Below are 142,890 nucleotides of genomic sequence, written 5' to 3'. Positions count from 1 at the left end.
GAGAAAAAAAAGAGCTTTCAATCCAGCATCATTGTTCCACCAGGTTCTCGCACCTCAGCTAATCTCCCCACCCCCCAATTTCAGATCCAGCCAGCTTTAAAAAGCCATTAGGAATACGTGAGCAGATTTCACAAGCATGGTTTGACTCTTCAGATCCAGAAACTTGCCACCTGCTTAACATTCTGGCAGCGACGGCGTTCTGCCGAGAGGCTTGTCACAGCGAGTGTTTAGCGTGAGGGGGCAGTCGTCTCTTTGAGGTGCTGCCAGGTGACATTTGGAAGGGTTCGGAAACTTAACCTGAGGGCTAAGTGGGTGGCTTGAGGTTGAACGGTGAATATAGATTAGAAAAAAAGGGACAGCTGGTGGTAAAAAATACACAATAATGAATGATTCAGATGCACAGTGATGAATGATTTAGCATGAGGGATTTAAAGATGTTGCTGCTGTTATTAATAAAGCTCCGTATTGCCTTTCGGAATGAAGTGATACAGCAGCGAGAAGATGCTGAGCATCGAAATAAACCTAATTGGTGTCGAGAATATTGCCTATTTACTGATGCATGAATGATCCTGAATCTATTTTTTACTTAAACAAATACAACTTATGTTTAATTTACCAACTTATCTTATAGACTAGCTCAGAAAATAGCACTTGATCCAGTTGGTATTAAATTCTACAACTAAGAAGCCATAATGAGGGAAGTTTTTTGGGAATTTCCAAAGAAAATGGTAATATGGTAAAGCCCAGAGGAGGCCTAATGTGCATAAATGTTGACATCTTGGCATTGATTTTGACTAAACCTGTCATGTGTATGCTCTCGGGTTGATTGTGGTTCTACTGCAATAAACTCTATTTAGCTTTTTCTCATCCAACTTTATTGAAGTATTACTTTTTTTTAGAATCTTATTTTCAGGCAATATTAGCAAATAATTCAACACCCAGCTACTATTGCGGGAAATGTTGGTGCGATAGAAGCTACATTTCTATTTTTATTTCTCTAATTAATAAAATAATAAAGCTATTGTAGCTATTTCTTATAATTTACAGTGGCAATTTTCAACTAGGAAGTTAAGCAACTTTGTAAGCAAATATTTGTTTATGTTTTGGATTTTTGCAACCCCAGGGTAAAGAGAAGTTTCTTGAGATCCTACATCGCTATATGGAAGTCCATGGGACGGTGTACTATGAGACACAGCGCCCCCCGGAGGTCCCTGCTTTTGTTAAAAATCATGGTTTGCTGCCTCAACAGGACCTGCAGCAGCTTTTACGCAAGGCCAAGGTGACCTTTTATTCCACTCAACAAGTCTTCAAGTCTCACACTGTTCATCTGCTTTTGTTTTTATCGTTCATAATTCCAAAGATTATATTTTAAACTTTTTCCCCTTCCAGCTCTTTATCGGCTTTGGGTTCCCTTATGAAGGCCCCGCCCCTTTAGAAGCGATAGCCAACGGATGCATTTATCTGCAGCCAAAGTTTCGTCCTCCACACAGCTCTCTCAATCACGAGTTCTTCAGAGGGAAGCCGACATCCAGAGAGGTAAGGGCTTCATATAGAAAGAGTGAGTTACCCAGGAAGTGATGAGGTTCTTCGAAAGTTTAGAAGAATTATAAGAACAAGTTGTTCTTTCAGAAAAATATTGAATTTAATCTTCTTTTGTACAAGATCAGCATCTAAACCTAAACTCTATTAAGAAATTTCCCCACTGTGGGACGAATAAAGGTATATCTTATCTTAATTGTGTGGATCCTCAGCTCTATCAAAGATTAAAAAAAAAAAAAAAGGTGCTCTAATATAATTTATTCATCCTTTGATGGGAAATGTACATAACTCGTTCTTCCTCTTCATCCAGGTCTCGTCTCAGCACCCATACGCCGAGCAGTATATAGGCCGACCTCATGTCATGACCGTTGACTACAACAACTCTGAGGAGTTTGAAACGGCTGTGCGTGAGATCATGAGGATAAAGGTGAGGATAAAGGACAAAAAATAAACTAGTAAAGCAGCCAGTGGCTGAACTTCCTGAATGGATACATTTACAGACCATTACATAAACACTGGCGGGCAGCTTCAGGGTAACCATGGAAACTGTTTCCGACTTTATTGATGGTTGATAATAATTCGTCAGAAAATCTGAGACAAAAACCGTAGGTGGTGAAGCCAAGAGTGTGAGGACGAAAGCTGTAGCACAGACATAGTTCTTTAAGGGTTCTTTTAGGGTTCTTTGGATGATTAATTGTTCTTGTTTTCTTAAAAGGTTCTCCTGTTAAGGCTTTTTGGTAGGAAAACAGTGTGTGGCTGTATATTATATAACAATCATTATATAAAAATTGTGTGCCTCCAAGTTTGTGGTACCAGATTGGTGAAGAACCACATATGGCTGTTAAAGTCAGGTGTTCCTTAGGGGCCACAGCCTCTATAACTTTGAGATGGGCTACCAGGTCCGCAAACCATGATATTGGTAAACTTTGCCCCTGATAGTAAACCTTAGGAACTTTCTGTTCAGAGGAAAAATGGGTATATGAAAGCACACGTCCCTCAGATCTATCGCGACAAACCAGTCTTCAGACCTGATTTGAGACACAACTTGTTTTAGCAAGAGCATCTTAAAGCTAAGCTTCATGAGTGAGCAGTTCAACTGATGCATATCTAAAGTGGGACACTGCCCCCCATCCTTCTTGGAAACTATGACGCACCGGCTGTGGAACCTGTACTCTTTGTCAGGGAAAGGGACCACCTCAATGGCCTCCTTTCTTAGTAAAATGTTTACTTCTTGTTGCATGACCAGAGCCTCCTCGGTACCCACTAGAGTGGAAAACCTCATTAAACCATGGTGGCACCGCGGTGAGACCTGAACTGAATCTTGTAGCCTCTTTCTGTATTGCACAGGACGCATCGGGACATGTCTGACAGGAGTTTTCAGACTGCCAGATAGTCCACTAAGTCTCAGTCTCTCGAGACTGACCTCTGACATGCCTAGGGCAACATGAGTGGTGCCCTGAAGCTGTTTTAGAGGCCCCGTAGGAGGCAAGGTTGGCGGGGTTAACGAAACAATCTCCTGAGGCTCCACCTGTGACGGTGCGGGCTGTGAAAGCAAAGTTCTCAGGTTTGTCCTGCATGGCGCACCCCTCATTCCCAAAGAGGTGGAGCGTTGATCTCTCTCCGCGGGGGGAAGAAACCACCCAATTGCACTCTTCCGAACACTGAGAAATGCAATGGATCTGGAAGGAGAAAGGGACGTGCCTGTCTTTATTCCCTCTGCCAGATTTATTTGCGAACCCCACAAATCTAACTGCCGCTTTGCTTTGGCAGAAGTGGGACCAGAACTGAGAGGAACGCAAAGAGCGGAGTGTATGCATAAGCATGCATGCACAATGCGGGCAGTCAGCTTCCTTGGCATCATGCTCCACCCCCAGCCATAAAATAACACACTTAGCCTAAAGGATTGCTTACCTTTTTTATTACCTTCTTACCTTTGGCTTGCCATAGCGAAACCTAAAAGAAAAAAGAACAGTCACAGTTCTGTCTCCATCGCACATACTTTCATAGCTTTCTGGTTGCTACGTCACTCAGCTGGTGACGTCACGTGGTTCTATTGGACAGATTACACACTTGGTTCAAAGCGTGGTCACACAGAGGTGTTCACAAAGTCTTGTTGACGCAGCTCGAGTTTCCCAAGGAGAGACACAGATTTTGACTTTTAAACATCGATCGGATAAAAGTGTTCAAGGAAATAGGTATTTATGGGAAGAGCCACTGGAGTCATCAATCACCATGACAACGCTCAGTCTTTTGTTAAGACGCCGCTTGTTTCAGAAACACACACGCGCACACACACACGCACACACACACACACACACACACACACACACACACACACACACACACATTCACAATTATGATGCAGTGCTCAGGTTATTGTGTGAAAACAGACTTTACAGTTTAGCGCTGTTGATTAGATCGTGTGCAGCTGTTCCAGTCGAGGAAGCATGCACACACACACACACACACACACACTCAGACACACAAATGCACACCAAACACAGAGACACACACACTCCCGCATTTACACATTGATTAGTGGTTCATTTGTTCCTTTTGAATTAATTATTGAATCATGAACAATCAATCAATTAGAGAGTCATTATTATAGAAAGCGATTACATCGGGTTTAGATCGGATTTAATCTGATTACTGAGGGACGACTGCAGCGGTGCTGTGAATCTGCCTAAATGATCTAAAGAGTGTAATTATGAGGATTATAAGGATTACTGGCTTTTTCATACAATACTAATAATAATTTCAGCAGTCATTTTTGGCTCTTCCTGTTTGAAGAGTGTGTGGGCGGAGTTAGAGGAAGTGCCTATCACTGATTTGCTAAAACATTTCTAGTTTATAGACTCTTTTTCCCTTCACACAATTTCTTTGATCTGTTTGCACATAGTAACAATTCTACATCACTCCTGGAGGTTGTCTACGTCTCTTATTTTCAGACACAGAAAATAAGCGACTCTTCAAGTCTTTTTCACATCGAGTCATTCCTGTATGTAGTCAGATTTAAGTTTCGGCTTCTTTGCTTTTGTTACAATTGTTGTGTTTAATGATGTAAAATAAAATGATGTTATTCTGTATTTAATACCTCACATTCCAGAGAAACCCTCAGATGCTGATGGCTTCTGCTAATAAACATTCAGAGGAACATGTTTAATAAAATCCACTAGTGTGGTCCTTCACAATCAGTCTTACTGATGTCTGAGTAACACAACACATTCACCCACAGACCGTGTGTGTGTGTGTGTGTGTGTGTGTGTGTGGTTTGGACATGTCAAACTGCTCCAGCAAACATTTCTCTGGAATCTCATGTGGTTTAAAAACCCCGAGATCAGTCGGTGGAAAGCATTAATTAGGAGCTGTGGATTCGGGCAGCTTCGCTCTCGGCAGGAGCAACGAGAACATCGATCCGTAAAGCCCTGAGCTCCTGCTTGCCGCAGGAAATGGACATTGATTTGAGCTCTGTGGGGAGTCGGAGCAGATCGGAGAGGAGAGGAGAGGAGAGGAGACGAGACGAGAGAAACAGCCCTGGACCTGCTGCAGGATGGTGATGTTAGAGAAGATTAGAGGGAAGCAGTGGAGATGTGGAGCTAATGTACTAATGACGACACACTGAAATGTAGCCGAGCGTCACTGTGCGTCTACAGTAAATGAGTTCAGTTTCAGGTTTAACGCTCCGGATTTCTATAAATCTCACGGATAAGAACTGAATAATCATCTTCACTTGTCTTACTGATAAAATTATTTATTTATTTTTAGATCCTGAGTCAGAGGAAAATCCTTTCAATTAAATATCATAATCAACTTCTGTGTGTTTACAGATCAACAGTCTCTAATCACCAACCAGGAATTATCTATCTATCTATCTATCTATCTATCTATCTATCTATCTATCTATCTGTCTGTCTGTCTGTCTGTCTGTCTGTCTGTCTGTCTGTCTGTCTGTCTGTGTCTGTCTGTCTGTCTGACGATTTGAACTGTGCAGTGTTTCATGCTCACGTGTGGAATCAAGGAAAATAAAATTTCAAAGTGAAGGCAATTCAACACTTTTTATGCTGTGATTAACATTTATAAGTAAGTGTGTGTGTGTGTGTGTGTGTGTGTGTGTGTGTGTGTGTGTGTGTGTGTGTGTGTGTGTGTGTGTGTGTGTGTGTTTTCAGGTGGATCCATTTTGCCATATGAGTACACGTGTGAGGGAATGCTTGAGAGAGTGCATGCTTACATACAGAATCAGGTAAGTGTGTGTGTGTGTGTGTGTGTGTTTGGGTGGGTGGGTGTTAGACAAAGTACGTTAGAGAGAATCAGAAATGAAAAAAAAGAAAAAAACAGAATGATAGATTTACAGAATATTATTAACAATTAACAAGAAAGAAAGGAATAAAAAAGAGGGGGAAAGAAAGTGTGGATTAGTTAGGGAGCAAACAAGTGAAAAAGAAAAATAATAAAAGAACGAATGCTAAAGAACAGAATTCTATAAATCTGTCAATATTTGGACAGAAACTCTGTATTTCTGTATTTATTGACGCAGGAATTTTGTGCTTCGGAGACCCCGTTCCCCCCCGTAAATGTGTCTGTGGTTTGGCCCAGGGGCATGTTCATGCAAGTGGGAGAGTCGGGGCAGGTCTCATGGGCAGAGAACTCCACAGCGCCCCCCTGCTGGCCTCCTCTCAGTGCTCTGAGATTTCGCATGTCAGCCGAGGGCCAGTCATGTGTGGATGCCTGCAGGAGCTCGGACCTGGTGTGTGAACCAGCTTTCTTCCGCTACATCAATAACAAGGAGGCACTGAGCAAGTGAGTGATCTTGACCTTGATGACCTCCACACTGACCATCATGATTAGTACAATATCTTGCTAATCTAACTTGCTAGCTAAAGGCTTTTACTGTTACTGTTGTACATTGTATAGGAGCTAGTTCATCACTCTTAAAAGCTAATAACCTTCACATTACCCTTTAAGGTTACTATGGTACCTAGCTAGTTTACCTTGTTAGCTAGTGACCTTCAAAATGACCAAATTACTCGTGTTCTCTGTATAATAGCTTGTATAGTAGCAAGATAATCTATACAGATAGCTAACAACCTCCATGATGACTGTTGTATCCTGAAAGTAGAAAGCGAATCTATTTTAATATCTACAGCTACTGCATGATCGACAAACAGTGGCACTCCATGAGCTTGTTGAACAATTTCAGCGGGAATTTTGGAATTGTAGAATTTCCTTTATCGGTATTTTTTTATCCTGGAATAGACGCTGTTGAAAAACCCGTCTCGTATTTCTGCATTCGGAAGCGACCTCAAGTTCTGAACACATCATCGAGTGAGAAACCCGATTCAGAATATGAGAAACTTTCACTGTCGAGCGAGCTACTGTAACTCTCTTCCATTAGTTCGCTTTTATTTCAATGAATCGCAACGTTTTTTCTGTCCATCCTCCAGGATTTCTCTCCTTCTCGCTATTTTTTTCCAACATTCATCTCTTTCATTTAAACTGCTCTCTCTCTCTCTCTCTCTCTCTCTCTCTCTCTCTCTCTCTCTCGCTCTATTTCCACTCCGCCCATCCTCTGTATCCTCTGCACCACCTGGTTAATCTCTCTGGTCTGGTTTGCAGGTTGCAGGTGCAGTGCGACGTGGTGGAGTTCGAGATGAATCACGTTTTCCCGGCGTTCTCAGCCACGGCACGTGAATGCGGTTTGCAGAAGGAGCCCCTGCTGTTCAGCTGCGCCGGATTTGCCAACAAGTACCGCCGTGTGTGTCCGTGCAGGGATTTCCGGAAAGGACAAGTAGCTCTATGTCACGACTGCTTATGATGGATTTCTCCTCAATTCCTCGATTTCCTCCTCGTGCTCAGCGGGAAAAGAAATCTGCAGATTTGGAACAGCGATTCCTGGCCAGACTTCAGCCTCGATTGTCCCCCAGGGTAACAAAGTTCCACAGGACAAAATAAAAGTTATTCTGATTCCTTTCCAAACTTGTGAAGGAAATACGGTTGGGCAATTGGGTCTTGTATCATGTGTTTAGTTCCTGAGGGGGATCTGGCAACCCTGACGACTTCATACAGGGCGAACGAACACGAACACAAACTTCCACCTGCATACAACAGACTTGTGCAAAAGATTGTTTTGTAATGGGACTGAAATATTTAAATGTAGACTGTGAATTTTTATCACCAGTTTGTGATGTAACTTATACAACTAATAAAACAAAGACACCGATTTGTTCCGTTTTTTTTTTCTTCTTCTCAAAACTGGACTTTTACATTTGCATCACGTAGGACCTCATCAGAGAGACGAGAAACCAGCAAGATCTACACCGATGGAAGGAAAAATCATCAAGAGTCAACAATCAGACACGTGAATTCTGCATCCTGATTGGTCGAAAACGTTATAAATTCTCTGGAGCATCAGGATTATGCATAACATCAAAAAGGTTTGCGGACACCTGGTCATAAGTATGGTATGTGCTTTTTGAGCATCGGATCCCACATTTGCTTTAATAATTCCCTCCATTTTTTTGGGAAGATGTTTCACTAGATTTTGTGGAGACTTGTGTTCCTCAGACACAAGGGTGTTAGTGAAGTCAGGTACTGATGTAGGTGAGAAGATGAGGAGACCTGTGGTGCAGTCAGCGTTCACATTCATTCCAAAAGTGTTCAGTAGGGATAAGATCAGAGCTCTATAGAAGGCCACTCAAGATCTTTGACTCTAAACCATTTTAACCAGATATTTAAGGAGCTCCTTTTGTGCAAAGGGCATTGCCATGCTGGAAGAGGTTTTGGTTTCCAAGTTTAAGTGAACAAACTTTTTTATTATTCCATATCTAAAGGCGTCGGATACAATTGTGTGCCTCCAGCTTTTGGAGGATAGTTTGGAGATGAACCAAATATGGCAGGAAAGGTCAAGTGTCCCAATACTTTTGGGAATACAGTGTAGTATAGAGTAGCAATATAGTAACAACTTTTCTGTAGGATGTTTATTGGTCATGTATGAAAGGAGTCTCTACTGTCAGCACTTTAGTGTGCAGACAGGAAGCTAAAATCTGGGTGCTGAAGGTGTGAACAGTAGCACTCAGTTCTTCACTCCATCTATTTAAGCGTTGTTTAAAGCACAAGTGTCTGAAAACACAATCATGTTTCTGCCTGAAGAAATCGCAGGATAGAAAATACGAAAGAAAGCAGATCTCCTAAATATCTTTCATTTTCTGTTAACAGAAATACGATGCAACAGAAACCAAGAAACTCTTATTTCAAAATGAAAGAAGGAATGAATTAAAGTAATTAATTGCATCTTAGATTAATCAATTAACTGATAGTCATTCATTGGTTAATTGATTACTAATATTTATAAGGAGCATTATGTTGAATATAATCAAGAAGATGACAAGCGAAGAAATTATGTTATTTTATGTAATGAAACTGCTGTAAGAGTCAAGGACACCGTGAAGGAGGTTCAGGTGTGTGTGTGTGTGTGTGTCCATGAGTATTTCCAGCACTGAATTTCTCATGTGCTGCCACCACCACACGTCTCTTTCTGCCTTCAGGGAGATTAAAGAGCGTGTAGGGTCGGACAGACAGGTAATAAGTTTGGCAAGCAGGACGGTCTCGCGGCTTCAGGTCACTCCGACCCTCAGCGCTAATTCAGGTGAAACGCAGAGAAACTTCCCGTAACACACACCACAGAGTAACCAAATTACCAGAAACGTCCTTGAGCCGAGGAATCGCTCCGACTCGGGTAAGAAGACAAACGACTCGGGTTTGTGGATTACTTTCACTGTAATGCCCTTGCCTGATCTGTCAATCATTCAGGATTGAGTGGAATCAATTTCCTGTTAATGTCCAGCGCTGACAGTGTTCCGGAAGCACATCGCACAGTGTTTCATTTACATCCTGCAAATTTCAGAATCAACCAAATCAAACGTTTTAGTAGACAATGGATGAAAAATGATCCAGTAGACACTTATCTGGTAGCCACTTATTTAGTAGACACTGATCCAGTAGACACTTATCTGGTAGCCACTTATTTAGTAGACACTGATCCAGTAGACACTTATCTGGTAGCCACTTATTAAGTAGACACTGATCCAGTAGACACTTATCTGGTAGCCACTTATTTAGTAAACACTGATCCAGTAGACACATATTTGGTAGCCACTTATTCAGCAGCCACTTATTTGGTAGACACTAGTTTAGTATCTACTAATTCAGCAGGCACTGATCCGGTAGACATTTATCTGGTAGACACCTATTTGTTAGTCACCGAATTGGTAGGCACTGATCCAGTAGACACTTATCCGGTGGACACTTATGCAGTAGACACTGATTTGGTAGCCACTTATTCAACAGCCACTTATCTGGTAGACACAAATTTAGTAGCCACTTATTTGGTACCCTATGCACAGATCCATTAGACACTTATCTGGTAGACTCTTTTTAGGTAAACACTAATTTAGTATCTATTGATTCAGTAGCATATTTGTATCAGTAGTCACTGATTCGGTAGCTGTTGATCCGGTAGGTAGGTGCTGATCTGGTGCTCCTGATCCGAATCCAGCCAGGATTTTGCTCACAACTTTTATATCTCACCTGCTTCCTGTTTTCTCCCAAACACTTCTATTTAAAAAAAAACAACAACTCTTCCTTTACCCTTGTTTGCTTTTTCTGTTTGTTAGAAATGAGGATTTAGTTCAGGAAAAAAAACTCATCACATGTGAACGCAACAAATCTTGGACTAGTTATACATTCAGCTGCTCATAAAGAAAAAAAAAACACAATTTGGCTGAAGAACACCAGGAGAGACAGAAAGCTAACTTTTGTTTTCTTCCTCCCACTCGTCCTCCGCCTCTCACTCGCTCGCTCTCGCCTTTCTCAGGCCTTTCATTTTTCTCTTGGAGTGTTGTTCGTTGCCGTGCGCTCCATTGTTAGCTCGCTCTTGCTATTTTTGGACTTAATTGCTACCTTTTTGCCAACTTTTACCGAATTTATTGATGTAATTATATTTCTTGGTCGTCACGCGGAACAGCCTGTAATGCGCTTTTTGTTCCTCATTAAGGTTTCCACATGGAGCAGCATCGTAAATCCATTTCCAGAGAGTTTTATTTATGTATTTATATACTGTGTGTGTGTATGTGTAATATATTATATATCTTCAGTGAGTTCATTTCTCTGGATGAAGATCTGCTGTTATTAGCACAGATGCAGGAATAATAACATCATCAACCAGGACGAGCTCTTTAACGTGACATCTGTTGCCTCAGACCTGCTCACATTGTGCTATTCTTGTTCTGTCATAAATCTGTGTGTGTGTGTGTGTGTGTGTGTGTGTGTGTGTGTGTGTGTGTAGTAACACCACTCATTCACACCCTGAAATGGCATTTGCATTCTTATTAAAGTTCTACATGGCTGAACTGACGGTGAGCTCAGCAGCACAAATATGAAGATTAGGAAACACACATACACATGTGGTATCACTGTTTCCACTTGTGTGTGTGTGTGTGTGTGTGTGTGTGTGTGTGTGTGTGTGTGTGTGTGTGTGTGTGCCAAGAGCGGATACAGCCGCATTTACACAAAGGCCGTGTTGAATAAAACAGGAGTGAGCGGCGGCTTAGCAGCGAGTCCGCGGCGCTCAGGAAGCACACGTGTCTGTGTAAACACCAGCAAGGAATCACTCGGCCTCCAGATGTTCCAACAAGAAAAGAAATCGTTTGCAGAAACGTTTCCAGATTTCTAATGCGATTCGAGCTCTTCCTGAGACGTGTACGAGGAACTCGTAATGGAATTACGTAATCCATCCTGCACAGATCTCTGCACAGTCCATAAATCCACAAAAGCCTTCAAATAAATCACACTCATCAACACACACAACCCCAAACCTGAAGGGAGTCCGATCCGAGATTAAAGCTGATCTTTATCACTGAGCTTCTTCAGACCTTCACAACTAAGTGTTAGATCTTTCTCAGACCTTCATCACCGAGCTTTATCAGATCTTCCGCACTGAGCTCCATCAGACCTTTATCAAAAACCTTATCACTGAACTTCATCAGAGCTTCATTACTGAGCTTAATCAGATCTTCATAACTAAACATAATCAGACTGTCCTCAAACCTTCATCCCTGAGCTGTGAGTTTTATGCAGTGACCTTGTGGATGATGATGATGATGATGATGATGATGATGATGATGGAGCGCATGTTCCTGTCCAGGGTGTGAGGAGGAAACAAGTAATAAAATGCAGGGGAGTAAAGATCATGAATTTTAATAACAACAAGAAAAGAAATCTTTTATTAGTTCCTTGAAGCGAAAATAAACAAAAAATGAAGGTTTTTAAAAAATAGATAAATATATAAATAAGAAATAAATAATTTCCACTCACAGGACATGTATATATTTGTATATAATTATTAATTGATGAATTAGATAATTAATTTTTTTATTCATTAATTAAACTTCCTAATTGGTTAATTAATTTCCACATGGGCTCCAAAACTGTCTTAAATACTGTATCTTGTAAATAATAATAATAATAATAATAATAATAATAATAATAATAATAATAATAATAATAATAATAATAATAATAATAGTAATAATGAACGTATGTTCTGATAAATGTATCGAGTGAAGCGATGAGGTTTATTGTGACACGTCTCACATTACTGTGGATAAACACTGTGTCAAACTAATGCTGTAACTATACGACATAAATCCCATTACAGATGGCAGCGCACACACACACACACACACACACACACACACACAGACTCCCAGGAGAGATGAAGAGCTCCTGCGATACTGATAAATGTATGTCACTTTCACTTTATTCATCCTTCTCGGTCGCTGACATCTGTATCAACCTTGAACCCGCTCCCATCGATCATCCGGGACAAAAGAAGGAGTGCGAGAAGGGAGAGAGAGAACGAGAGAGAGAGAGAGAGAGAGAGAGAGAGCGAGAGAAAGAAGGGGGGAGTGGAGAGGGAAGTGAGGGATGAGGCTATAATTTAAGGCTAATGGATGTTCTCGATGACTTTGGCCCCTGCTCCTGACTGTAGATGAGAAAATGACCTGAGTGGGAGGAGGAAAATAAAGAACGACAGACTGAAACGGATGAAAAGGATGGAGGCCAAAAGAGTTTCTTTCTTTCTTTCTTTCTTTCTTTCTTTCTTTCTTTTAGATCTGATTTTTTGTTGCTGTCTAACTGAAGCTCTATTTGGATTGGATTCAGTTTAATTGAATGTGATTTCTATAGTGCTTTTAAAGTGGAAAATGAGGACATGAGGAAGAAACCTTCAGAGGGTCCAGACTCCTCCTCATATACGTTCATTTGTTATAGTTCCATCTTTATGTTGATCTGTTCACTGATGGAGACTCGAGCGCACAACTGTTCCTGGTAACTGACGAGCGTAGTCACTGTAGCAGACTGTTGATATCAATTGCAGTCCGAATTTATCTTCATGGTTCATGAGTGGAACCATCCAGAGTAATCTTTAACTTGTCCATGTAAAGCCATTTTCAGCAGCAGGAGCGAGCGGTTGCCATGTGATAAGAAATCCATCAGGGTGTCAGGGTTTGATCAGGCATGTCCACCAAGGAATAGGATCTTTGGGATCTCAGCAGCATGTGAAGAAGAAAGAAGAGAAAGAAAAAATGTAAAGTGAGAAAAAAAGTGTTATTAGGGATACGTATTGAGATGTAACATCTGAGGACAATGTTCAGTGTGATCACAGGTCAAGCAGGAACTTGCCATCATCAAGTTGGGGAGAGTGTTTCTAACCATCTAATCCAGCCTGCACTAATAATAAAGACAAAAATGACCCGTGGTGTGTTTGAAGTCTACACACGTACAGATTCAAGTCGCAAAGAATCATCTCTGTTTTTAAAAACGGTAATTATTACGTGAATAGCATTTGGAGACGTGTGAAAACGTTCGCCGCTGCCGTTTAACTCCAGCATGAACTTGAATCGTCGCTCGGTATTTCCTGCTCTCATAAAGACAGGACCAGTTGGTGAATTTTTCATGGGAAATGATTACAGCGTTTTTGCATCATGCTTCCCGGCTCTGCCTCGGCGCTCCCTCGATATTAAACGCCGTGCATCAATTATGCCGCAATAAAGAGAAAATAATTTCTCAGAGGAACAGAGGATTTTCCAATCTTGAATAAAAAATTGCTGATGTGGCAAAAATTCTAATAAAATGGTTAAAAGGAACGATCTCATGCTGAATATGCAAATCTATTTCCTGGTCAATGTGAAAACTGGATTGTGATTGGCTGGAAGTTCAGGTGTGAATAGTGGATTGTGATTGGCTGGAAGTTCAGGTGTGAATAGTGGATTGTGATTGGCTGGAGGTTCAGGTGTGAATAGTGGATTTTGATTGGCTGGAAGTTCAGGTGTGAATAGTGGATTGTGATTGGCTGGAAGTTCAGGTGTGAGTTCAGAGCGGTAATTTGCATTTGTCAGTTAATTCAGTGTTCTGAAAGCACTGCTTATAAACACCGGTAACCATAGTAACACCCAGTTCTAGTTTAATCGACAGCTATTGTACTCATTTCCTAATGACCTCACTGAGATCCATGTCCGTGTGGTTGAACTTATACCATGAATACACTGATTTTGATAAATGACTAAAATGATGAATTCAACAACACAGAGACGAAAACGTTCAAATGAGGAATATAACAAAAAAACAGCAGCTTCGTTATTAGTAATAACTCTCTCAAATCTATTATATAATTATTAGAAGGAATGTAAATAAATGGAATCTTATTTTATTACAGTGTGTGATTCATAAAACATCCTTTTCTGATAAAAACGTCTATAACGTTTCCCATGATAATGTGTATTTATGAAAGCCAGAGTGTGAAGAAGAGTGTGAACACTAAAACACTGAGCTTCATGAGCGTTTGTTTGTGGAAGTCTGGCTTCTGCCCATGTGACCTCCGCTGAGGCATTCAACCCCTGAGGAGCTTAAATGAGCCGCTCGAAGCCGGTGTTATCAACAAGCAGAGTGGGACGAACAATTAACGCTGCCGGCTGATAAAACAGGACGTTGGAGCGAGCTAATGTAACGTTTAATTCGGCCTTATAACAATTTCATGGCTCTAATTAAAGCCGTGGGCACTAATCTTTCACCTCGCAGTAAAATCCATCTTCCACCATGCCAGATGGGTTTCCTCAGTCCTGATGGACATCTGCAGGATTTGGAATGAAGTCTGAGGTACAGAGATGATAGTCCAGTGTGAATATTTCTCCACATGCGCAGTTTATATGTCTGTTTGTTTATATTTATCATCTTGATTAGTCCGAGTTGATATTTCGTGCACACACACTCTTGCAGTGTGTCGAGCCTGGAGCTGTGTATAAAGCTTTATTATGTTTCTGCCTTTTTCTAAAAACAAAGACGAGCTAATCCTCTATGAATCATCTGTACGCCTGAGTGTGTGTGTGTATGAGATAAGTCAGATTTGTGTTGAACATCAGTAGTGTGTGTGTGTGTGTGTGTGTGTGTGTGTGTGTGTGTGTGTGTGTGTCAGTGCCACAGGCGGAGAGCGCAGATGGTAAACAAACACGGCACACGATGGGAAATCGTGTTTCTGTCATGTTACACAGCCGCACTCTCAGGCGAGCTATTGTTCTTTCACTTCCTCTCTCTCTCTTTTTCCTCTCACTTTTTTCTCTCTCTTATTTCTCTTTCTTCTTTTATATCTATCAATGTCCATCTAAACCTGAAGCATTTTTTCAGGAGTGAGAGATGGAGAGAAAGACACAGAGAAGTGGAGAGGAAGAAGGAAAGACGACAGAAGCATCCTTCTCAATCTCTACTTTACTCTTAGCTGAGATATTGTTCTTCCTCTCTCTCTTTCTCTCTCCCTCTTTCTCTTTCCATGTCCATCTTGAACCAAAAAAGATTCAGGCTAAAAGAAAGAGAAAGGAAGAGAGTGCTAAAGGAAGAGAAAGATAGAGAGAGATATAGAGAGAGACAGAAAAAAAGAAATGGTGAGAGATGGAAAGACACAGAGAAGTGGAGAGGAAGAAGGAAAGACGACAGAAGCATCCTTCTCAATCTCTACTTTACTCTTAGCTGAGATATTGTTCTTCCTCTCTCTCTTTTCCTCTCACTTTTTCTCTCTTATTTCTCTTTCTTCTTTTATATCTATCAATGTCCATCTAAACCTGAAGCATTTTTTCAGGAGTGAGAGATGGAGAAAGACACAGAGAAGTGGAGAGGAAGAAGGAAAGACGACAGAAGCATCCTTCTCAATCTCTACTTTACTCTTAGCTGAGATATTGTTCTTCTCTCTCTCTTTTCCTCTCACTTTTTCTCTCTCTTATTTCTCTTTCTTCTTTTATATCTATCAATGTCCATCTAAACCTGAAGCATTTTTTCAGGAGTGAGAGATGGAAAGAGGGAGAGAGAAAGACTAAAAAATCAGTTGCTCTCGTCTCACCTTTTCTCCTCCATGTTCACCTCCTCCCATCACCCCAATCTATCTATCTATGTATTATATTTGGGTTGTGTAATCAGTCACATGCAGTATTGTAATTAACTTTATTTTATTTATTTTTGATCCGGATCAACTCATCTATAATGCATTTCAGCGTGCAGAGTCGAAAAAAACCTCCTCTCTCCATTCTTATGAGGCTGCACTTCTGCAACCCATAAATAAATAAATAAACAAACAAACAAACAAATAAATAAATAAATAAATAAAGCTCCAGTTATTAGAACATCCAACAAACTCAGCTGTGTGAGACGCTCGAGACGATCTCCTGGAAGGATTCGGAAAAATATATCACTTCTTTCAGGGGCCAAATTTTGTCACTGCATGTGTGTGTGTGTGTGTGTGTGTGTGTGTGTGTGTGTGTGTGTGTGTGTATGTGAAGATTTCCCGCAGAGGACCATGCTGTGATTTCACCTCACGTGTGTGAGGTCCTTCTCGTCCTGCGACCCTCTGCGGTGTCTCTGGTGTTAATAAGGGAAGAGTTCACGCTGTTGGAGGTTTCGCAGTATTGAAGTGAGCAGTGTGTGTGTGTGTGTGTGTGTGTGTGTGTGTGTGTGTGTGTGTGTGTGTGTGTGTGGATGTAAAACACACCCAAATCTGATCCACACTTTCCCTGCTGAGGTGAGAGGCTTTAATAAGGGTAGCAGTGAAGATGAACCCAGCATGTGTCCATGCCTGAGTGTGTGTGTGTGTGTGTGTGTGTGTGTGTGTGTGTGTGTTACTCCTCTAGAACACCGGAGCCTTTATATGAGCCTACAATAGTAAAACAGGTGCCTTTGGATAACAGAAAAATCTTTGTTGCTTCGGTGGTAAAAATGTCTGCGAATGTCAGTGAAGTGAAAGAGATCAAGTCGTGATGCAGCAGTTACTCGTCTCCTGAACCTCAATCTGTTTCACTCATCACTTCCTCGAGAGCAGATAAAACAGCGTAGAACAGCTGGATTTAATAGCCACTGTTTACAATGCGCTGTAATAAGTAGGATAGAGAAGACAGAACGTGTGCAGGACGATCACATGGGGGTGTGGAATATGAAGAACAACCACCTGAGATAAAGACACTGGAATAACCAGCCTGTGATGAGACTGAAGACACTGAAAAAGATCTACAGCACCAGAAACAACACTCAGAGAGGCGCTACATAATACCTGATACATGATAGAGTGAGAGACAGAGAGAGGGAGCGATGGACAAAGAAAGAGAAAGAGAGAGAAAACGGCTTTCAGTTTCTCCTTCGTGTCAGGAATCTGTGAATGTTCATGTGTAAAGCAGAAGTGTGTGAGATGAGGAGAGACTTTCACTCTGAGGGTAAAGATGGAGGACAGAAGGACGAGTAATTCATCACTTCATCTTGTTTTACTTCATCACTTCATTACTTTCTTAATGTATCAGTTCTTCACTTTAATTCATCAGTTCTTCATTTCTTTTTTATCAGTTTATCGCTGTAGCCCTTCATTATTTTAACACTTCATCACTTCATCAATTCATCACTTCATCATTTTATTACTTTATCATTTCATCACTTCATCAACTCATCATTTCTTAATTTTATTAGTTCATCAGTTTATCATTTCAACACTTCATCAGTTCCATCACTATCACTTTATCACCTTTTCACTAATCTGTCCATCACTATCACTTCCTCACTTCCTCAAATTTTTACTTTATCACTTCATCATTTCATCACTTCATCTGTTCTTCACTATCACTTAATCGATACATCAATCTGTTCATCAATTTTATCACTTTATCAGTTTATCACTATCACTTCATCCCTTGATTTTATCAGTTCATCAGCTTGTATTTATGCAGGTGCTGAGAGTTATAACTGAGCGTGATCTCCCACTGCTCTGCTCTGGTGCTGGAGCTCAGTGAGGGATGTGTGATGGGCAGCAGTGATGATGGTGTGTATGGGTTTAGAACACGGCTGATTAGATGAGTAATGGAGGTTCTCCGTAGCGAGCAGAATTCACACCTTACACACTTTACAGACTCGAAACCGGCGTGTGTTTATAATGTGGTGATGGAAAAGGTGAAGAAACCTTCAAACCCCTGCATCTGATTAACTGTGCTTCTCTTTAGTGCTTCTTCATTCAACCATAACCTTCTGTACATGTCCACCTTCATCCAGAGGACATGACTATCCCTTACTACAAACTACAGAGAGGGAGGAGAAGAAGAAAGAAAAGGAGATAAAGAAGTATAAGAAGGAGGAGCAGAAGAAGTTCTGTATGAATGTAAGACTACATGTACCACAGTGAATCAATCCACCTCTTAATCCCATCATCATGACACCACGTCTACAGAAGCCATCAGTGTTACAGAGAAGTGCAGTAGATCAGAGCTGCATCACACACAGGATCTCATACAGTCAGAATGAACGTCATAAAGCATGAAACCCAATGAACACAATTCAACACGTCTCCTTTCACTGTAGCCACAACTGCACCTCCACACACATTATCTCCAGCAGGAGCATCGATATTCACCTCGTCACATCACCCTGGGGTTTCAGTGCATCTTCTCTGCATCACGGTTATTTATTCAAACGATCGATTCTCATCTAAACCACGACTGTATTTTCATTTACAGCTTTAAAATCTTCTTATATCTCAATCACATTTCACATCAATTAATGTAAGTCTGGCCACACCCACAGGCCACACCCACAGGTCACGCCCACTCCCCCCAGACTGTACACTAATTCGCACGACTGCTAAGTTCGTCTCTCTGACGGATTTTTCCAATCATGTGAGACAGACTCGTTTGTTCTTTTGAACACATTAAACTTTATCCGAAAGTAAACACTGGTGTGTGTGTGTGTGTGTGTGTGTGTGTGTGTGTGTGTGTGTGTGTGTGTGTGTGTGTGTGTGTGTCTGTGTGTGTGTGTGTGTGTCTACATTCTTGTGCGTTTCTATATTTTAAAGCTCACTCCTGCTTGCCGTTGTCGTTCCTCATGTAAAATTTACACAGCGCATTAAAGCCTTGTTAAAATTCACTTTCTCCCACGCTCTCTCTCTCTCTCTCTCTCTCTCTCTCTCTCTCTTTATTTCTTTCTCTCTCTCTCTCTCTCTCAATCTCTTTCTGACTCTCTCTCTCCATCTCTCACTTCATCTCTCTCTCATTTTCACTTGAAATATTGCACACATTTGTAGAATGGTATCTGTATCTGTAATAAACACCACACACTCCTCTCCCACGTCTCCTCCTCCTCCTCCTCCTCCTCCTCTGCTCTTCTTTTATATAGATTATAAAACAAGGAGGGAAAATAAAGAAAACTCTCCTCCTTCACTCTCAGGAACAATGGAGTAATCTGGACTGGACTTGGCACACAAAGAACGCTTAATAAGGGAGAGAGAGAGAGAGAGAGAGAGGAGAGAGAGAGAGAGAGAGAGAGAGGAGAGAGAGAGAGAGAGAGAGATGGGGAAGGAGTGAATGTGAGATAGATGAGAGAAAGAGAGGAAAACAGCAGAAAGATGGAATGGCAATGTGAAAGAGAGGGGGGGGGGCAGCAGTGGCAGCTTAGTGATGGTGGAATTTGAACTCATAACCTTCTGAACAGAAAAGAGTAAAGCTGCTTTATACGTCTCACATGTGCTTTACAGCACAGCTCCTGGGGCATCACTTCGTTTGTTCAATGAAGGAAAGAATACAAAATATTGACTTGTTTTAAACCCTTAACTTGAAAGATGGTTTAGAGACAGTGGCATTGAGTAAAAGACAGGAGGTGGAGCTGGAGGTAGCAGAGTTGGAGATGTTGAGATGTTTGTTGGGAGTGACGACGATGGACAGGATTAGAAATGAGTTTATTAGAGGGACAGAGCATGTAGGACGTTTTGGGGACAAGGTGAGGGAGGTGAGATTGAGATGGTTTGGACATGTGCAGAGGAGGGACATGGGGTATATCAGTAGGAGAATGCTGAGGATGGAGACACCAGGAAGGAGAAAAGAGGAAGAACAAGGAGGAGGTTTATGGATGTGGTGAGGAAAGACATGCAGGTAGTTGGTTTGTAAGAGGCAGATGTAGAGGACAGGGGGTATGGAGACGGATGTGGCGCCCGCTAATGGGAGAAACATTTTTAATTAAGAAAGAAGAAGAAAGAAAGAAAGTATCATCCAAGTTCATCAGGTCAAACATAACACACTGTGTTTGAGGATATCTGGCAACCTTGTCCATATCACTCACTGTAAAACTTACACCTGTATAAAATCTCCTGTAATACGTTCAGAGTCACTTCCAGGTAACTTCCTGATTTCTTGATGCAACTTCTTACAGTTTCTAGAACTTTTCACACTCGACGCTGCCACAGAGCAGCTGTACAGCAATTCTAATCTAAAACAGAAGATTTATCTTTAATGAGCAAGCCGGAGGCGGCAGCGGCAGCGAAAACCCTCCCTGCAGAGTTAAAAAACACATTGGGTTCAGTTACTCGTTACGAAGTCTTTCCAACTGTCTACGATTTGAGGGTTAAACAGGTATTTCTGATTGGCTGCTGTTTGCTGGTGTCTGGGCCTCGTTCTGCTTCACCTGTTCCAATTCTGCTGACTCAGCCTTCCTGTGGAGAGATCCAAATATTCAATTATGGAAAAAATAAAAATTTCCTATTTGTGTTTCCGAGGGAACATTTTTTTTTTTAATTTCATCATCTATTCTTCTGATTGTTGTTTTTCTGGAACCCTGAACTCTTCTTATCGTAACACACCAGCTGTTTCTCCTGATCTTTATATCATTCACTTCTCTCTCCTTTCTCACTCTCTCTCTCTTTCTATATCTCTTTCACTCCTTTTCTTATCTCCACTTTCGCTACCATTTCTCTCTTTTGTTTCTCTCTATTTCCTCTTTATATTTCCTCATTCTGTCCCATTTCTCTCTCTCTCTCTCTATCTCTCTCTCATTTTTTCTCACGTTCTTCTTTATATCTCCTCCTTCACTCTTCACTTTCTCTTTTACTCTCCTTTTCTTTCCTCACTCTTCTTTCTCTGCCTCTCTTAATTCTGTCTTTATTTCTTTTCCTTCCATTGTTCTCTCTCTCTCTCTCTCTCTCTCTCTCTCTCTCTCTCTCTCTCTCTCTCTCTCTCTCTCTCTCTCTCTCTCTCTCTCTTTCTCTACTCCCCTTTCTCTCCACCAGGTTCTTTCTCTTTCATTCTCTCCCTCTTGCATCCCTCTCCTCTCTCTTTCCTCCCTTTTCTGCCCTCCTCCGTGATCGCCGTTTTGCAGCCTCTGTCTCGCTGTGAATATTTTTCTTTTCTCATTCAGACTTCGGTTTAAGGCATTAGGTCTTCTCTCATCTCATCTCCTCTCCTCCTCCTCAGCTCTGTAACTCGAAGCTATCAAAGCTAACCAGAGCCCCCTACTGACAGAAACCGGAAATGAAACATCTGTATTCATGATTAATAAGTGGTAAATTGACAAGAGAGATAGATTGGGGAAAGAAAGAGTGAAAGAAAAAGATAGAGATAAGGAAAGATGGAGAGAAAGATAAAGGGGAGAGAGAGAAAGAGAGAGATGGAAAGACAATTTAGAATTTTAAGGCTTAATTTTAACTATTTTGCATTAAATAACAGAAATAATAGAAAAAAAACATTAAGATTTGTAAAATTGCTACATCTGAAACGTAAAGTTCATCACAACAGTCTGTACTTTACAGTTTACACAGAGTGGTGCGGAAAAACAAAAAACACAGAGTGAATGACAGCTTGTTTGAAGGAAAATGTCTGGATAGGTTTGTGCAGGTTCCTCTGCTCTTCCTGATCGTCTTCCAGTGATGTTCTTCTCCTTAAAACACCTCAAATGACTAGTTGCAGCATTTGCCCAGTTTCATGCAGAACTTTTGCGTTTGCTCTTCTGCTCTTTGTTCCAACTTGCTGTCCATGAAGAAATCACCGATGTGGTAAGAAAAGCACCGGTTGCACAGCATAAATAGTTATAAATAACACGTACTGTATATTACACACGTACATCAACCGGAGCAGCATCATGTCATTATTACTGCTCATAGCTAGCAGGTGCACGTGAGCACGTTTAGGAAAAGGAGCAGGAATAAAACTGCATTTCATCAGAACATCCTACAAGTCAAATGTACTTGTAATTGTACATAATATTTTTTGTCTAAAGGAAATGTATTGCAGAAAAAAAACAATTACACTAAAGTGTACACTTTACACCAGATGCTGGAAATGAAGACAAATCGCTTCCTCGAGACTCTCCAACGTCCCCCAGTGCCGGTAAAACAGCTCTGTCCTCTCCCTGTGTGCAGATTATTGACCGCTCTGCCCTTCGTATTCCTGCTTAAATAATTTAGACGCCTGAAATGAAGAGCTCTTTAATCTGACACCGATCTGTTTTCTCAGGAGAATGGCTCCAGATTAGCCCGAGGAGCTCGAGAGTCACTCGGCTTGTCATATGACCTGTTGTCTGGAGCGTATTAAAGGTCAGAAATGTCCTCACGAGGGAATACGATGAAAAGAAACAGCCGTCTCTGAGCTCTGCTGATGTTCTTATGATGCCCTTGTGGACACCGTTCAGATTGCTATGTATCTTTGTCTGAACCTCCTGAATCACCTTCAGGATCAATGTAGGGCTTTTTTTAGAGCTCAGTATGAAGGACGTGATAATGACCTGGGGAAACAACTTGGTGGTGATCGATCAGGAACGTTTTATTTCGCTCTGTTTGAACAGCGGTCATGAAAAGCTCATAAAAGCCAGATGATTTTTTTATGAAATAAAATGCATTCTCTATGCAGCTGTAGCAGTTAACATTGATGGAGCACTTTTGGATGGAGTTCTCCTCAATTGGAGATCATGTGGTGCAGCTGAGGATGGTCCCATATGAACAATATAAAGATACAGGAGGTCACTGTGGAGGGTTAAAGTCAAGAGAAAATGGATTTTCAATTGTAATTCATATAAAAGTCTTCTGCAGTGGATCACACTCGAGTCTCCATCAGAGAGCAGATGATAACCTCAACAATGATGGAACTATAATGAACAGACATTTGGTGTCACCCAGATGAGGATGTTTCCTTTTGAGTTTGAGGTTTTCTCAAGTTTTTCCATACCACTGTCTCCACTGGCTCGACCATTAGGAGGAAACTTATAGAGACGCATTCAAGATGCTAAAAAATATTCAGAGGAAGAATAAAATAAAGATAATTTATTCTTTTTTCCTTAATTAGATTGACCCAAAATAAAAATAAAAATCTTACAGCTTGTAATGTTGCCATTAATCCATAACTTGGTTACGGCTTCTGACACTGGAGACTCTTCACTTAAATATTAGATGTTTTACACCCTGATTGTTTGAAACCCCTGAACACTGCACATCATTATAACTCTCTGATGTGTTATAGATCCTTATTAACACCTCATTTTGATACATACTGTATGTTATGGAAAGGTAAAGAAGAGAATCCAGATGTGCTCTGGTATGTGGTAAGTATTTATTTATTTTTAACGTAATGGTTTGCCAAAGAATGATCAGAGAAGATAACAGAGTAGAACATCTGCAAGATGATGATTTCCTCATGATGCAACAAATTCATACAGAGGTCAAGACATTTGGTAGAGAAACATGAAGCTGTACATTACAGGAAGCAGGGGTACGCCATGATTTTAGGAAATAGCTGAACTACGGTTTAAAATTCTGCTGCAGGTGATTTCTGTGGAACCTCTGGATTGTAGAACTCAGAGTTGTACATTGGTGGTGGACTCAGAGATGATGGATTCATTAGCTGTTGATTAAGTGGTTGTGGATTCATTGCATGTGAATACATCAGCTGTTGAGTCATTGCCTGTGAATACATTGGCTGTTGATTCACCAGCTGTAGATTTACTGGCTGTAGATTCAGGGGCTGTAAATACACCGGCTGGGAGAAAAAGATCCCATGAAAGAAGATCAGGACACAAATAGACTTCACAGTTAGATCAGATACACTTTAAGTAATAAAGTTGATTCCATAATAATCCTATTAATATTTAAACAATAAAGTTTCTCATATTTAGAATCAGGTTCTGCACATGCAATAACCACGTGATTAATGTCAAGGTCGAGTCCAAGGTCAGAATTAATTGAGATGATGATGATTTAAATAATTGGTTTTAAAGCACCTGATGATTTGAATCATTTCTGCCTCTACACGAGTAACATACTTTTTAATAGCACATAAATTTATAGTTAAATCCGTTTGCACGTGAGCTGTTAATACGTTCCAATGAGATTCAAGTAAAATTTATAAACAAGATTTAAAGAAAGATGAAAAGAAAAAACTCACTGTAGGTGAAAAGCAGCAGGAGGCTTTACAGGCGAACACAGAAGTGCAAATGGAAATGATGAACAGAAGCAACGTGAAAACAAACAGAACTCCATAGATTCCATGCCACTAAAGCCAAAAAACAAACAAGGAAAAATTATGTAAGTAAAAATGTAATTTAGTAAATAAACGTCACTTAAGTTAAAAACAAAAACACACGAGCGGAGCGAGTGAAGAAATGAAGGGTCAGTGAAGGGTCAGTGTGGACCTTCACCTGATGAGACTAACAGTGCAGTGTCTGTTTCAGTGTCCGGTGACACCTAATAAAAAGGACAAAGACAACAGGCTCTGGGGAAGAAAGACACCAAGAGGGGAGAGCTGAAGGGTCTCCGGACCGCCACTGGGCTTTGGTGGATGCTGAGGAAAGCGTGCCGGACCCTGAGGGTGCTGAAGTGTGTGGGTGAAGGTCCGAGGGAAAAATCAAAAATAAATATAAAAGAACTCTGTTTTGTGATGAGATACACACCATGATGAGCATAGAAGAATAACATCTGTAGTAATTGTAATTGTAACACCATCGCATTAACACGTCATCAAACACCAGCATGTCCACTGCGAAGAGAATGAGGGTGAGTCCTGCAGCCACGGCGCTGATCACATTCATTACCAATGATGCCTTCATCTAACAAGAGAAAACAGAACGAACACTTTTATTAAACTCCCACTAAACTCTGGATCCTGATTGGTCAGGAGGTGTTGATTAGTTCTCTAAAACAGCAGCTCTGATTTATATGCATGCATTTCTATAGTCTGTAACTAATGTAACTTTAAATGGATAAAAATGTGTGCATTTTTCTGATCTTTCATAATTAAACACTTTGTAATTGTTAGTAAATCACTCCAGTGTTAGGGAAATAAAGCGCCTCTTTTTCATGATGTAAAAGTATTGGCACCTGGTCATTAGTACGCTATGTGATTTTTGAGCATTGCATTCAACATTTAGTCCCAATTTACTCTTCTAATTCCCTCCACTCTTCTGGGAAGATGTTCCACTAGATTTTGGAGTGTGTTCATGGATATTTGTGTTCATCAGCCACAAGAGTGTTATAAAAGGCAGGTACTGATGAAGGTGAGGAGACCTGGGGTGCAGTCAACGTTCACATTCATCCCAAAGGTGTTCAGTAGGGATGAGATCAGAGCTCTATAGCAGGAGATCTTCCTCTCCAAAGCATGTAAACCAGATCTTCAAGAAACTCACTATGTTCACAAGGGCATCGCCGTGCTGGAACAGTTTTGGGTTTCCAAGTTCAAGTGAATGCAAAATTGTATTATAGCGCCATCTAAAGACGTCCTGTATAATTGAGTGCCTTCAACTTTGTGATAACAGTTTACAAAATAACCACATACAGCAGGAAAGGGCAGGTGACCCAATACTTTTGGAAATATAGAGTATATTTTAATTTTATACTAATGACAATTGTTGTCATGTTGCTATGAAACAGTTTGCAGAAGTGTTCTCAGGAAGTGGTTTTCTGGTTTCTCGACACTTCAACCTGAGCAGCAGATGCCACTGTGTGGTTTTACAGAGAACTGTTTACAGTCTATAAAAAGCAGAGATGGTAAAAGCCCACACATCCTTCACTTCAGTAGAAACACGGAAACTCGTTTTAAAATATTTTCATAAAAGTTCTGACCTTTTTTTTTTATACTCAAGTTCAAGTAAAGAAGTTTGGGTTCTGACATGAACTTAAGTAAAAAATAGCCATTATTACTACCTGTTTTAGTGTCGCGCTGGTGACTGGACCACATCATATTAATATTAGAGCTGTCTTTATACTCTAATAAACATGCACATGGACAAATATTAATGCTTCATGCAAATGTATGTTGATTATTATTGAAACCAAACTCAACATGGAGCATAAAAACAAAATATACTTGCAAATGTACCTTTTGCTATGTTTCCACACGGACGGTTAAAAAAGGTGATACCGGAGAAACTGTACCTCTTCTAACTATCATACAGTTTACATAATCAGAGAATATTTGTTTTTTCAGTTTTCAATATTTATATATTTATTATATATGTGATGCAAATATTCAGTGAGATTCAGGTTGTTTTCTTTTTTTTTGTCTGTGAAGAGAGATGACAGATACATGTGTTCCTTATTTTACAAAAGCACAGCAATTTGTTGTTATTATGAGTGTATAGAAATAAAAGTAAACCCTTTACAGATTTGAATGATGTATTGCTTTTATCTGTACGATTAAAAAAGACTTTGGTGCTGATTTCAGACTTTGCGCATCACTAAAACAAATGTTAAATTTTTCGGTGGAGTTTTTATTATTTTTAAATATCCAAATGACTTAAGGACTTTGTGGAAAATTTTTTTTTTTTTTGCGCAGAATGTTTTATTTTTGCCTTTTTTATATATTTATTTACATTTTTAATAAAAATGGTCAAACAGAAATGGGCGCTGCATTAATCCTGCGTTATTCGTGTTAACATGTCATTAACATGTTGATTTTGACAGCCCTAATTAATAATTAATACAAAAGAAATTTCTAATTTTGTTACCTAATGAATGTATCCAGGCTGAACATCCACCATATAGAACACAAGCAGAGAAAATATGATGATGATCATGATGATGATCAGGTGATCAGGAATGTGTCTGTTTTCAGTTACCAACATACTTCTTTTTGCCTTCTGCCTGCTCATTGTTATCTTCATGAACTAGCCTACGTCTGTGGTGTGTGAGAGCCAGGAAATTATACACCAGTGGATTGAAAAAGCAGCACAATGACAGAAAATCAGTTGATGTGCTGAAAATGGTGCAATGAGAAGATAAAATTTTGATCACGTCACCAAATAGATTGAAACTAAAGTAACGAGTCTGATTTGAAAATGTAAGGAGTAAAAAGTTCAGATATTACTGTGTAAAATGTAATGAGTAAAAGTAAAAAGTTGATGTAAATAAAATAAATATTGATGTAAAGTACTGATACCAGACAAATCTACTGAAGTACAGTAAAGTATTTGTCCTTCATTACTGCTCATCTCTTATTAAAGGGCAATTAGTTCTGATATAATTTAGGATTTTTTTGTAATTCAAATCGCATTGTGTCTGGATGCCACTTTTTCATGCTGGAGCTTCTACTGAAAAACTGGGACTGAATGGACTAAATTATATGTAAATCATTAGCCAGTTGTGTTTACGTACCGCACAGGGATTCTTGTGGTTTGCTGCAGCAACTGACAGAGAACCAGAACTTATATACTGGTATAAAAAAGAAACAAAAAAACAAACAAAGCAACATTAAATGCAGAGATGCACAGTACAGGCTCTAGCAAAAGTATTTATCCCCTCCCCTGCCCTTTCACTACAACAACCAGGTAGTGAAAAGAGATTTACATTTCTTTACATAAGCTTGTTATACTGTATATATATATATATATCTACAAATGTTATAGTTTTTTTTGTTTGTTTTTTATATCTCAAAAAGTTTAAAGTAATTATGGTAAAGTGATAAAGAAGAGAAACAAGCAAGATTCCTCTCAATGTGATTGATGTTACCACCACCATGCTTCAGTGCTATGTGCTATTCCTGTACAGTATTAATACTGTATATAATACAATACAAGTTAAAATAAAATAAAGCTCCAAACTGAACGTACGATTATTGGTCCCCACAGAGCAATACCACTGACAATTGTTGGTGAAATAGTAACTCCAATTAAAACAAATCCAAACAAGAGAATCATGATTCCGATCACGATCTGCACAATCTGTGGAGAAAACAAGACAAAGCAACTGAAAATTAAAGCATTAAAAGGTAACTTAAGCTGTAATGTGTAGATATTTTTGGATAAAAAGTACTTTACCCCCAGAGCTTTTGGCTCGCCTTTCAGATAAACCTCGAATTGGGAGAGTCGGGAATCAGTTGGTGCAGTAACAGAGGTCATGATGAGAATGAAATGCTTCTTCTGGATGTTTTTTCTGAACTTTAATGGAAACCAGATCATTTACATGTTTGAAGCTTTATAATTTTATATTAAATTTTATTTTTTAGAAAAATTGTTTGCCAGTAGAACAACTTTGAAGTGTGTTAAGATTTTTAATAGGCTTAATGATAATGTTTATTATTTGGTTTAATTTAATGGTTAGGACATTTCTCTCATCCATGGAATGCGGCTAGTGGGAGTTTTCCTAGCGCTAGCAGCTACAAAAAGCTTACATTACTAAAGAATTAAGCACTTACGAGTTTGTTTACACTGTCATGTGTGTGTGTGTGTGTGGTTTTTTGTAATGTCTCATTATTGGTTTGTGGTGTTTGCTAATTGCTCGACCTTAGCCTGTTCCACAATTTCACATTTTTTCCTCTTGGTTTGGATTTCTTTGCCTTTCTAACCACCTCTGATATCAATATTACTTGCACTAAGTTCTTCCTGGATATAGTATAAATAAACATATTTTACGTAAAAAGATGATATTTTGCAGTATGCAGTGGAACATTTTTTTTTTATTATTTGATTCAATATTTTATGTTTTGTATTATACCAGTTCATGTCTGGAATTTTTTTTTTTCAAAAATAAGACAAATTACAAAATGCAATGCAAAAAATAAAACGAAAAAATAAGAACATGAAATAAAAAACATTCCTAAAAAAACACTGATAAAATTGGGTAATGTTCTAGTTTTGTTACATCATATAACACAAACATTTTTTCAGGATTTGATTTATAATAATTATAATATATATAAATAAAATAAAGTAAAAATATCAACACCATCATTTACCTTAAGAAATAGCTTGCTGGTTTCATGCGATGGAGATGATCACACGTATGTGGCCTTCTGACCTAAATGTGGTTGGACCTGAACAATCCTACAGCTTTTATAGGCCATGAATTTAATAGGTGGAGCTCTGAGATAGGACTTGAGTTTGAGCATTTTAGGACTAATAATAAAATAATATTTTTTATTAAATTTTTATTCTATTATATATATATATATATATACTGCAATTTTTTAAATCAATAATCAGATAGGGGTTTTATGATTTCCTGATGCTACAGTGAGAGCAGGCTGCATGTGGTACAATGTGGTTTTCAAAGCTGAATATTTTCACTCAAAAACCATGAAGACACTCTTCTTCTTCTTTTTCTTCTTCTTCTTTTGCTTTCGGCTTCTCCCATTAGGGGGCACCACAGCGGATCATCCGTCTCCACAACCCCCTGTCCTCTACATCTGCCTCTGTCACACCAACTACCTGCATGTCTTCCTTCACCACATCCATAAACCTCCTCCTTGGTCTTCCTCTTTTCCTCCTTCCTGGTAGCTCCATCCTCAGCATTCTCCTACTGATATACCCCATGTCCCTCCTCTGCACATGTCCAAACCATCTCAATCTCACCTCCCTCACCTTGTCTCCAAAACGTCCTACATCCGCTGTCCCTCTAATAAACTCATTTTTATTCCTGTCCATCGTCGTCACTCACAAAGAAAACCTCAACATCTTCAGCTCTGCTACCTCCAGCTCCACCTCCCGTCTTTTACTCAATGCCACTGTCCCTAAACCGTACAACATCTCAGGTCTCACCACAGTCCTATAAACTTTCCCTTTCACTCTCACAGATTCTCTTCTATCACAAATCACTCCTGCTATCACTCTTCTTCACCCACTCCACCCTGCCTGCACTCTTTTCATCACTTCTCTAACACACTATCCATTACTTTGTACTGTTGACCCCAGGTACCTGAACTCCTCCACCTTTTCCACCTCTTCTCCCTGCAACCGCACCCCTCCACTGCCCTCCCTCTCATTCACACACATGTACTCTGTCTCACTCCTACTGACTTTCATTCTCCTTCTCTCCAACGTGTACCTCCACCTCTCCAGGCTCTTCTCAACCTGCTCCCTACTCTCACCTCTAATCACTATATCATCCGCAAACATCATTGTCCATGGAAACTCCTGTCTGACTTCTGTCCATCACCACTGCAAACAGGAAAGGGCTCAGGGCCGATCCTTGATGCGGTCCAACCTTCACCTTGAACCAGCCTGTTGTTCTTACTGCACACTTCACTGCTGTCACACTGTCCTCATACATGTCCTGCACCACCCTCACATACGTCTCTGACACACCAGACTTCCTCATACAATACCACAACTCCTCTCTCCACCCTGTCGTATGCTTTCTCTAAATCCACAAACACACAATGCAACTCCTTCTGACCTTCTCTATACTTCTCCATCAACATTCTCAAGGCAAATAATGCATCTGTGGTGAACTTCCTCGGCATGAAACCATACTGTTGCTCACAGATGGTCACCTCTTCTCTCAGCCTGGCTTCCACTACTCTTTCCCATAACTACATGGTGTGACTGATCAACTTAATTCCCCTGTAGTTACTGCAGGTCTGCACATCTCCCTTATTCTTAAAAAACACTGCTTCACCATCTACACACCATCCAACCTTGTCTCTCTCTCATTTTCCTCGTTCATCAGCTGCTCAAAATACTCCCTCCATCTTCTAAACACACTCTCCTCACTAATCAACACATTTCCATCTCCATCCTTTACTGCTCTAACTTGCAGCACATCCTTCCCAGCTCGGTCCCTCTGCCTGGCCAATCGCTACAAATCCTTTTCTTCACTTTTAGTGTTCAACCTCTCCTACAGCTCCTCATATGCCTTTTCCTTGGCTTTCGCCACATCCCTCTGCACCTGCTGCCGCATCTCCTTGTACTCCTGCCTTCTTTTCTCATCTCTCTGTCGATCCCAATTCTGTTTTGTTAACCCTTTTCTCCTTCTGCTCTCCTGCACTTCCTCAGTCCACCACCACGTCTTCTTTCAGTCCTCACTCTCCTCCTCTTCTTCTTCACTTCCAAACCATTCTACAGAACACCATCCGATGCTGTCTATCTACACTGTCCCCCACCAACATCTTCTTCAGGTTGCATCTCCTACATAGAACATAGTCCACCTGTGTGCACCTTCCTCCACTAATATACGTCACGCTATGATTCTCGTTCTTTTTAAAATACGTGTTTACCAATGCCATTTCCATCCTTTTAGCAAAATCTCCCACCATCTGCCCTTCCACATTCCTCTCCTTAAGACCATACCTACCATCACCTCCTCATCACCTCTGTTCCCTTCACCTACATGACCATTAAAGTCTGCCCCAATCACCAATCTTTCATTCCTAGGTTCACCTTCTACCACTTCATCCAATTCACTCCATAATTGTTCCCTTCTCCTCCATCTCATAGCTGACTTGTGGAGCATAAGCACTGATGACATTTATCATCATCCCTTTAACCTCCAGCTTCATGTTCATCAGAAACTCTCTTTACCTCCACTACAGTTTTATCGTACTCTTCCTTCAGAATCCCCCCTACACCATTTCTCTTTTCATCCACACCATGATAGAACAGTTTAAACACCTCCAATGTTCCTGGCCTTACTCCCATTCCACTTGGTCTCCTGAACACACAACATATCTACCTTTCTCCTCTCCATCATATCAGCTACCTCTCTCCCTTTACCCGTCATAGTACCAACATTTAAAGTACCAAACTGAACCTCCACTCTCCTCCACATCTCATTTCCCTGCTGTATCTGTAGACGTCTTCCTCCTCTCCTTCTCTTCCTTCAGCCAACAGTAGCCCAATTTCCACCAGTACCCTGTTGGCTAACGATACCTATGGCGGTCGTTGGTAACCCGGGCCTCGACCAATCCGGTATGAAATTCTTATTCGTAATCCGCATATTCGATCGCGAACCACATAAGAACCATGGAGACACAATGAGTTGATATAATCAGGCTGCTACAATGGTTTAAGGCTGCTGTTGCTACAAACAGCCTCCACCAGCATGAACAGCAGTGATGGACCTGTAATGAATTGATATCCGGTGTTGAGGATGAGGACAGGCTTCTTTTTTCAGTCTGGTTCCCCTAAAGGTTTCTTGCATGGATTTGTATTCCATTTATTTCTGTGAATCTGCTTTGTGACAGTGTTTCTGGGTAAAAGCACCATCTAAATTATACTGACTAAAATTTAGTGTGTTTAAGATGAAGCTGAAACACTTAGTTACCATATTTTGGAGCCAAATTGGCTAATTGCCGTTGTTGTCTTGCTAGCTAACTAAGTTTAAGAGTGCACATTGGTATACAACAACATTAACCAGCTAATGCTTCCACTGCATTCACAGAAGGGTTAGTAATTTTCTGAGGAACAGGATTTATGAAATAATGCATTAATATACTGTATACCTACAACATTGCTCTCAATGTTACATTAATGTTGTACTGAACACCTTTAAAAGCAAAACATTAATGATTGTATAACCATCAATAGAAAGTGTGTCATTCATGGACTCAAGTTATTCTCAGAGTAATTGTACAATATAGTTTGCAACAGAAGTGACATTGAGAGCTTTTGTGCTGTTTGCAGGACAGTGATCAGGAAGTGGTTTGTGGTTTTCATGAGGCTATAGCAAAACCAGGACTCGTCTCTGTGCGGTTTTCCAGCGAAACATTTCAGTTTGTACAAAAGGCATCGTTTCATCAATGTGAGTAATAACTTCTGACTTTCTTTCTGTTTTAGTTCTTCAACGTGTTTTCCGGTTTTCTTTCAATTCGTCGCTTAAAAAAAAAAAAAATGTGTCGTTTATCATTTATGAATAAAATCAGTAACGTCCAGGAGAACGGAAATGCCTTGAAGCACAACCCTGCCTGGATTTTCTGCGTTGTAGATGATGATCTAGTTCTCAGATAGTACTCCTGGTATTATCTGATTTTGAGCTCCATCTGCAGGTGTAATTGACTGTACTGAATGAGTTGTGGGCACACAGATCTCTCGTTTGATAAAGGTGTAATGTAGTCAAAGTTTGCGTAAGAAGGTATTCTGTGATGCCTCACGCCAACAGCTGATTCAAAGCCATGCTGATTTTTGGTACCAATGCATAATTGCTTCGGCTTCTGTAGGAACTCGACACACTATGTAATAATGGCATGATGGTGGTAGTGCTATTATGACTGTTATGACTGTACACACATTATAATATGATAGTAAAGTACAGTGAATGAAGTATTATGATGGCTGTCATGTCACTACACATAGTATACTATGGTACTGACTGGTGGTGGTGGAAGAATTATAATGACTTATTATAATGACTTCGTCGTATTATTATGATGACTCTCATGACTCCACACAAACACTATAATATTAGTGGTTAAGCCATTGGATTTTAGATCCAAAACATCATAAGTTCAAATCCCAGGCACACTAAGCTGCCACTCCTGGACCCCTAAACAAGGCCCTTAAGCCTATTGCTTTAATTGTATGAAAGAGATAAATGTAGGTGGCGCTGGATAAGGGCATCTGCTAAATGCCATAAATGTAAAGATTGAAGCATGGTGGTGGTAGTATTGTTTAGAGTTAGTTTCTTTTATTCCTATCCTTTTTACTTTACTTGTAGTTTTTTTTTTTTTGCTTATGAATATGATCTAATATTCATAGGCAAAAAAAAAAAAAAACACCCTAACCCTAACCCTAGGTCTGCCGATTACTCAAATAAAAATGAAACAGAAAGTCGTTTGTTTAAACGATGCTGTTATTCATACACATACAAGACATATAGCTGGAGGCCCACTTTGTGAGACCCTCTGCTCAGGGTAGAGATTCTGGAGGCCCCTTAAAGCCACTTCCTGAGAACTGTTCTACATACTGCAGAAAACATTTAACATGACAGGAAAGAAATTTTTTCCATCTCACCATTACAGCAAAACAACTCATTTGTTATTATTATTATTACAGAAAAAACTGTAACAAGCAAAATCCTCTGTCCTGAAGACGTTGTCAAAATTCTGACTGTTGCAAAAGCACCAGCACTGAAGACTTCTTACATAAATGTTTAAATATATTTAATATAGCTCCGTTGTGTTTTTCAAATGTATATCAAGACTTGTGAACAAGCTGCTGCTATTGAAACAACAGCCTTATATTGCTTTATTATATAAACCTTTTAACTTTTTCTGTATATATTTTATTCCAAGATAACATTCTCAAATCCAATCCGCACTGATGACATTATAATAAAATAAAAAAAACAATTAAAATAAATAAATAAAAGCGATATCGACTCAAAAGCACAGCACGCTTTAAAAGCTTTATTTCTTTTCATTGTCAAAAGTTCTGAGCATGCACCTTAACATGCAAAGAAAAACGAAAAGCTTAGAAGCTGAAGAGTTGAAGGTTTCCTCACATGGATCATTGATCAGAAGATCCTTCACCTAGGACTGTAGCAGAAAAAAGAATACAAGGTCATTGTTGTTGTTTACTGTTGTTTACGCTTATTACAACAAATCCCCCCTTCATAATATACCAAAGGAAACACCTACAATAGTTTCAATGGAGTCACGGGATTTCCAGATCAGAATAAATGTCCAGATGGCCATGCAGATCTCAAGAACAGAAAAGACTATGAACACTCGAAGGAGTCCACGCATGAGGTACTGGGGGAAACAAAGAATAAGTACAATGGAGATCAATGGGGGAAATTTTTTAATGCTTTCTGATAAAAGTATTTATGTTGTGCTGAAGTGATTTATCTTAAAACAATAGAGAATAAGTGATTTGAGAACATTGTTAAATGAGTGAGAACACTGAGATACAAACCACTATAACGACCAAGAAACATTTGTCAATATCCTGACAGGCTGGTTGATTGCCACTGAGAGGCACCAGATCAATACAGAACACAATGAAGGCTCCGAAAGCAGCCACAGCGCTGATCACGTTCATCACCAGCGAGGCTTTCACCTAACGAGAGCAGGAAACGTCACACAATCACCAGGTGACTTCTGCAATGATTCTCTGATCATGAACGTTTATATTGAAGTGAATGATAACGCAGAGTTTGGTGAGTGTATCGCATCGCTGTCTCACCCTGTATGGAAGTGTATGTCGCTATGACTGTTTACAGCTGATTACAAGCAGCTAATTCTGTTTACATTTGGAGAACATGCTAACTCATTATATACATCAAGGATAAATGGTGAAATGAATCTTGAACCAACATGGCTACTATTCCATACACTAAAACCATGAAATCTTTAACTAGTAAAGAACAACTTTGGCAAGTTTTTACACAAGTCACAGCAAAGTATTTCATCTGAATGTTTGGAGAAACAAAGTGTCCAGACTCTGAGAGTGTGTGAAGCTGTTCTTCATGCTAAGGGAAGATTTTTCTGTGGAAATAAAATGGTACATCTGGAGATTGATAGCTTTGTTTGGTCAAAGTAAATCTTCATACCGTTACATTAGATTGATTTACAAATATGCAGCGTATATTTATGTTTAAACTAATAATAAAAAGTAAGAGTCGTGTGTTCTCACCAAATTGGGAAGACGATGTTCCATGACACTGACCGATAAAGACCCACAGATGATAAACTGATCAGAAATTAATTGAAACAGAGATTATTATCTGTTTTTTTTTGTTTTTTTTCAACACAACCATGAAATAAAAAAATGAGTAGTTATTAAAGCGAGAGAACGTACGCAAAGGGATCCCCAGTACATGATGCCACTGTTGACAGTTTTCAAATTATAATCTTTAATTGCAACTCCAAACATTAAGATCACAAACCCGACCATTGTCTGGACAATCTGCAGGAACAATAAATAAACAGAGTAAATTACAGGAGATATTATTATTATTATTATTATTATTATTATTATTATTATTATTATTATTATTATATCGCTAATCACCTCGTCATCTCACATCCTGAGGCTCAGAAATGAAACTTTTACAATATTTATTTAATGTTGGATAAAAAATAAGAACATTAGCACGAGACATTACCCCCAGGGATTTTATGTCCACTTTGGGAGCCGTTAGAGGCATCTTTACTCCGAGTCTCTGCGGTTCCTGTAAAACTGAGAAACATCAGACTTGTGTTTAGTACAAGAATCAGCAGCTCCGAATTTATTCTTGGCATAGTAAAGTAATGATAGAAATTTGCATTAAAAGCTTAGATTATATTTCACTCTAATTTAGCTCAATAAGATGATTCTAGTTGGCGGTTATCATGTAACAGCGCCATCCTTTAACTCCATTTCCCAGCAGGTACCGCAGCCTCCAATCATGTCCACAAGGGGCGTCGTTTCTTCTCACTCTTCAGTACAGCATTTCTCATTCACAGCATACTGACAGTAGTGTAAAGTATTTAAGCAAATACACTTTCGTTATTGTACTTACGTAATCTTTTGGCTACTTTCTAGTTTTACTTAGGTATCAAAATTAGAAACAACTTCTACTCTCTACTCAACTAGATTTATGTTTCAATAGATGCAGTTTTTACTCCACTGGATTTTAATAGACAGTGAACTTTATCGACTTTTACGCTCATTTAAATGAAATAGGCAAAAAACTTTATATTACTTTACTCATAAAGCAACAATATTTCTTTTAGCTGCATAATATAATAATGGATTGTATGTAGTTTATTATTATTTGTGTAGCAAAGCAAAAAAAAAAATAATTACAGTCTACTGCATCTAGTCCAGTAGTTAAACAGCACTTATTGATCTGGTGATCTGTAATTGAGGTGATGTTATAAAGGTTTTCTGTGATTTTACTGAAAACATCCTGAACTGAGGTCAGTAAGGAAAATCTCCAGTGCAGCTTAAAAGACTCATTAAAAAAAAACATAAATTATATGAATATCATTTACATATAAAATAATATGATATAATTTATACATCCAAATGTGTGAACTGCTCTGGGAATATTTCGTACTCATCCAGTGATGGAAGCTGATGGTAGACAGTAGCTACTCTCTCTCTATATATAAATATAAAACTATATGAGATCTTTTTCTGCAAAACCTATGAGCTGCTTTTGGCCTGTTTTACATCTCATTTTGTTTTTTTCTGTTTCCAATCCTCTGACCTTCTTCTGTAGCATGTCTCAAAGCCCAGCTGGGGATGAAGTGAAAGTTTTCTACAGGAAACACCTGACACCTGAGTTCAAACCCAGACGATTTTTTACCAAACAGACGATGGTTAAATGATAGTGGCGCTGGATCTCTGAAACACTCTGATCTTTGATTCACTTACAAATAAGTGTCTAAAGATGGACAGGATGCCTGAATAAAATAGATTTTTATTTCACTTTTAATGTTAAATAAATGTCAATTGGGTTGCCATGTTGCAGTAAAATAAACTTATATATATATATATATATATGTAAGTGTGGTTTAATTGTCCAAATATTATTTTGAGCCACTGTATATTATTATTATTATTATTATTATTATTATTATTATTATTATTATTATTATTATTATTATTTTGATATTATGTTTTATTGCTATTAATATTATTGTTGTTATTTACATTCAGAAATAAACAGAGTGCTATAAATGATTTCAGAGAAGTTCTAGGTGCTGCAATGCCTCTGCTCGTGAGTCTGTATGTGTTGTGGGTGTGAGATAGTGCGAGATGATGAGGTATGGTGAGATAGTGTGGGATGATGGTGAGATAGTGTGGGATGATGGTGAGATAGTGTAAGATGATGGTGAGATAGTGCGAGATGATAAGGTGTGGTGAGATAATGTGAGATGTTGGTGAGATAACCCATTAGTTTATGTGTATGTGACAAATAAAATTTGATTTGATTTGAGATAGTGTGAGATGATGAGGTATAGTGAGATAAAGTGAGATGATGGTGAGATAGTGTGGGATGATGAGGTATAGTGAGATAAAGTGAAATGATGATGAGATAGTGTGAGATGTGAGGTATAGTGAGATAAGGTGAGATGATGGTGAGATAGTGTGAGATGATGAGGTATAGTGAGATAAAGTGAAATGATGGTGAGATAGTGTGAGATGTGAGGTATAGTAAGATAAGGTGAGATGATGGTGAGATAGTGTGAGATGATGAGGTATAGTGAGATAAAGTGAAATGATGGTGAGATAGTGTGAGATGTGAGGTATAGTGAGATAAGGTGAGATGATGGTGAGATAGTGTGAGATGATGAGGTATAGTGAGATAGTGTTGATAAGCCGGTGTGTTACAGGGTGTAAAACAAGACACATCAGTTGTATGTGTTTTCACAGCAGGCGCAGATGATTTCTCTTTACACTTCTCGATTTCTCTCACACTGCATGTGTTCTACATGTAGATAAAGAATGTGTGGTTTATAATGAAAGATCAAGATTTAAACTGCAGTCGAACAGGGAAAAAAAAAACTTAACAGATGTTGCACAACGGGCTTGCAAGACACGGGCAGGAAATATCATGTAACTCTGGAACAGAGTCTTGAGAGAAATGTCATTTTATTCTGTTTATCGTTTTATTATTCAATTGTTTATTTGTCTCAATTTTCAGATTTTGCTTAAAATATGTTTTTGATATTTTTATAAAAAAAAATGTATATGAGTCTAGTGAAGCATGTGAAATAAAACGCACCAAGGGTTTTCGGTTTTTACTACATGATGAAAGCGAGTTGCTCAAAAAAAAAAAAAGAAAAAAAACAAAAAAAAAACAACAACCTGGAAATGATGTTGTGTGATTTTGAAGTGTGAGTCTGAAATCTGAGAAAGTACTGAGGAGTTTCACATTTTACCCCACTTCCCCCTCCAACTGCCTTCCAAACCCACCCAGTACTTCCACTGTCCACCCACCCATTAGTTTCCTCTCACAGCATCACGCACAATTTCTGTGCTTCAGATGCACAATTATTCGACCTGCACATTCATTTATCATCAGATATAAAATTTGAAGTTTTTTGATGCATCCTCTGAATGTAGTTTTTTCCTATTAATTATTAATAATTATATTACCTGCATTACAATCTGTGAAAGTGAAAAGTAAAATTCTAACAAAATTGAAACAAATTTGCATTAAATATTAATAAGAAAAGATTTTATCTGTTGTAGGAATGAGAATTGTAAATTTGATTAGAATTTTATTTCTTGCATAAATGTTGCAAAAGCATCCATTTTTTTGCATATTTTTCCCTTAATAAATACCTTAATATGTATATTTATTTAAAAATGTTTTCTTTTATTTTTACTTACATTTTTACTTTGATATTTTACAGTAAGCAGCTGCAACCAAACAATTTCCCTCAGGGCTCAATAAAGTTTTCTGATTTTAAATGGTATTACATATTTACTATATTTTCATTTGTTTAATTCTCTAATTCTATGCTTTAAATAAAGTATGTATATTTAAAATACATTTTTGGTCTCACAGATCTGTGTATAATTTATAAAAAATTTTGGAAAAAAAAAATGTAAAAAAATTACCTGGATGTGAAATGAATTTCTTGCACTTGCGCTCAGCTGCAGCTTCACGGCTCGTCTCTCATAGGAAGTCTCTTGTGTTGGCGCACTTTTCTGTGGCAGTCTTAAATACACATCTCAGACCCTTTTTTTTAATGCCAAGTTGCAAAATTCAGAAGTACACGCCTTGTAGTGGGTAGTAGGTTAACCACGTCACACAGTCTCACAACGTAACGTTCAAACCCAATGATAATCTCACGCTCAGAATTCTACAGTGAACTGATCATCATTACTGTATGATGACATGTTTGAGTTGATTGCATTGACTTTTGTTTTTAACTGGTTGCTATGGAGATTTAAAAATGTGCCCTGGAATCTAAGTTTTTTGTTATGACAAGTGAGACAGTGAGACAGACAGTGGCAGCTCAGGGAGCTTTACAGGTTTGACCTGCCATCACAATGTTCAAGGTAAAAGTGTGAGGCTCAGGATCTTCTTCAGTAACTGGAACGTCTGCTAAATACAGCAGGTCCCTGCACTTCAGCTGTTAGTATGGAAACGCTATACGCATCACAACGAGCCCTTTATCAGACGGCTCGTCGTCACGGTTACACACTTTTACACGCTTATCATGATAACTTCCATATATATCAAACAGATATGTCTCAAGGGTTTTCTTTCATCTTAAACGATCGCAGCGAGTGTGTTCGACCGCATTACTTTAATCGCCATTTATTATGTAAACTGTTAAACCAGAAGATAAACTAAAGATAGAGCACAAAAACTATATACACCAAGAGTAAAACTGTTCTAGCACACGATTATTACGTCCTAACTGGTAATGATGCTGCAAGTCCAAGAATTCATTTCTCATATTTAACAAAAAGGAGAAGTTTTTGCTTGTTTTTTTTTTTTTATTAAAGATGAAAGTGCTGGACATGGTCTAGTCTGGTCGAGTGTGTGATTGTAATGATAATTGATTTGTATTTGAAGTGTATAATCATTAGCAATGAAAAGTCATCTAACGTGCTTCTACTCTGAAATCTAGTTTAATGTGATCATATACTAAGAATTGAACATGAACATTATTTTCACAGTGAATGACTCAAAGGGTTACACATTCTGAACAAACAATTCTACTGCACTGTTACAACCGTTTCATTTCATTCTATAACAAAAACAATACAATCTTACATGCATGTACTGTACACACACACACACACACACACACACACACACACACACACACACACACACACACACACACACACAATTTAAGGCATTGAGCCAAACAAGGCATTGAGCCAAACAAACAATCAATAAACCAAATCATGGAAAAACACACTGTAACATCAGAAGAAAATCCAGGATTGATGTGATATTGCAGACACACACACACACACACACACACTTCAAAAATCTCTGAAGAGGAGTAAAGGAACGAGGTGGAGCTTCCCGTCAGGTGGAATGTGGAACTGCTGCAGACTGTACAAGACAAAAAGACATGTTCACAGTTCACACTTTACCATGTGTTCATTTATAGTCCACTTCCATAATAAACAAAGATACAGAAATAAAAGTTCTTGAATGCAGCAGTGAAATAAATGAGGAAGCACCGACCGTGGTTTCAGTGGAGCTTCTGACTTTCCACGTCAGTACAAAAGTTGCGATGGAGACAATGATCTCAAGAACAGAGAATCCCAGAAGCACTTTACTGTTTCCAATCGTATGTTTCTGAGGAGAAATATGTTTCTGTTGACATCGGAATAGATAGTTTATAGTTTATATAAGAAAACTGCTGCAAATACATTTAGCAGATGCACTTATCCAGAGCAACAGTTGAGGGCCTTGCTTAAGGGCCCAGCAATGAAAGCTTGGTGGTGCTAGAATTTGAATTCACAAACTTCTGATCAGATGTCCAACATTTTAACCACTGATCCATACCCTCCCAGCTACCACCTCCCACTCTTCTAAACGGTACTTGTGACTGGACCCCAAGAATGTCACTAAACAGCTGGTATTGTGAAGACGTTGGAAGTTGTCTCTTGTACACAGTGATTTATTGTGGCCTTCTGACTATTAAAGATTCTATCAACCTTGGTCACAAAACAAGAACTGCTGGGTGGTCACATAGCCAGATTAATGGCTTGAATCCAGCCCAAGAAGGTACATAAGTCACAATCCTACTCAAAACGTAAAGAAAAAATTCAAGACAGGACAATTAACAAGCAAACAGCACTTGCTGGTGAAAACTTTCCAGCTGAAAACTGTCCAAGAGAGAAGTTGGCATTACTATCTTCCACTGGCAGACCTCCATCTTTCTTTTTGCCAACTTCCAGTTTCCCGTGCTTTAGCCACAATGGACCCCAGACTTGTCTTTGTTCTATAGCATGTCCAAACTGAGCACCTCAGATGAGGTGAATCAGGGTTCTGCAGTCCTTTCAAATTTAAAGCTTACATCAATATTCAAGAGGGTCTACATCAGACCTTGAGTTTTGGGGGTGATTCTAGCAGTTCCTCCAAATGCCCATTTTCTTCTTATAAAATTCCCCTTTGAAATAACTGTACTATAACTGTATGGTCTTGGCCGGCCATCAGACCAGTCTAAAGGATCTTGTTTCACAGTTGTTCTGTTGAAATGAGCTCAATGTGGAGTCTGGCTGGTGATAAGTTTCAACTACATTTCTAAATTTGAAATTGTGAAAAAGACCTCACTAATACCAACCTAAATTATATCTCCAAAAGCATTTATTCCATGCAAATTACGCAAACTGTATTGGGTATTAGAGCTTTGAAGAGTTACTACATTGTAAAAAAATAAAAAAACAGCTAACTCCACATTTTTGAGATGCCAGAACGGCAGGGTGGAGATTCAGGACCACTTGGGTCATGCACAGGTGCTTTCGCAAATAAATAAGGGCCCACAATCAAACAAAGGTAAGAAGCTCGTTGTGGCTATCAGGATATCACTAAAATGTAGTTTAATCCTAATTATTTCTACCACACTATCCTGCTAGAAAAGCTTAGAGCTTTTCTTTCCTCGGTGCTAAACCATCAGATTGATGCTCTGAAGTGCCGATTGTGTTGAAAAAGTGAGCACTTGGTGATTTTTGGTGAAAGATAAGAACCATCATGTGTATGACAACAGTAAGATACAAACCCAAAAGAATCTACAGAAAATCAGTGCCAGTTCCCTCTGATAAAATATATGTGAACAGTGGTATTCTGGAGACTTCTGCAGATCGTCGGAGAACACTCTGACCCCTGCACTTGCAATCGCAAGACTGACCACATTCATAGCCAGTGCTGCTTTCACCTAACGAGAGGGGAAACGTTAATTGTGATGTTTTACAAGGACATAGAGATTAAAACAATGGGCCTCATTTTTTAACAGGTTTTGAGAATTTTTTCAGAAGAAATGATTGTAATGTTGTTAACGTCTGGGTCTTCTGGATGACAGTGGTGGTGAAGTGATGGGTGTCTTGCAGTGCATGTGATGGATTTGTTCCATCATTGTAAGATCAGAACACTCACACACCCTACACCTTCCGGTTTGTGATTAGCTGGACCCTGTCGACTGTACCATTTTAGTTTCAGTTATTGTACCCTGGCTCTGGTTGAGTTGGGAAGTATGGGAAGAACTAAAGCTAACAGCGACAGAGTAAAGAGGGAACGCACAGACACTTGTTGTCATTCTTGCCACTTGTTACCTCATGTGTCCAAAAGAATATTTCAACAATGCCTTGGATTTATGGAATCAAGAAGTCAAAGACCAGATAATCACCAGGATCCAGGAGAGGGCGCTAATGTCAGTCACTGTGTGACATTACAAAGAAACTTTACACAAACGGAATAGTAAAAGCTGAACTCTGGCTTGAGATTGAAGATGAACTTGTTATATCAGATTAAAAATGAATATCTTTGGAAAAAGCTACACGACTCCGTTAGTAAAGATCGCAGCAGGTGTAAATGCTGTTTGCTTTATATATTCCCAGATCTAGCTCTTCCAGTTTTCCTGTTTGGATGCCAAATACAGACTACTGCCACCTGCTGGTAATGGAGAGTTTTGTTCTGTTCTGGAGACTGTTGGCTGGAGTCTCACCGTTGTGTTTTAGCGCAACAGTTTTATTTCCCTAATGTGAGGCAACACCACAGTCGGCTTTCTTCAGAGCTATTTCTTGGGCATCGATTTGGTTTCCTTCAGAGATTCATTGAAGCAAATATATTGCTGCTGATCACATACAAATTACGCATTTTCTTTATGCAGTTCAAAATGATTTTTTTGAATGAACTTGTGTGTAAATGTGAAAAAGGTTAGGAGTAAATTAATTTCTCTCCACCTAAAGACAATTATCTCCAGTCTTTTAAAAAAACTATTTATGAATAAGTTCAGTGTGCATGCTCATGTGTACCCACCAAAGAAGGATGACTGGTGTCCAGGGAAGCAACAGACAGAGCACCAGAGATGATGAACTAATCAAAGGAAAATCAGATTGTTTATTACATAATCACTGGAAGCAGTCACGTGAAATGTGGTGATATTAACAGTATTAATAAACATACACTAAAAGATCCCCAGTATATGATATTGCTGTTGACACTGTTGATGATGATTTCAGAGTCAGAAACAGATTTTAGAACAAACCCAAAGAGGAACACCACTGCTCCAATTATGATCTGGACAGTCTGAGAAGAAAAGAAATAAACAACCAGAAAACCGAGAATATTATTGTGTTGTTAGATTATTAAGAATATGAGCAGATATCAGTTTAACCTTCAGATCATCATTACACTACAATTTCATGGTTTACATTTAAGACCTCGTGGCTTTATAAACATGATGCACAATAGAAACAAATGACCTGCAAAATAATCATTTGTGCTGCATCATGTGCTATTTTGAATATCAACTGTGATTAAATTAATGATTATTTTAAGGAATTATAAATATAATTATTCGTTCATGCATCAAAACATTCACAGTGTACTCGACTCCAGGTAAATGTACCCCCAGTGCTTTTGGGCTTTCGTTCATAATGGTCCAATTCGCCATTCTTCTGAGAAGTCAACTCAATCCTGCAAACATAAAAATTATAATAAATTCAGGTATCAAAAATCAGTATTTTGTTTCAAATCTGGCCACTTAATAGTTATATTTTATATAGAATATATTGTTTTATGACTATTAACTAAACATGATCTCAGATTTATCTAAGATGCTTTTTAGAATAACAGTCAGGTGACACAAAATACTACTCAAATTTGATCACATATCAGTGAACTAAAATAAAATATTACCATCAGAACTAAAAGTACACCCTAAAGTTTGTATTATATTATCATTATAATATTTGTGATGATTCAGTCGTCCACTTCAACGTATAGTGTTTGTCATTTTTTTTTATATAAATTCAAATTTATAACAGAGCTGATTTATTTATTGGGCAGAAGGTAAACATTTTGTCCTCAAAGTTGATGTTAAAAGCAGGAAAAATAGGCGTAAGGTTTTGAGCGATTATGAGAAATTGTGACGTCTAGACGGCTGGATCAGAGCATCTCCAAAACTGCAGCTCTTGTGGGATGTTCCTGGTCTGCAGTGGTCAGAATCTAAAGTGCTCCAAGGAAGGAACAGTGGTGAACCGGCGACAGGGTCACGTGCGACAGAGGCACATTGATACACGTGTGGAGCGAAGGCTGGTCCGTTTGGTCCGATCCAACAGACGAGCTCCTGTAGCTCAAACTGCTAAAGAACTTCATGGTGTTGATGATTGATGGGTCACGGGTGTTTTAGCAGCATAAGGGGACCAACACAATATTAGGCAGGTGCTCATAATGTTATTCCTGATCAGTGTGTAAATATTTATAAAAATTGAAAAATGCCATTTGGAAAAATCTTGAGGTGCAGCTTCATGTCTCTCATTAGATAAAGATTGAATATTGAAATCTATTGTACAATAAATTGGATTATTTCTGCAAAACTCAAAATTTTGCGAAGTTAGAACTTTGAAAATGAAACTGCATTCATTGCCCAGATCACAGTATTTTTTAAATCACATGAGAGGAACCAAGAGAGGAACCATGGTAAGTTTAATTTGAATATGATACGGATGGTACAGTATAATGCAACATTTTTTTGTGGCCCTTCATAAAAAAAGGTTTGTTCACCTCTGATCGATACAGTGGTGATTATATATTTATTTAAATGCACTCGTGCTGATTTGAAAAACCAGAATCAGAAGAAACTGCACTGTTAGCAAATGTCTTGTGGTTTTTCAGCGTGGGAAATGTTTTTGTAAGAGCGCGTCTGAAATCCCAGACGATACTCGACTCTTTTCACACCTCGCCACCACAAAACTTTCCGAAAATCGTCCTCATCACAGCAGTGTGGAGGTACGAATAAAAGACTGTTAACAGCAAGTACCAGCCGAACTTCCATCAATACAACTAAATCATCAGCTTTATTTCAAAATACAAAAGAACGGATTTTTACACGTCAGTGTCTGTTGATTAGCTAAGACCCGCCCACAAACCCATTTTTTTAGATGCTATTCGACCTGCGCATTGATTTCACCATTTAACCTTTTTTAACATTTCACGTGCTTTGTTTATTTTTTAATCAATAATCATATTGTAAGCAAAACATCTTGTTTACATGAAATATAAATATCAGATTGTGTTTATATAAATATGCATTAAACAATAGCAACCTTAACTTTTGACATTTAATAGTTAAATTATTAAACATAATCTTACATTAACACGTTAAATAGTTTTGTTTTTTTTAAACACACCCATTCTGACACTTAGGTGTTGGATGCAGTGGTTAAAAATCAACATAATAATATTTTAGAAAGTGGAGGGAAAAAAATTTAAAGTTTTTACCTGCTAATCAAAGCTTTGTGAGGCTCTGCTGCAGCTTCACTGCTCTTCACTAACAGGAAGTGGGTGATGGGTTTGTTGGCACTGCTCTTTGTGACAGACTTAAACGTGGTGATCAGATCCCACAGCTGAGTAAAACATCTAAACCCTGCAAATTGGTTATTTCAAATTAGGAACTGAGACTTGCTTTAGCTCCTGTAACGTCCAGCTTGTGTCTTCTCCAGCTATCAAAGTAAAAGTGTCATTATTCATGTATATTTTTTATTTGTAGCTACACAAGTCTGAGCTGCTGCTCTAAAAACAATCATCTACACCTGACCTTCTGATTAAACAGCTTTTTTCATTTGCTTTTATTTGCTTTTATTTTATATTTTTGATCCTAATGAGCCATGAGAAATAATTTTACCCGGGAAAAGTAGCAACAAAATCAACAACAGGAAGCCACGTATCGATTCATGTCATCAGGATCATCCAGTAATAAATAAATAAAAATAATTCATTACGTGACTGAAGATTATTACAATATAAACTGCCCCTGGGTTTTTCCTGCATATTTTCTGTGCATTGCAGTTTTCCTTGGAATTTGGAAAGAAGGCAAATTGTGTGTCTTTGTGCAGATTACACAAAAAAGAAAACACAAAAGTATAAACGGTTCATAAAAAAAATAAAACCTGATTTGATTGTCAGTGATTCTGATCGAGTTTAGGAAAGCAGAGATCCTCCTGCCCTGATGACCTGCTACTGCATTATGTAAGAAGCATTGCAGAATTTTGTTGGCAATTTTGCTTCATCTTCCACTTTTCAGCCTTTCGATAGATCCCTTATTTCATGCTTTCAGCTGCCTGTAAACTTGACCTTTTTTGTAGTTTTGTGGGTGTGTCAGTATGCAAATGAGCTGTGCTGTGTGTATGTGTGTTTGTGTATGTTTGGTCATTTACAGGCGATTCATTAACATGCAAATGCAAATGATTTGAGGGTTTTTTTTAAGAGTTTAATTAAATATATCTTGTAAATAAAATAGGAAAAAAGAGAACAAACACATGATGCAAATGAAACGTAAAGTTTATAACTTCATACAAGTCTGTGTGAATGAGTATCAGGATCATACCAAGGGACTGCATTACCCAAAAGCCCCTTCACTTCCTTGTTTGTCACATGACACTTATTACTCACACCTGTTCTTTGTCACCTTGATAAGCACCTGTGTATTTAAGCTTCACCTTCACAGCACTCAGTATCTCATGGTTTGTCTTTCCATGTCGTTCCTCATGTTGGGTTTGGTTTTGATGCGTTGTTCATGGTTTAAATTATTTTGTGTTTTGTTAAAATATTTTTTTTTTTACTTAAAAAGAAATACAGTAGAATCTAAAATATTACTGATTCTATATTGCGCACACACACACACACACACACAGACACACAGATATTTTGAAGCATCAGCTTGGAAATGAACATGGAAAATATCAGTAAACTTTTTTCTTCATATAAAAGCTTCAGCCTAAGAAATTCTCTGCAGATGAAATAAGGAGAATTTGGTTTTCCTCAGATGGATTCTTGATCAGATGATTGTTGCCTGAAGTTTACTTTAGTAGGAGAAAAAAAACAATCAAACATATAGACATCAGTCCAGAATCATGAATTACTGTGTACAAACTTCACAATCCAAAATGAACAATAGTTTACAAAAAAAAAGTAAACGGAATGAGGGATGAAAAGAAGGGAAGAAAATGATGAAACACTGACCAGGATTTCAATAGAACTTCTGGCTTTCCAGGTCAGTACAAACATCGCAATCGAGACAAGTATCTCGAGAAGAGAGAAAACAAGAAGGACACCGATTGTTCCCAGTACTTGTTTCTAAAAAAAAAAAGAAATATTTTAAATACAATTCACATTGTTTTGCAGATATAAACAAGAAATACTGGATTTAATTGGATTATTGAGCTTTTAGAATCTAATAATGATTGGAAAGATGTTACAGAATGTTTTATATATAAAATAAAAAACTCCACTCTGAAATGCAGAGCACAATGAATGAGTCAGGTGTGAAGAGACTGGGGTATGAGATTATCGGATGGTGAATTATTCGTAATATTCCCTCGTGAAGTAAGTGGTCTCTGAGACCATGTCAACACTGATATATTTTTGTTTAAAAACGCTTATTTTTTTCTCCTTTTTGACCTTCAATCGACACTGAGACATTTTCAGTCAACAAAAAAGCTGGTTTTTAAAAGCATCTTACGTTTTGCTCATGTGCGGTACAGGGACGTACGCGTTTCCAGACTTTTCAGTGAGAATGAACAACTTTTGTGTTGCGATAGAAAACGAACGTGTGTTTCCGAGGGGGTTCTTAACGGAAACACCGTTTTGAATTGATCATGATTAGTGTAGACGTAGCCTGTGTTCATCATAACTCTCTGGCTTCAGTATTTGCTCCTCAGAACAAACATTTTATTCTCATTTACTTTAAATATTCAGCATTTGTCTCATTGATATTAATGAGAAATGCTCGGATCTGCTGGTCCGTCATGTATGAGGGTATTAATTCATTATTTATTATTCAGGATGAATTTTTTATTAAAGGTAGATGAACTTGAAAGACAAATCAATAAATAATCACTTTCATTGTAATTTGTTGTAATTTCCTGCTTCCTCCACTTTCCACTAACATCACACAATATATCTATTTAATGTAAGTCTAGTAATATAATATTCTGCTGTGAGGATTGTTCTGATTCAGTATGAGATACACACCAGTTGTAACTGACAGTAATACATTGACAGCTGATAAAAGCACGGTTTGCACAGTATGGCTCGGAAAGACGACGGTCCCAGATCGATAGAGAACAAGATGACAGCCAAAACTGCAGACACCACACTGAACACGTTCATTACCAGCGTGGCTTTCATCTACACGAGAGAACAAACACAAAACTGATGTGTCAATTCAGCAACTAAATTAACCTCATTCATCAGTATTTGAATGGTTTCGTGAGTAAAGTAGGATGTAAAGTCTTGTATCAAGTCATTACACTGCAGTCTCGTGAACATTATTCCTGCTATCTTCCTGCCCCTCCTACTCCACCCTGCAGGCCCACCCGCTGCTGAAGTTCTGACAACCAAGAATGTCCATAAAAGATTAAGCTTTATTTGCAGAGGTTTAAAAATGGTGAACATGAGCAGTGAAGCAGCTCAGCCACTGCAGTGTATCAGCCAACGTGACCAATTAGGTAGAAGGTGTTAATACTTTTTGTCTTTAATAAACCCCTGCTCTGTTCATTTATGGATTTCTTTTGTTCATGGAATCGAAAAGACAAGCGAGTTTCTAGCGGGAAAAAAAAAGTTTCAAAAAGACAATTATACAACTGGAAACATATCAGATGGAGGTCATTCAAAAGTAAGTTTCACATCGTAAATTGGCGCAAATAGATCTTCCTTATTTCTTCTTTTTGGTCAAACATCAAATCTGTATAAGAAGCATAACAGTGTACATGCTGATGTTTACGCACCACACATTGTTTCCTCCAGTCCACAGAGCTGACCGACAGAGCACCAGTGCAGATAAACTGATCAGAGGGAAATATCAAAACTTTACAGTAAAAACATTGTTTTTAGTTAATAAATAAAAGCATCTGAATGAAATACAGTAAAATCAACACAACTGAACATACGCAGATCGACCCCCAGTAGGTGATGTAGCTGTGAACAGTCACACCATTAACAATGTTTTTTAAAACGTCACCAAAGAAGAATATAACGACGCCGATCATCATCTGGACAGTCTGTGGAGACAAAAAGATAAGCAGATAAACATGAAAAAATGGGCAAAAATAGAAGATTTTCAGTTTTTTAGGTGTGTGCACCAACATGAAGACCAGAGAGATGTTTATAGGAAAAAAGTAAAATAAAAAATAAATAAATAGAAGCTCTTCAGTTTTTTAGGTGTGTGCACATTTAGGGATGATCATATGTATGCTATGAAATAAACCCTTTTTTGGATTCTTCTGCTGCAGAAAAAAGATGTAGATGATTTGCAGAATCTGAACATCACGTGGAGGAAATCACCTTCATCAGCTGCATAACCCCATTCTTAATACAATCATTGTTCACTTGTGAAATATTTGGGCTCATTTGCCATTCTGAAGATGATCTTTTATCTTTATCTTGCCATGTTCTCGCTCTCAGCCTGCCACTTTCACAACACCATGTGTACATGACATGCAGAAATGTTTGGTGGAAAATGGCATGCTCAAATCTTACAAAATGCAAAAAACATAACACTAACCCTACATAATAAATAAATAAATAAATACATACCCCCAGTGCTTTTGGGCTTTCTTTAACTACAGCTGTGTCCATACTCGGGGTAAATCTCCTTTATCCTGTAAAGGTAAAAAAAAAAAAAAAAAAAGCAGATTCAGATTAATCAGATTTACATTCCAAATTTAATCTTTGGATAGTTTTAATTTTGAATGATGTGCGAAAAGGTTTTGAATTATATTTAATGACATCACAAGAAACTATCCAATGATCAGTTTTGCTTTCACTTCCTGGTATTTTTGTATTTTAAATATGTGAAAATGTGTGAAAATATAATTGAGAATATCTTGTTTTCTTCCTATAGACGTCTCTCTGGTCTTCAGGTTGGTTTATCCTTAATTTAAATAAAAAATGCAGACTTTAATCTCAATTAAAAACTCAACATTAACACTTTAATTCCAGCAGTTTACTGGTGAAATAAAATCTAAACCACTAAATCTGCTTTATTTATTTTGTTTCTCATCATAGCAACCAGGAGCCGAATTCAGCAAGCAGCGGTTTAGGGACTAAACACTTTCTGGCTCCAATACCAGAGGAAATAGCAGTGCTTGTTATTTAATAACTGTACAAGATTAAATGGAACAAATCACCACTGGTGAGATGTTTCCTCACTTCCTGCGTTCAGCACAGGTTGGTTTTTAGCACATCCTGCTTTGAAGTCAAACCATAACCATAGTGTGACTTAAAGCACACCTGATCATTTAACATTGTGTAATTACAATATAAAATCACACACTGCTGTTAGAGGATCAACAAATACATATACGACCAAAAAGCTTTGTATTTATTTGTAGCATGATGAACTCTTCTCTATTCACGATCTGGTTTTCACCACTCAGCCATCAGACAGCAGCTGACTGTAAAGTCTGTCGCTTCAAACAGCCAAAAAAAAACTGAAAGAAAAAGTTGCCTTTGATTCTTTGAGAAAATAAAATAAAAAAAAACAAGTAAAAAAAGTAAAAGTTCATGTCGTTAAAAACAATCAGAAGATCTCCACTTTCAGCGATTCAGCTCGAGAAATGCTCTGCTTTTATGGTTTAATTTTTCCATTTATTTTATTTCTATATACAGTTTGGTCCTCATTTTTCTTCAGTGTTCAGTGTCTCTCAGTTTGAGTGTGTCATTCATCAACTGAATGTAGAAATCATAACATAATAAATACTAAATATTTAATGAGTTAATTAAAAGCTTATTTTTTTAACATCACTGAGGAAACTGCTGGCAGTGAATTAACTGGTGGGAACAGGCAAAAAAAAAAGAAATGAAAGTGTGTCTGAATTTGAGAACAGAATCACATCATGTCGTACCAACAAAAACAAGCAGCTAATCGTTCTCTTTTACAGCAATAAAACACTTCAGGATGCGCTGTAATAAAAAAATAACATTCCTTACACTTTATATGATCCTGAAATATCTGCAGTTGATTCACATTTTCTGCTGCATTTTTCACTTCAATCCACAATACAATATGATTTTTTGTTGTTATTATTGGACCCTGATATAAATGTATAAAAATAAAAATAGATTTATAATTGGTTAAATATATTTACAAGAAAATAATCTTTTGTACAAAGGAGTTGATCAAAATCACCAAATTTCTACACAGTTTCAGATAAAAATAAAAACCAGACCCATCCTGACACTCAGCTGCTGGATGTAGTGGGTAAAAATCGTTATAGAAATATTTTAGAAAGTGGAGAGAAAGAAAAGAAAAGGTTTTTACCTGCTGATTAAAGCTTTGTGTGTTTCTGCTGCAGCTTCACTGCTCGTCACTCACAGGAAGTCAGTGGAGGGTTTGTTTGCTCTGCTCCCTGTGGCAGATTTAAACGTGATCCCACAGATGAAAGTGATCAGATCCCACAGATGAAAGTGATCAGATCCCACAGCAGATAAAAAAATTAATTAGAACTTTACAAAATCTTTCAAAAAGCAAACATGGAACCTAAATATCTGAGTTAATTGACTGCTCTGTTTTCGAGTGAATCAGACTCGTTTGAGTTTCCTGTAAGACAAAAGTGATGGTGGTGAAGGAAAAAAACTCTGAGACGACACGAGGAAAAAATGAAACCTCATCCTCAACATCCTCAACAGCTTTCTATTGATTATACTGTTGGTCCATCATTGTTGCACTGATTAGAGTGAGAAAAAGGAGAAGACAGAGAGAGAGAGAGAGAGAGAGAGAGAGAGAGAGAGAGAGAGAGAGAGAGAGAGAACATTTTATTACAATTCCTCAAAGCTTGTAACAGGGACCGATAAAACATTTAATTTAAGTAAATACATCACTTAAATAAATAAAAAAATAAATAAATAAACTAATAAATAAATAAATTAATTAATTAATTAATGATTACATACAAAAGTTATTTGTGTAAATACGGTAAAAACTGAATTTGCATGATGATCTTAAGACTGCAGTTCATCAGTAAAAACAGAGCAAACTGCACTTTTATTGCATCACATTTTCTCAAACATCATCAAGTTCAACGTTTTCATGTAAAAGTGAAAGTTGACTAGAATCCTGGGCTCAATCACTGCTGTCGTCACCAGACCTTTTCATTAATGGTGGCTTGTAGAATGTTCTCCACTGTGTTCATTCTTCCTCCCCCAGCCAGAGGACAGAGCGCCACCATGTGTCCACTCTACGCTTAACTTTTCTTATTAAAAACCTTAACACAGGTTTTATAAAACGTTTTTCCAGAGACCATGTAAAAATCCACATTTGTGACATTCTTTCATTCTAAAAAGTGACCAGTACTCCCCTCTAAGTCTGGAGACAGAGAAAGTTCAGGAACAGGGTCCTGCAGTTCTGCTCTGTAGGTGCATTACGCCCTGCCCACCTTCTTCTTTGAGTAGGTATAAGACTCTTTGGGGCACACAGTGTAACTTGTCCCAGAAAAAGTCTAAAAACATCGACTGAATTCTAGATAAAAGTGTTTCTGGTGGGTTTATACATGCTACTTTAAGCCAAAGGGAGGATGCTGCCAGGTTGTTTATAATTAGCGTCTCACTTTTATTCCAGTTTATTTTGCCTGAGGATATTATGCCATAGTCCCTGGAGATTATATGTAGTGTGTTGATGTTGTTTTGTTGGTCTATAATTACTGCTGTATCTTCAGCATATGCTGATAAACGGAAGGTGGTCCCACAACCAGGAAATGAGAACCCATTCAGTTAATTTCTTAGCCTTTCAGTTCATTTCCTACGCTAGGGTGTAGAGCATTCCTGACACAGAGCACCCTTGTCCTACACCCCGGTACACTTTAAACTGAGCACATAAGCCACCATTAACTTTCAGTACACTTTAATGTCACAATATAAAACTCTTATTTTGTTTATAAAATCAGAGCTAAAACCAAAAGCTTTAAAAGTTTTCCATAAAAAAAAATCATTTTTCACTCTGTCTATGGAGACCAGACCCCTTTTCAGACCGAATAATTTTGAGGCTTTTAAAAGATCTCGAACCAGCGAGATGTTGTCAAATATTGACCTCCTAGTTACACAGTATGTCTGATCAGAGTGAATTACTTCCTCCAGAACGCTTCCCAGTCTGGTGGCTAAGACCTTAGAGAGCAGGTTATAGTCGTTGTGTAAAAGAGCTGTGTTATATTGTCAGTATGCACTTTTTGGTTTAATAGATTTTAAAACTGCTATGCAGGAAACCAAACTGTGGTCTGAGAGACCAACAGCGCTGATAAAACAACTCTTTAAAATGTTTAAATGATGTTCGAAAATGTAAAAACCTGTCCAGCCTCGCAAGCGACATAAAATTGTTGCGTGTGTGAGCCCATGTGTACTGTCTTCGAAAGTCATGAAATGACCGGCATGTATCATTTAAAGCATATTTTTGGAGTACTTGAATGAGACGTGTACGGGAGGGCATGTGGGGTTCAATATGGTTGCGGTCGCTGTTGTCTGTAGTGCAGTTAAAATCCCCACCAACAAATAAACATTCTTCATTATTACTTGTCTCGATGACTTTACATAAATCATCTAAAATATCAAGTTTCTCTATAGGTGAGGTCGGAGCATCCACACAGATAAAAATAAAAACATGTTTCTCAAACTGGGCCCTGACTTTTACCAGTCTGCCCTTCACAATCTCCTCTGTATTGTATGTGACTGGTGTAAAACTCTTAGAGAATAAAACTGCCACCTCTCCACTAGTGGAGGTGTTGTGGCTCAGGCAGGAAAGACCAGGCCGTTCCTGTGTCCAGTCAGTGAGATTGCTACTATCACTGTGGGTCTCTTGTAAAAACAGCACGTCTATCTTCTTCTGCCTCGTCATTTCATATATCCCTGCACTCTTCCTGCTATCTCTCGCTCCATTAACATTTAGAGATGAGATGTGTATGTCCTCCATGACAGACCAGCAGCAGAGTGACCCACTGAGGACTGAGAGGATTAGACTGTTTCACCTCCATCATCACACAAATTAGTGAGTTTTGTCATTATTTTCTGTAACAGATAAACTTCCTCATCTTCAAAAACACCTTCATTAATTAACTGTTTTATGGCTTCAAACAGCCGTTTTGATTTAGGGAAGTGATCACTGATGTTCACCAGTCACATGTTTTTTGTAACTTTTAGGAAGTATCAAACAATAGAAAATGCAAAGAAGAGAAGAATGTGACAAGTATGTTCCCGCTCACACTCCACAGGCTCCGCCCACTCACTCCCAGCATGCAGAGAGAGAGAGAGAGAGAGAGAGAGAGAGAGAGAGAGAGAGAGAGAGAGAGGACTTCAGCTCCTGTAATCAGACATTATAATTGGTGTAAAAAATAAATATACTGTTAGAGAATAAATGAATCTGGACAATGAACAATGAAGGTTTACAAGGATCCCTCTGAAGGTTCTCCATTTTTCAGTAGAAATTTAAGTCTGCTTTTGGAAAAGCCTTTTATTTATTTACTTTTCTTTCATGTACAAAAACAAGATCATGAATAAAAAAAAACAAAAAACAAATGAACACCAATCTGACCAACCAGAATGTAGAATTCAGCACTGCATTATAGAAAGTTTAGTTTACTTTGTAATAATCTGAAACTAGAACAGAATGAAATCCAGATCCCCCTCAAAGAAAGTGTACAAAACAACATGGATGAGGAAAAAAAATCTTTTTTTTATAATGAAACAAAAAAAAACTGTATTTTATTTCGATGAAATGTTGGTGATATTATTATAATTATTATCATTACTATTATTATTATTCTTATTATTACTATTATTATAATTATCATCATTACTGTTATTATTATTATTATTATTATTATTATTATTATTATTATTATTATTTATAGGAGACATATAAGCTTTATATCTTACCAATATAATAAAGTAAAAAAATGAATCCTTTAAATGTTCTTCAATTGTCTGAATCCCTTTTGGTCTCGCTGTACGATGGTGGAAGCTCTGCAGGAGTGCTGCTCACACCCATGGCGTTGGTTGCACCAAATCCCTGAAAAACAAATGATAATCTACAGTATTACACCCGCCAGCTCAGTGTGAGCTTTACTATAATCTGAATTGAGTCTGAACACGAAACGTTATTGAGTCTAAAATGTGAAAAAGTCGTGGAGCTTCATCATTGTCCATGTTCCTGCAGGGTTCTCTTACCATGTGAGTGAAAGGAGCCGAGAAAGACGTGTCCATGGGGAAGCAACTCTCAGGATTAGGGACCACACTGACTACATTCATCTACATGACACACACACACACACACACACACACGAACACACAAAGAGTGTTATAATTACACAATTACCATATTACAGTGTGAATACTGGATTGGAAAAGCAGGCCTGAGTTCAGAGACTGATTCATGATTATTAGACTTCTGAGTCGTGAGGCAGGTGAATGACAGTCTTGGATTTGTGAGACTCATAAACAAAGTAAAGATTTGGGACGACACTGATGATAAGGTTAAAATTGTATGTCTTGTTTTGTTTATAGTAAATACTTACAGAAGATTCATCCGAGCATGTGGCTTTACTGGCAAAAACCGTGATGGCAACAGACACAGAAAACTGGAGTAGTGAGAAAACCAGAAAGGTGCCATTCAACCCAGGGCTCTGAAAAAATAATAAAAACAATCAAAAATCACCAAAAAACACAGTTCATACCATTTAATGCAGCGTCTTTTATATTTGTTTTTTTTCTTACTTCAATTAAATATAATTAAATATTAGTTTGATATATTGTGGTGTTGTATGAGGAAGTCTACTGTGGCAGAGAAGTATTTTTTGAGGGTGGTGCAGGACATGTATGAGGACAGTGTGACAGCAGTGAAGTGTGCAGTAGGAACGACAGACTGGTTCAAGGTGAAGGTTGGACTGCATCAAGGTTTGGCTCTGAGCCCTTTCCTGTTTGCAGTGGACTATGATGTTTGTGGATGATATAGTAATGAGAGTAGGGAGCAGGTGGAGAAGAACCTGGAGAGTACATGTGTGTGAATGAGAGGGAGGGCAGTGGAGGGGTGCGGTTGCAGGGAAAAGAGGTGGAGAAGGTGGAGGAGTTCAGGTACCTGGGGTCAACGGTGTAAAGTAATGGAGAGTGTGTTAGTGAAGTGCAGGCAGGGTGGAGTGGGTGGAGAAGAGTGATAGCAGGAGTGATTTGTGATAGAAGAGTATCTGTGAGAGTGAAAGGGAAAGTTTATAGGACTGTGGTGAGACCTGAGATGTTGTATGGATTAGAGACAGTGGCATTGAGTAAAAGACAGGAGGTGGAGCTGGAGGTAGCAGAGCTGAAGATGTTGAGATGTTCGTTGGGAGTGACGATCATGGACAGGATTAGAAATGAGTTTATTAGAGGGACAGCGCATGTAGGACGTTTCGGAGACAAGGTGAGGGAGGAGAGATTGAGATGGTTTGGAAATGTGCAGAGGAGGGACATGGGGTATATCAGTAGGAGAATGCTGAGGATGGAGCCACCAGGAAGGAGGAAAAGAGAAAGGTCAAGGAGGAGGTTTATGGATGTGGTGAGGGAAGACATGCAGGTAGTTGGTGTGAAAGATGCAGATGTAGAGGACAGGGGGGTATGGAGACGGACAGTTGATTGTGGCGACCCCTAATGGGAGTTAATAATAATTTAATAATAATAATAAAATAATAATAATAATAATAATAATAATAATAATAATAATAATAATACATGTATCTATTTTTTTTTTTTTTTTTAGTAACACATCACACACTGATTAAATAAAATGTTCACCTCACACAGACATTAAGGCTTCAACATTTCCAAATGTTCAAACATTGTGTGACATTTATGCTATTTGTGTTCTTGTACTAAAAAAAAATCTGTGAATAAATAATACCTGATAATAATATCTGCATTCGTAACCATAACAGCGATTAGAAAACATCAGATACATGGAGATTAGGATGATGCTGATCACTGCAGATAACGCACTGAAAATGTTCATGCACAAGGTCCACTTCACCTGGGAGAAAACAACAATCATACAATAATATATACTGTATGTGTGTGTGTGTGTGTGTGTGTGTGTGTGTGTGTGTGTGTGTAAAATGTACCTTACAGGGATGAAGCCTTTTGCTCGTTGAGACGGTCAGAGAACCAGCAATGAGGTGCTGAGCGAAACAGGAAGAAAATCTTTACCGCACTGACACTGGGTTAATACACTGTGTATAAACAATATAATCCAGATGTAGGTGTGTGTTGATCCACTATGTGGTGGTGAAAAACACTCTGAGGTGAAGCAAAGAGCACTGAAATGATTTTTTACTGCACAACTGACAGAATTAATCAAAATAACGCCTTTCATTTTCATTACGCATTTTATATATAATCTCCGTACTTACCGTATAACCATATTAATATACCACCACATGTAAAACTCCTGTATGGAGCTCAGTATAGACATCAGGAAACATCTACAATAGCCTTCGCTCCCCATCAATGAGCCTCGCATGAGCATCAATATTCCTGCTTCTAACACGTCAACTTTGAGGACAGAATGTTCACTTGCTGCCTAATGAATAATATTCACCCATTAACAGGTGATAAAGAGATCATCAGTGTGATTGTAACATAATGCTATGCCTGATCGGTGTATAAATATCAAATGTGTGTAATGTTTGTATATGAAATTCACACTCACAATGATCGAGAAACTGACAGCTAATCCGTAGCCTATGAAGCTGAAGTAAGAGTATCCCAGAATCAACAGGGCAAGAAAGAGTGTAAACAAACCATTCATGATTTGGACTGTCTGTGAGGAGGAAAAAGAAAAACAGGAAAAAAAACACTTTCTTTTGTTTACATTCTATTCTATGCCTTTATTATAATTAGTTTTTTAGACATTTTTTTTATATTCATTATTAATTATTGATATTATATTGTGATATACAGTGATTTGACTTTTATTTAATATTTATTGATGAATTGACACTACTGCTACTAATGATAAGCACGTCTTCAGTGCTGTGGTGTGATGGGGCACAGTTACTTACCCCCAGAGCTTTTGGTTCTCCTTTCAGGAATCTCCCCAGGGGGCTTGAAGGATGAGTCGGGGGTCGGTCAGCTGTCACAGCATCTGATGATGGAATAACCTGAGTGACGATCGTGTAGCCGTTTCTTAGGTTATTCAGAGGAATCGGATGAGTGCTGGCCATCTTTTTAATCTGACAACAGAAAGGAAACTTCACCTTTTATTCCCAGAACAAAGACACAATGCGAGTATGATGTCAAATCAGTACAACATGAACTCAGCCCTGGGGTGTGTTCACACACACACACACACACACACACACACACTAGGTTTCGATTTGAGTTTACTCACATTGCCTGATCCCAAGCATTGATAACATACACAAGTTATCAGGTTCTAAATTATATAAAAGTGATGCAGGAAATAAACATAAAAACATTCTTCACACATGGAACCATTAGATTTTTCTACACAAGTAAAAAAGCAACTCGATCACCGGATCACATGTTGTGCCTCAGAGGAGGATGATAACATGTCTAGTGGGTTTTTCTTTTGTTTTGTTTTTTAGGGATGAATCCCAAACTGTTAGAAATACAAAAGAAAGCAGGACAGGGTTATGAAGATCTACAGAAGCAGAAGAAAAGCAACAAATGAAGCAGTATGAGGAATAAACTTCACCAAGATGAGAAAAACACGATTCGTTTTTTTAACTAATGTTAAAGAAAAAGAAGCAGATTTTACCTCCTGTTCTTCAAGCAGCCCGTCTATGTGTTTGTGTGTGTGTGTGTGTGTGTGTGTGTGTGTGTGTCTTTCCTGTAAATGACCTCAATTGACGTCGTTGATCTTCTTATATGACACACACACTGTATTTCTAAAGAATTTCCAGAATTTCCACACGCAGATGTGCAATTTCCGGAACAAGTCAGGACACGATGGAGAGAAAAACGTTCCTCTTCAAGATGTTGCGCAACTTTGGTGAAAACAAAACATACTAGTAAAAGAAAAGAAACTGGACATGACCTAGAGTAATCTTTACACAACAGCTGGACAGAGGCACCTCAAATACCATACAGGACCTCTAATAATAATAATAATAATAATAATAATAAATAATAATAATAATAATAATAATAATAATAATAATGATAATAATAATAATAATAATAATTAATAATAATAATAATAATAATAATAATAATAATAATAATAATAATAATAATAATAATAATAATAATAATAATAATAATAATAATAATAATAATAATAATAATAATAATAATAATAATGATGATGATAATAATAATAATAATAATAATAATAATAATAATAATAATAAATAATAATGATAATAATGATAAAAAAATAATAATAATAATAAATAATAATAATAATGATGATGATGATGATAATAATAATAATAATAATAATAATAATAATAATAATAATAATAATGATTAACAAATTTTCAAAAACATTAATAAAACTGCAAAAGACGTGCTTCAGCATTAATATCTAAATGATCAACAATTGCACTTTTTCTGCAGTTGAAATAAGTTTACATGCTACAGAAATGATGAACTCTGGATTTGCACCTGTGATACCATCAAAGCCAAACACCTTCTGACCAATCAGAGTGCAGAACTTCACAGAGCCGTGGTTTGAATCAGTGTATTGATGTGTTTTTATATATACATGTGTGTGCATGCATATTTCATTTTTAATTATATTTTGTATAGACACTTAGATTTCCGCCCACCCCCATTATAAACCAAAATAAATCAAGTTTGCAAAAGGGACAAACTTTTAAAGAATTTTTTTGGGAAAAAAATCTTTATTTAAAACAATCTGAAAGGCTGTAAATGTCCGTAAAATAAAAAAGACACAAACATGTTTCTTATGTTTTTATACAAATACACTTTTTCTTAATCTTTTTTTGTACTTTAAAAAAAAAAAAATTTTACATCAAAACTAAAAATCATCTTAAATCATAGACACATTTTATTCTAAGCTGAATTTTTTAGATCCCAGAGCTTTGAGTGTATTGGTATATGAGCGTGTATGTGAATGTGTGTGTAAGTGTGTATATATAATTGTAAATATGTAGATACTCAAATGCTACATGTGATTAGGTGCTGGAGTACATGGTGTGTTGTGGTGTTGTGTAGTGTGTGATTGTGTGTTCATATGAAGAACGATCCTCAGTGGTCTGGTAGGCTTTTCTCACTGTACGCTGGAGGATTGTCCAAAGAAGGTCCACCTGTGGCTATGGCATTCAGAGCCTGTAAACAAACAAACAAACAAACAAATATGGATGTTTTATTCTCAGTCAAACTTCTTAAAGTCTTAAAGCATTAATTATGAAATGCATTTTATTGGTTTGTGTGTGAAAAAGTTGCTGAGCTTCATCACCATGTCCTACATGTTTCTCTTACCAGTTGAGGCTGTTGAGCAGATAGATCATGAATCGGCACCACGTTGATGATGTTCAGCTAAACAACACACACACACACACACACACACACACACACACACACACACACACACACAAACAGAGCTTCATACAGCAATTCCACAATACACTAACAACATACTGTACACACTACACAGCATGCTGGTTCCTGGTTGCAGTCATGGAATCCAAGAATTCTTTACAGCTTTACAATAGGGAGCAACCAGACTTCCATCAGCCACCACAGATTCCAAATCAGAATTGTCTAGAGTGTTCACATGAGCTTGGGGGGGAAAAAGGAATATTCAGAATTCAGAAGCTACTTCCAAAAGATCTCAGACCTTCCAGTGATTATTAATTGAAAACTGGGATTAACTGGGAGGCTGGAAATTTCCCAGTTCTCACTTGGTCCCAAATGGCTCACTATACTAAAACCCAGACATTCACTTTATTCAATCCAGAATCATATTCGGAGAGCATTTAAAACTCTTCAATGCTTCAGGTCTTCAGTGTTTAGATCTTCTTCTTGTAGCAACGCTCCATATGTTTCTCACCAGGGGACGTGTTCACCAGGAGCTCTGACTCCAGATTTCCACTGTTTTATTTTAGATATTTTAGATAGACAAGATGCTAAAGTTTTCCAGTAAGTTTCACAAAAAAGTTTTACAGCTTTATCAGATTGTTTCTCCTGTAACGTGTCAGGATCTGCTCCTGCATGCAGTATTACTACAAATCACGTCTGATTTGAAGTGTAACTGGGGTGCCAGGTTTAAGATGGTTCTGGAAGGACTGTGGAGATTCTGTGATCTTCTGAACATCAGAATCAAGTGGATTCAATTCTTAGATGATGTCAGCTGAATTAGATCGGGGCTGAGCTCTGATTAGCTTAAACACCACACATTTGGAAATAAGGACTTTGAAATTTTAAAAGAAAATGAAACGTAGCCTCAGGATGCTGCTGAAATCTTTAAAAATAAACAAATAAACAGCTACTCACAGTGGGTACATTGGTGCAGGTGGCTTTGCAGGAGAAGGCAGAAAGTGCGATCGAAATGCCAAATTGGAACATGCACATAACCAGCTGGACGCCAAATATTCCCTTTTTACACACATGAAATAAAGATCAGAAAAGCCATACAAAATGCCAGAAACTCATGCAAATTTATTTGTTTTTATTTAAAAAATAATATTTATCGCTTTATTTTTTCGCTTTATTTTGCTACATATGTTATTCTTATTTAAAGTGTTGTTATTTGTTGTTGTGTGTGTTTCATTTGTCTGATTTTACAGTAACAATAAATAAACAAACAAATACACAAACAATTAAATAATACCTTCACAAAGAGATTAGCTCTGCAGTTGTAATAGTCAGTATTGTAGCAGGACCATGGCATAATCACAATGTCCAGGGAAAAAATGATGATGGCGATCCCTGCAGTTATCGTGTTAATGATATTCAACACCAGAGCGGACTTCACCTGAGACAAAAACAGCAAACAAACAAACAATAAATAAATAAATAGACATAGTGTCAGGACCGCCCCGGTGTAGGATAAGTGAAAGACTGACTTTAACACTCCGTCTGGCCACTACGATTATCTGTTCAGACATTCAGCCTCAATAACACACCAGTGGTCTTGCAGTCTTTAGTGAAATCAATAGACAGACTGAGAGACTTAATCAAGACCTGTGGAAGACTTTTCGCATCCTATGTGCCGAAGACACAGTCAATGGTCCTCCCAATTATTCTGGAAGAAATCCAGTAAAAGGCTTCCCTTTGCAGCCACCTGTCTCTCGCCTCTCCAGGCTGCCTACAGGTACCCACAGCATGATTCTCCACAAATCTCCACAAACTTTAAAACTAAAACTAAAAAGACTTTAAAATCTAGTGGAACATCTTCCCAGAGGAAGAGTGAGAGCTTCTAATAACAGCAAGTTCAAATGCTATTAATAATTTCTTTTTCATATATTTTATTTTTTGATCAAAACTTTTCCTTCATGAGAAAATAATAAATGAATACCAATGAGTGTGTGTGTGTGTGTGTGTGTGTGTGTGTGTGTGTGTGTGTGTGTGTGTGTGTCTCGAAGCTCTTGATATTTACGTACCACACAGTTATGAAGCTTGTTGCTCCCTGAAACAGCCAATGAACCACAGCTGATGTGCTGCGAGTGCGAAACATTGGATATTATTATTATTATTATTATTATTATTATTATTATTATTATTATTATTATTATTATAATGAAACTGACACTGAATAATATCGTGATATTTATTAAAGGCAATACAATTCAAATACACTCACAAGCAGAGAACCCCAAAATGTGATTCCAGAGGTGGTGTTTATTGTGAAAAAGTTAATGGATATCACAATCCCCAGCATAATCATCACCACACCCAGCACTATTTGAACAGTCTGGGGTTAAAACACAAACACACATATATTTATCAAGGTTACTAAAATATTATATTATATTATATATGTATGTATGTATTTTTTATTTTTACCCCCAGAGCTTTGGGTTCTCCTTTCAGGAATTTCCTCAGGTGGCTTTGTTGTTGAGTCAGCGGTTGTTGGGTTGTAGTCAGGGCAGTTGATGAGGGAATAACCTGAGTGACGATTGTGTAGGTGTTTCCCTGGTTACTGACTGGGATTGTAGCACTGGCCATCTTTACACACCGTCTGGGTTTTTAACCTGGGAACAAGAAAGAAACTTAGGAAGAAATTTGAGTATGATGATGATGTATGATGATGAATGATGACCACTGTAACTTGAGGTCTAGGTTCTCTGCAGCTAGATGGCTAGAAGTGTTTTAACACTTTAAAGAGAAACCCATTTATTCCTTTTATAACAACAATAATAATAATAATTGAAGCAGCATTTTCAGGGGCCAAGCACCCAAAATCCAAGATGGCTGAATATCCTGTTTGGTAAAAATTCACATCAATGAGCTCGTTGAACTTGTGTGAGATTTCACATCGGAGTTGACTTACAAGGAAAAGAAGAAAAAACAAAAGATCACTTTACAACATTACATTATAATCATTTCACTAGTCGAAAATTCTACTATTTTGTATGTAAGGCCATTTAAGATGAAAATCTGTTTGACGTTTCACAGCAGTGTGTAACCTGTAAAATGCATGAGTACCGAGACCTTTGTCATTTTTTGGACCGGTATGTAATTGGGTCAGTACCTGACTAACTTCAGGACAAACAATACTGTTATTGATACTTGTGTTGTTTCATCTTTGTATAATTAGTTGTTAATGGTGATTTAAAAGCTTCTGTGTTTAAAAGTTTGGGCTCCTGTTACAAAACTAAGCGACACCGTGTCAGAGGCAATATACACTATATTTCCAAAAGTATTTGGACACCTGACCTTTCCTGCTATATGTGGTTCTTTTCCAAACTGTTACCAAGATAAAGGCATTCAATTGTACAGGAGGTCTTTGGATGGCACTATAATACAATTTTGCATTCACTAGAACTTGGAAACCCAAAACTGTTCCAGCACGGCAGTGCCCCTGTGCACAAAGTGAGCTCCTTGAAGATCTGGTTTACATGCTTTGGAGAAGAAGATCTCCAGCTATATAGCTCTGATCTCATCCCTACTGAACACCTTTGGGATGAATGTGAAGGGTGACTGCACCCTAGCTCTCCTCACCTTCATCACACTTTCATAACACACTTGTGGCTGAGAACACAAAAATCCATAAGCACACTCCAAAATCTAGTGGAACATCTTCCCAGAAGAGTGGAGGGAATTAGAAGAGAACATTGGGACTAAATGTGTAATGCGATGCTCAAAAATCACATTCTGTACTTATGACCAGGTGTCCCAATACTTTTGGTAATATAGTCTATATAATAGTGTGTAGAATAATAGTGAACGGAGGCAACAATTGTTATATAATGAAAAAAACTAAAACATGCTTCTTCCTCAAGCAATGCAGTGGGTTTATTTTGTCTCTGCCTCAGCTTGAGGTAACACTTATTATTCATTACCATACCGATAAAATGTAAACAACACCCATCTCTACCTGTCCCCTTGAAAATATTTATTTTATTCATACTGATCATGTTTGAGTTCCAAAGTGTTTAAAAACGTTATAAAAGCAAGAACATTTTCAAACACTGATCCTGTTACAGTTCTGTTCAAAATCATTTAGTTCAATAAAGACAAAAAAGCTCATTTTACCTTTTATCCTTGTAGCAAAGCAGTCTGACTATTCCTCTCTCTCTCTCTCCAAACTGATGTCCTTCCTCTTTTTTCCGTTATCTAGAGCTCGTGCTTTTATTCTATTAACAGTTCCAGTGATGTGGATTTAGTGAGACTGAGTCTAGAATCGAGGCAGAAAGAAAAAAGCTCCCACAGTGCTGTTGTGTAACCAGATGTAATGCTGGAACATAACACGCAAAGCTCTGAGGAGAATCAGAGCAGGGCCTGGTGTTGTTTTTGTTCCAGCTCACAGAGCTGAAGTATTCCCAGCACATGGCACTGAACAGACTCAGTGTTGCCAAGAAACTTGATCTGAAGTAACCTTCAACCAACTACAGCAACATTACACTGTCAACAGCATTAAATATGCCTGCAAGAGCAACTCATGAGTTCAAGCACCAAGGGTTCAGCCTGGTCTCATGATCCGGTGTCACATCACAGGATTTACTGTAAACATGAACTCTGAGCCATGTAAAGGGAATTTTGCCAAATATTATTATGTGCTTCTTTACGTTTTTTTTTTTTCTGAAAAGTGATGTCTCATATGTAGCTTGCGTACAGATATACTGTACATAAAAACATACTGCAGCCTGCCAGAGAGCAGGATCATAAGTCGTTTTCTGTAAAAGGGAGGACCGGAAGAGAAAGGAGTGGCTTGGGTTTTTCTCGGAATCGAGAAGGGTCAAAGTGTTCAAGATAGAAGCACAGTACTGGATCTGTTTCAACAAACTGGGAATCCAGCCAAGGGTTTAAGAAGAAAAAGAACACAAAATGATGTGTGAAGTCATCCAGATAAACCTGCTGTATTTCTCAACAGAATATGCTGCAAATGAATATGTTTGCAACATGTTGCAAAGCTAAAAATAATAATAATAATAATAATAATAATAATAATAATAAATCAGGACACCAAATGGAGAAAACAGAAAGTACAGACTTTGGGATATGATGGAGGTCAGAAACAGGAAGGAGAAGATTTAGATTTATGGGTCATTAATAAGCAAGTGAGGCTGGTAGTTTATAAATGTTTAGATTTTTTATATATATTTTAATATAATATTTTATATTATATTTATGTTTTGCAATTCTTTCTCAGTAATATATTCTATGAGAGGAAAAACATACACAGAGTACACACCATTTTGATTTAAAGATTTCTACATGGTTGTCAGATGGTTTACCAAGATTTTATCCTTACCAAGCTCATGAACAGCATGACTGTGCCCACTTCCCTCTTTTATTGTGTTCTACCTACTCATGCAAATGAAATGGCCAGTTTTACACACACACACACACACACACACACACACACGCACGAACGCAAGCACGCATATAAAATATAAATATATAGTGCGTGCGTGCGTGTGTGTGCGCGCGCGCGCGCGGTGTGTGTGTGTGTGTGTGTGTGTGAAAGTGAAAGTAAAAAGTGACGGCCTTGTGGTTACTTCTGGAAACTGGGCATTTGCGCAAAAGCGTCTACTTCAAGTACATCAAAACAATTTTCAATAGTTCTTTACTAGTGATTCTCTTAATATTAATATCAATTTATAGATGTATATTTATACATATACATTAATTTATCATTTGGTAAAATATGCAAATTAAATTATATTGATCAACTAAATAGACAGAAATAAGATTCATTATCAAATAAATGGAATTAAATACAATACAAAAAAAAAAAAAATTAAGTAGTTTACATTTGTTAGACCCCATTTGGGTAATAGATCAGTGTATTTAACTGTGTGTGTGTGTGTGTGTGTGTGTGTGTGTGTGTGTGTGTGTGTTACATTTCATATTTTATTTTCTGAATGTGTTCCACTTAACTGTTTTCCTTATTTCTGATATATAACAAGTATCTGCATGTATGAGACACATTGTTCTGTATTTATTCGTAAATGGTAAATTGCCAGGCATTTCTCTTTACAAGAGAAAATTTTGAAGCTATAAAAACATTGATGATGAACGAATGTGGCAGAGGTTTTGCAGATGTATAAATTGTGTTTTAATAAATAAAATAATTATTATTGTTATTGTTGTTGTTGTTGTTGTTGTTATGATGATAATAGTAATAATACAAATGGATGTTCACTGAATGGATTTGGATTCAGATACATTTTTAAAAACAAGGTTTCATATAAAAATGTGTTTGTTGTAAAGACATACATAGAAAATGTCCTAAATATTTTTAAAAACTGGTTATGAAATGTGTTTTATTGAAAGCATGCCTTTGTTTTCTCTGACATCTGTGTACTCTGCACTTCTGATCAAATCTCCACCTTTAAGATAAGATCTTTTTCCCTGAATGCTGTTATCTTTTCACATATCACATGGATGAATCAATGGGCATGTCCCGAACTATGGTTCCTGGTCCATGATGACAGTAAATGTAAAAATAACACTGCTAGGCAAATGTTTTAATGTAAATTTCTTGTTTTGCTAACATAAAAACAACTGATTAGTTAGAAAGAGGAAGAAAAATAAAAGATAGGGAAGAAGGAAAGGCAGAAGGATGTGAAGCAAAGCAGAGAATAAAAATGACATAAAAAAATAAATAGGATTGATTAGACAAAAACCCTGAAGGAATTGACGTGTATTTTTTAAATCAAAGAATCATATTTGCCTCTGTCACCCCGGGTTCCTGGTCAGGGTGTACACAGAGGCAGGTTTATGCTCAGACACCATTTCAGAGAGAAACTGATGTAAACAAACAGCCTTCAGATTGTGATACACATAAGTTTTGAATCGACTTCAAACTACTACTTCTTACTTATAAAGCACTAAATGGTTTGGCTCCATGTATCTCTCCAGTCTTTTAACACGCTACAATCCATCACGCTCCCTAAGATCTCAAAGCTCTGGGCTTCTAGTAGTTCCTAGAATAACAAAGTCCACTAAAGGTGGTAGAACATTCTCACATTTAGCTCCTAAACTCTGGAATAGTCTTCCTGACAGTGTTTGGGGCTCAGACACACTCTCCCAGTTTAAGTGTAGATTAAAAACGTATCTTTTTAGCAAAGCCTACACATAACACACATCACATCATAACCTTGTGCTCCAGAACATCTGATCACATGCACATTATCAACTTGTGCTGTTAATATCATGAACAGCAGCTACGCTAATTCCTCTCCACTGCTTCTCTTTCTCTCCCCATCCCGAGGCTTCCTGAGGTTGCCCAGCTTCAGTCACGTCCCACCTCATGAAGAATATGGACCTTTGAAGAAGTAGATGCCGAACTCCCGTACCATCTAGAGACGTACCAGTGCCAATTGGATCCCACTTCATGTGTGGAGTTTTGACATTGGACCTCCTGGAGTGTTTAAAGGCTCTGGCATGGAGAATCTGCTGCTGGATCTGTGATGATCACAAATGTTGAGCTCAGTAGCTCCTACTTTTATACCAAAGACTGTAGAAAGAACATTTACTTATAATCTTATACTCCAGTGCTCATGTTAGTTCTCACTCTCCAGTGTTCTTTATTGTTGAAAGATTTATGATCAGACTCTTGATGTCACCCAGATGAGGATGGGTTCCCCTTTTGAGTCTGGTTCCTCTCAAGGTTTCTTCCTCATTACATCTAAGGGAGTTTTTCCTTGCCACAGTCGCCATGGCTGCTCATCAGGGATAAATGCACACCATTCATCTTCACTGTTCATTTCTGTAAAGCTGCTTTGAGACAATGTGTGTTGTGAAAAGCGCAATAGAAATAAACTTGACTTGACTTGACATTTCTTTATCATTATTACATTTCAACATTACATTCCCAAATATTTATTAACCTGACAAATATGTGCACTGAACACAAATAGATATAAAACAGACATCATGTTATATAGCATTCAAATTAATTAAATACTTTATTAGAACACTCGTTTTAGATCATTTTCTGCTTATCTACTGTGTGACCATCCATGAAAGTTTTGTGGCGCTGAGTTGCTCATGTTGTTCCCCTCGGTTTGTGGGATGTACACCACATTCTGCCAAAAGAGAAAAATCCAAAGATCAAATTAGTTCATTTAATGATTTATTTGAAGAATAAAAGACATTTTCAGTGTCTCCTGTTTGTTCTAAATTCCCAGGTTCTTCTCTCTTTCCTCCATCCAACAGTACCTTTGCTATCCTACTGTGTTCTGCTGTTTGGTGTTAATACCCTGGTGTGTGATTGTATCATTGCACAGCTAAAAAATTTTTGTTTGTTTGTTTGTTTTGTATGTTTTATTTTATTTGAAGGTAGAGTACATTTTTTTACTCACATGTGCAGCTCCTTGGAATGCCTGGTTGCCAAATGTCGAAATAGGCACCTTTTAAAAAAAAATAGAAAGATATCAAATTCACACAGGATCTTAATTTCTGTGCAAAACTGCTACATACACATTGGACAATATTTCTTACCCATAATGCATTGTAAAAAGTTTTAGAGAGAAAACTTGTGTTTATTTTTATATCTATTAGATTATAAAAGCTTTAAAGTTTGTCTGAGCTCCCATCCCATCATTGCTCTGTTATCCTACTCTTTTCACCTGTTTGTGTTTATCGGTGATCAGTTTGTCTGGTTCTACTCTGTAGTCTCACTGTGTCTTTGCAGTGTTTTGGAAGTAGATTTTTATTGACTCAAAGGTGTTACGTGATGCATTACAGTTTATATAGAAACTGTTGGATCGCTTGAATGGAGGACTTGCACAGTGAACACGCCATATTAACTGAGTTAGTGAGGTTTTACATAAATGTGTGTACTGAACATTTATAGAAGGAGTCTCCAGTGTCAGCACTTTACAACAGTCAGAGTTAAAGCTGTAACTGTTCCCAGAGATGCTTCACAGTGAACAGTGCTTTATTTTACTCACACTTCATGGACGTTCAAATATATAATCATTCTTTCATATTAAATCATCCAACATAAGGAATTGTTGCTAATTTTCTATGGTGTCAGAGTTTTTTGATGTTATAGGTTTGTGATGTTATAGGAAAATAAACGCCATTGCAGTGGTTAAAGAAACTGCCTTACATTTATATCAGAGGTTCAATTTGTGCCAAAATATGAGCAAGAATAAAGCTCTGGATTTTGTTCTGTTCAGTGCAGATGTTCAGATTTTACTTACCTGTGGGTTCCCAGAGACAGCCTGGTTGGTATACGTTACAATAGGCACCTTGTAATAAAAAAGAGAGATAGACAGATAAATAGGTAGATATGGAGAGAAAAAAAAATTGAGTTTTACACACCAACTTTTACTTTCATGTAGAGAAATTATAGTTGGCTTCTTTCTTAATTCCCACTAGGCCATCAAGCCTGCATTACACATCTTTTAAAACAAATCAGAAGTGAAATAAAACAATATGGATGAAGCAGAAGAAAAAGAAAGACAGAAATAGAAAACAGTGGGAAATTAACAAGTAATAAAGATGCATTTATATTCTGGGACATAACAAGAGCAATCTAGATGTTCAAATTTATAATATATTATTCAAATCTTAGACATATAAGTAACTATAGACATCAGTGTCCAGTGCTTGCTGGATTAGACTTTATAATGGACAGAATTGCTCCTAACATCTTTATATCCTGTAACTGTAACGTTCAGGATAAGAGTTCATCTTTAATTTGTCGGTACTGTGATTCTCACCATGGTTGCCGAGTCACAGGTGGCTTTACAGGCGAACACCGAGATGCAGATGGAGATGATGAATTGAAGAATGGTGAAAATCAGCAGCACTGCACTGATGGATTTGGAGCGTGCCTGGGAGAGCGTGGGAGAAAAAGAAAAAGTTTTCATATTGGAGTTCTGAGTAATAAATGTACGCTGCACATTGCGAATTACTGGATTATTAGTAATTCCAGATTATTCACTATAAAATCACTTGTAGACAGAAAACCATACATCGAATACTTTGTCATTATTAGATTTTGTCACTGAAAGACAAAAGTGCAACAAAATGTATTCAGATGTTACCAATTAAAATTTGTCAATAGAAAAATTATCCAAATTAAGACTTTTTTTTATAGAATTATAGCAAATTGGCTAGTGGCTTATCAAGCGAATTTTAATTATTTACAGTTAATTTATTTTTAAATTATTTGACAATTTCAAGTCAGACAAGTAAAACTCACCTCAAACCTGTAACAGTCCTGATAAGAATAGCAGTAATATTGTAGGAAAAGGTCTGTAGTCAATACTCCGATGCCTGCTGCTGACATCAGGGCACTGACCACGTTCATTCCCAGCGATCCCTGCACCTAGACCAGAGAGGAAACCAAGACTTTCAAGAAAAGCTGCGATCACATGCTAAAAAAAATTGCATGATGGTATAACCAAACATTTGAAGGCAACATTAGAAAGGACATGGTTTTCTTTCAGCTTTTTTTCCTTCAATCACAGGGTCTGTCATAACAGTCCCGAAAACCAGACAATGGTGCACAAGAAGATCGAAATTTCTCATGACAACAACAACCTGATTAAAAAGAAAAAAGAAAGAAAAGAATGACAAATTTCAGAATCTTTCCACTTGGGTATAAAAGCAGCTTTTATGGAGCAGAAATTAAAGAACAGGCAGGAAGTGATAACTGCAAAGGGCAAATGAGGTCTGGACTGAGTCTCGAGTGCCACAGGGGTCAAATACCACAAGACTTACAACACATTTCTAGTTCATAACAATAAATATATATATATATATATATATATATTAAAAAATAATGAATTGCAGTTGATGAGATTTACATACCAGACAATTCTGAATATTGCTTTCTGCAGCGACAGACAAAGAGCCAGTGATGATGTACTGCACAGATAGAATTTATTATTATTATTATAATGTCATCTTTTATCTGCATGTCAACATATCACAGAGATAAAATCTCTATCTGCCCTCATCTACACACGTAAGCTTTTAAACACCAACGGTTGGCTAGTATTACTGTGATTGACACGGGAAGGTGTGGAAGCCCCTCCCACTCAGACAGAGCACATCAAGTTTCAATGTCTTGGCTCAGTTTTATCACCAGGATTTAATCTTCCATGCTTAGTTTCAAGTTTAGTGTTTTAATGATTTTTATTTGTACACTTACAAATATGGAGGCCCAGAAAACATTTCCACTAATAACAGAAACTGGGGCATATGGAGGGTCTGACACCAACACAATTCCGAACAGTAAAGTTATCATTCCAATCATTATCTGGACCGTCTGTAAAGAAAAAAATAAAGGAACAGAAATAAAATTTACATCTTTACACTGCAAATAAATAAATAAATAAATAAATAAATAATCAAAGAAATGAAATGCCTATTTGACTGGAATTGTATGTGAAATAAATATGTAAAATTTAAAAAACTAAATGAATTGTATAGATTGATATCATTTATAGTAAAAAAAAAAAAAAAAAAACTTCTAACAAAAAATAATAATATAATATTTTTTACACTAAAATGTAATAATAATCTAATAGTAATATAGCATGTATTTACAGTATATATGTTTTATGAATATATATACTGTATATATTAATTCATTAATTTTTTTTATATAATAATTCTTTCTTTTTAAATCATCTGTATTTAGTGAATACAATGCAAAAAATGTTTTTCAGGATTTTCTTTATGGAAAGTGATCACAGTGGGCTTTACCCCGAGAGCTTTCGGCTGTCCTTTCAGAAACGTAAAAATCTGCGGCTGGTGAGACTGAACCATGTTACTCTGAAAAGTCTGTCCAACAGTCGCCATTGTGTGTGTTCAATCTGGATTTTAACAGAAGAGACCATAAATGTATTAAATTCAATAAATCAATCAATTCTACAATCCTTATAACCACAATATTTATGAGTAATTTAACATTTAACAATCCATAAATTATTATGCATCAATAAGCATGTTATAATTTATTATTATCTGAATAAGCGGTAAATATATATTTATCTTTTTATAAATATTATTACAATTTAATTTCTGAAATTTGATTTGATTTGATTTTGATTTGAATTATAATTTTGACAGTTTATTTTACCTGAAGTGTTGCACAGCTTTCTCAGACGGTTCCTCAGAAGGTGTCGTGTCTACTCGAGGTCTGAATCCTGGTCCACATGCAGGCGTTTTTTACGTTTACTTTATTGACCTTTGGATTCATTACACATCATTTTATGAAGTGAGTGACAGTAAACCACATCATTACGTAACTACACAGGTGCATCATACACAGGGACACGTACAATATGCTCTCTATATAATCCAAGATTAATATTAACTGGATTTGAAATGTGTTGGCGTCATTAACAGACATTGATTTAGCATTTATGACTGGAATCTGACATTGTAAAAGTCTCCTAACTGTCAGTGTTGTAGTGATAGAAACTCATGGATAAAGCTCATGGACATTTTACAGCATTGTATTGTAACTGTAACTAAACAAAGTGTGGCATGTTGTTAGTTAATTGAAGTAAAAATTGTGATCATTGCTAAGCAGCTGTGGTAAACTTTCACCGACTAGTGACATGTTTGTGTTTGTATTTATTTTCTTTGCTTGTGCCTTGATTTTATAAAAGTATGTTTCACTTCTGAAGCTTTTATCTGATTCTGAGCTAATAACATAACCTTACACACTTCAGAATTAATCTAAATGGAAACTAGTACACTTTAGATCATGAGCCATTCCTTTCCTTCTCCCTTTTCATCACTTCCTATCAATCTGTTAAACAGTTATTTTCATCTCACTTTCCATCAAAGATTGTTCCAAGCTTGTACATATATTTTACTTTGACAGTTCACAAATGCGACTACCTGGCTACCGAACTGTCGTTGCTCTAGCTAACAGCTAACAGAAAAATTCTTTCTTCTCCAAGTAAAGAAATCCACCTTCTTCTACCCACCACTGTGGCATTTAGGGTCTTCTGGTATTCCTGAGCTCACCAGTGGGTCTATGCTTTAAAGAATGTACAGAATTTTTGATTTGGCAACACCTAATGTTTTTGTTCTCCTTATGACAGGCTTGTTTTGAGTCTTTTCAGACTAGTGATGGTTTGCTTGACAGATCTTTGGGTTTTTATGATGGTGCGGTGTTGCTGCTATTCCAGAGAGTGTACATTTTTACGTAGGACTTTTCAAGAAAAGCTGGACATTGTGAGGTAAAGTCAGCCAAAACCATTCATGAACCATTTTGCACAATTTTCCTTCATTTTAAATCCCCAGGAAATGCACAGAAATCCAGGGAAACCCCATGGTGATGTGATGAGGTGAATATCGATGCTCCTGCTGGAGATGATATAAGTGGAGGTGCAGTTGTGGCCACAGTAAGTGATGTAAGTGGAGGTGCAGTTGTGGCCACAGTAAGTGATGTAAGTGGAGGTGCAGTTGTGGCTACAGTAAAAGGAGACGTGTTGAATTGTGTTCATTGAAATGCAGGGAAACCCCGGGGTGAATATTGATGCTCCTGCTGGAGATGATGTAAATGGAGGTGCAGTTGTGGCTCCAGTAAAAGGAGACTTTTGAATTGCGTTCATTGGGTTTCTTGCTTTAATGATAACATTCATTCTGACTGTTTAAGATCCTGTGTGTGACGCAGTGCTCTGATCTACTGCACTTCTCTATAATACTGATGGTTTCTATAGACGAGGCGTCATAATGATGCTGTTAAGAGGTTGATTGATTCAGGTAGGACACCACCAAAGGCCAAAATTTGTAATGCCACCACCACTGAATTACACATTCCTGGGATTGGATCAGCTAAACAGACAATCAACTATATATTTTTATCCTGTAAAAAGTAATACCATGTAGACCAAGGTGATAAGTTTTGATTTCTACAATGAACTCCAGGTTCATATATAAATTTTTATTTATTTCAAACATAACCATCACACTTCTCTTTTATAAAAACACAAATCATCTCACACGACTTAATGCTATTGGATTTTATCTTCTGTTCTTGGTGCTTAGTTATTTGTGATGTAGATCTTCGTACAGGTTTTGTGCTGCTGGGGTGCTGTTGTTCACCTGCACTTGTGGGATGTACATCACATTCTGTAAAGAAATTCAGAAGGTCACTTTAGTTCATTTGTCCTGATAAAGAAGAATTAATTTCATCCTGTCAAAAATTCATACTTTCTGAATGCTTGTTATGGTTCTTGTGTCCGCCCCGATTGTGAAATGTTGTTAAAGACATTAATGTAACAAGTTTGGAAGGAGTCTCCAGTGTCAGCACTTTGTGATCTTTTTGTCATCTTTATGACAGAGGAACCCATATCACAGACGGTACATAACATGGAATGTAACCAGAGATGAATAAAAAAATATAACAATGTGTTTTTGATTAAACCCACACTGGAGAATATTGAACATTACTGGAATGACTCTTCTGTGTCAGCACTTTGAGTTCAAGCTCTAAATTGTTCCAGATGTTTTTACATGTCAAGCTGCATTGAGCAGACTGTTTCCAGGAGAACAGGTAGTAACTTATTTCACAACATGTAACTAAATGTGCATATGAATGTATTATAATCTGTTTATCAATAAATCAAGAAATTGTTGTATGTGAAGCTTAAACATTTTTCCACAGGTGCTTTTTTTCTGTAAGGTTCACTTACGTGTGGGTTGCTAAGGGCACTCTGGGTGGAATACGTTACAATGGGCACCTTTAAACAAGATTAAGTGTGAGAGAGAGAGAGAGAGAGAGAGAGAGAGAGAGAGAGAGAGAGAGAGAGAGAGAAGCATGTTATCTGTATGTGCTTTTATCTACAGAATTGAAATAAACTGAGATTTCGCTCACCTGTGGGTTGCCAGGTGCAGCCTGATTAGGGTACATTACAACAGGCACCTAGTATGAAAAGATGGAGAGGGAGAGAGAGAGAGAGAAAGAGAGAGAGAGAGAGAGATGTGAAGTTTACACATTTGTTTCTATAAAAGGTTGTTCTCTTCACAGTATGAATTAAAATAAACTGAGATTTCGCTCACCTGTAGGTTGCCAGGTGCAGCCTGATTGGAGTATATTACAGTAGGCATCTTGAAAGAAAGCGGGGACGGGAGAGAGGGAGAGATGAGTTTACACAAGACATTTGTTTCTATAAATAAAAATGATGTTATATATAATTTATAGACAGTGTGATCACTTCAGTAGGGTATGTGGATATTAAATAACAGATTTACAATAAAAAAAAGTGTGTAGAATATTTAAGATGTTTTTTTGCGAACCAGATGACATTTCAAATGAGTTTATTTACTATTCAGGTTCAAATTCTTCCAAATTCCCACTTGGACATGAGTAAGTGTATTGCTAGACAAGTAGTACTCAGGGTGAAAGGGCATAACTGTGACCACTGATCAGAGGGTTATTTCAGTCTTAGACAAAAGACATTCATCTCACCATGGGTTCAGAGCAGCAGGTGGCCTTACAACCGAACGCTGAGATGGTGATGGAGATGATGAACTGAAGAATCGCAAAAACCAGCAGGACTGCACTGATGGCTTTGGAGCGAGCCTGGGATGTAAAAAAGTAAATGCAGGTAAATAAAAAAAAGAGCTTTTTATTATTTTTTTTATTATGATTAAATAAATTAAAACACATGGCCTGGATTGTGTGTGAATATTATAGTACTATGCGTTTTCACGGAAGGCGTTCAGGAAAAACTTCTAGTGGATAGAATACTCCTACTGTGTCCTGTGTTATAGTTTATAATAAATTACAATATAATTTATGTTATAAATTTTCAGAAAAAAACAATCACTCCACTGAGCGCATGTCCAGTTTTGAAATTGTTTCTATGAAGTGGGATTTGATTTGAGTTCACAAAAATGAAACACAATACAATAATCTTAATTAGGACACAATATAAATAAAATAAATATTGGACACAATAAAATAAAATAAAAAATACATCAAATTAGCAAACCAACAAACCAGCTTTAAAAAGGCAAACTAATAAAATGGGTGACGGGACAAACAATAATGTTTTTTGATTCATGAGGCCTAATGTCAGAGTTTAAAATAATAAAACTCGCCTCAAACATGGAGCAGCTGTACTGGTTGCAGTAATAATATAAGAAAAAGTCTCCGGTCAGTACTCCGATGCCGACTGCTGAAAATACGGCACTGACCACATTCATTCCCAGCGATCCCTTCACCTACAGCAGAGAGGAAACAGTTCAATTATAGCTTATTATTCTAAATAAAATTCATAATACAATTATCTTAAAAATTCAACAATAAAATGTCTCTTTTGAATCCAGACACTGTCTGATTTTACACACAGAATGTGTTGACCATATATGGAAAACCAAAAGGATCATAAACCAGCAGGACTGGAACGCAATGGGAGTTAAAAAGTATGACATATAAGTCACTTATGCTCATGAGAATATAAAATATGATGTTTAATGAGTCACAAATTACAAAGAATTGATGATTCATATATTAGACTGTTCTGATGAGGTTTACGCACCACACAGGAATTAAGGTTGGTTTCTGCAGCAACAGACAGAGAGCCGGTGATGATGTACTGCATGAAAAGAAAAAGATTTTAACTGAAAAAGCAAAAAATACCGAATATTAAAGTCAGCAGTCCGATCATTATTTGACATGTCTGTGTAAAGGGGGAGAAAAGCATACAAGTGACATCTCTGAAATGGAAGTAAAAAAACAAAAGTTTGTAGACACCTGGCCATAAGAACGGTATCTGCTTTTTTCTGAACATTCCATTCCACATTCAGTCCCCATCTACTGTTATAATAACCTCCACACTTCTGGGAAGATTCACTCAGCCTCAAGAATGTGTGTTAGTAAAGTTAGTGATGTAGGTGAGATGTTGTGAGATGTTGCTGGTGTGCAGTCAGCGTTCATATTTATCCCAATGGTGTTCAATAGGGTTGGAGCTCTACCAAAGAGATCTTCTACCAAATCCAACCCATGGAAAGCAGATCTGGCTTTGTGCACAGGGGCATCGTCATGCTGGAGCAGGTTTGGGTTCTCTTCAAGTGAAGGGAAAGTTTTATGCGACAGCATCCAAAGACGTTTGATATGCAGAACCATGTGCCTTTGTGAGAACCACATATGACTGGAAAAATTGGGTGTCCAATACTTTTGTCCTTATAGTAAATGTGTTACTAAAAGTGCATGTAAAAAAAATAGTAATAAAATAATAAAGTTTAAAAAAGTGGCGATCAAATGAAAAAAGTATAATTTTAGTAATATTTGTGGAATTATATTTAATTATAAAAGTTTCTTTCGGCTTCTCCCGTTAGGGGTCGCCACAGCGGATCCTCCGCATGTTTGATTTGGCACATGTTTTACGCTGGATGCCCTTCCTAACGCAACCCTCCCCAATTTATCCGGGCTTGGGACCGGCACTGAAAGTGGCTGGGGATGGTTCCCTGACCGGGAATCGAACCCGGGTCGCAGCGGTGAGAGCGCTGCATCTTAGACCACTAGACCACCAGGGGACCTAATTATATTTAATTATAATTTAGAATAATTTATGTAATAATTGAATAATAATATAATAGTTTAATATATATAACAGTTTTTACTGTAGGGGTTGCATGTGAAATATATATATATATCATAAAAAAAATGGCAGGTTTGAAGCTGTGATTTGTGGACTGTTTGGACTGTTTATTTTATTTTATTGTAGAAATAATAAAATTTAAGACTTGACAGGAATCGGTGGGCGTGTCCCAAACGCCAGAACTCCAGAGAACATTTCTCACCATTTCTAACATCCATCACTAACAAAACACAAACACACACACACACACACACACACACACACACACACACACACACACACACACACTGCAGCTAACACACAACAACTGCTCAGACCTGTGTTTCGATCTGTCAATCTTCAATCAATCAATCAATCAATCAATCAATCATCAAACAGATGATGTGTTTTACCCCGAGTGCTTTGGGCTGGGCTTTTAGGAAGTGGAGGATTGTCGAGGACTGAGCATTGACCACGTTAACACTCACTGGGAGACTCTGTCCAACAGCAGCCATTTGTGGATTTTATTCAGATTTTAACTAAAAAACAAGCAGAATGATTCGAGATTAGTTTCAAATCAATGTGATGCAAAGTCCCTAAAACAAATCTTAAAATATTTTAGAAATATACATCGCATATGAAATTGATCTCACCGTCCTCTTGTCTCAGTGTCTGGAGCTCTGGGCAGATGTTCACACAGGGGTTTATATACAGTTCACATTTATGCCCTTTGGACTCATCATCACCTTTTTATTGCATCTGAAACCGCAAACCATGTGATTCTGCTGTTACGCAAACTTCAGATTGACCTGATACATGCCGTGGAAGTGTTTCTGCTGCTTATTTTAACGTACAATCTTGTGTGGGTGTTAGTCAGTGTTCACATTGGTGTGTTGTGAGAAATCATTAGGCTACAGTTCAGTGAGCAGGAACTCTACTGCTCTTAATTATATACTACTTAATGATATTTTGTTCTTCTGTTTGTATTTATTTGATTAGATTGAGATCTTTTGAGATTTTTATTCCTTGCAGCATTTTGGTAAAATTTCGTCTGCTGCTCCAGATTTCATTTAAAATTCTCCTGAGTCTGATCATGCTGTTTGTTTTGAATGAAGTTCATCATGAGTCAGTCTCGGAGTCTCGCGCTGATCAGTGTTCAGTGGTGAAGGTGAAGGTGAAGGTGTGATGGTGATAAAATATTTGTCACTCCAAAGCTTCCATCATATGCTGGATATAAAACCTCTTAAAAGATTAACACTCTCTCTCTCTCTCTCTCTCTCTCTCTCTCTCTCTATCTATCTATCTATCTATCTATCTATCTATCTATCTATCTATTATCTCTCCTTTCTCTTTTGATCTTTTCTCACTTCAACATTATGATTCTTAATTTACATCCCTCTCTTTGCGTCTGTTCTATTTTTTCTTCTGCGTCTTTCATGCCATCTCTCTCTCTTGTCATTATAAATATACACTGCCTTTTTCTCTTTAATTCTTTCTTTTAAACTCTCACTCAACGCCTCTTTCATTCTATTCTACCTCTCTTTATTTTTCTGCCTCTTTTTCTTTAAACTCTGTCTTTTCTTTCTACCAATCTCTCTTGTTCTTTTTCTTTTCTTTGTCAATTTTCCTCTAAACTTTCCCTCTATTTCCTTCTGTCTGTCTGACTTTCTTTCTCTCTCTCTCTTTCTCAGTATATTTCTCTCTGTCTATGTATATCGTTGTCTGTCTCCCTCTCCACCTTTCTCTGCTAATTTTTCTATTCAATTCAATTCATTTCACTTCTCCTCCCTCTTTCTCTCTCGACCTCTCTCTCTCTCTCTCTCCCTCTCTCTCTCCCTCTCTCTCTCTCCTTCTATAATCCATCGTGAATAATGCAGTGGGTCTGGCGGCCGAGTCCTGATCCTCGGTTAACTGATTAGCGCTGCTCCGCTGCTCCGGAGGTCATGACGGGGTAAACGAGAGAAAAAAACATTTCTTTGATATTTTTTTTGTGCCTCAGGAATCAGTGATCCTCATCCACAGCCTGAGCCAAAGCACATGATTATTTGATTTTATTTGATCTCTGATTTGTTTTATTTGGTTTTATTAGTAAGGGGTGAATATATACAGCCTGAGCGGGCAGTAGGATTCGTCTCGTAATGGAATTTACATTCACAGCTTTTGAGCTTTTAAGATTAGATTGTAATGGAAATGCACTAAAGCCCCAGATTTAATCTTGACCTTCAATTTATACAGAAGCAAAGACTGGCCTATGGCAGGGGGTGGAGGTGTGTGTATCTGCCCCAAATCCCCTTACACTCAACAGAGACAGATATAATTATAATTAATAAATTATTAACCAAATAAATAAATAAAAAAATAAAAAAATAAATAAGTTCATTTTGGGGAGAAAAAATATAAATAGATATTAAAAGATATAAATAATATTTTAAAAAGATAAAACTATAATAATATATATAACACAGACAAAAATGTTAAAATGTTTAAAGTACAAATAAATTAATATTTTATATTAATATTTAAAATATTAATTCATATTTTTTAAATTAATATTAATGTTTATTTCTGCATTTCTATATTCTTTCATTTATAAAATTCAACATTATTTACTAAAGTTATTTATTTATTTATTGATTCATTCATTTATTCATGTATTTGTTTATAACCCATAGTACCGAGGCGTGCACAGGCTGCACGTTAACTCCATCGAAGTCTTCGTTGTGTGATTGTCAGAGCGCAGCAGGACGTCAGGGACGAGTTTAACCTTCATATTAAATTATTTCATACGTTTTCCTGAATGTCAGCGTGTGCAACACGACCTCGATCGATTCCGGATCAATTATTCAGTAGCAGTGAAATTCGGCTCCCAGACTGATCCCAAAAACCTTTCTGAACCACGAAATACGTTTTCTGTGTAAATACACTGAAAACCGCCTGGAATCGATGGACACGTCCTGGCATCCGAAACACATCTCGCTAAAAATATCCCGGTGACAGGAGCGACACCGAGAGAGAAAATCCAGGGCATATTGACCAAGAGAAAGTGGAGGTATGGACAAAAATGTTGCAACATCTGACTCTTCTGGTCATTTGTTGTTCCCCGAACCCCCAAAACACATCTTTGGATTCAGCATTACATTTTCTTTTCACTTGACCTAGAAAACCCAAAACCTGTTACATCTAGTGGAACATCTTGCCAGAAAAGTGGAGGTTGTTATAACAGCAAAGGGGGACAAAGTGTAGATTTTACCAAATGTAGATTTTTTTCAGTCCATATAGTGTATATCTTAACTTCCAGATCCATCCTGATGCTCTACCACTGTTCCTGTCCTGAAGAAACCTCGGTCTGCCTGCCTCAATGACTACCACCCTGTAGCCCTGATCTCAGAAGTGATGGAGTGCTTTGAAGGACTGGTCAGAGACCTTATCACTGCATCATTAATAGACACACTGGATCCTGTACAGTTTGCATACCACCAGAACCGCTCTACTGAGGACACAATCGCACATCTTCTTTACACAGCAGTGAGCCACCTGGACTACAGAAAAGAACAATTTTATGCAAAAATGCTGTTTGTAGACTACAATTTAGTGTTTAACACCATAAATTCCTCCACGCTCATGTCTCAGTTGGTGAACCTGGGACTAGGTCCTAGGTCCTAGGCCCACCCCTGTGTCAATGGATCTCCAACTTCCTGATAGACAAACCACAAGCTGTCTAGGTGGGCAAACACACCTCATCCACCCTCCCCCTCATCACTGGAGATCCTCAGGGTTGTGTCCTGAGCCCCCTGCTGTACTCACTGTACACACATGACTATGTGACCGCTTCCAACTACACCACCATCATCAAGTTATCCTCTCAGGTGATAAGGACTTCTTTTACAGATCCGCTCCGAGAACAAGGCCCTTAACCCTTAACTGGCTATTTTTTCATTATGTGATCACTCACCATTTAAGGATTTAAGAAGTGAAGCAATGCGGAGACAAAGCAGAGGGACTGAAGAAGAACCTGAAGATGAAGAAGTAAAAAAAAAGGTCTTTTAAACTAAATAAATTTTTTAATAAATGTTTATTGATTATGGAAAAAAGTAAGTTCTTGGGATGTTGAGAAAAACCTCTCAGGATTTCATTAGAAGGCTCCATCATCAACACACAGTTGTTGTTAGTGTTAAATAAAAATGTTTTGCTTAGTTTTATCGACTGCGTGTCCACGAGGGTCATCGCAAGCCTCCAGCAAACACACACCAGAGTGTGAAGGAGAATAAATTACTGGAAAAGGAACTTGTTTAGTTTCACATATTGATTTTTTTAATGGAGTGTTCTCCAACCTTGGGGAGAAAAGTGAGATATGGACGGTATGCTCAGTCATTCTCTCGGTGGATTGCAAAATCATGGCTCATGTTTAATGAAATGAGTTACAGTCTGGGAGAAAAACAGACATCTGAAGAATGACATTTCTGGAGGGTTTCCAGCGGTTTCTAGACATTTTCCTTTTACATTTTTGGCATCTGGCAGACGCCCCTTATACAGGGTGGCTTAGAATAATCTCATTTACACAGCTGAGCAATTGAGGCCTTGCTCAAGGGCCCAGCAGTGGCAGCTTGATGGAGCTGGGACTTAAAATGAAGGCCTTCCAAGTCCAACATTATACCCATTATTCTACCATGAACATTTCTGAAGGTTTTAAGAAGTCTCAGATGTTTTAGGAATTTTCTTAATGCTTTGGTGATTTTCTGGAGGTTTTTAGATGCTTCTGGAAATTTCCAGACGTTGTGCAGGTTTCTAGATGATTTGGTATGTGTCTACATATTTCTAACATTTTTTTAATTATTATTTTTTTTTTAGGGTTCAGATGTCTCCATGTGTTTCTGTGTGTTTCTAGCTGTTTCTGAAAATTTCAAGTAATATTTTACGATTGCTAGAGTAGCAACTCGTTTCTCCACATAAACGTTGTGTTGAAGTTTCTTTATGGAAGGTGAATGTCAGGACAGTGGATATGTATATATTTATTATTTTATTATTATTATTATTAATTTATTGTATATTTATGTTTCCTTAATACAGAAAACTTAATTCTTTGGGGGAAAAACACAAAATCTAAACTGTTGTAATGCTTTTGACACTGGAGACTCCTTCCATGAAGGATGAAGGAACGTGTCCTTGATTAAAAATGTCAGATGTTGGAGATATCAGTGTTTATTTGTAAAAAAAAAAAAACTTTTTGCTGCGATCACTTTACTGGTGATTAATCAATGATCAATTAATGAATTGGTTAATTATTAAATAATTAATGGTAGATGAGCGTCTGTGCCTCTTATCTTAACCAAGCAAAAAATGACCTTTCTGTCTTTTTTGTATTCCTCAGACTCCACAGAAAGCCGCATCTAAACCTGGTGATTAGAGCCTCAATCGGAACCCATCAGCTCCCGTCATGCATGATTGCGAGTGTCAGAACCGGGCTTTGACGAGTGATTATGCTCCTGCAGAAGCCGACGGCGAGACGACATTCCGCCCCTGGAATTTTAATCGTTATCTCAGAGACTTTCAGAGGCGAGGAAGTTTTGTTTTTTTCTCCCTGCCTGCTCGGGCTCAGCAGGGGATTCTGAAAGAGTTTCATCAGAGGGGAAAAAGAGCGACCCGGGAGAGGATCAGCCAGGCGCACCTATCAGAACCTCTTTTGTGCGGCTGTCACGGGCAGATGATTCGAGTCGGCGTGTTCTGTCGATCCAGCCTGTAACAGCTGCAATCACTTGATTAGCCGAGCGCCGGGTGAGGTGTTTCACAGCAGGAAAGCCGAGAACCACGTAATATCTCAGAGTCTACGCTTTAAAAAAGAGGAAGAGACATGGTGTGCTGCTTATCTGCACCATATCTCAAGCATATGTTCGAAGCGAACATCTAGGGCAGAAGATAAAAAATATCCTCTAATGTTGAGATCAGAACAGGAGATGATTTGAAGGTTCTAACATCTCTGAGCACTTTATACAAACAATTAAGCCGAATTAGTGCATTTAATAAATGAACAGAATGTCCAGTTAAACACTGCTGTTACTGGAGTACACTTTCACTCTTTCATTTATTATCTTTCAAATCAAATCTGTCACGATTATGCTGAAATTGACACAATTGCTGCATTACCCATCAGCCCCTGCACATCACATGACTTGCAATCACTTATCACCAGTGTCAGGTCATGTATTTCACCGCTTGGCCTTCACGGGTGTCCAGCCTGAATCAATCCACCTCTTAATAGCATCATTATGACGCCTCATCTATAGAAACCATCAGTAAGAGAAGTGCAGTGGAACAGAGCTGCATCACACACAGGATCTCATACAGTCAGAATGAACGTCATCACTAAAGCAAGAAACCCAATGAACCCAATCCATTTCTTCTTCTCTGTCAGCCATTGTGGAATGAAAAACAGCTGTTGACTCCAAGTGAGTATATTTGAGCAGTTTGCTACAGATGCGGTTTGTGAGCTCTGACCATCCAATCAAGGGACGTGAAAATGCCAATGTGATTAGGAGCTCCAGACAATAGAGAAGAGTTGATCATTCAGACTGCAAAGTGAAAACTGTTAAAACAGTGAAAACTCACCAAATTGCACCAATCAATTGCTCCGGTCTGTTCATGTTTGGGGGCGGAGCTTAGAATTATGTTACTCTTATTGGTTAGTAAGATTTTGATGGACAGCTCCCAGAAGTGCAGGCTTTAGTCTTTTGTTTTTCCTCTAAAATCCATTACATTAAAAAATGACATTGAAATGATCATTTTTATCAAAACAAAAACAAGTTTCTTTCTTTTTTTTCTTATCATTTTGCTGTCTGCTGCTTAGCATCCCCCTGACAGCTAGCCTCGATCAGCCATAATGGTTAGGAATAATGTGAAGGATATTTTTTTGGATTTGTTTTCTGTTTGTGTCCGGAGTGAAGACGAATGTCAGACGGGTCACAGGTCAGAAAAACTTTCCCATAATCCTTTGCTTGCTGACAGGCAATCTCACTCTCAAACATAAACGACAGCATGAGTGAAGGGTTCAGGACTCAGATTTCAGCTTTCACATGGACGAGGACAACCAGGTGATCACAATCACTCATTTTATAACATACCTGCTTAATCATAATTCTACTAAAACTAAAACTAGTATTTAAGACAACTATATATATCCCAATATTTATAATATAAAATTTAATCCATAGATTTAGTCTTTTTTACATTTTATTGTATTTTATTTTAATGTAATTTGACCCCCTTTCATCATTCCTTTTGTATGTACAGTTAAATATTCTTGTGTGTTGTGTCATTTAAATGATTTAAAAATAATAAATAAATAATATATTTATATTTTTAATAATGGGTCATTTTAATCATTTAAAAAAAATTGTCAATTGTCAAAAATGTCATTACTACAATTTCACTTTTCATTTATTTTGGTTTTTCCTCTTTAAATGTTTTTCCCCAGATTGTAACACAAACCGATATCTATAGATAATAATTGTTATTAAAAAACGGTCATATGTAATTATATTTTAATATTTATATTGTATTTAAATACTGCATATATAGTAATATAGTAATAATATTAATATTGAATCATTTTTAAGTAGTGATGAATATATTTTTCAGGTATTGTGATTATTTGAGGTGTTTTTCTGAATCGTTGCTGTGTTTATTTTGTGCCGTGTTTGAAAGCCGGATGTACGAGGTGTGAAACTGAAGAGCGACCCGTGTGTAAGATGAGGTTTTCCGGATGTGTGATGAAGGGAATAATTGTTAATAATGAAATCCCTCGGTAGAAGATGCGGGTGTGGGGTTTGAAGAGCTCGCTTCAGGTGGACTCGGAGTGTGCACTCCTGACAGGAGGGAGCTTCAGCGGATTCAGGACGGAGGCTGCACTGCATACTGATCTGACGTCTGTCACAAGCGCCTGTGAACTTCTTACTTTTCATGAATCTCATTTCCACTCAGCAGCTCATACAGAACTGTCATGTCCAATCTCGAGGAGAAGTTTGTAAAGGAAACTGAACATTGGAATTATATTCAGACTCAAGATCCGAAATTACGACTAATTTATTCGTATGCTGATGGATGTGGAAACACTAAACTCTGATCTTGAATAATATCGTACAACTCCTCTGGGAAGATGTTCCACTAGATTTTGTGGAGATTTTGTGGAGATTTTGTGGAGATTTTGTGGAGATTCATTCATCCACAAGGGTGTTAGTGAAGTCAGGTACTGATGTAGGTGAGATGAGAAGGCCTGGGGTTCAGTCAGTGTTCATGTTCATCCCAAAGGTCTTCAATAGAGTTTGAAGATTTATAGCAGAAGATCTTTCACTCCAACCCATGGAAAGCAGATCTTCATGGTGCTGTTTTGTAGAACATGCTGAAACAGGGTTGATGGTAACTTTGAGAACATTGTATGGAGATCTCCCCATAAACCCTGAGCTCACAATCTCCCACAAATCAACAGACAGAAATGGAAAACGAGCTTTAGCCTCTTTAATCAGATCTTGTGAGCTCTGTGTGGGTGATTTTTCTTCCCCAAAAGGAACATTTTAGCAGCTTAAAGATAAACTATAACTCTCTCTCTCTCTCTCTCTCTCTCTCTCTCTCTCTCTCTCTCTCTCTCTCTCTCTCTCTCTCTCTCTCAGCCTCAGGATCTCCTGCTTTTAATGATTTATATGAATTATGATTCTGGGAAAGAGTTCAACTGAGACTGAATCCCACAATCCAGCTCACTGCATAATCCTTTACTTTTATTACAGATTTCCACATTCATGAATTCACCTATCAGAGAGAGAGAGAGAGAGAGAGAGAGAGAGAGAGAGTGTGTGTGTGTGTAATTAAACCCTCCTTGTTCTTGCTGTGTATAAACGTAGTTGTAGTAGTAGTGATGTCATTTTACACACACACACACACACACACACACACACACACACACACACACACACACACACTTTTCTGCAGTCTTCTGTTCAACACCTGATCCTTCCCTGGGCTGTTCCAATTAGCTCCTCTACTCTGCAATGCTCACACACACACACACACACACACACACACACACACACACACACACACACACACACACACACACACACACACAGCATCTGCCGTCTAATGTATAACATTTATTTCCTCAGTGTGTGTGTGGGTGTGGGTGGGTGGTTTCCTTGTCCCTTCAGCAGATACTTTTTTCAATATTACAGTTCTCTGGCGCCCCCTACCGGACAGAAATAGGACTCACATGAGTCCAGATTGGTGGCACCGTTTGTCTGTTAAACTTCTTTTTGTAAAGGTAGATGTTTAAAATGTTCTACCACGCAGGTACGACGCTCTGGAGACAAAGTGAGAGAGGTGATTGACATGGTTTAGTCATGTGCAGAGATGGAACATATAGTAAAAGGATTCTAAGGATGGAGCCACCAGGCAGGAGGAAAAGAGGAAGGCCAAGGAGGAGGTTTATGGATGTGGTGAGGGAAGACATGCAGGTGGTTGATTTAAAAAAGGCAAATGTAAGAAGAGAGAAAGAAGAAAAAGAAGAACAGCAATTAGGTAGATAAAAAGGTATATGGATATATATGAGTGTGAGTGTATGTGTGTGATTATGGTCTAAAACAAGAAATTAATCATAAAGAATATTAAAATGTGTCTCCTCTGTTGTTACAAATAATGAAAATTTCTCATACACAATATACACAATCAACCACAGTCTGAAAATCACTGGCAATTCCAAGTCTTGTGTGTGAAAGTGGTCTGAATCTCACAAACAAATTAAGATGTATATTAAATAAATCCCAGGACAGGGGTATATGAAAAGTGTGAACTTCTGATGGACAAGGCCCCTTAAACGCTAACTGATCAAGTGAGCTAACTGATAAGTCGCTTTGGATAAGGATGTCTGACAAATGCCATAAATGTAAATGTAATTTTAATGATTGACATTAAGGTGACAGAAAAGATGATTGAATTCAGAAAACATCTAATAATCATATGGTTTGTGTGCTCTTCAGTAAAATCTGAGGAATGAGCACCTGCCTAATAGTCCCCCTTTTGCTTCTAAAACACTCGTGACCCATTGATCATCACCAGCATGACCTTCTTCAGCAGTTTGAGCTACAGGAGCTTGTCTGTTGGATCGGACCACACGGTCCAGCCTTCACTCCTCATGTGCATCAATGAGCCTTGATCCCCATCACCCTGTTCCCCACTGTTCCTTCCTTGGAGCACTTTAGATACTGACCACTGCAGACCAGGAACATCCCACAAGAGATGTAGTTTTGGAGACGCTCTGACCCAGACGTCTAGACGTCACAATTTCTTAAACTCACACAAATCTTTACACTCATTTTTCCTGCTTCTAACATCAACTTTAAGGACAAAATGTTCACCTGATGCCTAATAAATAAATCCACCCACTAACAGGTGCCATGATGAAGATCATCAGTGTTCTTCACTTCACCACTCAGAATGTTATCGTATAATATAATACCTGGTCAGTATATACATACATACACTATATGGACAAAAGTATTAGGACACTGTTCCCGTTCCTGCCATATGTATTTCTTCTCCAAACTGTTATCACAAAGCTGGAGGCACACAATTGTATAGCATTAAATTTTGTGTTTTCTTGAACTTGGAAACCCAAACTTGTTCCAGCATGGCGATGCCCCTGTGCACAAAGTGAACTCCTTGAAGATCTGGTTTACATGCTTTGGAGAGGAAGATCTCCTGCTATAGAGCTCTGATCTCATCCCTACTGAATAGGCAGTACCTGCCTTCATAACACCCTTATGACTGATGAACACAAATATCCATAAGCAAACTCCAAAATCTAGTATCTTCCCAGAAGAGTGGAGGGAAATAGAACAGTAAATTGGGACTAAATAAAGTGTATATAATAACATTCAAATGTTTTATTTATATGACACACATTTCTTGAGTGACTGAGAAAGTAGGAAATATATAACAGTACGAACCTTCACTTCTACAAACACTGGACAGAAACCCACGTGACAGTAGTGGTGTATAAAGTAAATATTTGAGACAGGAATGTGAGAAACCAACAAAAAGTTCTATAGATAAAGATCTCTACAAAGATCTCCTCCTGCAATGTTCTCACACCTTCTACTGAACTTCAACATCAAGTTCTAATTTGAAAAATGTTTCAAAGTTGTTGATTCATGCAGTAGAGAAACAAGAAGGTAAACCAGGAAATGTTTGAAGAACACTTTATAAGGTAACACACACAAAGTGCTGCTGAGGGACTGTTTACTGTTTAACTGTTATTCCCTTCATTATTTTGATTGTGAAATGTTTTACCAGAACGGTGTGTGTGTGTGTGTGTGTGTGTGTGTGTGTGTGTGTGTGTGTGTGTGTGTGTGTTGTAATTGTAAGTTTTGCAAGCTTCTTAGACCAGTATGTGTTGAAGTCAGAGGGAAGTGATCACAACAGTGGAAGTAAATAGAGTTCAAGAATTTAGGAAAAGTTTATTATAATATACAGTAATATGATGGTTTTCATCTTTCTGTAATAAACTTCTCTCATGGGTTTAGATGTGGTTGTGTGTAAAATCTGTTCCTGCTGCTTTAAGTGGAGATGAAACACTAAGTCGTGATTTGAGGAAGAAACTCACAGGTTTAGAGATGAGATGTTTTCTAACACGCATGAACACGTCTGTTTATTCCTGTGGATATTGTGCTGCTCGGCCTCCATGGAACTCATAAATGATGTAGGTTGAAGACAGTAGCAACACACACACATACACACACGACTCACACATACTCCTCACACACCTCAGATATGAGATTTTTCTGAGATCTTGAATACTGAGGTGTTCTAACTTTTGGGAAGATGTTCCTCTAGATTTTGTGGAGAAATATGTGGAGATGTATTTAGCCACAGCGATGGTAGTACAGGCAGGTACTGATGTAGGTGAGATGTTGTGAGGACACCTGGGGTGCAGTCAGTGTTCATTCATACCAAAAGTGTTCATTAGGGTTTAGAGCTCCATAGCAGGAGATCCTCCACCCAATCTTACCCATGTAAAGCGGATCTTCATGGAGCTGGCTTTGTGCACAGGCACAGAGACATTGTCATGCTGGAACAAGTTTGGGTTTCCTAGTTCAAGTGAAGGAAACATTTCCTTCTCCTACATTCAAAGACGTCCAACACAATTGTGTTTCCAAATATTAATTCTTACAATATTTATAATTGTAAACGTGTGATGAGCTGGAAGGCTGAGTGGGAAGTTCATACATGTGACAGGAACAGTGTTCATTTCTCCTTCAACATTACTTAGAAGAAATTGTGTAGTTTAATTAAGCAACAGTCCTTCTTCAGAAATGAGATGAAATCCACCACAGGATGAGTGTAAGTGACTGCAGTGGTATAAAATAGTGAGCATCTGAGAGAGAAAAATGAGAGACCAGCAGGACCTTCTACAGATACAGATCTCTGCACAAAGATCTCCTGCGATCATCTCACACCTTCTGCTGTTCCTGCAGTTTGTGGTAAGAAACTCGCTTTAACAGATACATAGACAGATGCAGATGATGAATTTTTTATTTGATGATGTATTTATTAATGTTCCTCAGGAAGAGTTCTGCACTCCACCCTCACACACTCCTCACACACTCCTCCACTGTGAGTCAGGATGAAGCTCCTCGCTCTGGTGCTTCTGCTCTCTGCTTTCTCCTCACTGTCCCTGACGGAGGTTGTAAATTCTTTTATACAAGCCTGTCCATGGTTTTTCTTTCAAAACCCAGAAATACACACAGACATCATCGTCCCCACTGTCTTCACTGGACATCAGTATAAGACGATTTGTCAGCGCTGGAAAAACAATTACAGATTTGCCACTGTGTATGACACTGAGAGGAGGATCCCTGTTTACTCGGCCTACACCTTCTTAGAGCAAAAACAAATTCAACGTACTGATGAATGGAAAATTGAACCTCAGGTCAGTCCACGTGTTTCCATGTTTCTTTACTGTTTTATTAACATCTATAGATTTCAGCCTGGAGACACTGCAGTAAAACATAATGAACACCAGAGATGGAAAAAGTTCACACATCCTTCACTTAAGTAGAAGTGCAGATACTGATGTTTTGAAAAACTCTGGTGAAGTTTGAAGGTCTGACTGCAAGTCTTTCACTCAAGTTAAAGTAAAGAAGCTTGGGCTCTGACATGAACTTCAGTAAAAAGTTAGAAATAACTACTACCTGCTTTAGTGTCACACTGGTAAATGGACCTCACATCATATTAATAGTAAGGTTGTCATTTGATTAAAATATTCATTATTGTCACAATTAAACGCATCTTAATCACACATTTTTATTTGTTTAAAATTTACCTTAAATTAATAGTTTCCTTTTTTTATACTTTAATCAACATGGGAATGGACAAATATTGATGCCTAATGCAAACGTATTTTAATTGAAACCAAAATCAACATAGAGCTTCTTCTTCTACTTTCAGCTTCTCATAATAACACTGAGTAATTTAAGTTCATTTTTGCTTTATGAGGAAAAAATGCCACAAAACGCACCAGCGTGTGTCAGGAGGGTTCATTTTGGTGCTGATTTGAGACTTGGCGCATCAGTACTTTACATGTTTACTAATTCAAAAGTTTTTTAATTTTTTTTTATATCTGAGTAAAGAAAGCATGTCATGAATAAACGTGTGTTGGGTTGGACGTTTTATTTTAGCCTTTTTGATATTTAGGTATTTATTTATTTATATTTTATATTTTTATTTAAAAAAATGGGCAACAGACATGCTGCATTAATCGCACATTAATAAAATTCATGCTGTTAAAATGAATTTGCATTTAGACAGCCTTAATTAATATATTCATGCAAAAGTAATTTAAAATGTTGTTTTTTAACGAATGTATCCAGACTGAAGAGCCACCATATAGAACACAAGCAGAGAAAAGATGTTGGTGATCAGGAATGTCTCTGTTCTCAGTCATGTTCTCATCACTGACTCCCTCTGTCTCATCCACATTAACCCCAAATTTCGTATTGCCTTCTCACTGTGAGATTCAGAAACTAGTCTATGTCTGTGGCATGTGAGAGCCAGGAAATGATACACCAGTGGATTGTAAAAGCTGCACAATGACAGGAAACAGGTTTATGGTTTGAAAACAGCGCAATTGACATTTCACCAAATAGATTAAAACTGAAGTAACAAGTCTGTTTTGAAAATGTAAGAAGTAAAAAGTACAGATATTTGTGTAAAAATGTAATGAGTGAAAGCAAAAGTTGTCTGAAAAATAAATAGTGAAGTAAAAAACTGATACCAGAAAAATCTACTTTGTTACTTCCACCTCTGATGAACACTGAGAGTAACAAGTAAATATAAATGTAATGTCATCACAGTTACAGTCTGTTTTATTAAAAGAGCTAAAAGACATTTCCAATATGAAACAAAATGTTCACCCCAAACTCCTGGTCCTGAGGTTGGTATTGTCCATCCTGTGAACTGTTTTCTGTAGGTCTGGGAAAAATGGCATTAAACAGACTGGGTTTGGTGACATGTTCTGACATTCCATTTTTTCACCAGTTCAGTTCATATCATGAGGTCAAAAGCCAGCACTTGTTGGGTATCTATTGAACTGTCACCATGGTTTCTTTCTAATGAAATCTGGTCAAAGGAATATCTCTATTTCTGTAAAATCTGATGTTTGTGTCTTGAGTGAGTTGTTTGCATTTTATTTACTAGTTCATTTCTCCTCCATAACAGCTTGAAGATTTCAAAGAATATAAAGAAGAGAAAAACATGATTGTGTCCCCGATTGATGAGAAAACTGTGAATAAAATAAAGAACCAGGCCGTGGATTTAGATTATAAGGACACTGGTTATACTCGAGGTCACGTTTTTCCAAATCAGTATGCTGCTGATCAGGATCAAGCAGATTCCACCTTCACTTTAACCAATATAGCACCACAAACACAAAACAGCAATGTGCAGTGGGCAGCACAAGTGGAGACCCCCATGCTTGGAGAAATGAAGCGCATTTGCAAGCTGGACCAAAATCACCTGGCGTATATTGTGACTGGTGCTGTTCCAGGGGAGAAATGGATACCCATAAAAAGAAACAAGAAAGAAATAAAAAATGGAATCAACATTCCCAGTCATTATTGGAGCGCTTTCTGTTGCACTGATATTAATAAAATAACTAATCTGGTATTTGGGGCCTACCTCGCTCAACTCGATAACTTTAAACTCCGAAGACCCGACATTTCCAACCTGAATAAACGACTCACTAAACTGTATGGTAAAGATTTTTCTGTGTTTCCAGGATTAGAAGTTTAAAATACAGATTTCTAGAATGAAATTCTGTTTCTGTATCAGAAAATCTCATGAAAACAGGTTTATTCATTTACTGCTGATTAAAAGACATGCAACAAAAAATGTACCAAAAAAATCCATTCTTTTACTGCACACCTTCTGATTTTAATTGCACCTGCTTCCGAACACGTAAAAGCTTCGATTAATCAGTGTAATCAATGTTCTCACTGTTAATTAACCTGCAGTTTAATAAAACTTCTTGCATCAAAAAAAACAATATTTTGTGTTCTCTCTATTTCATCACGCTGCACACTGACACTGTGTGATTACGAGGAGTTTTAATGCTAAATCTCTGTCTCGTTTTCAGCTCCTTTATTTCTGAAAATAAAATTAAAGATATTATTTACAGAGATGCTGAACATGTGTGACACATGAAAGACAGAGAGAGAGAGAGCGAGAGAGAGAGAGAGAGAGAGAGAGAGAGAGAGAGAGAGGGAGAGAGACAGAGAGAGAGAGAGCAAGAGAGAGAGAGAGAGAGAGAGAGAGAGAGAGAGAGAGAGAGGGAGAGAGACAGAGAGAGAGAGAGAGAGAGTTATAGTTTATCTTTAAGCTGCTAAAATGTTCCTTTTGGGGAAGAAAAATCACCCACACAGAGCTCACAAGATCTGATTAAAGAGGCTAAAGCTCGTTTTCCATTTCTGTCTGTTGATATGTGGGAGATTGTGAGCTCAGGGTTTATGGGGAGATCTCCATACAATGTTCTCAAAAAGGAAAAACGTTGGACAGGATTGTTTAAAAGAATTTACAACCTCCGTCAGGGACAGTGAGGAGAAAGCAGAGAGCAGAAGCACCAGAGCGAGGAGCTTCATCCTGACTCACAGTGGAGGAGTGTGTGAGGAGTGTGTGAGGAGTGTGTGAGTGGTGAGTGAGGAGTGTGTGAGGAGTGTGTGAGGTGTGAGCGAAGAGTGTGTAAGGAGTGTGTGAGGAGTGTGTGAGGGTTGAGCGAAGACTGTGTAAGGAGTGTGTGAGGAGTGTGTGAGGAGTGTGTGAGGATAGAGTGCAGAACTCTACCTGAGGACAAGAGGAACATGAACATTAATAAATATTTCAATTCATCATCTGAATCTGTTTATTTATCTGTTAATCTGCAGTCATTGGTTTTATATTTTTATATTCTGATAGTTTTAATGTTTGCAGGTGATCTTTTTCTGTCACAGCAGTAGATTGAACATTGTTCACATATGTAGAAGACGTCGGCTGACCTTAAAGTATTCTAAAATAAATACATTGTTTTCAGGAAGTAGTTTTCTCACCATAAACTGCAGAGACTTGATGTTGAAGTTCAGTAGAAGATGATCACAGGTGGAGATCTTTGCAGAGTGATTTCTGATCTGTAGAAGGACCTGCTGGTCTCTCACTTTCCTGCCTCAGATACTCGTCTTTTTATTCCACTTCTGTCACGTACACTCATCATGTGGTGGATTTGCATTTCATTTCAAGTCACGATTATTGTTTACTTCCGTGATTATTATCTCTCACTCAATGAATATTTACATTGGAGAAGGAAGTTTTCCTGTTCAGCAGAACAGCAGTCAGATCTCTTCCACACCCATTTAACAACACAAGTGTACATTAATGAGTTATTGTAGAATTACATTTTGTTCATGGGCACAATGAGATTCTTTCAGACTCGTAGGCAGAGGTGGCAAAAGTAGACACATCCTTCACTCAGTAGAAGTACAGATACTCATGTTTAAAAAGACTCTGGTAAAAGTTAACGTTCTCATTATACTTTTTGACTCAAGGTAAAGTAAAGAAGTTTGGGCTCTGACATGTACTTAGATGAAAAGTAGCTTTTACTACTACTTGTTTTAGTGTCACGCTGGTAACAGGACGCCATGTCATTAAAATTAGAGCTGTCAATCGATTTAAATATTTAATCGTGCTGTTGTAAATATACCTTAAATTAATACTTTCCAATTTTTTATACTCTAATCAACATGCGCATGGACAAATATATATCCTTTATGCAAATGCATGTTTATTATTTGTGAAACCAAATGCAACGTAGAGCATGAAGACAAAATATTCTTGTAAATGTTTTAAAGTAATTATGGTGTTTAAAATGATGTAAATTATCAGGAGACCAAACGGAACCTTTGCTATGTTTCCACACGGACAGTTAATGAGGTGATACCGGAGAATCTGCACCTCTTATAACTTTCATATGGATTACATAAACATGTTGATGTGTTGATGTTGATTGGTTGTTTTTAAAGTAGACTTTTCAAGCTTTCTATACATATATTTATTATGTCTGTGAGGCAAATATTCACTGAGATTCGGTGTGATGAATTTGTGTGTCTGTAAAAAGAGGACACAGAGATAACAGAAAGCACCCCCTGTCTGATTTCTTCAATTTACAAAAGCACAGCATTTGTTTTGTTATTATAAGTGTGTACAAATTAAAGTAGTTCCTTAACATATTCGAATGATGTGTTGCTCTTAAAAAAAAAAAAAAAAAAAAAAAGACAATCATTTATTTTCGTTTCGGTGTAATGAGGAAAAAATGGCACAAAAGAAATGGTGCATTTGTCGCCCCCTGGAGGATTAATTGTGTGCGTCATAGCGGAGTTTGGTGCAGATTTGAGACTTGACGCATCACTAAAACAAATGTTTACTGATTAAAAACTATTTTTCGGTGGAACTTATTTATTTATTTTTTATATCTGAGCAAAGAAAAGACATCGTGAAGAAACGTAAGTTGTGCTGAAGGTTTTAATTTCACCATATAGAACACAAGCAGATAGAGGATGATGATGATCAGGTGATCAGGGATGTCTCATAAAAAATATAATGTTTACATCCCTGACTCCCTCTCTCATATCCACATTAATACACAGAGCAGTGTGTGGTAAAATCAAAGAGATCTTGAAAACATAGCAGTGGCAAAATAAATCTACTGTAGATCTTTTTCAGAATTAGTGGATGGGTGAGGCAGGGACCAACCACCGCCTAAGTATGAAGCTTTTTCCACCAAAAGATTGTATGGGGACGGCCCTTTACCCTGCATGCAACACCCAAAGTCTTACTTTCACCCAGGCTTTGGTGGGGACACAGTGGGGTTGGAGATGAAGGGAAAGATTAGGCAACCGGTCTCTGATGGATTGCCCCAATTTCCAAGGAGCAGGGACTGCAGACGTTTGGGAGGAGGCTGGTGATGGAAGGGGGAGGAAGAGGAAAAGAAAGAAAATGGAAGAAGATTTGCCTGCCCCAGGACATGCTGCTGAATGATCCTCAGCCAACTGCAACATGTTCAAGTGAAGAAGAACTATTCCATTCTTACGAGGTTAATGGCATTGTCGGCCTCACACTCTTTTTCCAACATGCACATTTTTAGACTTTATATACCTACTTTAAATCGAGTAAGATTTATATACACTGAACAAAATTATAAACACAAATCTTTTGTTTTTGCCCACATTTTTCATGAGCTGAACTCAAAGATCTGAGACGTTTTCTATGTACACAAAAGACCTGTTTCTCTCAAATATTGTGCACAAATCTGTCTAAATCTGTGTTAGTGAGCTCTTCTCCTTTGCTGAGATCATCCATCCTCTTCAGAGGTGTGGCAAATCAAGATGCTGATTAGACAGAATGATTACTGCACAGGTGGGCTTTAGACTGGACACAATAAAAGACAACTCTAAAATGTGCAGTTTAATCAAACAGCACGATGCCACAGACGTCGCAGGTTTTGAGGGAGCGTGCGATCGGCATGCCGACTGCAGGAACTTCCACCAGAGCCGTTTCCTGTGAATAAAATGTTCGTTTCTCTACAATAAGCCGTTTCCAAAGGTGTTTCAGAGAATTTGGCAGTACATCTGACTGGCATCAGAACCGCAGACCACTGCACATTTTAGAGTGGCATTTTTTTGTAAAAGTCTTAGATCTTTGAGTTCAGCTCATGAACAATGGGGGCAAAAAAATAAAAAGTGTTGCGTTTATAATTTTGTTCAGTATATAAATGTATATTATGCATATACTATAAGTGAAGTATTGTTTTGTCTAGAATTTCTCTTTCATGCTGAGAGAAAATGCTTACAAAAAAACCTCACCATCCTGTGGGTCCTGGTCAGTGAGGGCACCTCTGAATCATCTCTGAATTTGGTCTCGTAACTGATTCATACCGAAACTCAGTTCAGTCTGAGGTTTAGAGGTTCTGAACTAGAAAAATGTTTTAAAAGCCTTTCAAATGTCCATTTTCTCTGTAATGTTGTTACGGATACATTAATGATATAATAATAACAATAATAATGATAAAAGAAGAAGAAGAAGAAGAAGAAGAAGAAGAATGAGGAAGTATTAAGAGCAAGGGTAGTGGTTTTACCTGCTCTAACCATGACTTTTTTGAAATGAGATGAATTCATGACCACAGGTGTGTGTGACAGCAGCTGAGGATGTGAACAATCAGATCACGTCAGTCCTTCTACAGATCAAGAACTCTCTACAAAGATCTCCTCCTGCAATCATCTCACACGTTCTACTGAACTTCAGCATTTAGTTCCAGCAGTTTGGGGTGAGAAATTCTACACTACACTAATCTTAGCTTATAATTAGCATAAATCAGTAATAACACTAACAATGTGTGAAGGTAACTTTTATTAGAAATACAGGAATATTCCACTTTGAGTTTGGTTTATGGGGATTTTCCCATTCCGTATTAGACACTTTAAATATACAGCATTAATATGTGGCTCAGATATAAATTGTTATTTTAAAAAAATTGGGATAGCGCATTATTTACATTTTTTATATATATACAATATATGGAAGTCAAGTTATTAGTAAAAAGTCCTCAGAAATTGAGTTGATTTTGCTGAAAACAAATGAATGTGGCTTTTAATAATAATAATAATAATAATAATAATAATAATAATAATAATAATAATAATAATAATCACCATCATTTTAGTTTTTTTTTATTTTTGCTTAGCATCAAATTTCTGATTTCTCAATAATGAATTTTATTTATAGCAGTATTACAATTATTTTTCTAATCCTAACTCTGGATGTTAACTGTATCATAAGAAAATGAAACCAACTTTACTGCAGCATCAGATTGAAGCGGTTTCTTACTAAAAGTGGTTCAATGTTCCATCTCTGTGCAAACTGACCACAAAAACCAGAGCGACTGAATATGAAACTTCACCTCAGTAAGAAGCAGCACTTTTTTTATAACTGGAAATTAATACAATTAAAAACAATTTAAAAAAAAACATTTTAAATCAATTAAAGGCATATGTGATTGTATTATTTGACATTTCCCAACATAAAAATACCTTATTTTATTACCTATAATTTACAGGATGAAATTATTCTGGTCTTTTAAAAGTGTTCTGTGATGAATCCAGACAATCCTTTATTGGATCTACCAGATCTTTGATCAGATCACAATCGATCCTTCTTTATCACTGCAGGAAGGAAGTGTTTTCTAGAAACTGGTAGAATGTTTTGGTGTTGCTATCAGTCAATCTCCAACATAAACCTGTTCAATTAGATCATTCAAATGAATTCCTTTGTGCTGTGATTCCTATGCGCCTAAATCCTGACTGATGCATTTCAGAAATGTAATTCCAATGTAGAGAATGAAGTAATTATTTATCATTAATGATACCAGGTCACAATAAAACCCCTCCATGACCCAGCTGGTGCTCAAAGTAGAACCTTTGATGTTACACTGAGGTGTTGTGAAATATATTGCTAATAGAAGCTAACAGGTTCCTGGTAACCTCACAATTTATTCTTTTTTTTTTTTCTTTACACACTTCACATACCCCACATGCATACCTCTACACAAAACACCATTTATAAACCTCTCACATACCTCTCACACACTCCCCAGACACTCCTCACACACACCTAAAACACCTCTCTCACACACACACACACACATCACGTACCCCTGTGTGTCAGGATGAAGCTCCTTCCTCTGGTGCTCCTGCTCTCCATCGCCCCACTGACCCTGACGGAGGTTGTGAAAGATTTTGGTAGATCAAAGTGTTCCAAGTTCTTCTTCCGAGGCTCGAATAAAAAGAGCATCATCACCCCGACTGCTTTCAAGGGGAATCAGTATAAGCAGATTTGTCAGCACTGGAACAAAGTTTACAGATTCGCAACACTCTATGACACTCAGCGGAGGATCCCCGTCTACTCAGCCTACATATTAACTGTTCAGAAAGAAAAGATGAACCTGTCTCTTCCTGAAAACAACCGAAAAGAAGAGTGGAAAAATGAACCCCAGGTAATGACGCCCTGTTAATATTTGTGAAGGAGTAAAGGATGGGTTTTCACTGACTAACAGCTTCTTCCTCTTCTTCTGCTCTCTTCCTTCATAACAGCTGGAAAACATTAAGAACAGTCCAGACATGAGGAAGATCTCTGACGCTGAGATGGACACGTTTTTTCACCAGGCTGTCAACAGAGACTATACAGAGAGCAGTAAATATACGAACGTTGCTTATACACGAGGTCACGTGTTTCCCCGTCAGTATGCTGCTAATGAGGATCAGGCAGATTCTACCTTCACGTTTACTAACGTAGCACCACAAAGAAACTATAGCAATACCAGATGGGCGGAACAAGTAGAGACGCGGATGAAAAGAGAGATAAAGAACAAGTGCCCCCAAAAACATACACATCCGGCTTATATACTGACCGGAGTGGTTCCAGGGAGTAAATTTATCTCTATAAGAAGAAATATTAATAATAAACCTAAAACAATTGACAAAGGCATTAACATTCCCAGTTATTTCTGGACTGCTTTCTGTTGTGTCACCAACAACACAACATTTTCAAAGGCCTACGTCTCTCTGCAAAACGATCCAAACGATCAAACTCATGAATTAATTGAGATGAGTGTAAATATACTGAACTCTCATCTCACCAGATTGTATAAACAAGATTTCAGGGTTTATGGCAGATTTTGTTTGACTTAATTTTCCTCCAATCTCATTTCCTTGAATTCTCGATTTAGACCTGAAACTGCTTCATCCACGTTTTCTTACTGCACTGATTCATTAATACGCTTCATTTCACTTACAGGGACACTTTTATTGTGCTTTGTGCTTTGGATAACTTTTTAATTGTAAGGAATGTGAGGAATAAAACATTGTGTGTGGTTACAGTAAATGAATCCATGACTGGGTGGATTGATGAAGCGCACTGAGACCAATTCATTTCTTATAAATAAACGTAGCAATGAGTTTTTTCTTCTTCTTCTTTTCAGTCACAATAAAAGAATAATAGAAGTATGGAAATGCAATTAAAAGCAAAACCTTTCCAACAAGGAAAAAGGGGGCTCAGTGTGAAGTTGCTTTGGATAAGGATTCCTGACAAATGCTATAAATGTAAATTTGATTGACAATAATGAGACATGTAATTTGATTGATATTAAGGTGACAGAAGATAAAAATCAGAGGAACATGGACTGTATCTGTGAAAAGTCAGAAATAAAGGATAAATTCTGTAATAAACTTAAACTTACAGTGTATAAGTGAGTTTTTAACAGTTAATTATGTTGTATAAATTTGATAAGAGACCAAATAAAATTTCCAGTAACAATGAGACCAAGAGGAAGTGGAAACTCTTTTCTCACCTCATTGATATACCATAGTGCCCTTACGTCAGACTGGTGACTTATTTTTGGCTTGTTTTCTTCACAGTCTCTGTCACTTTATCTGTAACCAGACAGAACTCATTCTGCTCTGTTCTGTGATGTCAACACTCACTGACTCACTGAAACATTTGCCACATGTTCTCCCTATTTTTGGCTGAAATAAGCCTTACCTCAAGAGAAGAATCAGAGAGCTTCGTGCCCATGACCAAAGAAACAACTAACATTTCATGGACAATGGAGTCACAAGACCAGGTCTTACACCAGCTGATGTGATTAAAGCTTTACACAAAGTCAGCTCACAAAAAGCTACTGGACCAGACAACAATTCTGGAAAGTTCTCAGGGGATGTACAGCTGGCAGATAATCCTACTGCAGATTTGCAGATTTGTTGTTCCAAAATTATTTTCATCGTCCCCAGGCTGAAGAAGTCCTTCATGTCCTGCCTCAATGACCACTGTCCCATCACACTTACACCCAAGTGCTTCAGCAGCTTGTCTTGAGGCCTATCAAGAGCCCTCACTGGACTTACCACAGTTTATCATATATGCATATCAGTTGCATATCATCCTCCACAAATAATGGGATCTCCACCAAACACAATCTGGTCCTCACCTAACTGGATAATATGCCCTATATTTTGATATTTGTTCATAGATTTCATCTCAGCATTCTGCACCATCATTAATCAGCACATGTTTGGGAAGCTGAGCCTGTTGGGCCTAAACACCTGCATCTAACTGGATCCTGGACTTTTTGACTGAGAGATCTTTCCTAGATTTGGAAAAGCACCTGTAGCACCACAACACTGAGCACTGTGGCCCTCAGGAAGTCCCCTAAGATCTAACTGCTCAGTTATAAACTGATAAAATGCTTGATGTGTTTTACTGATGTAAACTAGAGTAGGGTGTTTTGGTATAAACCACTGGGAGATGTTCAGAACATTCACTGGTGCTTAGTTATGGGAAATAGTTTTCTTTTCACTTCTCGTGCATCAGACCACTTGAAGGAATGAAAGAAACAATCATCACCTAAAATAAAGTCTATTCTTACTAATGAATTTCAAATGTGCTGAAGTTGAAATGTCTTTGACCAGCAGTTCACACCTCCAGACCTCAACAAGCACCACGTCACCTTTAAACAGCGTCAGAAGGTGTTCAAGGTGTTAATATTTTTTCTCAAAGTGAAACGTGGTTTTAACACTTCACTAAACAGAATAATAATAATAACTTCTCAGCACAACTACATTTTCACCTTAAACAGATCAGTGTTTTTATAAAGAAGATGATCCTTCAGCAGTGTGATGAAGTGGTGATGAAGAGAAAAATCGTCCACTTGCATTAAAATAGTGGTTTTAATAAAGAAATTAATTTATATTATAAAACAGAAAGTGATCTGTTCTGTGCAGCACTGCTGAATCCTGAACTGTTTTTCATTTTCTACAGATTCTCTACAGACTTTCAGTCAAATTTACTAATGTATCATAATGTAGTGATGAAAATGAATAAAATGTTCTTTAAGTGTAAGTTTGTCCCTGATGAGCAAGCCGTCATCTTGAATGACGCATGCACACGTGGTGACATCACGTGACAATTGTTGTCATTGTAGTTTTTTTTTTCTTTTTAATTAATTTTTTAATTAATTGCAAAATGCGAAATAAAGAAGCTGAAAACTCTAAAGAGTTTAGCATTAAAACTTCTCACAATCACAAAGTGTCAGTGTGCAGCGTGATGAAATAAAGAGAACACAAAATTGTCCATGTTTTATTAGATGATATAAGTTTTATTAAAAGATCAAAGCAAAGTTTAATTAACAGTGAGAACATTTATTAGCATTGATTTATCATGTATAAAAGCAGGTGTCATTAAAATCAGCAGCTGAGTTCTAATATCGGATTTTTTTGGTTAATTTCTTGTTGCAGGTCTTTTCAGCAATAAACAAATTAAGCTGTTTTTGATTTAGAAAAGGTGTTTAAGGATAGAAAGGAGGCTCTGTATTCTCATCTTCTAAACCTGGAAACACAGTAAAAGTGAAATCTTTTCTATTTGATGTATACTTTTTATACAGATCAGTGAGTCGTTTATTCAGGTTGGTAATGTTGGGTGTTCGGAGGTGAAAGTTATCGAGTTTAGCGAGGTAGGCCCCAAATACCAGATTATTTTTACAGTGGAACCTCGGGTTACGAACGCCCCGGCATACGTATAATTCAGGTTACGAATCGCAGTTCATCAAAATTTTTGCCCCTGGTTACGAACAATATATCGATACGAACGCCGCTCACCAAAAATCGCAGGCAAGTTGGTTGTTTTGCTCTATCCACGCAGCTCGTCACATCAGTTAGCGCCCTGTGTCCCTAGCGAGCATCGTGTTACTTATCCGCTTGAACTTTTCCGGCAGCAGCGTAACAACTCGTTAGTTGATGCTCGTGGAATGATGAGATGGACAACATTAGCCGATGCATAACCACTTTACTTGTTTTTATGAAGATAGATTAGCAGGGTTACAGTCTTTTCCAGTACAATACCCATAATGAATTTCACTCTGGACTTCAATACCAACTGATAGTAGCCTTAAAGAAACAGCTCTCATTTTCCTCTAATGCAACAATTGTCTCAGCGTTCGTGTTAATAACACTGTCTTTAATATTCTATAATATAATATATAATAATATATAAATAATATAATATATAATAATATATAAATAATATAATATAATAAGATTCTCCTTCCAAACAATAACTCTCCTCCTCCCCTTCTACGAACGCCGCCTCCTGCAGCGAGTCTTCTCAAAGGAAAGTACCCGTAAAGATCTTTTCCTCTTTGTATGTTTTATGTGGTATGATTTTAATATAACATGTTAAAAGTAAATAAAATTAGTTAATATTGGCTTTATTTTTATTTAAGTAATATTTTTGGTTGTCCAGAACGAATTACCGAAGTTTCTGTTCATTATTATGGGGAAATTTGTATCGGGATACGAACTTTTCAGGTTACGAATAAGTAAGTACCGGAACGAATTAAATTCGTAACCCGAGGTTCCACTGTATTATTTTTATTGGTGCAACAGAAAGCGCTCCAATAATGACTGGGAATGTTGATTCCATTTTCAAATCTTTCATTGTTTCTTGTTATGGGTATCCATCTGTCCCCTGGAACGACCCCAGTCACAATATATGCCAGGTGATTGTGGTCAAGTGTGCAGCTGTTATTTAATTCTTTCAGCATGGGGGTCTCCACTTGTTTGTCCCACTGCCCATTACTGTTTTGTGTTTGTGGTGCTATATTGGTTAAAGTGAAGGTGGACTCTGCTTGATCCTGATCAGCAGCATACTGATTTGGAAAAACGTGACCTCGAGTATAACCAGTGTCCTTATAATCTAAATCCACGGCCTGGTTCTTTATTTTATTCACAGTTTCCTCATCCCTCGGAGACACAATCATGTTTTTCTCATCTTTATATTCCTTGAAATCTTCAAGCTGTTTTGGAGGAGAAATGATGTGCATTAAATACAAACACTTTCATCAACTCACTCAACACACAAAAATCTGATTTGTACAGAAATGAAACTAGTGATATGACTTTAATCACATTTAAACACTTCTAGTCGCCCCAGAAGATTTGATCTTCCCTGCTACCAAACCCAGTCTGTTTAATGCCATTATTCCCAAACCTGCCAAGTTCCACAGAAAACAGTTCACAGGATGGACAATGCCAACCTCGGGACCAGGAGTTTGTGGTGAACATTTTGTTTAATATAATATACGTCTTTCACTCCTTTAATTAAACAGACTGTAACTGTGATGACATTACATTTATATTTACTTGTTACTCTCAGTGTCCATTATGTTTTACTGCAGTGTCTCTTACCTGAAACCCATTAGGTCACTTCCTAAAATCTACAGATGTTAATAAAACAGTTAACAAATGTGGAAACATGTGGACTGACCTGAGGTTCAATTTTCCATTCATCATCACGGTCACTTCCCCCTTTCTGTAAGAAGGTGTAGGCCGAGTAAACAGGGATCCTCCTCTCAGTGTCATACACAGTGGCAAATCTGTAATTGTTGTTCCAGCGCTGACAAATCTTCTTATACTAATGTCCAGTGAAGACAGTGGGGATGATGTAGTCATTTTTTTTTTTGGTTTTCGGATGAAGAATGAACGACAGGGTGTTTTAAAGGAGTTCACAACATGTGACAGGGTCAGTGAAGAGAAAACAGACAGCAGGATCACCAGAGAGAGGAGCTTCATTCTGACTCACAGTGGAGGAGTGTGTGAGGAGTGTGTAAGGGGGTGAGTGAGGAGTGTGTGAGAGTTGAGTGAGAAGTGTGCGTGGAGTGTGTGAGAAGTGTTTGTGGAGTATGTGAGGGGTAAGTGAGGAGTGTGTGAGAGTTGAGTGAGGAGTGTGTGTGGAGTGTGTGAGAGTTGAGTGAGGAGTGTGTGTGGGTGTGTGAGAGTTAAGTGAGGAGTGTGTGTGGGTGTGTGAGGAGTGTATGGAGTGTGTAAGGGGTGAGTGAGGAGTGTGAGAGGGGTGAGTAAAGAGTGTGTGAGGAGTGTGTAAGGATGGAGTGCAAAACTACCTGAGGAAAAGAGGAACATGAACATTAATAAAGACTCAAATTCATCATCTGAATCTGTTTATTTATCTGTTAATCTACAGTCATTAATTTACTATTTTTAATACTTGAAGGAAGTGAGCTGACCTTAAGATGTCCTACAAAAAAGCACATTGGTTTAAGAAAATAGGTTTCTCACCACAAACTGAAGGAACTTGATGGTGAAGTTGAGTAGAATGTGAGAGATGATCGCAGGAGGAGATCTTTGTAGCGAGATCTTTATCCTGTAGAAGGAGATGCTGGTCTCTCGATCTTCTGTCCCAGATGCCTTTTTATACCACAGCTGCCACACTTATCATGTGGTGGATTTCACTTCCTTAATTTCACTACACATTTTATGAAAGTCATACATTATAGTGTTTAGTGAAATGTGTTCTCGGCTTGGTGTGTGTTTAAACCACGTGTTTTCTGAAGCTGTTTAAATGTTAAAGACATTAAAACTTCATTGTTTTGAGTAAAGAATAAACAATAAATCAGTATTATTAGTAATCTAATGCTCCTGCTGCAGGTAAAGTAGGAGCTCAGTGGGTAAAATGTTGGACTTCTGATCAGAAGGTTGTGAGTTCAAATCCCAGTAACACCAAGCTGCTACTGCTGGGCCCCCCAGCAAGGCCCTTAACCCTCAACTGCTCAGGGTTAAAATGAAACATTGTTACTCACACAAGAAAAAGTCATTTGCTAAATTCTTTAAATGTATTCCAGGAAGATGATCCACAGCAGGGTGATGTGATGCAGGAGACGTGGTGTCCTTTTTACTGAATGTCCCATCATACATTTTTCTCACATATGATACATTTATGATTTATATGATTTATTTATAACACATTTAATGCAGTGGAATGTTACGACATGGTGGATGGTGCTGATGTATGAGGCTTATTCACCACCAGATCACCATCTGACAAGTGTTTGTGACAGCAGTGGGATAAAAAAGAGGAGTTTCTGAGATTGGAGTGCAGGAGATCATCAGATCTCCTCTGGTAGTCATCTCACATCTTCTACCGCACTTCAATAACAAGTTGCTTCTTCAGATTCAGACTGGTTTTATTTTACATTTCCTAGCATAAAAAATACCATTAAATTTACAGGATGAAATTATTCTGGTATTTTTAAAGTGTTCTGTGATGAATCCAGACTTCCTTGTTTTCTGTAACCTTTATTAGATCTACCAGATCCTTGATCAGATCACAATCGATCCTTCTTTACCACTGCAGGAAGGAAGTGTTTTCTAGAAACTGGCAGTATGTTTTTGTGTTGCTATCAGTAAATCTCCAACATAAACCTGTTCAATTAGATCATTCAAATGAATTCCTATCAAGAAAGATCCATTTTCCTCTACTCACTGATTTAATCAAATATTCTCTAGTATTCTGCTGTGGAGAATATGGTTAAAAAAGCGTGATTATGTGATTTTATAATTTTTTATTTATATGGAAATTTACCTCTATAAGAAGAAATATTAATAATAATCCTAAAACAATTGACAAGGGCATTAACATTCCAAGTTACTTTTCTCAGTAAAACACTTCTCTGGCTCCTACTACTGGACAGAGATAGAACCCACATCAGCCCAGATTGAACCTTTTTTGTAAATGTAGATGTTTAGAATGTTCTACCACGAAGCTGATTGGAAAGAGGCAGATGTAAGAAAAAAGAGAAAGAAGATGTTTAGTATGTTTCCTGGGTTCTTACAGGAGATAGAGGTCACATCTTTGAGCACTTAGGTAGTTCCAAAGGTATATGGATATATGAGTGTGAGTGTATGTGTGTGATTTTGGTCTGAAATAGAAGACATTTGTGCAAATCGACCATAAAGAATATTACAATTCGTTTCCTATGTTGCTACTGAAACTGAATAATAAAATTAATTCCAAAATGTTAAGGTATAATGTGTGAAAGTGGTCTGAATCTTACAAACAAATTAAGATGTATATATTAAATGAATCCCAGGACAGGGGGATATGACCACGAGTGAAAACTATGTGAAAGTCCCTCTAGCGGTGAAGTATGGAAATGCAATTAAAAGCAAAGCCTTTCCAACAAGGAAAAAATGGGGGAGAGGGAAACTCAGTGTGAAGTTGGTTTGGATAAGGATTCCTGACAAATGCTATAAATGTAAATTTAAATTGATTGACAATAATTAGATGTAATTTAATTGATATTAAGGTGACAGAAGATACAAATCAGAGGAACATTGACTGTATCTGTGAAAAGTCAGAAATTAATGATGAATTCTGAAATAAACTTTAAACTTACAGCCTGCAATAAGTGAGTTTTAAAAGTTAATTATGTTGTAGAAATTTGATACGATTTCCAGTAACAATGAGACCAAGAGGAAGTGGAAACTCTTTTCTCACCTCATTGATATACCATAGTGCCCTTACGTCAGACTGGTGACTTATTTTTGGCTTGTTTTCTTCACAGTCTCTGTCACTTTATCTGTAACCAGACAGAACTCATTCTGCTCAGTTCTGTGGTGTCAACATCACTGACTCTTCTCAACATAACTGTTTAGAAACATTTGCCACATGTTCTCCCTATTTTTGACTGAATTAAGCCTTACCTCCGGAGAAGAATCAGAGAGCTTCGTGCCCATGCCCAAAGAAACAACTAACATTTCATGGATAGTGGAGTCACAAAACCAGGTCTTACACCAGCTGATGTGATTAAAGCTTTACACAAAGTCAGCTCACAAAAAGCTACTGAGCCAGACAACAATTCTGGAGAGTTCTCAGGGGATGTACAGCTGGCAGATGTTCCTACTGCAGATTTGCATATTTGTTATTCCAAAATTATTTTCATCGTCCCCAGGCTGAAGAAGTCCTTCATGTCCTGCCTTAATGACCACTGTCCCATTACACCATTACACCCATCATCATGAAGTTCTTCAGCAGCTTGTCTTGAGGCCTATCCAGAGCCCTCACTGGACCTACCACAGTTTGCATATCAGTTGCGTATCATCCTAACCATAAATCCTCCACAGATGATAGGATCTCCACCAAACACCATCTGGTCCTCACATAACTGGATAATATGCCCTATATTTTGATATTTGTTCATAGACTTCATCTCAGCATTCTGCACCATCATTAATCAGCACATGTTTGGGAAGCTGAGCCTGTTGGGCCTAAACACCTGCATCTAACTGGATCCTGGACTTTTTGACTGAGAGATCTTTCCTAGATTTGGAAAGCACCTGTAGCACCACAACACTGAGCACTGTGGCCCTCAGGAAGTCCCCTAAGATCTAACTGCTCAGTTATAAACTGATAAAATGCTTGATGTGTTTTACTGATGTAAACTAGAGTAGGGTGTTTTGGTATAAACCACTGGGAGATGTTCAGAACATTCACTGGTGCTTAGTTATGGGAAATAGTTTTCACTTCACTTCTCGTGCATCAGACCACTTGAAGGAATGAAAGAAACAATCATCACCTAAAATAAAGTCCACTACACATTATTCATTATTCATTCTTACTAATGAATTTCAAATGTGCTGAAGTTGAAAAGTCTTTGACCAGCAGTTCACACCTCCAGACCTCAACAAGCACCACGTCACCTTTAAACAGCGTCAGAAGTCCAAAGGTGTAAAAAAAATTCTCAAAGTGAAACGTGTGGTTTTAACACTTCACTAAACAGAATAATAATAACAACTTCTCAGCACAACTACGTTTTCACCTTAAACAGATCAGTGTTTTTATAAAGAAGATGATCCTTCAGCAGTGTGATGAAGTGATGAAGAGAAAAATGTGTGCACTTTCATTAACCTTCGTCTTATGTTAGCTTTCTGTTACTATCTCTTATGTTAACGGGTCGGTTTTGACCCGTGTCTTAAAACAGTCATAAAATACCCTCTAAACTATTATTTATCATCCAATCTGTTTCCTACCTCTTGGTAACCTTGTTAGGTTTTCTTACCCATGAAAATATTGCTTTTAATATTTTTAGTGTGGCTCCCTGGGCCTTTCATTTGATAGCATACCTCTCGTTTTCAATTAAAAAAAAGTGTAAAATGAACCTCAAGAGAATTATATAAATAAATTAAAGATTGTTATGTTGCCTGACTATTACTGAGGGGTATTATAAAACATCTCTATATTAAAAAAAAAGAAAAATTTGTATTGATGATTTGCAGTCAAACAAACAACAACCAATCAAGCAAATCAAGTACTAGCCTCAAAAAAAGTCTTTGTTTGCAAAAACATATGTGTATGTGTGTGTTTAGATGCATGTGTGGCAAAAGCTTGCAGAGATATTTTTTTCAGTAGAAGCACAATATGTTTGTCTTTCTGTCCTTATTGCTAGAGCAGACCTGACACCTCTTTCTTTTAGAATCAGGTGGCTTCAGTGGGATTGTGGCTGTTGCTGTGCTGGTTGATGTTGAGGCAGGGCTGGCTGAGAAGGATGCTGGTGCTGATGCTCCTTGAGTTGCTGATGGCATGGATAGAGTGCTAGGTGAACTCTGCAGCTGTCTAACCATGGCTGGGTCTCAGCTTCGCTCAATGGGTGTTTTGACTAAGAAACTTCCTAGCTCATCAAGAAACATTCTTCGCTTGTTTTTTTTTTGGTTGAGGTCCACCCTAGCTGGATGTGGTGCCACAACACTAATGCATTGTATGCAGACACATCTAGGATGTTATAAAACACAACCACTGGCCATCTCCTGGTCATTCCCTGGCAAGTGTAGGTGACAGTCACCTTATCCAGGTTGTCCACTCCTCCTTTGTTTTTATTATAGTCCAGGATAAGTATGGGCTTTGTCTCACTTTCTGATGACACATCTGCATCTTTGTGAATTGTGGACATAAGTGCCGCAATAAAAAAACAACAGTGGTGTTGTCTGTAAATGCAAATTTTAAAGAAAGTGGAGTCTTGATGTCACTTACTCTCATCACAGAAAACCTAGTGATCCCAGGGGTCATTTTGATGACAATTGCAGCAGTTACCCTGCCATGTAATTCAGGAGGTACTGAGGTCCAACAGATGTTACCACTTTTGGATTTTAATGTTTCAGAAGAAGCAGAAGCAGCTTCAGCACTGGCGACATCTTCATCAGACTCATCAGATGTGTCTGTGTCTCCTGGTTCAACTGTATCACGATGCTGCTCTGTGTCCTCTGTCTCATTTTCAGCATAGAGATTATCTCAATCTTCTCATTTTTTGCATGCTGCAAACTGGATATATGCACTCTGCAAGTCACCAACTCTAAACTGAATTGGTCTTATGCATGTCTTACATGTCCATTTTTGTTTGTATGTTTTGCTTGTTCAGGGAAGGCGACAAACAGGCAAAGAGAGAAGCCCCTAAGTGAAGCTTACAGGGTTAGGAGAGGAGCTGACTGTCAGTGAGCTGTTGTCTGACTGTGTTAGTGAGCTGACAGTGTGTTTATGATTTTAGATTTAGCACTAATTATTGTTTTAAAATGTTATAATATACCTGGGTCAAAACCGACCCCAACACCACAAAGGTCATAATTTTAATTAGAGAAATTTATAATTTAGTTAAAGAGATTTTTTTTGTTTTATTTTGTTTAAATAGAGGTTCCTGACAAAGTAAAAAAAACCTTGATGCAATAAACAAATTTATGTGGTACTTCTGTGCATTTAAAACTACAAACGGGTCGGTGCCGACCCTAACACAAGAGGAAGGTTAAAACAGATTTTTTTATCTCTATCTAACAAAGAAAGTGATCTGTTCTGTGCAGCACTGCTGAATACTAAACTGTTTTTCATTTTCTACAGATTCTCTACAGACTTTTAATCAAATTTTCTAATGTATCTTTTCCAATACTGTAAAAACTTTGTGGCTTTTGAATTTCAGCTGAAAACTATATATATATAAATCACTCATCACCAGCTCCTATTTAAACTTCCACACTCTCACTGTCCGTTATTGTTGGTATATGTTGGTTCACGGCGGTCGTTGTTATCCCGGTACGTGCCTTCCCACTGGCACTCTCTCAACGGCTGCCCCACCCCACCCGCCCCGATACTGCCGGTGTTCCATGCTTTTGCTGTTAATCCCCCGTTCTCCCGTGTGCTGTTCAGCGCCTCGCTTCTACTTTCGCCTCCCGTTCATCGCATAACATTTAACAACAAAAGGCATATGTGCACTAACTAACAGCAGAGATTCACCAGTATACAATACAACACCTGTAGCAGCTGTAAGGCTGATTTTTCCGCCACTTTCGCGAGTTCTTCTGCGGCTGCACAGCGCCGATCGAGATAACTGATGTTAACATTTTTTCCCCCTTGTGCTCGAGATATTAGGGTTCGGCAACGTAAAAAAAGTCGACATAACCGATGAAAAATGCTTAGACAAAGCGAGAATTTGGCGGTTCCACTTCAAAAACGTCGACTTAATAGAGTTGGCGAGTTAACCGAGGTCGAGATAAGTGGGTGTCCACTGTATATATATATATTTACACTGTATTATGATTAAAGTTAATTTATATGCTACACATCTCTAGCATGACTGAAAAAGTAGGAAATGCAAATATGTAACAGTAAGAACCTTCACTTCTTCAAACACTGGACAGAAACCTCCCACGTGACAACAGTGGTATATAAAAGACATGTATCTGAGACCGGAACGTGAGAAACCAACAGATACTTCTACAGATGAAGATCTCCTCCTGCAGCCTTCTCACACCTTCTACTGAACTTCAACATCAAGTTCTAACAGCTTTCGTGAGAAGCCCCCTCTCTCTCTTTCAAATTGTCTTTTCTCTTTCTGTTTAATTAGTTCTGTACTGATTATGAATTTGTACATATAAAAGAAACCCTCTCAGCAGAGATGTGGTCTGATGGTATATTAAGTTTGTAATCTAGTGAAGGAGTGTTGATTTATTCATTAATGGAGACTCAAAGCACTTTTGTATGTGACTCTGGATGAGGGCATCTGCTAAATGCCATAAATATAAATATAATATTATTTGCATAATTTCATCACTATCACAAGACAAATCTCAAATCTTTTATATCATATTACAAAAGTTTTTTATATTCATAAAATATGTGCTTTATGACCTACTCATTCCCAGTCTATATTCCTATCTTGTGCTCAGTGTCGCAAGAATAGACTCCAGATCCACTACCAGCTGACCAAGATGAAGATCCTCGCTCTGGTTCTTCTGCTCTCTGCTTTCTCCTCACTCACGCTGATGGAGGTTGTGAATGATTTTCACAATTCTAGTTGTGCTGAGTTCTTCTGCGGCTGCACAGCGCCGATCGAGATAACTGATGTTAACATTTTTTCCCCCTTGTGCTCGAGATATTAGGGTTCGGCAACGTAAAAAAAGTCGACATAACCGATGAAAAATGCTTAGACAAAGCGAGAATTTGGCGGTTCCACTTCAAAAACGTCGACTTAATAGAGTTGGCGAGTTAACCGAGGTCGAGATAAGTGGGTGTCCACTGTATATATATATATTTACACTGTATTATGATTAAAGTTAATTTATATGCTACACATCTCTAGCATGACTGAAAAAGTAGGAAATGCAAATATGTAACAGTAAGAACCTTCACTTCTTCAAACACTGGACAGAAACCTCCCACGTGACAACAGTGGTATATAAAAGACATGTATCTGAGACCGGAACGTGAGAAACCAACAGATACTTCTACAGATGAAGATCTCCTCCTGCAGCCTTCTCACACCTTCTACTGAACTTCAACATCAAGTTCTAACAGCTTTCGGTGAGAAGCCCCCCCCCCCTCTCTCTCTTTCAAATTGTCTTTTCTCTTTCTGTTTAATTAGTTCTGTACTGATTATGAATTTGTACATATAAAAGAAACCCTCTCAGCAGAGATGTGGTCTGATGGTATATTAAGTTTGTAATCTAGTGAAGGAGTGTTGATTTATTCATTAATGGAGACTTAAAGCACTTTTGTATGTGACTCTGGATGAGGGCATCTGCTAAATGCTTATAATATAAATATAATTATTGCATAATTTCATTACTATCACAAGACAAATCTAAAATCTTTTATATCATATTACAAAAGTTTTTTATATTCATAAAATATGTGCTTTATGACCTACTCATTCCCAGTCTATATTCCTATCTTGTGCTCAGTGTCGCAAGAATAGACTCCAGATCCACTACCAGCTGACCAAGATGAAGATCCTCGCTCTTGGTACTTTAATACGCTTCATTTCAAACATTTATTACAGTTTGAGGATTAAATGCTTCTTTAATGATAAGTAACTTTAAAACAAAAACCAAATACGAGGTGTGAGGAATGAAACTGTGTGTGTGTGATGCTGTTGTAGGAAATGAATCAGTGAGGTGGTGATGTGATGAAGTGCAGTTACTGATACACACCGATACTGACTTTCTTATAACAACTCATCCAGAAGGGGTTCATCCTTTTTGTCCACTTTTTATCCGTTTTATTCACTTAGTCACATTTAATATTCTGAAATAACCATGAAAGCAGTTATGTGACAGTCCCCTCAGTGTTTTCTGTGTTTGTGTCTAAAAATCTCTTTATTCTGTTAATTATCCTGCAGATCTTTAATAAAACTTCACTGTTTGCTGTAAAAATTGATAATTTTGTCGCCTGGTTTTTCCATCACACTGCACACTGACACTTTCTGTACAGAAATAAGATGTTTTATGAACATTCAGTAAAATGTTTCTCAGGATGGGGATTGTTCTCACTGCACATTATAACCTGATAAAAAATAATATTTTCAGTAGTGTTTATTTCATGTTTTCTTCACTCTTCTTTCTGTAATAAAACTCTAAAGTCATTTAGCATTAAAACTTCTCACAATCCCAAAGTGTCAGTGTGATGAAATAAAGAGAACACAAAACTGTCCATGTTTTATTAGATGCTTTTTATTAGAAGTTTTATTAAAAGATCAAAACAAAGGTTAATTAACAGTAAGAACCTTCACTTCTTCAAACACTGGACAGAAACCTCCCACGTGACAACAGTGGTATATAAAAGACATGTATCTGAGACCGGAACGTGAGAAACCAACAGATACTTCTACAGATGAAGATCTCCTCCTGCAGTCTTTTCACACCTTCTACTGAACTTCAACATCAAGTTCTAACAGCTTTCGGTGAGAAGCCCCCTCTCTCTCTTTCAAATTGTCTTTTCTCTTTCTGTTTAATTAGTTCTGTACTGATTATGAACTTTTACATGTTAAAGAAACCCTCTCAGCAGAGATGTGGTCTGATGGTATATTAAGTTTGTAATCTAGTGAAGGAGTGTTGATTTATTCATTAATGGAGACTCAAAGCACTTTTGTATGTGACTCTGGATGAGGGCATCTGCTAAATGCCGTAAATGTAAATGTAAATTGCTCTGAGCTCATCCCCTTTAATTCTGTAGTTAGACATAAAACTGCTTCATTACTTCTACAAAACCCAAAATAATTTCACATTTATAATCAGCATTGATTCTTTTAGTTTGCAGAAACACATTTATTACGCTTTCAGGATTAAATGCTTCTTTAATGATAAGTAACTTTAAAACAAAGACCAAATACGAGGTGTGAGGAATGAAACTGTGTGTGTGTGATGCTGTTGTAGGAAATGAATCAGTGAGGTGGTGATGTGATGAAGTGCAGTTACTGATACACACCGATACTGACTTTCTTATAACAACTCATCCAGAAGGGGTTCATCCTTTTTGTCCACTTTTTATCCGTTTTATTCACTTAGTCACATTTAATATTCTGAAATAACCATGAAAGCAGTTATGTGACAGTCGCCTCAGTGTTTTCTGTGTTTGTGTCTAAAAATCTCTTTATTCTGTTAATTATCCTGCAGATCTTTAATAAAACTTCACTGTTTGCTGTGGACGATTTTCTCGCCTGGTTTTTCCATCACACTGCACACTGACACTTTCTGTACAGAAATAAGATGTTTTATGAACATTCATAGATAGATACAACTTTATTATCATTGCATAGTACAGGTACACAGCAACGAAATGCAGTTTGGCATCTACCAGAAGTGCAAAAATGTAGCAGTCGTGCAAAAGTGCAGATAAATATATGGCATATTTACAGCAAGTGATAAATATGTAAACATATATAAAGTGAATAAATATAAAGTCAGTAACAGTGCAGAGACGTGTGGACATCGATTTATAGTACAGGACTGGTTCTGAGGCGATGGCATTAAAGAGTAATGTGCAGAAGTGAAGGTTAAAAAATTTTGGCATTTTAGAATAAGCAGCTAAATAACCAGTTGACTATATATATATATATATATATATGAAGCATATGTAAATATGTATAAATATAAGGCAGTAACAGTGCAGAGATGTGTGGACATCATTAGGAAGTACAGGAATGGTTCTTAAGGCTATGGCATTGAAGAGTAATTAGCAAGTCGAATAAACAATCTACTATATATAAATATATATATATGTAAATATATACACACAGGTTATATACACAAATGAATGAAATGTTGGGCAGAATATACAGTAATGATATAAAGATACATAGATAAAAAAAAATGCAGATGTAATGAGTAATAGAAAAATATGTAGTATGTACATGTATTGTACAGAGGTTATATACAGTGTTTCGTTTTGTTTTGTTTTGTAGTGATTTAGCGGTGTAGTGTGGAGTTCACTAGTGTGATGGTGGATGGAAAAAAGCTGTCCCTAAACCTGCTGGTTCTGGTGCGTAAGTTCCTGTATCTCCTTCGTGATGGAAGGAGGTTAAACAGTTTATGACTGGGATGTGAAGAGTCCTTGATGATGTTGTGAGCTCTGCGCAAACATCTGCTGTGGTGAAGGTGTTCAATGGCAGGTAGTTGGGTGCCAGTGATGCGTTGGGCGGTTTTGACCAGCCTTTGCAGTGCTTTTTGTTCACTCACAGTAGAGCCTCCGTACCATATGGTGATGGAGTTGGTCAGGATGCTCTCAATGATGCAGCGGTAGAAGCTCGTTAAAATCCCTAGGGACAGATGAGAGTTCTTGAGACTTCTCAAGAAGTAAATGTTTCAGTAAAATGTTTCTCAGGATGGGCTTTGTTCTCACTGCACATTATAACCTGGTAAAAAATAATATTTTCAGTAATTGTTTATTTCATGGTTTTCTTCACTCTTCTTTCTGTAATAAGCTTATTTTGTGGGTTCAGATGTGGTTGTGTGTAAAATCTGTTTCTGCTCCCTTAAGTGGAGATGAAGCACTACGTCCAGATTTGAAGAAGAAACTCACTGGTTTATAGATGAACTCATGAACACGTCTGTTTATTTCTGTATATATATTGTGCTGCTCTGCCTCCATGTTGGTGTCACTACCTGACCTTCATAATGACATGAACGCAGCTAATATACAGTTCCAGGTCCAGAGTCGTGACTTTAGTGCCTGTCCAGTGACCTGAAACCGATCTGAGATGTCCTAGGATTGAATTTTGTGTGTTTGTATCGTGTGTGTGTGTGTGTGTGTGTGTGTGTGTGTGTGTGTGTGTGTGTGTGTTCAGGCAGGATGCAAAGCTGTGTTTAAAGCCTCCTTACTTAATTATAATATCACTGTAATACACGCCCTCTAGTGGCTCACAGCTTTAATAGCATGAGGTGGTAAACAACTTCCTTTTCTCAAAACTCTGCTCTGAGTTTTAAAACATATAATAAATATATAACTAAATAATAGTCCTAATAAATAATGAAAATATTTACAAATAAGATCTGTTAACAGATCTGTTGGATAATTTACATGATAATTAAATGAATAAAAAGTCAATAATAATAAGGAAGTCAGTAAATCGGTGTGTAACAGTAACTCCACTTCATCACATCACCACGTCACTGATTCACTTCCTACAGCAGCATCACACACACACAGGTCATGATAATAAACAGGCTACTTCCACTTCTGCATCACACCACCCTGCTGTAGATTATTGTTCACTAAAAGCAGTCACTTGTGTATTTTATTCCATGTCTAATGCAGTAAATGGTGGTGGAGGGAAACTCAAGTCCAGATACAAGACTTTATTTACTTATTTAAACATTAAGCGATGGAGTAGTGATGAAGGCTGATGATGATATCAACCTGGAATAAACTATTGCTGAAGTTCACTAATAATACATTACTAATGTATTCTTACTAATAAATGTTTTACTGTGTTGAAGTTCAAATGTCTTCGACTCCAAATTCACACATTCAGACCTCAATAAACACCATGTCACATTAAACAGCTTTAGAAGCCCACTGGCGAGACTTTTTTAAGCATCTTCTCAGAGTGAAACCTGTGGTTTTTACACACTGAGCTATGAACACGTTTCACTAAACACATTGATGTACCAACTACTTAGAAGTTTTTACTTCATTTAAACATCTCAGTGTTTTTATAAAAGACTAAAATCTTAACAGTGTGATGAAATGATGATGAAGTGACAAAATCGTCCACTTTTCCATAAAGTTGTCACTGATTAACAGCTTCTTTCTCTTCCTTCATAACAGCTGAAGAACAGTGTCTACAGTGCAGATATGAAGCTGATCTCAGATGAGTATTTACACCATGCTGTGACCAGAGACTGTGCAGAGAGCAACAAAACTACTATTACTAATACTGAATATACCAGAGCTCATCTACTTCCATATCAGTGTGCTGCTGATGAGGATCAGGCAGATTCCACCTTCACCTTTACTAATGTTCACCACAAACACACTACAGCAATAACGTATAAGATACACAAGTAGAAACACCAAATAAAGAACAAGATAATGAATGTGTGTAGTCCTGTATTAGAATATTACAATCCAGTTACTGCTAACATTTATACTTCAGCACATGTTCAGAATCTTTAGTTTTTCTTACTGTAGATCTACAATTTAAAATAAGACGCTGAAACACATGATTTGTACGTGTGCTCCATACCCAGGTGAACGGATTTTCAGCATGGTGGGGGGTCGGGTTTTGCCAGGAGTGAAATTATAAGTGTGCAATGCACAGGCTTGCTCCTGCAATCGGTGTAACACTGCCTTTTATAGAAATAAAATCAGTTCAGTTCAGCTGGAGACGTGACGCTGCAGTTCTAAAGTGAGGTGTTCTGAACAGTTCGAGAAGCAGCAAAGCCGCAGGAGTCACGTGACGAGGGTGATGTGAAATGACTGACGGTGGTGAATCCAAAAGTGCAAGACAACTTTTGTTAAAATAACTTACAATTTAAAATAAATGTCTTTATTGTTATTGTTATTATTAAAGAAAACCTTATTTATTTGGTTTAAAACACAAGTATCAGCTCGATTATATCCGTCATCTTCATTTTGGTAATAAAACTTAGACATTGAATATTTGCTAATTTGCCATTGTAGTACTTTTTAATTATCAGAAATGCTTTTTGTGCCATTTTGACTGCCGTATATTTGATCTTCAATGACGGATGCACGTGTGGTGACATCACATGAGAATTGTTTTCATTGTAGGCTTGTCTTTTTTATTCAATTAATTTTAATGAATATTCAAGATTTCATTAATTTATTTTTAAGACCGCAGCACATACTTCCCGTAATAATAAATGCTCGTTCCTTAAATTAGTAGAGAATGCTTTAAATCTGCATGCAGGTCGAAATAAAGGAGCTGAAAACTCTAAAGTCATTTAGCATTAAAACTTCTCACAATCACAAAGTGTCAGTGTGATAAAATAAAGAGAACACAAAACTGTCCATGTTTTATTAGATGCTAGAAGTTTTATTAAAAGATCAAAGCAAAGGTTAATTAACAGTAAGAACATTTATTAGCATTGATTTATTGTGTATAAAAGCAGGTGTCACAAAAGTCAGTAGCTGAGTTCTAATATAATGGATTTTTTTGGTTAATTTCTTGTTGCAGGTCTTTTAGTGAACAGTAAATTAATGAAGCTGTTTTTTCACAATTTTAGGTTAGAAAGGAGGCTCTGTATTCTCAACTTCTAATCCTGGAAACACAGTAAAATCTTTACCATACAGATCAGTGAGTTGTTCATTCAGGTTGGAAATGTCGAGTTTTTGGAGGTGAAAGTTATCGAGTTGAGCGAGGTAGGCCCCAAATACCAGATTAGTTATTTTATTAATATCAGTACAACAGAAAGCGCTCCAATAATAACTGGGAATGTTGATTCCATTTTCAATTTCTTCATTGTTTCTTGTTATGCGTATCCATCTGTCCCCTGGAACAGCACCAGTCACAATATACGCCAGGTGATTGTGGTCAAGTGTGCAGTTGTTATTTATTTCTTCAAGCATGGGGGTCTCCACTTGTCTGTCCCACTGTCTATTGCTGTCTTCTGTTTGTGGTGCTATATTGGTTAAAGTAAAGGTGGAATCTACTTGATCCTGATCAGCAGCGTAAAGTTTTGGAAAAACGTGACCTCGAGTGTACAAAGTGCCCGCATAATCTAAATCCACGGCCTGCTTCTTTATTTTATTCACAGTTTTCACATCCCTCGGGGACACAATCATCTCTCTCTTATCTTTATATTCTTCGAAATCTTCAAGCTGTTATGGAGGAGAAATGATATGCATTAAATACAAACACTTTCATCAACTCACTCAACACACAAAAATCTGATTTGTACAGAAATGAAACTAGTGATATGACTTTAATCAATTTGTATAGAATAGAAGTGTTTAAATTAAAGTCAAAAAGACTTTAATTTAAACACTTCTAGTCACCCCAGAAGATTTGATCTTCCCTGCTACCAAACCCAGTCTGTTTAATGCCATTATTCCCAAACCTGCCAAATTCCACAGAAAACAGTTCACAGGATGGACAATGCCAACCTCAGGACCAGGAGTTTGGGGTGAACATTTTGTTTCATATTGAAACGTCTTTCAGCTCCTTTAACTGTCATGACATTACATTTATATTTACTTGTTACTCTCAGTGTCCATTATGTTTTACTGCATTGTCTCCTACCTGAAAACCCATTAGGTCACTTCCTGAAATCTACAGATGTTAATAAAACAGTAAAAAAACATGGAAACATGTGGACTGACCTGAGGTTCAATTTTCCATTCATCAGAACGTTTAATCTGTTTTGCTGTGAGAAGGTGTAGGCCGAGTAAACAGGGATCCTCCTCTCAGTGTCATACACAGTGGCAAATCTGTAATTGTTGTTCCAGCGCTGACAAATCTTCTTATACTGACTACCAGTGAAGACAGTGGGGACGATGATGTCTGTGTGTATTTCTGGGTTTTGGATGAAAAATGATGGACAGGATTGTATAAAAGAATCCACAACCTCCGTCAGGGACAGTGAGGAGAAAGCAGAGAGCAGAAGAACCAGAGCGAGGAGCTTCATCCTGACTCACAGTGGAGGAGTGTGTGAGGAGTGTGTGAGGAGTGAGTGAGGAGTGTGTGAGGAGCGTGTGTGGACTGCGTGAGGGGTGAGTGAGGAGTGTGTGAGAGTTGAGTGAGGAGTGTGTGTGGAGTGTGTGAGGGGTAAGTGAGGAGTGTGTGAGGAGTGTGTAAGGATGGAGTGCAAAACTACCTGAGGACAAGAGGAACATGAACATTAATAAAGACTCAAATTCATCATCTGAATCTGTTTATTTATCTGTTAATCTACAGTCATTAATTTACTATTTTTTAAACTTGAAGGAAGTGAGCTGACCTTAAGATGTCCTACAAAGAAGCACACTGGTTTTAATAAAGTAGTTTTCTTACCACAAACTGAAGGAACTTGATGGTGAAGTTGAGTAGAATGTGAGAGATGATCGCAGGAGGAGATCTTTGTAGCGAGATCTTTATCCTGTAGAACAGAAGGGGCCAATCAGTCAGAGACCGAGAGCCACATTTTATACTGTGTTACCGCAAAGAGCCACATCATACACATGGGCACACATGAACATCACCCATCCTTCCTCTTACACACACACACACACACACACACACACACACACACACACACACACACACCTCTGCTCAGCCAGATTTATTGTAAATGTCACACACCAACATAATGACAGAAATTGACTCCTACAGTTCTAAGACCACAGGACAGTCATTTTCAACAATGAACATTGTGTGCACTGTCTCACACACACAAACTCTCAGTTTAACCAAATCCACAAACAAAAATATAATAATTTACAATAGTGTTTTCTTTTACTCTGCATGTTACTTAGTGGGACTTTTGGCATCCTTGCCTTGAACAATCCTCTTCAAATCTGCCTCGTATTCCGTTGTTGCCACTCGAAGCAATTCTTTCACAGTGTCAGTCAGAACAGATCGATGCTTTGTATGTGACTCTGGATGAGGGCATCTGCTAAATGCTTATAATATAAATATAATTATTGCATAATTTCATTACTATCACAAGACAAATCTAAAATCTTTTATATCATATTACAAAAGTTTTTATATTCATAAAATATGTGCTTTATGACCTACTCATTCCCAGTCTATATTCCTATCTTGTGCTCAGTGTCGCAAGAATAGACTCCAGATCCACTACCAGCTGACCAAGATGAAGATCCTCGCTCTTGGTACTTTAATACGCTTCATTTCAAACATTTATTACAGTTTGAGGATTAAATGCTTCTTTAATGATAAGTAACTTTAAAACAAAGACCAAATACGAGGTGTGAGGAATGAAACTGTGTGTGTGTGATGCTGTTGTAGGAAATGAATCAGTGAGGTGGTGATGTGATGAAGTGCAGTTACTGATACACACCCATACTGACTTTCTTATAACTCATCCAGAAGGGGTTCATCCTTTTTGTCCACTTTTTATCCGTTTTATTCACTTAGTCACATTTAATATTTTGAAATAACTATGAAAGCAGTTATGTGACAGTCCCCTCAGTGTTTTCTGTGTTTGTGTCTAAAAATCTCTTTATTCTGTTAATTATCCTGCAGATCTTTAATAAAACTTCACTGTTTGCTGTAAAAATTGATAATTTTGTCGCCTGGTTTTTCCATCACACTGCACACTGACACTTTCTGTACAGAAATAAGATGTTTTATGAACATTCAGTAAAATGTTTCTCAGGATGGGGTTTGTTCTCACTGCACAGTATAACCTGATAAAAAAAAATATTTTCAGTAGTGTTTATTTCATGTTTTCTTCACTCTTCTTTCTGTAATAAAACTCTAAAGTCATTTAGCATTAAAACTTCTCACAATCCCAAAGTGTCAGTGTGATGAAATAAAGAGAACACAAAACTGTCCATGTTTTATTAGATGCTTTTTATTAGAAGTTTTATTAAAAGATCAAAACAAAGGTTAATTAACAGTAAGAACATTTATTAGCATTTCATTTATTGTGTATAAAAGCAGGTGTCACAAAAGTCAGTAGCTGAGTTCTAATATAATTGCTTTTTTGGTGAATTTCTTGTTGCAGGTCTTTTAATGAACAGTAAATTAATGAAGCTGTTTTCCACAATTTTAGGTTAGAAAGGAGGCTCTGTATTCTCAACTTCTAATCCTGGAAACACAGTAAAATCTTTACCATACAGATCAGTGAGTCGTTCATTCAGGTTGGAAATGTCGAGTCTTTCGAGGTGAAAGTTATCGAGTTGAGCGAGGTAGGCCCCAAATACCAGATTAGTTATTTTATTAATATCAGTACAACAGAAAGCGCTCCAATAATAACTGGGAATGTTGATTCCATTTTTAATTATTTCATTGTTACTTGTTATGGGGATCCATCTGTTCCCTGGAACGACCCCAGTCACAATATACGCCAGGTGATTGTGGTCAAGCCTGCAGGTGTTAATTATTTCTGCAAGCATGGGGGTCTCCACTTGTGTTTCCCACTGCTGATTGCTGTTTTGTGTTTGTGGTGCTATATTGGTTAAAGTGAAGGTGGAATCTGCTTGATCCTGATCAGCAGCATACTGATTTGAGGAAACGTGACCTCGAGTATAAACGGTGTCCTTATAATCTAAATCCACGGCCTGCTTCTTTATTTTATTCACAGTTTCCTCATCCCTCATTTCTAAAACCAAAAACATGTACTTTTTTTCTAATTGTAATGATAAAAGCTAATTTACATTTTAATTGTCACAAACATAAACTATGACAAGCAGTAAAACACTATTATTAAAACATAAAATCGAATAAGAAAAAAAGAGAGAGAGAGAGAGAGAGAGAGAGAGAGAGAGAGAGAGAGAGAGAGAGAGAGAGAGAGAGGGTTTCTCACCACAGGCTGCAGGAACTTTGTGAGTGAAGTTCAGTAGAAGATGTGAGATGACTGCCAGAGGACATCTGATGGTCTCTTTATTTCACAAACTCACCTTTTTATAACACTGCACATTTGTCACGTGGTGATCTGGTGGTAAATAATCAGTACATCAGCACCGTCCACCCCGTCTTTACATTCCACTGCATTAAATGTGTTATAAATGAAACATATAAATCATAAATGGGATATTCAGTAATAGTATACATTTCTGCTAATTTACATAATATGAATTCTTTTGGGGGTATTTTTATTTCAGTTTTATTGAGTTAGTTTTTTATGAATAAGTAGATTTACTAATTATAAACTGTTATTGTTCAGACAGATTGTGATAACTCACTGGTAAACCTGGTGCATTAATACAGAAACGAGTTGTTATGAAGACTTCATGTATGAAGGGGTTCAGTGGTTCATGGGGGAAGAAGAAGTTCAGGGACACTTTGTGATTGTGAGGAGTTTTAATGCTAAATATCTTTCAAGGTTTCAGATCTTTTATTTCGACCTGCATGCAGATTTAAAGCATTTTCCATTCATTAAATAAAGTAGCACACGTATAAAACACGTGTTTTAGCGTCTTATTTTCAGTTGTAGCTCTACAGTAAGCTAAAATAAAGATATTATTTACAAAGAGATTCTGAACATGTGCTGAAGTATAAATGTTATGACTGGATTGTAATATTCTAATACAGGACTACACACATTCATTATCTTGTTCTTTATTTGGTGTTTCTACTTGTGTATCTTATACGTTATTGCTGTAGTGTGTTTGTGGTGAACATTAGTAAAGGTGAAGGTGGAATCTGCCTGATCCTCATCAGCAGCACACTGATATGGAAGTAGATGAGCTCTGGTATATTCAGTATTAGTAATAGTAGTTTTGTTGCTCTCTGCACAGTCTCTGGTCACAGCATGGTGTAAATACTCATCTGAGATCAGCTTCATATCTGCACTGTAGACACTGTTCTTCAGCTGTTATGATGAAAGAGAGTGAAGGAAGAGAAAGAAGCTGATAATCAGTGAAAACTCATCCTTTATAATCCTTTATATGTGATTACTGTTTCTGTCATTAACATCCCTTATATATACACTTTTTCCTTATTTATATCTTTATATATTTTATATTTTACATAGTTTATACTCTTTATTTATCTGCTTTCTTTTTCTTTGTTTTATTTCTTCTCCCCGTTCTATTCCCTCATGCCGGACAGTCGTATATAAAGCATTTCACTGCATGTCGTACTCTGTATGTATGTGACAGATTAAATTTGATTTGATTTGAGATTTTTTACATTCTCACTCTCGAGAGAAACAGTTGAGAGCAAATGATCTGAAAACCAGCAGACATTTAGCAATAGAACCTCTCGTATAGACAAAATCCACCGTGGCCTGTAACCCTAACCTAAACTCAAACCCAACACTAACCTAACCCTAACTCAACCCAACACTAACTCAATCCTAACTGTAACCCAACCCTAATCCCAACCCTAACTCAACCCAACACTATCCCTAACCTAACACTAATCTAACCCAAACCTAACCTAACTCAACACTAACTAAACCCTAACCTAACTCAACCATAACCTAACACTAACCTAACCCTAATCTAACCCAACCCAACCCTAACACTAACTCAACACTAACTCAACCCAACACTATCCCTAACCTAACTCAACCATAACCTAAATTCAACCCTAACACTAACCCTTAAATAGCCCTGATCCTGACCCTGATCCTGACCCTGATCGTAACCTCGCTGTTCAGTGGGGTGAAATGATGGGACGATAAAATCCTCTTTTTACAACAAAAAGTAAATTTTTATTAAAGATCTGCAGAATAATGAACAGAAAGAAATATATGCATTTGCTCTGGACATAATATTTGCATGTTGTACACCTTAAACTAGATTTACTAAACCTGCGCAAATTTGCGTAAATTCCCTGGCCCTCACACCTAGTAGCACCCCTGCTGAGATTTTCACAGGCCTGCAGCTCCATTGTTCTCCTGCTTTTGTTGTGCAAACACACCAATTACCTGTGAGGCCTGGCACATTTGCAGAGAGAGAGAGAGGGAGAGAGTCATGAGTATATATGCTTTTTTCTATAGGCCTGTATAGTACACATCAGAAAACATTGTAACACTGGTGTAAAATTATACACACATTCACATACGTTCATGTGGTTATAGTCGGTTATCGTGTTGGGTTTTGGGTTTTGGTGCATGGAACTTAGAACACACACACAGTCTTGTTTTTTTTAGGTGAATAAATTGTCAAGCAGACACTGCCACTTCTAAGCACTGAAGTGGAGAATACCTCTCACCGTGCAGTGTCTTTTGCAAGTTGAGGAAGTTCACGATCTGACTTTATTCGCCGTGCCCAGTAGCGTTGTTTTGCGCTGCAGCAATCTGTGCGACAGTGACAGTGAAGTAAAGAAATTGTCCGTCGTGACATTTCTCCCATCATCCAAAAATGGCTCAATCAGTTTCATGACCATGTTCTCTGCCAGCCTCTCTCCCTTCTGACGACTGGGGTCCTTTCCCAAGTAAGGAGATGCATTGCAGACATATTTGGTCTCCAAATCCGTGGCCATTCAGAACTTGATCCCAAATTTGTCTGGTTTGGTTGCAATATACTGTGTGAATGGACAACGAACCTTGGTAGGGAACAGCTGTTCATCTATGGTCATGTGTTCTCCTGGAGTGAAACTCTCAGCTTCTGAAACAGTTCTTGTTCTCGGCTGTGAGATGGAGGAGAAGGAAAGATTCTGGAGTGAATTAGATGAAGTGGTAGATGGTGTACCTAGAAAAGAACGATTGGTGATTATGGCAGACTTTAATGGGCATGTAGGTGAAGGGAACAGAGTTGATGAGGAGGTGATGGGTAGGTATGGCCTTAAGGAGAGGAATGTGGAAGGGCAGATGGTGGTTGAGCAGAACAAAGGAAGTTTTTCCCTCCAAAATTTCAGGCCATAGCATTGGCCATTCCCACAAGGATGGGTGGGGTTCAGGACCTTTAAAACATCTTGAACCCAACTAATCATTGTCCAGTCAGGGTGCAGTCATGTCCAGTCAGAGTTCAGTCAAGAGAGCAACTCGCTCACTTGGCTCGACCGGAAAGGCTCGGACCCCCGGGGCCCGATGGCCCGGAGAGTCGGATGCTTCGAACAGCTCAGCAGCGACTCTTTGGGACGAGATCTCAAATCTCTTTTGAGATCTTCCAGCAAGCTTTATCTTTAAAACACCAACTGCTATGATCTTCAGGAGAAGCTGGGAGAACATCTGACTCCATCCTAACCGACTTGTCCAAGATTCTTTTGTCTACCACATCTGGACTCTTGTGCAACAAGTCAATTTCATTTCATTTCATTTCATTTTTATTTGTATAGCGCTTTTAACAATAAACATTGTCTCAAAGCAGCTTTACACAGATAATGTGGTGATTTAACGTAAATATGTTCTTTGTAAGTAAGTTTGTCCCTGATGAGCAACTGTGGCAAGGAAAAACTCCCTGAGATGGCATAAGGAAGAAACCTTGAGAGGAACCAGAATCAAGAGGGAACCCATCCTCATCTGGGTTGCACCAAATGTCCATTTGAAGCAGATATACAAAGTTGCGAGGTACAGTGATGACGATCAGAAGCAAACTGCACTCCCGAGTCAGTGCAGCAGACCACCAACAACAACTACAGTCCAATCCGTCCTCAATAGCACCCGTTCTACTCTGGAATTACATGGAACCACCCAAGGTGTTGATGAGATACCGTCCCAAGCTGCACAGAAGTGTGAAGATCCACGGAGGGGAAAGGGGCAGGAACAGTGGTCACTGGAACCTCAGGAGCATGTTTAACTCGACCGAGAGAGAGAGAGAGAGAGAGAGAGAGAGAGAGAGAGAGAGAGAGAGAGAGGATATGGATTATTAAGTGTCCCTATTGGTGTATGAAAGTTAATGTCACTGTGCAGTTTGGACTCCGGCAAGACTCGCTATGGCAGCATAACTAAAAGGGAGAACCAGAAGGTAACACAGACATGAGGGATCTCTGGGATAAGAGAGACGACCCACCACACCACCGTCAACAAACCTGAGTGAACGTGTGAATGTGAGGGGACGACAGCATACAAATATACCAGTTCACCAAACACTCTATATCCATGTGCTCTCCAGATCTGAGCCTTTACCTAAGAAAAATCTACTGATAAAAGGCTTGACTAAATAAATAAGTTTTCAACCTCGACTTGAACACTGAGACTGTGTCCGAGTCCCGAACACTGATTGGAAGGCTGTTCCATAACTGTGGGGCTTTATAAGAGAAAGATCTGCCCCCTGCTGTAGTCTTCATTATTTGAGGAACCAACAGATAGCCAGCACCTTTTTGATCTAAGTAGGCATGGAGGATCATACCGGTACAGAAGTTCACTCAGATACTGCGGTGCGAGACCGTTAAGTGCTTTATACGTCAGTAGTAATATTTTATAATCAATGCGAGATTTTATTGGGAGCCAGTGTAGACTGATTAAAACAGGGGTGATGTGGTCATATTTCCTAGATCTGGTGAGGACTCTTGCTGCTGCATTCTGTACTAACTAAAGCTTATTTATGCACTTACTCGCACACCCAGACAGTAAAGCATTACAGTAGTCTAATCTAGAAGTAACAAAAGCATGAACTAGTTTTTCTGCATCCTGTAACGACATCATATTTCTAATTTTAGCAATATTTCTAAGGTGAAAGAAGGCGATCCTGGTAATATTATTCACGTGAGACTCAAAGGAAAGACTCGGGTCAATAATCACACCAAGGTCTTTGACAGCCGTACATGCTGAAACAGAAAAACCATCTAGAGATGCTACGTAATCGGAAAGTTTACTTCTAGCTGCATGTGGTCCTAGTAAAAGTACTTCCGTCTTATCTGAGTTGAGCAGAAGAAAGTTATTAAGCATCCACTGTCTAATGTCCTTTACACACTTCTCAACATTGTTTAGCTGATCTCGCTCATCTGGCTTTGCTGAAATATACAGCTGTGTGTCATCAGCATAGCAATGGAAGCGAATCCCATGTTTATGAATGATTTCACCAAGAGGCAGCATATATAAAGAGAAAAGTAGTGGGCCTAAGACAGATCCTTGAGGAACACCAAACTTTACCTCATAGAGTGTGGAGAACTCACCATTTACATCCACAAACTGATAGCGATCAGTCAAATAAGACCTGAGCCAAGAGAGAGCTGTTCCCTTTATTCCAACAACGTTCTCAAGTCTAGCAAGCAGTATAGTGTGATCAATGGTGTCAAAAGCTGCACTAAGGTCGAGCAAAACAAGTAAGGAGACAAAACCCTGATCAGAGGCCAATAACAGGTCATTTACCACCTTAACTAGCGCCGTCTCTGTGCTATGATGAGGCCGAAATCCTGACTGATACATTTCAAAAATGTTATTCATAAGTAGGTGTGAGCATAACTGCTGTGCTACAACCTTTTCTAAAATTTTGGATATAAAGGGTAGATTTGATATCGGTCTGTAGTTGGACAACTGACATGGGTCAAGGTCAGGTTTCTTAATAAGGGGGTGGATAACTGCCAGTTTGAAGGATTTAGGTACATAACCAGTGCTAATGGAAGAGTTAATTATTTTTAAAACAGGTTTGATTACCTCTGGAGCTATCTGTTTAAAGAAACTTGTAGGCAAGGGATCGAGAATGCAGGTTGATGATTTTGATGAGGAGATTAATGAAATTAAGTCATTCTCATGAATAGGAGTGAAGCTTTGTAGTTGATTGTCCGTTATAATTACACTGCTGTCTACAGGGTCAATGCAAGTAACCGGTTTACCAACTAATTTAGATGTGTGTTAAGTTTGAACCCCTTAAACCTAACAATACTGATTACAAAGATTTGAAAGGTCAAATGAAGGTCACAACATGTTTTTAACAGGAAAAAACATTGACTGGACCTCATTTTGCACAGAAGAGAGAAAAACCTAACGTTTGCTTTAAAACCTATTTAAAACCAATCTATTATTTTCAGGTATTTAGATACAATGTAGATGAATGTAAATATGGAGACGGAGATGTTTTCCATCTGACATGTTGTATCACACTTTAAATTCACTCAGTTCTTTATCAACACTTCACACTTGTTTTTTTTGCTCACCATCACCACATGACCAGACTGATCAATTCCAGTATAAGAAATAAAAGTTTTATTGGTGCAGCAGAAATCGCTCCAAAAATGACTGGAAATGTTGATGCTGTTTTTTAATTATGTTTTTTTTTATGGGTATGTTTCTCCTGAACCGACCCCAGTCCCAATAAACTTGTGAAATATGTACAGTGTTCAAGTTTTGAAAGGAGGCTCTGTTTTCTACTTCTAATCCAGGAAATATACTTTAAGTAAACATTCAGTTTGGTAATGTCGTGTGTTCGGAGGTGAAACTCATAGAGTTTGCTTGGTTCCATGTTAAAACTGAGTCACATATTATTGTATATTATTTACATAACTTTCTAATATATTTATTATTAGATCCAGCGTTATTATTATTTATACTCGCACCTTATATTCAGTATAATGTTTACATGCTGTTTTTGCACCTTTTATACTACAGTATAATGTTTACATGCTGTCTTTGCACCTCCTTGCTGCTGTTTTTTTGCACTACATTGCTCTGTTCTGTTTATACTTTCTCCTGGGTATAGTTTTTACATTCACCTCACACAGTACTGTATATGTAAGTATACAGTAGGTTTACTAGTCGGCGCTATACTTGTTTTTTGTCTTTTGTCTTGTCTTGTGTTGTCTGTCTGTACTGTTCTTTTGTTTGCACTGTTTGCACCAGGCTGCACTCGATGCACTTTATGTTGTTTTGTTGTTTAGTGTAGCACCAGGGTTCCGGAGGAACGTTGTTTAGTTTTTACTGTGTACTGTGTACCACTGTGTATAGTAAAAATGACAATAAAAGCCACTTGACTTGACTTGACTTGACTTAATATGCATGGGAAAATCAAAGTGGAATATTCCTGTAAAACATTTTTCTTGTTCAGAACCTCTAACCTCATACTGAACTGAGTTTCAGTATGAATCAGTTACGTGCATGAGACCAGATTCAGAGATGAATCAGAGGTGCCCTCACTGACCAGAACCCACAGGATGGTGAGGTTTATTTGTAAACATATTGATCTGCCACACCTGTGAGGAGGATGGATGATCTCAGCAAAGGAGAAGAGCTCACTAACACAGATTTAGACAGATTTGTGAACAATATTTGAGAGAAACAGGTCTTTTGTGTACATAGAAAAGTGAAGTTGAAAAACAAGTATAAAATCAATAAATGTTTTTCTAAATCCGTCTCACTTGGAGCAAAGTTTAATCATTGACTTTTACTGCAGTAGTTTTATAAACTTTTAACAGTAATAAATATTAACATTTATAGAAGGAAGTTTTTGCTGTTCAGTAGAAACAGATGGCAGTCAGATCTCTTCCACACCGACCACACAAGTATACATTCATGAGTAGATTTGCTTCATGAGTTACTTTATGCTTTTTTACATGTTAATTTAAACAAACTTTTTTTATTTAAAAAAAGAAAATAAAAATAAAATGAGAGACAAAAGAAGAGCGAGAGACCAGGAGGATAAAAATATCTCCACAAAGATCTCCTCCTGTGATCATCTCACACCTTCTACTGATCTTAAACATCAAGTTCCTGCAGCTTGTGGTAATAAACTCTTTCTGTCTGTTTTACTCCACTTTGATTTGTTTCCTTCTTCATGTAAAATGATGATAAACAGATAAATTCACAGATTCAGATGACAAAAATGGAGTATTTATTGGTGTTCATGTTCCTCTTGTCCTCAGGTAGAGTTCTGTACTTCATCCTCACACACTCCTCATTCATCTCATAGTGACAGTGACCAATAAAACCCCAGCAGGAACATTATGTTTCAAAAGCTGATAATTTCCTGGATGGTGAAAACTTTGAGACTTGATTCAGGCTCAGTTCAGATTTTTCTCTTGAGCACAAAAATACCATCACTGCACCTCAGTGTCCTGTGTGTCCACACCAGTCTGAAAGAATCTCATTGTGCCCATGAACAAAATGTAATTCTACATAAACTCATTAATGTTCACTTGTGCTGTTAAATGGGGTGAAAGAGAACTGACTGCCATCTGTTTCTGCTGAACAGGTAAACATCCTTCTCCAATGTTAATATTTAATGACGACTTCTACAGAAATCAAATGTAAATCCACCACATGATGAGTGTTCGTGTCAGCAGTGGTATTAAAACACGAGTACACTCAAAAAAAAGACATGTTGTCCTAAACTTCAGTTAATTACATAAAGTTAATGTAATATTGTTTAGTTAAATCAACTTAACATTCTTAATTTAGTTTTAATATATTAAGTTAATTAAGTTCAATTATTCTACAATTTATATTGTTGCCTTCAACCAAAACAAATAATCCAGTTTTATTGATTAGTTTATTCAATGAATCTGCAGGTATTTAAATTTTTCTCCAACAAGAATGTATACAGTACAAAATATGAAAACTGCCTCATTTTCCAAAACTCTAATTTATTTTACTTATTGCAAAAGTACTAATAAAATTATAAGCATTTACAAAATAATAATACAAAACAAATAATAATACAAAAGCCTTATTTTTTAATATTTCCTTTTTCCTTGAAACTGAAAAAAAGCTAACAATGCATCAGTTATTCAATGCAAGACCAACATGAAGGAATGAAAATGATCAGTACTGAAACAAATGTACTGCTACAGCAAACAGCACAACTTTATGGAGAAAACATACAGTCTGTCCTGCCTTATGACAAGAGTTTATTATTTTCAGGACCTGGACCTTGTTTGAATGCTTGTTTGCATTTAGTTCCATAAATAACTCTTGACATACTTTAAAAGTGTATCTCAGATCTTGTGGGTAAGCAAAGTTTAATGCATAAATTAAACCAAGTATCACAGAACATGCATTTGCCACATTGTTCAGGTTTTAAATATTTGATGATGCCAACATCTTCATATGGGTCTGTAGCATCTGCTCCTTCATGTACGAGGTCATAGATTCCCAGGGTGGTGTTGCGCATCGAGGTTGCAACGACATCATGTTTAACATCCTAAAAATATTAAGTATAAAAAGAGAATTACCAACAGATCAAGAGGGAGAGGAGGGTTTGTTGCACAGAAACATAAAATATGTTTTAGTAAAATGTAAATGATTTACCAAATACTCCTTCACAAGGTTTGATGGTCTTCATTCAGGTAGACAGTAAGGGCTTTCAGGATGCATTCATGTTTTTTCTTGATGGGGACATTCTGAAGAATGTAAAATGAGCATAAGTTAGCGCTTTACTGTACATCTAAAACTTTAAGTAGCATCATACAGATTATCCCACTGTGATGTTTTTACAAAAGTCAAGTTTGTCAATCCTAGCAACCAGTACAAGACTTCCAAAAATGGTCCTAAATCAGGAGAATTTTTCAATTTCTGATGATGGGGTCTTCACCAAACACCATCTGGTCCTCACCTAACTGGATAATATGCCCTATATTTTGATATTTGTTTATAGACTTCATCTCAGCATTCTGCACCATCATTAATCAGCACATGTTTGGAAAGCTGAGCCTGTTGGGCCTAAACACCTGCATCTAACTGTATCCTGGACTTTTTGACTGAGAGATCTTTCCTAGATTTGGAAAAGCACCTGCAGCACCACAACACTGAGCACTGTGGCCCTCAGGAAGTCCCCTAAGATCTAACTGCTCAGTTATAAACTGATAAAATGCTTGATGTGTTTTACTGATGTAAACTAGGGTAGGGTGTTTTAGTATAAACCACTGGGAGATGTTCAGAACATTCACTGGTGCTTAGTTATGGGAAATAGTTTTCTTTTCACTTCACGTCTCGTGCATCAGACCACTTGAAGGAATGAAAGAAACAATCATCACCTAAAATAAAGTCCATTCTTACTAATGAATTTCAAATGTGCTGAAGTTGAAAAGTCTTTGACCAGCAGTTCACACCTCCAGACCTCAACAAGCACCATGTCACCTTTAAACAGCGTCAGAAGAAGTCCAAATCAGTGTTTTTATAAAGAAAATAAACCTTCAGCGGTGTGATGAAGTGATGAATAGAAAAATCGTCCCCTTGCATTAAAATAGTGATGTTTTAATAAAGAAATGGATTTATATTTATATTACAATAGAGAAAGTGATCTGTTCTGTGCAGCACTGCTGAATCCTGAACTGTTTTTCATCTTCTACAGATTCTCTACAGACTTTCAGTCAAATTTACTAATGTATCATTCCCAATAAAAACTTTTTGGCTTTTGAATTAGAATTTCACCTGAAAATGGGGAAATATAATGTATATAATAGACCTCCTTCATGTTGCAGCCTGATACCACAATAATTCATAATGTTTTCTTTCTCATTAATCTGCACTCAGTGCCACATTATGGCACAGAGATGAGGCACCTTTTGGCAGCATTTACAGCCTCGAGTTGTTTTGTTTAACAGGGTTTGGGTTCAGGGCTCTGACTGGGCCACTCATTTCCACATGACAGCAGTGGTATATAAAAGACAGGTATCTGAGACCAGAACGTGAGAAACCAACCGACACTACGACAGTTAATGATCTCCTCCTGCAGTCTTCTCACACCTTCTACTGAACTTCAACATCAAGTTCTCACAGCTTTCGGTAAGAAACCCAATCTCTCTCTCTCTCTCTCTCTCCCGCTTTTGCTCTCTCTTTATCTCTCTTTCAAATTGTCTTTTCTCTGTCTGTTTAAATAGTTCTGTACTGATTATGAATTTGTACATATAAAAGAAACCCTCTCAGTGGAGATGTGGTCTGATGGTATCTTATATTTGTAATCTGGTGAATGAGTGTTGATTTATTCATTAATGGAGACTCAAAGCACTTTTGTACGTGACTCTGGATGAGGGCATAAATGTAACTGTAAATTTCATCACTATCACATTCTGTAAAACTAATCTCATGTATTTTATCATCTGTGCAAATGTTTGTAAAATATGTTCTTTATGACCTTCTCATTCCCAGTCTATATTCCTATATTGTGCTCAGTGTCCCAAGAATAGACTCCAGATCCACTACCAGCTGACCAAGATGAAGATCCTCGCTCTGGTTCTTCTGATCTCTGCTTTCTCCTCACTCACGCTGATGGAGGTTGTGAATGATTTTAGCAGTCCTAGATGTTCTGCGTTCTTCATCAAAAACCAAAATCACATCATCACTCCGACTGTTTTCAAGGGGAATCAGTATAAACGGATTTGTCAACGTTGGGAAAATGAATACAGATTTGCAACACTCTATGACACAAAGAACAGGATCCCCGTCTACTCAGCGTACAAATACACTGGTATAAACGCCCCTCCCCGAAAATATGTACAATGGAAAAACGAGCCTCAGGTGAGTGTATCTCATTTACAAACAATGCAGTGTTTCAGAATCAGTAGCAGATTAATTCTCTTTATTCAGTTTATTGCTGTTGAAGAACTTCACAATTCAGTGTGTGTTCAGTTCACATGTCAAATTTCTCTTTAAAAGTTAAAACCTTCCTGTGCTGCACATGTCAGTGTTTCTTACTCCCATGAAGGACGAATAATGGATGAGTTTTCACTGACTAACAGCTTCTTTCTCTTCCTCCATTCTCTTCCTTCATAACAGCTGGAAAGCAGCAGGTACATTCCAGACATGACGCTGATCACAGTTGCTGAGATGGATGAGTATTATAACCAGGCTGTGAACAGAGACTATGCAGAGAGTCAGAAAAATACTATTCCTCCGATTAATTACACTAGAGGTCACGTATTTCCACGTGGGTTTGCGGCTGATCAGTTTCAGGCAGATTCCACCTTTACCTTTACTAATGTAGCACCACAAACACAACAAAGTAATGAGGAATGGGAAAGACAAGTAGAGACACCAATGAAGAACACGATAAAAAACACGTGCAGTCCAAATAATAATAATCCCACGTATATAGTGACTGGAGTTGTTCCAGGGAATAAATGGATCCCCATTAAGAGAAAAATATATAATGATTACAAAACAATTGATAATGGTGTAAACATTCCCAGTTATTACTGGACTGCTTTCTGTTGTGTCCACAATAATGTAAGAATTTCAAACAGCTACATCTCGCAGCAAAACCAACATGATGGCAGAACTCATAAATTCTCTGAGATGAGTGTTAATAATCTGAACGATCGTCTCAGTGAATTGTATCAACAAGAGTTCAGAGTCTTTAGCAACTTGTGTTAGACCTAATACAATTTGAGCTCATTGTGGTCTAATCCTCCTGTTAGAACTAAAACTGCTTCATTACTTCTACAAAAGCAAAATTAATTCACATTTATAATCAGCAGTGATTCTTTAATACGCTTCATTTCAAACACATTTATTATGCTTTCAGTATTAAATGCTTCTTTAATGATAAGTAACTTTAAAACAAAGACCAAATACGAGGTGTGAGGAATGAAACTGTGTGTGTGTGATGCTGTTGTAGGAAATGAATCAGTGAGGTGGTGATGTGATGAAGTGCAGTTACTGATACACACCCATACTGACTTTCTTATAACAACTCATCCAGAAGGGGTTCATCCTTTTAATATTCTGAAATAACCATGAAAGCAGTTATGTGACAGTCGCCTCAGTGTTTTCTGTGTTTGTGTCTAAAAATCTCTTTATTCTGTTAATTATCCTGCAGATCTTTAATAAAACTTTACTGTTTGCTGTGGACGATTTTCTCGCCTGGTTTTTCCATCACACTGCACACTGACACTTTCTGTACAGAAATAAGATGTTTTATGAACATTCAGTAAAATGTTTCTCAGGATGGGCTTTGTTCTCACTGCACATTATAACCTGATAAAAAATAATATTTTCTGTAATTGTTTATTTCATGTTTTTTTTTCACTCTTCCTTCTGTAATAAACTTCTCTTGTGGGTTCAGATGTGGTTGTGTGTAAAATCTGTTTCTGCTCCTTTAAGTGGAGATGAAACACTACGTCCAGATTTGAAGAAGAAACTCACAGGTTTATAGATGAACACTCATGAACACGTCTGTTTATTTCTGTATATATTGTGCTGCTCTGCCTCCATGTTGGTGTCACTACCTGACCTTCATAATGACATGAACGCAGCTAATATACAGTTCCAGGTGACTTTAGTGCCTGTCCAGTGACCTGAAAGATCTGAGATGTCCTGGGATTGAATTTTGTGTGTTTGTATCGTGTGTGTGTGTGTGTGTGTGTGTGTGTGTGTGTGTGTGTGTGTGTGTGTGTGTGTGTGTGTGTGTGTGGTCTCAGGCAGGATGCAAAGCTGTGTTTAAAGCCTCCTTATTCATTATAATTTCACTGTAACACACGCCCTCTAGTGGCTACAGCTTAATAGCATGAGGTGGAAAACAACTTCCTTTTCTCAAAATTTTGCTCTGAGTTTCAAAACATATAATAAATATATATAACTAAATAATAGTCCTAATAAATAATGAAAATATTTACAAATAAAATCTGTTAACAGATATGTTGAATAATTTACATGATAATTAAATAAATAAAAAGTCAATAATAATAAGGGAAGTCAGTAAATCGGTGTGTAACAGTAACTCCACTTCATCACATCACCACATCACTGATTCACTTCCTACAGCAGCATCACACACACACAGGTCATGATAATAAACAGGCTACTTCCACTTCTGCATCACACCACCCTGCTGTAGATTATTGTTCACTAATAGCAGTCAGTTGTGTATTTTATTCCATGTCTAATGCAGTAAATGGTGGTGGAGGGAAACTCAAGTCCAGATACAAGACTTTATTTACTTATTTAAACATTAAGCGATGGAGTAGTGATGAAGGCTGATGATGATATCAACTTGGAATAAACTATTGCTGAAGTTCACTAATAATACATTACTAATGTATTCTTACTAATGAATGTTTTACTGTGTTGAAGTTCAAATGTCTTCGACTCCAAATTCACACATTCAGACCTCAATAAACACCATGTCACATTAAACAGCTTTAGAAGCCCACTGGCGAGACTTTTTTAGCATCTTCTCAGAGTGAAACCTGTGGTTTTTACACACTGAGCTATGAACACGTTTCACTAAACACATTGATGTACCAACTACTTAGAAGTTTTTACTTCATTTAAACATCTCAGTGTTTTTATAAAAGACTAAAATCTCAACAGTGTGATGAAATGATGATGAAGTGACAAAATCGTCCACTTTTCCATAAAGGACGGATTATTAAGGATGAGTTTTCACTGATTATCAGCTTCTTTCTCTTCCTCCACTCTCTTCCTTCATAACAGCTGAAGAACAGTGTCTACAGTGCAGATATGAAGCTGATCTCAGGTTTGTATTTACACCATGCTGTGACCAGAGACTGTGCAGAGAGCAACAAAACTACTATTACTAATACTGAATATACCAGAGCTCATCTACTTCCATATCAGTGTGCTGCTGATGAGGATCAGGCAGATTCCACCTTCACCTTTACTAATGTTCACCACAAACACACTACAGCAATAACGTATAAGATACACAAGTAGAAACACCAAATAAAGAACAAGATAATGAATGTGTGTAGTCCTGTATTAGAATATTACAATCCAGTCATAACATTTATACTTCAGCACATGTTCAGAATCTCTTTGTAAATAATATCTTTATTTTAGCTTACTGTAGAACTACAACTGAAACACGTGTTTTATACGTGTGCTACTTTATTTAATGAATGGAAAATGCTTTAAATCTGCATGCAGGTCGAAATAAAAGATCTGAAAGCTTGAAAGATATTTAGCATTAAAACTCCTCACAATCACAAAGTGTCCCTGAACTACTCCTTCCCCCATGAACCACTGAACCCCTTCATACGTGAACTCTTCATAACAACTCGTTTCTGTATTAATGCACCAGGTTTACCAGTGAGTTATCACAATCTGTCTGAACAATAACATTTTATAATTAGTAAATCTACTTATTCATAAAAATCTCTAACAAAACTGCAATGAAATAATAAAGTAAAATAATTATATATAAATTCCCCCCCCCCAAAAAAAAAATCATATTATGTAAATTTGCAGAAAAGTTATAGAAACTATTATTACTAACACTAGTATTAATGCTGTTATACTAAATATTTAATGCTATTTTACAATCCTTCATGCTTTGCTGTAAACAAGTGCACAATGCACAAACTATTGGAAAAGGTGGACATTAGAGTGAGAGCATAAACATAAACCTGTAAAAGAATTTACACTAATCACAGTTCAGAATTCAGCAGTGGAGTTCGGGGTGGACACACCCACATACACACACACACACACACACACACACACACACACACACACACACACACACACACATACACACAAGTTGGTACATTATAGTGTTTAGTGAAATGTGTTCTCGGCTTGGTGTGTGTTAAAACCACATGTTTTCTGAAGCTGTTTAAATGTTAAAGACAATAAAACTTCATTGTTGTGAGTAATAAATTAACAATAAATAATTATAAGTAATCTAATGCTCCTGCTGCAGGTAAAGTAGGAGCTCAGTGGGTAAAATGTAGGACTTCTGATCAGAAGGTTGTGAGTTCAAATCCCAGCAACACCAAACTGCTACTGCTGGGCCCCTCAGCAAGGCCCTTATCCCTCAACAGCTCAGGGATATAAATGAAACCAAGCCACATGAGATAAAGTCCTCTGCTGAATTCTGTAAATGTATTCGAGGAAAATGATCCACAGCAGGATGGTGTGATGCAGGAGATGTGGACGTCATCTTCTTCATGATTCAGCATGTTTTTACCAAACAAAACTTCATACTTTAAAGAGGTTTTCCACATGATCTACGATGTTCGTGGTGATTTTCTGATCAGGGAAGAATCACACAGCACACAGCATGGAGCAATGTTCTTCTTCAGTTTATTGCAGGCAACAGACAAGTATATACACACATTGGAAAAAAAAACCTGACCTAAAGCTTTTTCCTGTTTGGATAAGAGGATATACTAGCTGGAGATGTGTGAGACCAGATAAAGACCCCCTGTATACCGTACTTACTAACGTAGTAAATATTCTATAGACACTTAACAGAATGTGTGTGAACCAGTGTGAGAATCTTCTTAACACTAACAATATCCCATCATACATTTACTCATTTATTATTTATATTATAATTTATTTATAGCACATTTAATGCAGTGAAATGTTGAGACATGTGGTCGGTGCTGATGTACTGATTTTCTTCACCACCAGATCACCACGTGACAAATGTACGTGACAGCAGTGGTATAAAAAGGCGAGTTTCTGAAATAGGAGAGCAAAAGACCATCAGATCTCCTCTGGAAGTCATCTCACATCTTCTACTGAACTTCAATAACAGGTTCCTGCAGCCTGTGGTGAGAAACTCTCTATTTCTCTCTCTCTCTCTCTCTCTCTCTCTCTCTCTCTCTCTCTCTCCCTCTCTATGATTGCGTATCATAGTTTATGTGGATGTGAAAATTAAAATTAGCATTTTTTATTAAAATGAGAGTTCATTTTTATGGTTTTACTGTAACTTCTGCTGCTTTTACTTGTATTTTGTAATTTATTACAAGGTTTTAGTGCACAACTTGCAGAGAGCAGAATAATGGTGTAAGTCCTCACACTTAGCTGTGGATTGATGTTTGCAGAGAAAAACTGACATAATTTTTTTGCATATTTTATGAATGGCTCATTATGTGAGTTATGCTTAGTTCCCCGAGAGCTGGATCTTTTTTTTAAGACAATGATTTTGGTCTTGTTAAGGTTGACTGTCAGGGTCCATGTCTGACAGCACTGCTGCAGCAGGTCCAGGTTCTGCTGTAGACCCTGAGCAGTGGGGGAGAACAAGACCAGGTCATCTGCATACAGCAGGAGTTTAATCTCTGAGTGGTGTAGAGTGAGACCAGTTGATGCAGACCCTCTAACATGGAGGCCAATTTGTTACTGTAGATCGGGCATCATCAAATGGCGGACCGCGGTCCGGGTCCGGACCGAGTGACGAGTCTGCCCGGACCCGTTAAAATCTTTGATATTAATAAAAATATAAATAATTTGTTCATGCGCAGCTAATCTAGAAATTACGACAGGAGCGTCATCAATAGCCAAGCCAATGAAATCGATTGTTTACCTTTCAGCAACAGCGAGTGTGAGAGAGAGAGATAGAGAGGAGATGAGAGAAAATGGCTTGCTCAAAAATGAGAAAAGTAGATGCTGAAAACCGAACTTTTAAAGATGAATGGACGGACAAATACATGTTTATTCTGCCTGCAGCCAGTTCTAAACCTTTGTGTGTCATATGCTGTGAAAATGTGGCGTTAATAAAAAGTGGCAACGTTAAGCGTCACTATGAGACCAAACACGGGTCGTTTGAGGAAATGTACCAGCAGAAGTCCGCAGTGAGGGCAAGTAAAATTATCGAATTGAAAGCACAGTATGACAGGTCTACTCGTGTCATCACACATGCAGTTACAGGGCAGCAACGTGCAAATGAGTGTTCGTTAAAGATCGCGTGGATTTTGGCGCAACACAAAAAGCATTCATTATTAAAAGCACTTTTATTTTACATTACTTGAAATAGGCCCTAAGTTCAGGCTGCTCAAAGCTGTGCTTGCACTTTTTATTTATTTTATTCAGAATAATTTCAGTGTCTGTTACTTGACATGTAGTAAAGACAACTACAGTATTGTTTTCCATTCAAGTGCCA

The 142,890-nt window shown here is 37.7% G+C and overlaps 11 protein-coding genes and 1 long non-coding RNA gene across 17 annotated transcripts in view; 4 read left to right on the top strand and 8 right to left on the bottom strand.

Moving 5' to 3' along the window:
- LOC124393300 (alpha-1,6-mannosylglycoprotein 6-beta-N-acetylglucosaminyltransferase B-like) overlaps window positions 1-7,759 on the top strand; it is an 80,888-nt gene extending 73,129 nt beyond the window's left edge. The window contains 7 exon segments of the mRNA XM_046860996.1: window positions 1,124-1,279; window positions 1,390-1,536; window positions 1,850-1,966; window positions 5,709-5,715; window positions 5,718-5,782; window positions 6,077-6,339; window positions 7,156-7,759. Coding sequence (XP_046716952.1) covers window positions 1,124-1,279; window positions 1,390-1,536; window positions 1,850-1,966; window positions 5,709-5,715; window positions 5,718-5,782; window positions 6,077-6,339; window positions 7,156-7,354 — 954 coding nt within the window. The 3' untranslated portion in view covers window positions 7,355-7,759.
- A 15,712-nt stretch (window positions 7,760-23,471) lies between these two features.
- Window positions 23,472-29,147, bottom strand: LOC124389420 (membrane-spanning 4-domains subfamily A member 4A-like). The gene is made up of 7 exons (XM_046854867.1): window positions 29,088-29,147; window positions 28,171-28,290; window positions 27,964-28,074; window positions 27,509-27,565; window positions 24,811-24,966; window positions 24,306-24,413; window positions 23,472-23,900 (listed from the first exon to the last, which is right to left on the bottom strand). Exons 2-7 carry the CDS (start codon window positions 28,249-28,251, stop codon window positions 23,670-23,672), a joined length of 744 nt encoding a protein of 247 aa, XP_046710823.1. The 5' UTR covers window positions 28,252-28,290; window positions 29,088-29,147; the 3' UTR covers window positions 23,472-23,669.
- Window positions 29,148-34,452: 5,305 nt separating this feature from the next.
- LOC124389785 (membrane-spanning 4-domains subfamily A member 12-like) lies at window positions 34,453-39,781 on the bottom strand. The gene is made up of 7 exons (XM_046855314.1): window positions 39,625-39,781; window positions 36,173-36,246; window positions 35,866-35,973; window positions 35,701-35,757; window positions 34,981-35,124; window positions 34,704-34,817; window positions 34,453-34,601 (listed from the first exon to the last, which is right to left on the bottom strand). The coding sequence occupies exons 2-7, from the start codon at window positions 36,212-36,214 to the stop codon at window positions 34,596-34,598; spliced, it is 471 nt and encodes a 156-aa protein (XP_046711270.1). The 5' UTR covers window positions 36,215-36,246; window positions 39,625-39,781; the 3' UTR covers window positions 34,453-34,595.
- A 735-nt stretch (window positions 39,782-40,516) lies between these two features.
- On the bottom strand, window positions 40,517-46,673 carry LOC124397384 (membrane-spanning 4-domains subfamily A member 15-like). Of its 2 annotated transcripts, XM_046867003.1 has the most exons (7): window positions 46,481-46,673; window positions 44,607-44,674; window positions 44,162-44,284; window positions 44,015-44,071; window positions 42,759-42,914; window positions 41,219-41,332; window positions 40,517-41,083 (listed from the first exon to the last, which is right to left on the bottom strand). In XM_046867003.1, exons 2-7 carry the CDS (start codon window positions 44,649-44,651, stop codon window positions 41,057-41,059), a joined length of 522 nt encoding a protein of 173 aa, XP_046722959.1. In that variant the 5' UTR covers window positions 44,652-44,674; window positions 46,481-46,673; the 3' UTR covers window positions 40,517-41,056. The 2 variants fall into 2 exon arrangements, with proteins under 2 accessions (XP_046722959.1, XP_046722977.1); XM_046867021.1 differs by lacking the exon at window positions 42,759-42,914.
- Window positions 46,674-47,459: 786 nt separating this feature from the next.
- On the bottom strand, window positions 47,460-55,549 carry LOC124392052 (membrane-spanning 4-domains subfamily A member 15-like). The gene is made up of 7 exons (XM_046858741.1): window positions 52,521-55,549; window positions 50,795-50,859; window positions 50,149-50,259; window positions 49,987-50,043; window positions 49,232-49,387; window positions 48,221-48,334; window positions 47,460-48,060 (listed from the first exon to the last, which is right to left on the bottom strand). Exons 2-7 carry the CDS (start codon window positions 50,834-50,836, stop codon window positions 48,058-48,060), a joined length of 483 nt encoding a protein of 160 aa, XP_046714697.1. The 5' UTR covers window positions 50,837-50,859; window positions 52,521-55,549; the 3' UTR covers window positions 47,460-48,057.
- A 130-nt stretch (window positions 55,550-55,679) lies between these two features.
- Window positions 55,680-60,161, bottom strand: LOC124392042 (membrane-spanning 4-domains subfamily A member 4A-like). Its single transcript, XM_046858737.1, has 8 exons — window positions 59,988-60,161; window positions 59,269-59,439; window positions 58,917-59,027; window positions 58,330-58,386; window positions 58,113-58,238; window positions 56,758-56,865; window positions 56,411-56,491; window positions 55,680-56,252 (listed from the first exon to the last, which is right to left on the bottom strand). Exons 2-8 carry the CDS (start codon window positions 59,428-59,430, stop codon window positions 56,160-56,162), a joined length of 738 nt encoding a protein of 245 aa, XP_046714693.1. The 5' UTR covers window positions 59,431-59,439; window positions 59,988-60,161; the 3' UTR covers window positions 55,680-56,159.
- Window positions 60,162-61,266: 1,105 nt separating this feature from the next.
- On the bottom strand, window positions 61,267-66,209 carry LOC124389025 (membrane-spanning 4-domains subfamily A member 4D-like). The gene is made up of 8 exons (XM_046854621.1): window positions 65,897-66,209; window positions 64,205-64,392; window positions 64,002-64,112; window positions 63,802-63,858; window positions 63,030-63,173; window positions 62,693-62,794; window positions 61,679-61,735; window positions 61,267-61,525 (listed from the first exon to the last, which is right to left on the bottom strand). The coding sequence occupies exons 2-8, from the start codon at window positions 64,364-64,366 to the stop codon at window positions 61,445-61,447; spliced, it is 714 nt and encodes a 237-aa protein (XP_046710577.1). The 5' UTR covers window positions 64,367-64,392; window positions 65,897-66,209; the 3' UTR covers window positions 61,267-61,444.
- A 3,329-nt stretch (window positions 66,210-69,538) lies between these two features.
- On the bottom strand, window positions 69,539-73,979 carry LOC124389732 (membrane-spanning 4-domains subfamily A member 8-like). 2 transcript variants are annotated; one of them, XM_046855202.1, is made up of 9 exons: window positions 73,914-73,977; window positions 73,538-73,647; window positions 72,981-73,097; window positions 72,638-72,694; window positions 72,027-72,152; window positions 71,542-71,655; window positions 71,020-71,067; window positions 70,174-70,221; window positions 69,539-69,897 (listed from the first exon to the last, which is right to left on the bottom strand). In XM_046855202.1, exons 2-9 carry the CDS (start codon window positions 73,631-73,633, stop codon window positions 69,811-69,813), a joined length of 693 nt encoding a protein of 230 aa, XP_046711158.1. In that variant the 5' UTR covers window positions 73,634-73,647; window positions 73,914-73,977; the 3' UTR covers window positions 69,539-69,810. The 2 variants fall into 2 exon arrangements, with proteins under 2 accessions (XP_046711158.1, XP_046711151.1); XM_046855195.1 differs by having other exon boundaries at window positions 69,540-69,897; window positions 73,538-73,658; window positions 73,914-73,979.
- Window positions 73,980-75,804: 1,825 nt separating this feature from the next.
- LOC124388723 (membrane-spanning 4-domains subfamily A member 18-like) lies at window positions 75,805-80,093 on the bottom strand. 2 transcript variants are annotated; one of them, XM_046853697.1, is made up of 9 exons: window positions 80,031-80,093; window positions 79,791-79,916; window positions 78,337-78,393; window positions 77,897-78,019; window positions 77,262-77,375; window positions 76,853-76,900; window positions 76,668-76,715; window positions 76,486-76,533; window positions 75,805-75,922 (listed from the first exon to the last, which is right to left on the bottom strand). In XM_046853697.1, exons 2-9 carry the CDS (start codon window positions 79,890-79,892, stop codon window positions 75,839-75,841), a joined length of 624 nt encoding a protein of 207 aa, XP_046709653.1. In that variant the 5' UTR covers window positions 79,893-79,916; window positions 80,031-80,093; the 3' UTR covers window positions 75,805-75,838. The 2 variants fall into 2 exon arrangements, with proteins under 2 accessions (XP_046709653.1, XP_046709658.1); XM_046853702.1 differs by lacking the exon at window positions 78,337-78,393 and having other exon boundaries at window positions 80,031-80,090.
- Window positions 80,094-91,772: 11,679 nt separating this feature from the next.
- On the top strand, window positions 91,773-94,947 carry LOC124388711 (endonuclease domain-containing 1 protein-like). 2 transcript variants are annotated; one of them, XM_046853687.1, is made up of 3 exons: window positions 91,773-91,898; window positions 91,983-92,347; window positions 94,135-94,947. In XM_046853687.1, exons 2-3 carry the CDS (start codon window positions 92,042-92,044, stop codon window positions 94,705-94,707), a joined length of 879 nt encoding a protein of 292 aa, XP_046709643.1. In that variant the 5' UTR covers window positions 91,773-91,898; window positions 91,983-92,041; the 3' UTR covers window positions 94,708-94,947. The 2 variants fall into 2 exon arrangements, with proteins under 2 accessions (XP_046709643.1, XP_046709634.1); XM_046853678.1 differs by having other exon boundaries at window positions 91,798-91,898; window positions 91,987-92,347.
- A 4,236-nt stretch (window positions 94,948-99,183) lies between these two features.
- LOC124390588 (endonuclease domain-containing 1 protein-like) lies at window positions 99,184-101,917 on the top strand. Of its 2 annotated transcripts, XM_046856604.1 has the most exons (3): window positions 99,184-99,262; window positions 100,589-100,987; window positions 101,085-101,917. In XM_046856604.1, the coding sequence occupies exons 2-3, from the start codon at window positions 100,661-100,663 to the stop codon at window positions 101,679-101,681; spliced, it is 924 nt and encodes a 307-aa protein (XP_046712560.1). In that variant the 5' UTR covers window positions 99,184-99,262; window positions 100,589-100,660; the 3' UTR covers window positions 101,682-101,917. The 2 variants fall into 2 exon arrangements, with proteins under 2 accessions (XP_046712560.1, XP_046712570.1); XM_046856614.1 differs by lacking the exon at window positions 99,184-99,262 and having other exon boundaries at window positions 100,501-100,987.
- A 12,610-nt stretch (window positions 101,918-114,527) lies between these two features.
- On the top strand, window positions 114,528-115,520 carry LOC124388761. The gene is made up of 2 exons (XR_006926470.1): window positions 114,528-114,675; window positions 115,056-115,520. It is a non-coding gene; the product is annotated as an uncharacterized LOC124388761 (long non-coding RNA).
- Window positions 115,521-142,890: the final 27,370 nt, after the last annotated feature.

Source organism: Silurus meridionalis, chromosome 1, assembly GCF_014805685.1.
Source record: "Silurus meridionalis isolate SWU-2019-XX chromosome 1, ASM1480568v1, whole genome shotgun sequence".
NCBI lineage: Eukaryota > Metazoa > Chordata > Actinopteri > Siluriformes > Siluridae > Silurus > Silurus meridionalis.
This window is presented reverse-complemented; position numbering and strand designations above follow the sequence as displayed.

Excerpts from the sequence above, each read along its gene's own strand:
- LOC124397384 (XM_046867003.1), bottom strand. The coding sequence starts at position 44,651 with ATGGCGAATTGGACCATTATGAACGAAAGCCCAAAAGCACTGGGG. Across the intron at positions 44,285-44,606 it reads AAAGCCCAAAAGCACTGGGG|ACTGTCCAGATCATAATTGG; the intron begins GTACATTTACCT and ends TTTTCTTCTCAG. Across the intron at positions 41,333-42,758 it reads TTTTCTGTAGATTCTTTTGG|AAACATACGATTGGAAACAG; the intron begins GTTTGTATCTTA and ends ATTTCTCCTCAG.
- LOC124389732 (XM_046855195.1), bottom strand. The coding sequence starts at position 73,633 with ATGGCGACTGTTGGACAGACTTTTCAGAGTAACATGGTTCAGTCTCAC. Across the intron at positions 71,656-72,026 it reads AGGACTGTTACAGGTTTGAG|GCACGCTCCAAATCCATCAG; the intron begins GTGAGTTTTACT and ends ACGCTCTCCCAG. Across the intron at positions 69,898-70,173 it reads CATTCCAAGGAGCTGCACAT|AATGTGGTGTACATCCCACA; the intron begins GTGAGTAAAAAA and ends CTCTTTTGGCAG.
- LOC124392042 (XM_046858737.1), bottom strand. The coding sequence starts at position 59,430 with ATGGCCAGCACTCATCCGATTCCTCTGAATAACCTAAGAAACGGCTAC. Across the intron at positions 58,239-58,329 it reads AAAGGCTTCATCCCTGTAAG|GTGAAGTGGACCTTGTGCAT; the intron begins GTACATTTTACA and ends GTTTTCTCCCAG. Across the intron at positions 56,866-58,112 it reads AATGCAGATATTATTATCAG|AGCCCTGGGTTGAATGGCAC; the intron begins GTATTATTTATT and ends TTATTTTTTCAG.
- LOC124388711 (XM_046853687.1), top strand. The coding sequence starts at position 92,042 with ATGAAGCTCCTCGCTCTGGTGCTTCTGCTCTCTGCTTTCTCCTCACTG. Across the intron at positions 92,348-94,134 it reads AATGGAAAATTGAACCTCAG|CTTGAAGATTTCAAAGAATA; the intron begins GTCAGTCCACGT and ends CCTCCATAACAG.
- LOC124389420 (XM_046854867.1), bottom strand. The coding sequence starts at position 28,251 with ATGACCTCTGTTACTGCACCAACTGATTCCCGACTCTCCCAATTCGAG. Across the intron at positions 27,566-27,963 it reads CTCTGTGGGGACCAATAATC|TATATAAGTTCTGGTTCTCT; the intron begins GTACGTTCAGTT and ends TTTTTATACCAG. Across the intron at positions 23,901-24,305 it reads CCTGCTGCTTTTCACCTACA|CCGGTGTATTTACAGCCCCT; the intron begins GTGAGTTTTTTC and ends TTTTTCTCCCAG.
- LOC124392052 (XM_046858741.1), bottom strand. The coding sequence starts at position 50,836 with ATGGACACAGCTGTAGTTAAAGAAAGCCCAAAAGCACTGGGG. Across the intron at positions 50,260-50,794 it reads AAAGCCCAAAAGCACTGGGG|ACTGTCCAGATGATGATCGG; the intron begins GTATGTATTTAT and ends TTGTCTCCACAG. Across the intron at positions 48,335-49,231 it reads ATTACTGTCAGTTACAACTG|AAACAAGTACTGGGAACAAT; the intron begins GTGTGTATCTCA and ends TTTTTTTTTTAG.
- LOC124390588 (XM_046856604.1), top strand. The coding sequence starts at position 100,661 with ATGAAGCTCCTTCCTCTGGTGCTCCTGCTCTCCATCGCCCCACTGACC. Across the intron at positions 100,988-101,084 it reads AGTGGAAAAATGAACCCCAG|CTGGAAAACATTAAGAACAG; the intron begins GTAATGACGCCC and ends CCTTCATAACAG.
- LOC124389025 (XM_046854621.1), bottom strand. The coding sequence starts at position 64,366 with ATGGCCAGTGCTACAATCCCAGTCAGTAACCAGGGAAACACCTACACA. Across the intron at positions 63,174-63,801 it reads ACAAGCTTCATAACTGTGTG|GTGAAGTCCGCTCTGGTGTT; the intron begins GTACGTAAATAT and ends TTTTTGTCTCAG. Across the intron at positions 62,795-63,029 it reads GAGCTAATCTCTTTGTGAAG|GGAATATTTGGCGTCCAGCT; the intron begins GTATTATTTAAT and ends GTGTGTAAAAAG.
- LOC124388723 (XM_046853697.1), bottom strand. The coding sequence starts at position 79,892 with ATGGCTGCTGTTGGACAGAGTCTCCCAGTGAGTGTTAACGTGGTCAAT. Across the intron at positions 76,901-77,261 it reads CCTGCTGCTCTGAACCCATG|ATGCCTACTGTAATATACTC; the intron begins GTGAGATGAATG and ends CTTTCTTTCAAG. Across the intron at positions 76,716-76,852 it reads CTGCACCTGGCAACCTACAG|GTGCCTGTTGTAATGTACCC; the intron begins GTGAGCGAAATC and ends TTTTCATACTAG.
- LOC124389785 (XM_046855314.1), bottom strand. The coding sequence starts at position 36,214 with ATGCCTCTAACGGCTCCCAAAGTGGACATAAAATCCCTGGGG. Across the intron at positions 35,974-36,172 it reads TGGACATAAAATCCCTGGGG|ATTGTCCAGACAATGGTCGG; the intron begins GTAATGTCTCGT and ends TTGTTCCTGCAG. Across the intron at positions 35,125-35,700 it reads AACATCGTCTTCCCAATTTG|GTGAAAGCCTCGCTGGTGAT; the intron begins GTGAGAACACAC and ends TGCTCTCGTTAG.